Below are 144179 nucleotides of genomic sequence, written 5' to 3' on the forward strand. Positions count from 1 at the left end.
CAGATACACTGAAACAGAAGTCACCAGACCCTTATATATACAGTGAGAGGGTGGAGTGGGGTTTTCCTCAGAAGGGTAGTAGATGGGTGATGGACTAAATGGGTATGGTAAATAGATTCAGGTAGGTTGCCATGTTGGTCTGATGCAGTCAATTGAGTCTGGTGACTTCTGTTTCAGTGTACAGTGGTACCTCGGGTTAAGTACAGTACTTAATTCATTCCAGAGGTCCGTTCTTAATCTGAAACTGTTCTTAACTTGAAGCACCACTTTAGCTAAAGGGGCCTCCTGCTGCCGCCGTGCCGCTGGAGCATGATTTCTGTTCTTATCCTGAAGCAAAGTTCTTAACCTGAAGCACTATTTCTGGGTTAGTGGAGTCTGTAACCTGAAGTGTATGTAACCTGAAGTGTATGTAACCCGAGGTACCACTGTACTGTATCTGAAGATTTTTTATTTATTTATTTCGACCGCGTCAGACCAACACGGCTACCTACCTGAAAATAGGAACAAAGGAATGCCACTGGGAGACTCGAGCCTAAAACTGTACATTTGCAATTCATCCATAAGTTAAATGCCAAGGATAAGTTAAACTCCAAGGATGCAAGCATAACTCCTGGTTAGCAGCAGTGGGGCAGAGCAGCATAGCCCCCTCACAGCATCCATAGCCCCACCAGCCAGGGCAGAAAATGTGGGAGAGGGGAGAAAGCTTTTTACTACACCAGTCCCCAGGCTGCTGCAACAAAGAGGCATCATCATCATGATCATCATTTATACCCCGCCCATCTGGATCATCAGTCCTGTCACAAGATAGCATCAAGGCCAGATGAGATCCAGCAGATTCTGTGTCAGCTCAGCATTGTCTCATTTCCCAAAATGTGCTGATGTAAATAGCTACAGTGGTACCTCGGGTTAAGTACTTAATACGTTCCCAAGGTTCGTTCTTAACCTGAAACTGTTCTTAACCTGAGGTACCACTTTAGCTAATGGGGCCTCCCGTTGCTGCTGCGCGGCCACTGCGTGATTTCTGTTCTCATCCTGAATCAAAGTTCTTAACCCGAGGTACTATTTCTTGGTTAGCAGAGTCTGTAACCTGAAGCGTATGTAACCTGCAGCGTATGTAACCCGAGGTACCACTGTACTGTGCTTATTTTGCATACATTCTCTACCTAATTAAACCATTGCTATCTATTCTTTTTGCATTTTCATTTCCTCCTGACCCCACTGCAAAGAACTCCCTGCACCCTTGCAACTATGTTACATCCCTGCAACTGAGGATTACACCTCATGCATTTGGTGAAGCAGACACTGTAGTCCGTGAAAGCTTGTTCCATAGTAAAAATTGTTAGTCTGTGAAGTTCCACACAATACTTTTTGTTGTTTTTGCTGTAAGACTAACATTTCTAACTCTGCCTAAGTCCCACTGAGTTCAGTTGGGTTTACTCCCAGGTAACTGGGATGAGGATTATAGCCCAATGCAGCTACTCCTCTGGAAACGGCTTCATAATGTAGACATGCCCAAGCCCAACACTTCCTTTATGGTACAGTGGAATCTTGGTTCTCGAACGCCTCGCTATTTGAACATTTCGACTCCCAAACACCAAAAACCCGGAAGTGTTCTGGTTTTTGAATGTTTTTCACAAATCAAACGTCTGATGCAGCTGTTGGCTATTGTTTCTGGGGCACCTGCACCAATCGGAAGCCTTGCCTTGGTTTTCGAACATTACAGTAGTCGAATGGACTTCCGGAATGGATTATGTTTGAGAACCAAGGTACCACTGTATTTCACTGGCATTGCCATATTTTCAGCACTGTAGTCTTAATCATACTTATCGTATGTGTGATTACCTGATGTTTTAACCACACAAAATATGACTTACTCCATATGTCTGATTGGTCATGTTGGATGCAGGCTGTTGGGCTTGATGGATCCTTGGTGTGTTCTTGTATTCCATTGTTAGAACATGGATGCACAAGAGACAACTCCAACCTTGAAATGCTAAATAAGCTAGCATCTGTTCTTTCAGGCCTACATGCCCATATTTCCCCTTGCGCCTCATGGTTCAGCTGCCATAGTTACATGTGTAATTGTCTTCTGCTGGAACAGCACAGCTTTTGACTCAGTGCACAAGCTGGCAATTACCCGTGTTATGCCAAGACAAGGGGACTTGAATGTGATCATGTCCCAATCATCCAACTCTCAGTAGAAGATATGGCTGTGCTGTTAAGATAATGAATATTTAAAAGCTAACATAAGGATAACAAACATAAACCCTTTACTAACCTTACTTCCGCTCTTTAGTCTAAAGACAATAGCAGCATTTTTAAAAAATGTTCTTCATTAATAAATGCAAAGTAGAAAAGCATATTTCTAAAAAGAACTCTGAGAAGAAGATTGCATTAAAATTCGTGCTTTAAATTCTCTATTATAAAGCAAATGTAACACAGTACTTAACTAACAAAATAGCAGTAAGCAAACTGTACTGGTAGAAATCATCATCATCATCATCATCATATGCCACCCATCTGACTGGGTTTCCCCAGCCACTCAAGGCAGCTTCCAACATATTAAAACACAGTAAGACACCAGACATTAAAAACTTCCATATACATAATATGCATGAAATATTGCCCTGAGCCACAAGTACAGTGGTATCTCAGGTTACAAACGCTTCAGGTTACAAACACTTCAGGTTACAAACTCCGCTAACCTGGAAGTAGTTGCTCTGGGTTGCAAACTTTGCCCCAGGATGAGAAAGGAAATCGTACGGCAGCGGCATGAGGCCCCATTAGCGAAAGCGAATCTCAGGTTAAGAACAGTTAAATTCTTAAGGGTTAAGAACGGACCTCCGAAACGAATTAAGTTCGTAATCCGAGGTACCACTGTACACACACAGAGACAGTTAGGTTGAGTCGGGACTGTAAACAGTGAAGTCAGAGGGAATGAAATGCAATGCAGAAACTACAGTCAGTGATAATTATATTACTAGCAGAGGCCATTCACACACAAAAAAACCCCACGTTGTTAAGCCAAGTAACACATGTAGGGTGATTTTTAAAAAATTGATTCACATTGAACCTTTTCATTACTGTTTTTCAAATTTCGCTCTGAAGTTTCTTTTCAGTATGGCCACTTTCCGGTCAACTATGAAGTGTCCCAATTTCATGCTTCTAGAACACTCTGTAACTGACCTTAAAGTCAGTTCACAGTGAGGTTTCCAGATCACAATGAGAGTTCTCAACTTATTGCATTTTTCAGTTGATTGGCGGAGGGGTGGGATGAATCTAGAGTGTGTGTTCCTGGCATTTGGCAGTTCAACAGATTAGAGATTCTGCTTATTTACCATCCGCCTTGCTGCCCAGCAATCTCCCTGCCTGAGCTGACAGAGCTGGTGTAGGAAATCATAGAATCATAGAATCATAGAGTTGGAAGAGACCACAAGGGCCATCGAGTCCAACCCCCTGCCAAGCAGGAAACACCATCAGAGCACTCCTGACATATGGTTGTCAAGCCTCTGCTTAAAGACCTCCAAAGTAGGAGACTCCACCACACTCCTTGGCAGCAAATTCCACTGTCGAACAGCTCTTACTGTCAGGAAGTTCTTCCTAATGTTTAGGTGGAATCTTCTTTCTTGTAGTTTGGATCCATTGCTCCGTGTCCGCTTCTCCGGAGCAGCAGAAAACAACCTTTCTCCCTCCTCTATGTGACATCCTTTTATATATTTGAACATGGCTATCATATCACCCCTTAACCTCCTCTTCTCCAGGCTAAACATGCCCAGCTCCCTTAGCCGTTCCTCATAAGGCATCGTTTCCAGGCCTTTGACCATTTTGGTTGCCCTCCTCTGGACACGTTCCAGTTTGTCAGTGTCCTTCTTGAATTGTGGTGCCCAGAACTGGACACAGTACTCCAGGTGTGGTCTGACCAGAGCAGAATACAGTGGCACTATTACTTCCCTTGATCTAGATGCTATACTCCTATTGATGCAGCCCAGAATTGCATTGGCTTTTTTAGCTGCCGCGTCACACTGTTGGCTCATGTCAAGTTTGTGGTCAACCAAGACTCCTAGATCCTTTTCTCATGTACTGCTCTCAAGCCAGGTGTCACCCATCTTGTATTTGTGCCTCTCATTTTTTTTGCCCAAGTGCAATACTTTACATTTCTCCCTGTTAAAATTCATCTTGTTTATTTTTGCCCAGTTCTCTAATCTGTCAAGGTCGTTTTGAAGTGTGATCCTGTCCTCTGGGGTGTTAGCCACCCCTCCCAGTTTGGTGTCATCTGCAAATTTGATCAGGATGCCCTTGAGTCCATCATCCAAGTCGTTGATAAAGATGTTGAATAAGACCGGGCCCAAGACAGAACCCTGTGGCACCCCACTAGTCACTCTTCTCCAGGATGAAGAGGAACCATTGATGAGCACCCTTTGGGTTCGGTCAGTCAGCCAGTTACAAATCCACTGAGTGGTAGCATAGTCAAGACCGCATTTTACCAGCTTCTTTACAAGAATATCATGGGGCACCTTGTCAAATGCCTTGCTGAAATCAAGGTAGGCTACATCCACTGCGTTCCCTTCATCTACCAGGCTTGTAATTCTGTCAAAAAACGAGATCAGGTTAGTCTGACATGACTTATTTTTCAGAAATCCATGCTGACTATTGGTGATCACAGCATTCCTTTCTAGGTGCTCACAGACTGTTTGCTTAATGATCTGCTCCAGAATCTTCCCTGCTATTGATGTCAGACTGACTGGGCGGTAATTATTTGGGTCCTCTCTTTTCCCCTTTTTGAAAATAGGGACAACATTTGCCCTCCTCCAGTCTGCCGGGACTTCGCCTGTTCTCCAGGAATTCTCAAAGATGACTGCCAGTGGTTCTGAGATCACATCTGCCAGTTCTTTTAATACTCTTGGATGCAGTTCATCTGGCCCTGGAGACTTGAATACATCTAAACTAGCCAAATATTCTTGTACTATCTCCTTAGTTATTCTGGGCTGTGTTTCCTTTGCTGAATCATTTGCTCCAAATTCTTCAGGTCGGGCATTGTTTTCTTTATCGGAGAAGACTGAGGCAAAGAAGGCATTGAGGAGTTCAGCCCTTTCTGTGTCCCCTGTTTGCATTTCACCATCTTCTCCTCTGAGTGACCCCATTGTTTCTTTGTTCTTCCTTTTGCTACGAACATACCCATAAAAGCCTTTTTTGTTGCTTTTAACCTCTCTAGCAAGCCTGAGTTCATTCTGTGCTTTAGCTTTTCTGACTTTGTGTCTACACGTGCTGGCTATTTGTTTGAATTCCTCTTTGGTGGTTTCCCCCCTTTTCCATTTTTTGTACACATCCTTTTTTAATCTTAATTCAGTTAAAAGTTCTTTAGATAGCCACCCTGGCTTCTTTAGGCACCTTCCATGTTTCCGTCTCATTGGTATTGCCTGACGTTGTGCTTTTAGTATCTCCCTCTTAACAAACTCCCAGCCATCATGAACTCCCTTTCCTTTTAGTATTGTTGTCCATGGGATCTCACCCAGCACTTCCCTAAGTTTTATGAAGTCGGCTTTCTTAAAGTCGAGAAATTGAGTCCTAGTATGCTTGGCTGCTCCTTTCCGCTGTATAGTAAACTTCAGAAGAGCATGATCACTCGCGCCTAATGATCCTTCCACTTCTACCCCACTAACCAGGTCATCAACATTGGTTAGGACCAGATCTAAAATGGCTGTTCCTCTTGTTGCTTCTCCCACTTTCTGGACAATGAAGTTGTCTGCAAGGCCAGTGAGGAATCTGTTTGACCTTATGCTCTTGGCTGAGTTTGACGTCCAACAAATATCCGGGTAATTGAAGTCCCCCATTACTACTATCTCCCTTCCTTTTGCATGCTTGGCCATCTGTTCCAGGAAGGCATCATCTATGTCCTCCGTTTGGCTTGGGGATCTATAGTAAACTCCCACAATGAGGTCTCTGTTATTCTTCTCTCCCTTAATTTTGACCCAAATGCTCTCACTTTGGCTTTGAGGATCTAAATCTTGGATCTCTTCACAGGTATACACATCCCTGACATATAACGCCACTCCTCCTCCTTTCTTGTCTGGTCTGTTTCTCTGAAATAGATTGTATCCCCCCATTATTACATTCCAATCGTGGGACTTATCCCACCAGGTTTCAGTGATGCCTATTATGTCATATTTAGTTTGCTGTACCAAGAGCTCAAGCTCATCTTGTTTATTTCCCATGCTTTGCGCATTAGTGTACAGACATTGAAGTCCATTAATCATTCCCCCGTGTCTCTTATTTAAGGATTTTTTCCTCCCACCACTAGGTCCGCGTGCTGTTTGCTCCATTTGGTCTATGACATTTGGATGATCATCTTCATTAATTGATAGACTCCTACCTTCAGGAGCACTGTCTCCCTCCCCCACATTAGTCAGTTTAAAGCCCTCCTGATGAGGTTTCTGAGATTTTTGGCAAAAACATTTCTCCCAACCATTGTGAGGTGCAGCCCATCACTTGCCAGAAGTCCATCTTCAAGAAACTGCAGTCCGTGATCTAAGAATCCAAACCGTTCCTGTTTACACCATTTGCGAAGCCAGCTGTTCACTTCCACTATTTTCCCCTCTCTCCCTGGGCCACGTCGTTCAACTGGGAGGACAGATGAGATGACAATTTGTGCATTTAGTTGCTTCAATTTCCTGCCGAGAGCCTCGTAGTCTCTTTTGATCTTCTGGAGGCTATTGCTTGCAGTGTCATTGGTTCCCACATGAACCAAGAGGAAGGGGTGTTCATCAGTGGGTTTTATGATTCCTTGCAGTCGTTCAGTTACATCTTGGATCTTAGCCCCGGGGAGACAGCACACTTCCCGAGACATCTTGTCAGGCCCACAGATCACTGCTTCTGTTCCCCTCAGTAGGGAATCCCCTATCACCACTACACGCCTCCTCTTGGGTTTGGTCGGGGTTCTTCCGTGAGCTGTCCGTTCCAAGGTCGCCTGCACATTCCCTGAGGACTGACTTTGCTGCTCGTCTTCATATACCTGATCGACTGTAATGAGGGAGAGATCCTCAAATGGAGTCTGCTCTTCGTCTTCCATGCTAGGGGAGAGGACCTCAAAGCGATTGTGTATTTCTAAGCAATCAGAGTGAACCCTGGGCCTCCTACTTCTTTGAGTGACGTTTCTCCATATATCTGGCTCCTGTGTTGGTGAACTAGACTCCTTCTCAGGGGAGTCCCCTGTCTCCTCCTTGGTGGAGACGGTGTGCTCTGTTGCTTCCAAGAAGAGCTCCAGCTCTCTAATTCTTTGGAGCGTAGCTACACGTTCCTCCAGTTGCAGGACTTTGTCTTTTAAATGATGTTGAGGACTCCCAGACTACTGGTTTTAAGGGACTTCAACATCCATGCTGAGGAGGCTGGCTCTTGGATGGCTCAGAACTTCATGGCTGCCATGATGATCATGGGGCTATCCCAAGTTGTCACCGGCCAAATGCATGCCACCGGCTAGCACCACTCTGGGATTTTTTCCCCTCAACTGGGCAGGAAGAGGGTCATCTGAAAATGGGTTATATTGACATCAACCCCTTGTCATGGTCAGACCACTTCCTGTTGAGATTTTGGCTTTCAGCACCCTTTCCTCTCCGCAGAGGCAAGGGACATATAAGGATTGTCACTTGCATATGCCATGACCTTGACTCCACTGCTATGGCAGATGAATCTCAAGAGGTGTCCAGAGCACTGTCTAGTCCTATTATGTTGGATGAGTTTCAGTTAGTAAGGCTCAAGGATGTGGACCAAGGTGCTTGGATCAGTCATGGATGCTTTAGTTGAGATTCCTCCACTGGAGGGTGTTGGACTAGATTACCCTTCCAACTCTACAATTCTATGATTCTATGAAAGGCCTGAGTAAATACAAAGGGCGCCCAAATTCATACAAGGAAGGTTCCAGGTGTGTCTCCCTGGGGAAAACATTGAAAAGGCCTGTTCTTGTGTGGCCACCTTCCACACATTCATCAGAGAAGGGCCTCTGATCAAGACCAAGGGTTGATAGAAAGCTTGGAGTGGGGGCTTTTCTGACATTCTATGGGAAGACTATGGCTTTTGGTCATATGGAAATGTTTGCATTTGACTCCTTGGCTGAATAATGTTTTCTGTCCCTGCCCTATTTATCATTAAGCATGGCAAACAGTTGTTTCTGTATTGGTATCACGTCTTTTGCCAACTGTGGCTTAGTGGCTGGGGGCTTCAGAGGCATGATACAATGATAGATATAGATAGATAGATGATAGATAGATGATAGATAGATAGATAGATAGATAGATAGATAGATAGATAGATTACCTGACATTCAGAAGACATCTTAAGGCAGCCCTGTTCAGGGAAGTTTTTAATATGTAACGCTGTACTGTTTTTAACACTGATTGGGAGCTGCCCAGAGTGGCTGGGGAAACTCAGCCAGATGGGCGGGGTATAAATAATAAATTATTATTATTATTATTACTATGATAGATAGATAGATAGATAGATAGATAGATAGATAGATAGATAGATGAGAGGGGGGGCAATCTTATTCAACTGTTTTTTTTTAAAAAAATCCTGTTTGCATTCTTCAAAGAAATCTGTGTGTTTCTAAAAAGAGCTGACAGGAATCTTTCATTTATCAAAATTAACACTGAAGTTCTGTCTGGAAATATCAGAGTTTCAGTCTCTGGAGTGCTAGTTAACACTTTGCATCTCTCTGGTGACATGAGAGCCATGGCAGGAGGGGCAATCAAGGCATGTTATCAAGGAGCAACACTGCAAAGCACCTGAGCTTTTCTTTTAATGAATCACTATTATATTATACAGTAAGAATCCCAAGCTGTTTCGGCTGCTCCACTTGCTGAACATTCCAGTGGCTCTTGTTTTTAAAATAATAGTGTGGCATGTAACCATGACGATGATGTTTTGCCAGTTATAAGGGTTATAATTAAAAATGAAAAACATCTGTGGCTGCTCCTGAGAGTGTTTTTCAGGGAGAACTCAAGCCCTCTATCTCTTTGCTGTGCTGACATCAGTGGGACTAATTAGGGTGCATCCATGCATATGCAATATGTCACACAATGGGACACCAAACCTTAATTAGGATTCCTTCCCCCCTCTGCATTTACTATAGCAAATTAATATATCATAAATAATTCATACTTGGCATCGACAGGAATGGACCACTGTCAATTAGCTAATTCTCTGGTGGGGTGCATCCATTTTGCCTTATATTCCTAGCCTATTTGTATGCTAAGTCAGCATAATAATGACCAGTGATGATTAAGGTAGTGTTCCAAGGGCACAAAGCCACAGTAGAATACTGTCTTCATCATGTACCTCTTTACCCTGGCCTTTGACACTTTAAATGTATACTTTTAGGACACTGGCTTTTCTTGTGACTGTAATTTGTTTTCAACTGGTTTTCAATGTATTTTTAAGTTTTCCCTTGCTGTGGGACCTTAGGTTGAAGGGTAGGCAATTAATAATAAGTAGTAATATATTGATTTTGTTCTGTGAACTTCCCTGAGACCTCCAGGTATAGGGCGGTATATATATTCAATAAACTAATAAAATAAATAATGATGATGATGATGATGATGATGATGATGATGCACACCTCCAAACACTTGAACCACATGCTAGGGGACACAGGATGCTACTCCTGGAGGCCAACCATGTTTACGATGGACCTTAGTTTACTTAACAACCCAGGTTGCTTTTGGCTTCTGCAACTTCTGCAGTTGAGCTAAATTAGTAAAGCAACAACCTTCAAACCATGATGAATGGACCAGTCTTAGTGCTCACAGGAGAAGGGTCACTTCTGACTAGGGATGTCAAAGAACTGCAACACAGTATTTTAAGGGACTGCTGGCTCACACCAACAACTCCCCATGTGTAAATGATGTGAATCAACCTTTTATTCATAGGAATTAACATGTGAATCAACCTTTTATTATAATCTACTTCCATTTGTAAGTTACCGCATTTTTCACTCCATAAGGCACACCTGACCATAAGGCGCACCTACTTGTTTTTTTTGGGGGGGGGATTCAAGAAAAAAATATGCGGCTCTTGAGGGCTTTTGCGGGAGGTAGGGGAAGTGAGAGAGCCTCACTCTGTCCCTTCCCCCACCTCCCGCAAAAGCCAGGGATAGCCGCGCGAAGCCTCCCCAGGGCAGCAGGATGAAGGCTCCCTGCTGCCCTGTGGAGGCTCTGCGGGCTACCCCAGAGCTGCTCAGGAGCTTGTCGGGGCTGGCGGGGGAAGTCTGGGTTTCCCCCACTCCCAGCCCCAAAAAGCAAGTCAGGGAGCAGCAGAAAGGCTGCACACAGCCTTCCCGCTGCTTCCCGAGCTTGTGGGGTTGGGGTTGGGGGAAGCTTGGCTTTCCCCCAGCCCCAAAGAGCAGGTCGGGGGCTGACGGGGGAAGCCCCTGTCCCCCCCCCAGCCCCAGGGACCACACATTCGCTCCATAAGGCACACAGACATTTCCCCTTAGATTTTAAGAGGGAAAAATGTGTCTTATGGAGCGAAAAATACGGTACTTAGAAGTCTTTTGTTTCCACTTTATCTGATGTGACTATGCCTGTTGCTTTTATACCCCAACCCCAATCTTCCTTTGATACTCTAGTCTCTCTGAATCCCCCCCTTTCTTTTCCTCTCTCTCTTTGCCTCTCTTTTTGTCAAAATTTAGATTGTAAGCTTATTGGGACCATCATTTTTTTCCTTACGTTATTCTGTAAAGTGCCATATATACTTAGGTTGCTACATAACTAAGAAAAATACCTGACACTAATTTGGATCACTGGATGATATTTCAGCATGACCTCAGCGATGAAATTTGCCTTGAGAATTGTAATTTAGAGGTGTATCTTTTTTGTTAAAACCTACCAGAGCCGGATTTCCCTGAAGGACTGAGCTCATTTGATTCGAAAATGCTCGCATGGAGAATTTGCAATTGGTTGATTAGGTTATCTGTATCTCCACGTTAACCTGGGATTGTTTCAGTATGCTTGGCATCTGTACAGAGGCATGGTTGTGTATCTGACTTCATGAATAATTACATCATCCTGCCTCCCCCACAATCAGGGATGTCTTAACCATTGTCTCTAGTGGTGCACAGCACTGGGCTCCCACGGCTGCTGAGCGGGCTCTTTTGCTGTGAGCTCTGCGTGAGTTCAGGGCCAAGCGAGGCACTGAGGTGGCCACCCGGCTCCTCCCTGCGTACCTGGGATTGGCGTTGGGCTGTTAAGGGGCCCGCTCAGCGGCTTCCGCCGTTGTTGGCGCCATGCTGAGAGAGGCTTTTTCCAGCTTCCTCAGGCTTCCAGCGAGGCTCCGAGTCCCTGTCCTGCCCCAAAAGGAAGAGCAGGAGACATAGGTGGCTGTGGGTGGGGGGAGCCAAGGACAACATCCCTCCCAGCCCCACGGCCCCTTTTGCTGCCTCCTGGGCAGCTCCTCTTGCCTGGGTGGGGATCACCGCCAATTGCACCTCCCTGCTGCGCCACGCACGCCCTCCCTATGGACGCCATGTGCGTGCCCCGCTCTGTGGGTGTTGCCAAGAGGCTTCCTCCGCTGCTGCGCCTGCCCCCCATGCGCCATTTGGCAAGAGGGAGTTTTAATAGTTGGGTTGCGGGTGGCACTGTGGGTTAAACCACAGAGCCTAGGACTTGCCGATCAGAAGGTCGGCGGTTCGAATCCCCGCGACGGGGCGAGCTCCCATTGCTCGGTCCCTGCTCCTGCCAACGTAGCAGTTCAGAAGCACGTCAAAGTGCAAGTAGATAAATAGGTACCGCTCCGGCGGGAAGGTAAACGGCATTTCCGTGCGCTGCTCTGGTTCGCCAGAAGCGGCTTAGTCATGCTGGCCACATGACCCGGAAGCTGTACGCTGGCTCCCTTGGCCAATAAAGCGAGATGAGCGCCGCAACCCCAGAGTCGGTTATGACTGGGCCTAATGGTCAGGGGTCCCTTTACCCTTTACCTTTATGTGGTGGGGTATGATTTCTATTGAGTGTGGCTGATAAGGGTCCCCTGCTCTCTCCCCCCCTTAAATTAAAAGGGGCGGGAGCAGGGAAGCCATTTCTATGATGTGGGCTAGATGAAGCATTGGTAGTTTGTGCGTCGCCAGCCATCTGTCTCCACCCTTTACCCCTTGCCTACCACTTTTATATTTGATACAGTGGACGCTCGGGTTGCGAACGTGATCTGTGCGGGAGGCATGTTTGCAACCCACAGCGTCGCGTCTGTGCACGCACAGGTCGCAATTCGGCGCTTCTGCGCATGCACAAAGCATGATTTAGCACTTTTGCGCATGCGTGAGCGCCGAAACCCAAAAGTAACCTGTTCCAGTACTTCTGAGTTTCGGCTCGTCCGTAACCCAAAAACGTGCAACCTGAAGCGTCTGTAACACGAGGTATGACTGTATTTCTGATCTTGCAATGCAGCCTTGCGATTTCATTTTGTGAAGGTCACCTTCCGGGGGCAGGTGATAATTAAAAGCAATATAAAGGTATAATTTCTGCAGCAAAGATAATCCTATGTAAATGGACCTGAGAGTAAGCCCCATTGTATACAGAATCAGATTTACTTCTGAGTAGTGCTGCAGGAAGGCATAGGGTATGGGAGGGGATGTTTGTCTCTCTTCTCTCACAGCTACCTCCCCCCCACCCCACTTCCAGTTTTATCTATTTATGCTAGTTGAAAGAAAGCTGGTGCAAACCATGCCAGAGTAAAGGGACAAAAAGGGGCATGTGGATGGTGGGAAGTGGAATTATTATTATTATTATTATTATTATTATTATTAATTGAATTTATATACCGCCCTATACCCCAAGGTCTCGGGGCACTTCACTGAATAAAATCAAAATATAAAACCACAAAATACATAATCAAAATAAAAACAACCCTAATAACCCCCCACTCCCAAAAACCACATTTTAAAAGGGCATAGGATCATCTCAACATTTAAAGTAAGACAATTAACAAAGCCACTAGTTGGAAAGACCATGACCTCAGAAATGTCTGCAGGAGTATTTATTGGCAACGAAATTGGCTGGATGCCTTTCTGATACAGTTAAGCTGCATCCTAACTGTTTACTGGTTCTTTGTTTATGTTTCTTGTTTTCTTTTCCCAAGCCGAGATAATGTGTAAGCATGGTAAGGTAAAGGTAAAGGACCCCTGACCATTAGGCCCAGTCGTGACCGACTCTGGGGTTGCGGCGCTCATCTCGCTTTATTGGCCGAGGGAGCCAGTGTACAGCTTCTGGGTCATGTGGCCAGCATGACTAAGCCGCTTCTGGTGAACCAGAGCAGTGCATGGAAATGCGGTTTACCTTCCCACCGGAGCGGGAATCTTTGCACCACGGCACCAGATATGCTTTTCCCGCCAGAGGGATCTTTGAACCATGGCGCCAGATATGCTTAAGGCGGCCCTGATCATCTGTGTAGTATTTCAGAACTAGAGATAGATACCAGCCACTTTACCTGCCCACAGTTGAGATCCACTAGCATCTAAGCTCATGCAGTGCACTGCTTACACAAACAGGCCATTCCAATTAGTTACCACAGCTGCCATAATCATGTCTAACATTGATAAACACTTGCTAAGTCCTATGAAAAGAGACATTTTCCAGTTGAAAAGGAGACCATAATAGAGATGGAGATTTTGTTCAGTCCATATTTTAAAGTGAACTGGACTCATTATTAGCCGAGTTTCCAATCTGCATCGGATTTCTCACTTCTCCAATTTTTGCAGCGCAGTTTGGGTTCAAAAATATGGACAAAAAATGTGTATATTAAGGGAACGTACATGGAAAAGCATGGAGAAATGCATGATGTTTTAGGGGAAGACTGCACACAAAATAGTGTTTCATTTAAAAAAAATAAAAATCCACAAATATGGGTTAGCAGAACAGACCTAGAACTGATCACATAGGAAACTGACCTGGAATGGAAATAGGATGATCTGTCCACTGTTAGTATTATTGTTCTTCTCATTGGCATCCTATGAATATAATAAAAGAAGACTCTATGTCCATGTTCAAAGCACAGGCACGCCAGATGGTGCTATTCTGAGGTGCAGAATGATGAACTCTTTGGGTGACATCACCCAAAGATAACAGGATTTTTTCTACGCTCCCCAGGCATGCATTAATCAGCAGTGTTCCACCTTCTGTTATATCATACTGCTTAATTAACAAATGCAGTGAGGAGAGCTGGCAGCCAGGGGCAATGACAATGTGACAGTCGACATTGGCATGTTTTTGCACTTTATTTCAAAAATTGTTAATGTTACTCATTATAGCTTCACACAGAAGCGACTACTTCTTCACCTACCTACCACTACAAATGTGAGCAGCATAAATCACACACTTAAAGAGAAGTATGAACATGAGCAACTGTACAGTCAATTCTATGACCACTTCATTAAGCTCCCATTTTAGGGAGAGAGGGCAGGAGAAGACCAAATATTTATTTTCATACTGAGTTCACTCAATGTCAGTAATGACCTGTCTTGTTATGTGGTGCTGCAGACCTGGTGGTTTTAGTGCAGGGGTCGGCAAGGCTTACTGGGCATGGGCTGGATCACTCCCGTGGAGATCCTCTGTGGGCCGGGCCAGACCACCTCAGTGCGATGCTAGAAACCACTTCTGCGCATTCCTAGACACCGAAAAAGTGATTTTCAGTGTCTGGGCATGCACAGAAGCGATTTCCACTGCGCTGGTTTAGTGCAGTGGGTGGGGCCTTGCCGAGCAGGCGGCTCGGTTCAGAGGTGGCTCATGGGCCAGTTAAGCAACCCTCATGGGCCGCTTCTGGCTCATGGGCCTTAGGTTGCCGACCTCTGTTTTAGAGGCTATGCTGACCTACCCGAGAGAGGGGCAAATGTTTTGCTAAAACTGAGAAAGAAAAAGATGTGAACATAGACAGCACTGGAGCAGTTATATATTATGTCGTTTTCAGTACTGTAATTTTTTTTTAGAATGAATATACTGTTTAATTTCTGATCAGGGCACATCCCATAAGCTTCTGCTGAAATCCTGTAATTTTTCCACACCACAAACATTTTATTTATTTGTTTTTCACCCCACTTTTGTTGCACTATAGAACATGAGTGCCCCTTGAGATGGCAATAATGCACTAACATTGAGGGAGCATCTCAGAACAACTAGTGAAGTAGATTGATGTGTGGGCAGTCTTAGCATAAGTGTATCACTAATGCACCATGATTGCTTCAATGATATTTTGCAGAACACACACACAAACCAATCTGGGTAGGGAGGGCCCCTCGCCAAAGTTCCGATTTTGCTCTAGATGACAAATGAATATACGTACAGCTGCCCCTCACAATGTGGAACTAGAGTTAAGGTGTAGCATCTGCTCAGCTTTCTGTGAAACAAATGCTAAAACTGATTTTTCCAGTGTGTGGCAGTCTTACTTCAGGTTCACCACCACCACCCAAAGGTCACTTAAATCATATTTTGAATCACAGCAAGTGAGGGAAACAGTTGTTCTCCTGTGCTGCTTGTTTTTGTGAATACAGTAATTGATACCTCGGGATACAAACACCTCGAGTTACAAACACTTCGGGTTACAGACTCCGCTAACCGAAGTAGTACCTTGCATTAAGAACTTTGCTTCAGGATGAGAACAGAAATCGTGCTCCGGCGGCGCAGCGACAGCAGGAGGCCCCATTAGTGAAAGCGCCCCTCAGGTTAAGAATGGTTTCAGGTTAAGAACGGACATCCGGAAAGAATTAAGTTCGTAACCAGAGGTACCACTGTAATGTAAACTGTACTGTGCAAACACCACCGTTACACCAGACTGTGTACAGGAAGGATTGGACTCTTAGTTTGTGCTAGAGTTGCCCACTTATGAACTGCACCTCTAGCTATGCCTTTAAAAGCAATTTGATCTGCAGGAATTAGCAGGTAGCAACATTAACCTCCATGCTGTCAAAAGCTTTGCCTGCTAATTGCTACAGATCAGGAGCCTGTTGAAGGCACAGCTACAGGGCTGGTTTGAAAGTTGTCGTGTGCTGCTAGCAACTCCCCCCTGCACATCTCCCCAAACAGCTGGTTAGTTCACAATCTATCTTGAATAAGGATGCTTGTCACCCCTAAAATTATTCTTTTTCTAATTAATTCTCATGTATTCCACTCACAAATATACATGATTCAGTAAAGTGGCCTTAGTTTATTAGATAGCACATTTCTAAAGAACATCTTTTTCTCTGTTTACAAAGCAGATTGTGTGATAGTGTTTAATTTTTTTAAAAAAATGAAAGGGCAAAAAAATCAACAGTGCAAAATGACATTATATTTACGTGGTCTGTCTTCTCTGTTCTTTATTCGCTCCATGTTTTGTTCGTTTGTTTGCTTTCCTACAAATATGATTTGTCAGTCACTGGAAGGTTTGAAATGCTGATTTAAGTTACACAGAGTTACAAAAGAAGAAGAATAGAACGGCACACCTTTTATAATCATGGTTTAGACCAGAAACTATTGTGCTGTCCTGCGGATAGGAGCGCTGTATAGCTAAGCGCTATTGCTTGTTCTTCAGAAAAAGAGTCTCTGGTGTGTTTAATGTGGCTTCTTCCTCCCCTGCTTTACCCCCTTGGCTTTCAGAGCCCTGAAACTGTTCAGCCGGGAGTTTCTCACGTGAGTCTGGGATGAAAACCAGGGAACCACCAGGTAGCTGAGTTCTGATAAGAATGTGCAGCATCAAAGCTTAGATTCCCAACACCTCTTAACAGATTTCCTCTTTCTCCGGACTCTTATGTAGCATATATAATTATGCACAAAGGGATACTGTATATTTTACTTAGATATCTCTTGCTTCATAAACAATAGATTGAAAAAATATTTTACAAAGGAAAAAGACTTTCCCCCCGCAGATGTCATTCAATATATTGCTATACCTTATACCATATTGATAATTATATACAAAACTTTTAAATTGCCTCTTAGAGATGCATGGAAGCATATAATATAACAGTTTGAAAGTATCCCATTTAAAGGGTTTTTCTTTTACTTAAAAAGAATCTTGGCTCATGTCAGTCTCTTGAATAAACTATGACTGCATGAAGAATATAATAGGAATGATTTGGAATGTCATTTAAGATTTAAGAATAACTGGAAATATTGTCCATTTGTGGCTTAATTGGGGAGCACCAGCCTCAGAGAACTGGTGGAAATAGCAGCAGCAAAAGTCTTAAACAGTGGTGTAAAGGCGATTTAGTGTACAGTGCTGGTGGCTACTGGTTTCTGCTGTTTATCCTGTGCTCTTCTTTTCTTCAACTGTGCTTTACTTTTGTTGTCCCGTTCTCGGTTTTGTCTTCTAGATTCTCGGCCACTGTTTTCCTGCCTGTTTTCCTTGCTTTCTTCTGTCTTTGGCTTTTTTCTTCTTTCATCTCTGCTTCTTCTTCCTACAGCAAAAAGCAACAAGACCATTCTTTAAAACGTATATTCACTTTTCTTCAGAGGTTGTTGTTATTCCTTCCCCCACCCTTTAACTCTGCATTTCTACAAATGTGAACAGTAACTGGAAGCACACACCACTTCAAACTCTTGGCTTAATCATGACACGTTACTCCAATACACAAAATGCACCCATTTCTTTTTTAAGTATTTCACACTTCATAGACATTTTGGTGATCATTCTTGTAAAAAATTCCTTCTAGGATTGCTCCAGTTGCTCTCCAATAGGAGTTATTCTATAGCCTGCAGCCGCCATATCAGTAAAAATAAATTAGACATAATAAATGGCAATGTGCTAGAATTCAACATGGCTTTGCTGCATACATTTTAACCATTAGTAATGTCCTATAGCAATATATTTTCCATAAAGTATTTGTATATATTCTGCTAGGAAGAAATATAAATCAGCTGGTGGCAACTGGATTTCAAAAGTGGGTGCCCATTTGTAGGTTTGAGACACCTGCATCTACAAATATGTGGGGAAAGAAATATGTAAATGAAACTAAGTTGGATTTCAGTATTGGAAGTATTATTTGTAATGCAACAATTAAGGTGGATAACGAACAATTCCTGTGGTTCTGAATGTCACAAATTGCATTGGTTTAGGTGAAGTAGCAATAAAAATCCACTAAGGGGCACCATTGAGCTTTCTGAACCCATCTTTTGCAGTCTGCTCAGAGAGAATAGGATTCTTTCCAATGTGAAAAGAAAAAAAAACTCATCCTCTTGTGCAGAAGTCAGGGGTTAAAACAGGAAGGAGAGTGAAGAGCACTATTATCCTGGGTGTATACATTATATATGTTCTTTTTCTTTCAACCTCACTGGTGCTCTGTGAGTCAACCTGGTTTACCACACTGAGAGGATACAGGAAGATATCACTCACGCAGTCAGCTGTGGTATTCAGCTGCAGAAATGTCAATATAAAACAACTAACAGTGCAACCCTGTATTTGACTTTTCAGAAGTAGGTCCCATTGACTTCAATGGGAATTACTCCCAGTCCAATGTGCTGTGGTATTACTGCTTAACCCACAGAAAGAAACAAGAGTGGGAATTGTGATCAAAAACTGTGAACCAGAGATGCAGATTCTTATTAACAATTGCAAGAATGTGCTGAATGTTTGTATAAATGAAGTCTACTCTTTCACCTGCTGAACCTGTGTATAGTGTATTTTTGGTTTCTATGGAAGCCGCCCAGAGTGGCTGGGGAAACCCAGCCAGATGGGCGGGGTACAAATAATAAATTATTATTATTATTATTATAACCTTGCACACTGAATTATGCATGGAATGCAAAGGTGGTAGGGGACCCAATAAAGTGAAAGGTGTATAATTTAAAGCTCCATGAGCTTGTCCCACCTGGAATTACTGGCCTGCAAGTCCACCATGGTAGGAGGACAATGACAATAGTGCAAGGCTATGTGGGGAAAGCTTCGTTAAGGTGCACCCAGCTAGCAGTGCTTTTGTTGTTGCCTCTTTCCATAAATCAATTCAATATGGCTTAAAAAGGAAAGCAACAGATATATAACTCCAATTAACAATCCCCGATTGGGAAAATGCTCTGGAAGAGCCACTGTCTCCAAAACCACTGATGCAATTCTTGTTTACTCCTGGGTCAACTTCAAGTCACCTATAGTCCATTAATGCAACGTTACGTAAATTCCTAGCTCCTTTCTCATTTCCAAGAAGCATGACCAATTTTTTGGAGAAGGGCCAACTTTCAAATACACTCAGACTGAACTCCACAGATGTCTGCCAAAAACATAATTTTAAGGACCCCTTCTCCCAAGGCTCCCATCCAGCACGAAAGTGATTGCATTTTCATTTGCCAGCCTTTTTTTTAATTCATTCAAGGAACAGCACGATCCCCCAGTATTTCAGGTACTCAACAACTTGTGCCATTTCTAAAGGAAGAGAGTAAATGGGCCCGCCCCCAACCTCAAAGAAGCTTTACCCTGGTTATAGGCTGGGATGAAATTATCTACTAGCACAGTCCCGCTGGCACTGGAAGCAGAATGAATACTGGCATTAGAACATGTGGCTTCCAAGTTATTATTACTAATGACATTTTTAGGTTAGGCTGAGCGAGTGAGAGTCTGGCCCAAGGTCACCCAGGCGAGTTTCATGGCCAAATGGGGATTTGAACTCAGGCCTCCCTTGGTCCTAGTCCAAGCACTACATCATGCTGTCTGTCAGCAGCCACACACTTCCACTCTTCCCTTGGGCTCAAGCACACAGCCGTATCATTTAAAGAGAGAGGTTTGAGCAGCAACAGGCTATCCCGTTGGTCCACCTTCTGGCAAAGCATCCTTGCAGCCAGATTATTTGCACAAACACAATTTATGAAGCATACATGGCCTCTTAGTCGTTCTGTTTTTATCCACTACAGTTTTAGGCCATGAGCTGCAGCCTGTAAGGTCAAAAGGGGTATGGAAGAGGAGAAAGGAGTGGAGAGAGGTGCTCTGTCAATTTTCTTAATTTAAGGCCTTATGCTAGTACACCCCTTCCACAATAAATTTAGAAAAGTATAAATAAAATAAAAGAAGATCAGAGATAAGAAAGCAAATTTGATTTGAATAACTTTGCTTATGCTGCAATGCAGATAAGGAGAAAGAATTCACATCGGAACATCATTTTATATTGCTATGCAGAAGTATTCATTTTGTTTTTAAAAGGGCAGATAAACTTAATATGTACTTTTTAAAAAGATATTTCCTGGCCTTATTATGAAAAAATTTGAATGACAGCATGAAAATTACTTGCTCTGGAAATGTTTGATTCAATACTTAACCTGGCCAAATCCACAAGATGTTCCTGAGACACTGTGGACCTTAAATAATTTTTAATTAGCTGAAGTTTGCTAAATGACCTCCCTCCAGAAGCTACTGTTGCTTACTATTGTTAATAGTATTCTTAAGCTAACACAAACATTTGAAAATCTGTACTTTGTAGTCTGTTAACGAGTTCAACAGATCTAATGGCTTTAACTGTGTATTTACAAAATTTGCTTTATATACTGAGGGTAAATGTTGCATTTCCTTTCCAAAATCTTCACCATTAAGGTCAGCAGGATATTGTTCTGATAAAGATAAGGCCTTCCTCTCCACATCACTTTTGGACATGGTGAAATCTTTCTATAAGAAATCAAAATTTTCTGCCAAGTGCTTAAAAGCATTGAAGCGGACAGTTAATCCTGCTACCAAAATGTAAAACACACACTTTCTGAAGTAGGCCTCTTCTGTAATATCATCTATGCCATCCATTTCTTCCATGTTAGCAGTAGGTGTGCTGTGGTTATGCAGCCTTGCCCTCTTGTGCCTGACTCCATCACATCTATGGGAGAGTTTTATTTCTGTATTTAAGTTTGATGCAACCAGTTTGGCTTCATTCCACAGGCATTTCCAGTTGTTTTGAAGTTTTGTCAGCTCTGTGAAGAGAGTTTCTATGTTTGCTACTTCAATATCCAGTGTGGCATCTCTTATCTTGGATGACTTTGTTGCATATATCAATGCCAGCTAATATTTTGTGCCACATGACTGGCAGTAACACACAAGCAAAAGGTATCACATATTAAATCTCCATGGAATTCGTTTCTCGTTTGGGCTGTCAAATTTAGTCCTAGGAAGTCTTCCAGTGCTAATTTAATGATAGGCAAGGGAGCTGCAAATGACTTTACACATTCAACATGATCTGACCATCTTGTTTCAGACGTACCATGAAGAGAACAACCAACCAAGTTTTGTAGCAATTCCCACCACTTAGGACAGGAACTGAACAGGTGGTACACAGTTTGAAATGTTCTGAAAAAGGTTATGGCTACAGGTATGCATTCAGCAGCAACAGTTCCACATAAGGTGAGTGTGATGTTTGTTATTGGTCTTCCAGCACTCTAACCTCTCCCATTAGATTCGCTTGAGGTCGCGGCTATTGCTCTTTTCTTTTTTCCTTTTCTTTTTGAGATTTTAGTTCAGCTAGTGGAGGCATTTGAGCAAACCAGAAACACAGATCTGATGCTGTATTATGTCAGAACTGCATGTTTAGTCTGCCCTTCGAGAAATAATCAGGAAAAGTTATACATGATAAGAGACAGATGCTTCTATCCTGGCAGATAATCTGAACTCATTCTAGAACAATATTACAGTGGGAGAGAGCACCCAAAGGAATAATTTGATTTCATGTTAAAAGGATTTGCAATCCAACCAATTTGTAATGAACAATGATACTGCTTCTCTTTGAACTCGCACTTTAAAATAACTGAAATAAACCAATGTGTAAATACATTGTGCACTATTTGAAATTTGTGCAACACTTTTCTTATGCTATTGGCCATTTATTTCCTCAGTTCCCAAAATCAGGGCTAGATGATTGTAAAGTCCAATGACCTTGCTTCAAGAGAGAATCAATCCACGCACCATTTGCCATTTGTCCTGTTGCGTTCTCCTCTCCACCACTTAGCACATAACGTGGACTACCATATATCACAAGCAGAGAACAGAAGCAAATGGACTGCAACATAGCAAGAGACTTGTAGAACAGATGGTTCCATCCGACTCAGGCCAAACATATGCTACAAGGAAGAAGGGGCGGAGAGAGTTAAATATTTTCTAAACTACTTCCTGATACCAAATATGGGAGCAAAACCAGCGTAGGGAACTGAATGCACCGTTTTAAGTCAGGTTTGAATAGCATTAGTCCACATAAGCACTGACAGCCATACCATATGTTTAAAGCACATCTTCCCCTGAAGAATCCTGAGAACTGTCGTTCTTGAAGGGCGACAGAAATTTCAGCTCTGTTAGGCATAAACTACAGCTCCCAGAATTCCTTGTGGGGGGAGGCTATGTGCTTTAAATGTATGGTGATATGTGGAAAGAGTAATTTCTGAAAGCTTCCATTTCTCTGTCCAGGAGCATTTATTGACTCAATTTCATACTGTATTACCTGCCAACAGAATGTCACTATGAGATGAATGAAACAATAAAGCTGAAAAATAAATGAATGCTCCCCTTCCTGTAGTGGTTCATCCCTTTCTGGCTTTGACGCCATGCTGTTCATGCATGGGGGTGGGGGTGGGGAGCCTGAAGGATGGAAGTCTGCTGAAGATGTGCAAGCTGTCTTCATACACTGTAGCCCTGAATAGTCAGGGTTCCAACCCACAGGGGTAGCCTGCTTGCACTTGACGGGTGTACCTCCTTCTGAACTTTCCCCAGCTATGGACAGCATCAGAGAGCAGTCAGAAGAAGCCAGGTGACACCAGGAATGGGCCTAAAAGGTGCAACCCTGTAGCTCCTTTATCTTGTGAAGGGGGCTGTAAATCAAATCAAATTGCAGAACTTCAAGCAATTGCCACACTTCCTTGAGTCCATTAGCACATGCAGATCTGGGCATCTCTGATGTGGAGAAGAGGGTTTTTTCTGTTTGAATGGGCTCTGAATCTCCCCAACCATCACTACCCTTTAGCTGTATATAAACTGTAGGTCTTATTTAGCGAAACTGCTTTGAAGCGATTGGTTGCTACGGCTGACACCAAAAATGCTAGCAGAGAGAATCACTGGGGACATTAATGGGATTTGTTGCAGGACTCAATATAGTGGAATTAATTCACATTATTATTCAGTTTGTGCTTAGGCTTCAAAAGGTAGTAGACCACCAAATGCTGCCGTGTAGTGATGGAATGAGACAGCATATGCTGAACTGAATACAAAGCATTGGTGGCAGGAACATTTAGATGTTGAGTTTCAGAAATAAAAGGGCAGCCAGGTAGCATGGTTAAGGTAAGATGTGGTGTAACCTACATAGATTTGTTCTGGTTACCAGAGAAAAAGTCAGTATACTTTTTTGGCATTTCTCAAACATAATGAGTTTGATCCTGTGTATTGGAGTGGAGTTTCCACCTTAGCTCCTGGAGTGAAAGCAGAACTGAAAAAGGGAATAGGTTGCATCCTTTCTGAGCTAAAATCTTGTGCAGAGAAGCAGCCATCACTACGGCCCTCTATTCCACAGTTGTCTGTAATATGTGAAGTAGCACTTAACTATTTATGCTTCATCAATTTTCTCACTAGCTGCTGTTCATTTGTTCCATTCATAAACCTGGCAACTGCGTGAATCTCCTGCACAGTACACCCCCTTTCTACTGCTCCTTAAACTGAAGTTGGTTTTAAACATCAGAAAAACCATGTTCTTTGTTGATTTCACTCTGCACTGTGCCAGCAGCCCTTAGCAATCAAAATCATGATACTGTGAATTAAGGTTGTTTCCTCTGATGGGAATATAAATGCAAACTACAAACTTCTACATGTAGGTTCTATCCAGTTTCACTTTTGCAAGAATGTAGCAAGTTTATTCTTTTCCAAATCCCCCAAAAGAATGAGCAGTGAATTTATGGTTGTTTGTAGTGCCATAGCTTTTACAGAAACTGAAATTAGCAGCCAACTGTTTATAAAGAGACAGGGAAAATGTGAAGGATTAATGCTCTGATTCATTCATGTGGAGACAGAGGCTGCATCTTCATTTTATTCAATAGATGCCGCTGTGGGGTTTTTAACAATATGTTTACCAGTTTGTTATCCAGTCGTGCTCTTACAAGAGCCCCAAAACATCACAATGACTCTCTAACATTTTTGTATTTTAATAGTGCATTTGATCCCAAGTCGCTCTGCTTGTGTAGCATATTATGGGCTGGGAAGTTCATCACTTGGTGATTAGCTATTTAGGACAGGTTTGTTGTTGTTTTTTAAAGCACTTGTTCACAAAGCATAAACTATGTGATTCCTTGGCACAATATGTAATGCTGCCAACCAACTTAGATGGTTTTGAAGGAGGGTTAAAAATTCATAGGATGATAGGGCTTGCTTGAAATCAAACCTTTATTAGGCATTATGCAAATAAAAACCGTAAGAAAGATAATAACATGTAAAAGCCTTGAAATATATATAAAAAGGCAGCAGTTGGCTACAATCATATATATATATATACATATAAAATCAGTGGTTTTCCTTGTTAACCTGCTCCTTGGAGGACTGCAGCCAAAAATTCGGCTACCCCCGCCGTTACCCTTTGGTCAACGTCGGATAGGCAGAATCCCGCACATTCACCTTGCTGGGGTTCCAGACCACCCAAAAGAGGGGACAGCACGCGTTGACGGAGCGTACTGTACAATGGGCAATGAAAGAGAATATGCTCTACAGTGTCCAGGACATTCATAGAGCATCTGCAGAATCTCTTGTTTCTAGGGATGTTTTGATATCTTCCCCGGACAAATGCTGAGGGAAAGACATTCAACCGGGCCAGCATAAAAACCCTACGTTGGGCTGGGATTATTAATTTAGTGACGTAATTGGCTCTGCTATCTAAGATATTTAAATCATAGAATATGGGGGAGCAAATTTTGTTTACAGCTGCCATAATATTTTGTCTCTCGACATCCTTTAGTCTAGTTAGGATATTATGGAAAATGTATTGCTCATTAGAATTGTACAGGGGCTCCAGCTCGATGCCTAAAGATTCAATCTTTTTTTCAAGGTACTGATACCATCTTGATTTATAGGAGTCTTCAAGCAAATCAGCGAGCAGGCTTGATGGAGAGCAGCGAAAATGGCAGCGTAACCAGTACTTTATTGAGGTGGACCAGGCCCAGTATTCCATTGTGTGTATGCCTATTTCTGCACACATTGTTTCATATTTGATCGCAGCTGGGAGTCCAAGAATACGTCTCAGAAAGCTGGAGTGAATCTTATTTAAATCACTGTTATATGCTTGAATCCATAGCGGGATTCCATAGAATATCTGGGCTTGCACTTTCGTTTGAAAAATCTGATTGGCCGCAGGAATAAATTGATTACCTTTCTGATAATAAAAACGGGCAACTGCTGATGACGTGCACTTTGCCTGTTTTATGGCATTTGTGCGATGACTTGCCCACCCTAGATTGCTCTGGAATAAGATTCCCAGATACCTATAGATTTTTACTTGTTGGATTTCTTGCCCTCTTATTTTCCATTTCTCTAGTTTCCAACCATTTGAGAAGACCAAAATTTTTGTCTTCTCGTAATTTATAGAGATGATAGGGCTGTCATAATTTATAGGATGATAGGGCTGTCATTGGATATTAATCATTACAACTATAGGGGGTCTGGAGCAGGAGAAGCAGTGTGTCTCTGAATCCCAGTTGCTGGGTGTCCTGGGTAGGAGAGGGTTAGGTACCCTTACTCTTCTGAGGGACAGACCCCCTGGAAGAATGCCTTCCATGAGATCTCTGGATTGCACAGTTGCCAGTTTCAGATGTAACTGCTGTGGTGTTATGCAAGCAGAAATCACACCACAATGTATGACTGGACTTTATATAGCCTTTTTGAAGAAGAAGAAGAAGAAGAAGAAGAAGAAGAAGAAGATTCACAAAGGATAAAATGATCAATGGCTATTAGCTATGGTATCTAAAGTGAAATCTTTGTGTTCACAGGAAGTGTGCCCTGGATTACAAATGTTAGGGACAAGCAACACCTTTATTAAGTCCTACTAGTAAGCTTCCTACACAGCCTGGTTAGCCATTGCTGGAGACAGAATGCCAGACTAGCATTATGACTTGACCTAAACAAGACAATTGTTTTGTTCTTTCCACTAGTACCATTTAGTCAAGAACCTGAATTGGTTCTTCTCACACTAATGCCCAGGGGGGGGGGGAATCACAGCTCCCACATGAAAACAACCATTCCACAAATGCATCTGTAAATGTATCTGAAAATGCTTTATTTTGGATGGCAGAGGGGACAGGACATTAGTGGTTGAGGATTTGGATGTAAAAACTAGTGTGTGGTGTGTTTTTTAAGCCACTACTGGGGCCAATTGGTCACACAGGCAATATGACAAGCCCCCGTATGATTTATTTGTGTGTCTGATAATATTGGCCTGTGATCGTAATAAATAATTCATTCACAACCCCCTGATGGTTTATGGTCTTGAGGGTTAATTTGATGAAAAGAGGACTCAACTGCAGTTGGGCTGATCTTTGGCAATTCTTTGGTTGAAGATGCTGAGAGGCAGGGTAGGAGAATCCAAAGGTTCAGGCAAGGAGGGATTCATTGGTATGATCACTGCAGATTGACTGGTATGCCAGTCTGTTCTTGAGACTGGAACATTTTATCAGAACTGGAACCAAGTTCAGTTGAAGGGTAGTTAATAAGGGATTGATTGAACCAGAGCTTTGTAGTGCAGTGGTTAGACTAGGGAGCCCCAGTTCAAAACCCTACTCAGCAATGAAGCGCAATGGGTAATACTGGACTATTCACTATATTTTAGCACGACCTACCTTAGAGGGTTGCTATAAAGATAAAATTGGGTGGTCGTGGTGGCAGGACAGTGTCCACCATCTTGAGTTTCTTGAAGGAAGGCAGGATACAAATGTAATCAACAAATGTAATAAATCAGTCATTCAGGCATTGGGACTGGAAAGCCAAGAGACCTAAATTCCAATGCTGTATTTTCTATCACTGCTTTGACTGTGTGTGTGTACCACATCTGCAAAGCAGGGGTAACATTTGAGTATTAAAAACTACCATTACTGTAGATGCTTTGGCAAAAGTTTGAATTCTTCAGTGCATGGGTAAGTCAGTAGAACGGGCCTTTTCTGTTGTACGTTCCTGTCTATGGCGCCAAGGAGGCCAGTCTGGTGCCAACTTTCTCATTGTTTCGACCTTAGCCAAATGCATTCTTGTTTTCTCAGGCATATGCGCTGCATCAGTGATTTGATGTTTTTAATATGTTTATGTATTTTTATTATTGTAAATCATGCCAGAACTTTTCACAGTGGACAGCAATATATAAATGTAATAAAGCTAAACCTTGGAATACTTTGGTAAATTCTTCAAACAGTGCCCTGTATGATGAACTCATAATAAAGAACAAGCAGAGCACCTTTTCTGGATTGCACTGCATTGTGCAGATTTTGGTATTCCAGCACTTGGATCCCACACTGGCAATTTCTCCCTTCTCCGGTCATCTGTCCCACTAATGAAGTCAATTCCTTGGAGTTTAAACTAAATCCTTCTGGCTTTGCAATGCGCATTTCTACTTAAGCAATAAACAGCTGTCATCTGCCATTCATTAATATTAATTATAAATGGTTACTAGCTCAGAGGATCCAAGTCCAGCAGCTGAGATTTTTCCGCAATCTGACCTTAAGAGTTTTGAAAGGGTTCTGCTAAGAGGGAGCCTTATACCCCAAGCTAACAGTAAGTAGAGGTTGAAGAACACAGCATGCAATCCATGTAATCAGTAGAAATGAAGGGGAGACAGAAAGAATAGGAGAGACCACCAGGAGATTTCTTTAAATGTTTAAACATCTTACTTAGCCTTTTGTGTTGGCTTAAAAGCAAAAAGAGACATTGTCCATAATGATGGTGCATCATCCATTTCATGTTCCTGCGAATGAAAGCTTGTGCAAATTAAAGGTTGTTCATCTCATGTTTCAGGAATGTAGCATTGTGTTTTATGCTGGAAGCCTGTTTCTGTTTTAAACCGAATCCCTCAGATGATGACAAATAGAAAGCAAACCATCTGAAGAAATTCTAAGCCAAGGCATTGATATACCTGAATATCTTTATACTGAGGCTACTTATGTCCATAGACAAAAACTTTTGGGCAGTGTGTGTTTGTGTGTGTATATAAAATTTATCCACTCACCTTATCTATCTTTTATTTACCCATACACCTGCACAGATGCATAGGTGAGTGACAGCTAACCTAAGCAGATATGCCACAACAGAAAAAATAGATGAGTCTAAATAAAACAATGGAAAAACAGATGAATCTAAATAAAACTTTATGAGCAGAGATGTGACTGCATTTCAGTACCAATGAAGGTTTCCTTCTCTTAAATGCTGTTCAGTTCCACAGATGCCTGCTTCTCAGTCCCAGTTGTTATGCCAGTTTTCTAATTCTTCACAATGTATATCCCCCCCCCAAAAAAAAAACGCCTATTTTGAGTGATTATGAATATTCAGCCCAGCTAAGGTCTAAATCTGCCTTGAGACAAATGTGTATTGCATACAACTGAATGCACATTTCTTAGTCAGATCCTGCAGGGACACACATGCACACTCCAGTCTGTCTATTGAGAGAAACTACATTATCTATGATTACATACTTCTAGTAGAAGTATGCCATTTATCCCAAAGCTGATTATTCTACTGCTTTTCTTGGACTGTGGTTATGTAGCCATCTTAGGCACATGTGAACTGGTACCTGCCCTGTTACTGGTAATAAAAAATATTCTCTGTCCCCTCTCCCACCACCCCACCTGCTTGAAAAAAATGTTTTCAAAAAGATAATTTTATTTTTGAAATATATTTTTGTGCATCTGCAGAAGCAGAGTCCCTCACCCTTTACAGGGGCGCCGACTTATAAAAAATATTGGGGGAGCCCGCGAAAGCTCATGAATAATAAATAAGCTCATGAATATGCAGATAAAGTGGCGCCGCCTCCTCGTGAGCAAATAGGGGAGAGCGTGCTGCGCCTATTAATCAGCTCCGAAGGAAATTGGGTGGAGCTTTTGCTCGGGAGGGAGGGCAGGAGGCATGCAGCCCGATCCTGTGCATTTTGGGCTGGGGGAGGGGCGGCGGTGGCGCTCTGCTGGAGGGGCGCCCGAGATTATTGGGGGGCGGAGCCCCCCCAAACGAATTTTTGAGGGGGCTCGGGCCCCCTCAGGCCCCATGGAGTCGGCGCCTATGACCCTTTATATATTAGTCCAGCATAGGCACAAAAACATAAAACTCATGTTTTTAAAGAAATGCACATAAAATGAAGAATTACTTCCATTTTAATTCAGTCCGAGACGATACACAAACCCAAACCAAAACTGCTATTTACTTCAATCCTGGATGTCTTTCCCTCGCCCCCTCTAATATGTGCTTTAGTTTAGCTGCACGTAGTACCACAATAGCTTGATAAATGTGGTTTGTATTAGGCAAGAGTCTAGACTAGATGATGATTTACCAGTCCCTTTTGGGCCTGATGTCAGTCCATTTCTCAAACAGTAACCATTTTTCTAATGCCTACGCTGACTTGGACACTTTCTAGACCACTTCCTAATAAGTGGAACTGCCTGTGCCTTGCAGGCCTTCTCTTTGTAAAAACGTTGGTAAAGGTGATGCTTGGAATAGTTTGTCTGAGGGAAAGGGATGCCAGTGATTTTGTTCCACTTTGAAATCAGCCCATAAAGACTCCGGCTAGTAATAGTAAGTCAATACTACTGAATTCTGTGGTTAGCAGCGTTGCTATACATGGAAATATTCCATGGAAAAATAATTAAACAGTACTAAATTTTGCTTTCATTACATTTAAAAATGTTTCCTCCTCTGCGGCTGGCATTTCCAAAATGTTTTGCATACTTTGGCCGTGTTTTATTGGAGGTACTTATAAATTATTTCTCCTTCTCCTCGTTGCCCTTCCTTTCCCCTCCACTCACGATATTTTCAACATTCAAAGGCTGAAACGCCAGATCCACGAAGAGAAGGAGCCAGGAGCAACTCCTCCACCCAGTCCGTCCAGTTCCTGGCCTTTCCACTATGTGTCAGTATTCTCTAGATAAACAGCAGTCATTCGGGGAGCGCAGGAGAAAGTAAGCTGCTTGTTTCTGTTGCAGCAGCAGGGCGAACTGCTTGTTTAGAATAGTCCTGGGAAAGATGCCAAGCGAAGGAGAGCTGGGTGCATGGAAGGGTCTGGTGGAGCAGACTGGTTCTTGGTGCAAACATGATGTGCGAATGTATGGTTTTGTTTTGCCTCAAGTGACGAAAACCCATGCAGTCTCCTCTATGTGACACTAAACTGGCTTAAAGCCAAGTTGCCTGGCATGATCAACATGGCGTTGGATCATCAACAGAGCTTCCCATCCCCCAAAAAAGAAAATCTTATTCCTCACTCATTTGTTCCAAAAGTAGATAAAACATAATTAATAGTATATTGTTCTTCCATATTCCTCCATATCCATAACCATTTGTTCATATTCTTTCTGAAGAAAATATGCTAACTGTGGATACAGAAACTAATGGAGTATGCAGAAATGGCAAAACTTACTGGAAGAATAAGAAATCAAGACAACAAACTTTTTAGAAAAGAATAGAAGTGGTGTGGGTGTGGGTGTGTGAATAAAAGAATAAGTTAAGACAATTTGGAGTATGCAGGAAAGGACGAAAATAAATGTAAAGAACTGCAAAAAGGGGAAAGGGGGTCAAAATTGAAAATGTTAAAACTTGGCAAAATAATTGTTGTAATGTATATAAATGAAAATTACAAATAATTTTTTTAAAAAAATAAGATAAAATGCTGCAAACAAGCAGTGAACTTCTGTGTAAACAGAGACAAAGGCATACTTTTAAGTTGTTTTAAACTGTTTTCAGTATTGAGTAATATTGTGTTTTTAATATCCATGTTGTGTTTTAATTGTTGCGACCTACCCTGGGAACTTTGGATGAATGCTGGGGGGGGGGGGGTAATAATAATAATAATAATAATAATAATAATAATAATAATAGGAAGTGTGGATAAGCCCTTTGCCAGACACATGAGTGTCAGAAGGTGGTACTATTTACCATTTAAGTTTCATGCCTTGAACTGTGAATTTCTAGATGAGTATCCTGAATCAGTCAACTAGTTTTTTACTACTAAAAGTTGGCTAAAATACTTACTTATGAAATCTAATGCATTCATCAACTCCTGAAGGGGGGAAAATGTGTATTATGAGAATCCCAAAATGTGGCAGTCAGTCAAACATAAGGATAAAATAAAATATATGAAACCCTTGAAAGTTGTCTTATGCAGTCCTTTCTTATTTTTTCTCTGCCTTGAATGCTGTCCGCAGTATTACACATTTGGGGTTTCTTGGTTTGTAAGGCTCTATTTCCACATTACTGGAGTGGCACTGAGGTCCCAAGCCATGTCAGAAGCCGCTTGAGTGAAGCATTTCCCATATGGTTTGATATAAATTTAAACCACATAAATAGAACCACCTGAAAATGAGCAGTTCCACTAACAGGAATGTACTAACCCACAAGACAGCTACTTCCCATACCATTCACACAACTTGAGGATTAGGTCTATCTCCAAATATCAAGCTTATCAGCTTCACTATAAAAGTATTGCAAAGGTGAGTGGGGGGGGGAGGTTAACATACCCATCAATTAGAGTTTGATGTGATAATTATGTAAATTAGCAATTAAAAACATCTTCAATTAACTACAGTGATCCAGCTCATTACATTTTGCCTACGTGGCCCTCAGCATTTAAAAAGCTGCCAGCCACTGATGAAGGGCAGTATTTAGAATGTTGAAATCAGAGCTCTGAATAATAAAAAGTTCATAAAAGTGTACATTGATTAATTTATTTTGCTTAGCAGTTCGGGAAAAAGTAGCTATTATATGGTCAGTTCTTTATTTTTTTAAAAAATGTTTTCTCTGGTTGCAGAGTACAAGAGTGTTCAACATATGCTTTAAAGTTTCAAAATGATTTATAATCTGGTTAATAAAGTTGTTTACTTGCATTAAGTCCAACACATTTTCAGCACAAGCTTCAGAGGAGGGGGGAAGCCTGCCAAGTGACCCCTCTGCTGCATCTTTGCCTGTTTGAGGAGTTAAGAAGCAGAGAGAACAACTGGGGGGAGAAAGAGGTGAGCTTACTGCTAATGCAATGAGCAACCAAGCACCACTCTGAGACCCTTGGGAAACTGACTTTTGTCCATATATGGATCAGATGCAGAATGTGTGATAGAACTGGTACAGAAATGCTAGAAAGGAGATATTCGGCTCTTTCTTCAACTTGGGCTACAGTATTCATCCTCCTTCTTCATACGACATGGCAAGCCAAACTAGGGCTTACCAAGACGATGCGAATGTGTGGGCTCCTGAAGAGAAGCTTGCAGCCACGTTGCTCCTCCTGCCCATTCCTCTTGCTGGCCTGCTATGCTAAAGCAAGCCATGGCTTGGCTTAGCATGTAGTCCGTGGTTAAGCTCTGACCTCACTAACCATGAGCAGTAGTCAGGGTTTGTTCTTGGCTACAGTTTGTGGTTAGTGGGGATAAAGCTTAACCATGAGTCCCAGTTTAGACATGCTGAACCAAGTCTTGGCTTAGCCCAATAAACCACAACAGTCAAAAGGAGAAAAGCAGCTGTAAACCTCTCTCTTGGAGCCCGTGCATTCTTACTAAGCCATGGTTTGGTTTATCGTGTTGTGCAAACTAGCTAACTACACCCCACAAAAACCCTGTTGCAGCACACTGCAAACCCCAATGCACTGTTTGTGTATAGGTGACTCAAGTGTGTTACAGATTTTCTCAGGCATTTTTCATTTAGTATACTGCTAGCTGCTGAAGAATTGATGCTTTTGAAATATGGTGCTGGAGGAGACTCTTGAGAGGCCCATGGACCGCAAGAAGATCAAACCTCTCCATTCTGAAGGAAATCAGCCCTGAGTGCTCACTGGAAGGACAGATCCTGAAGCTGAGGCTCCAATACTTTGGCCACATCATGAGAAGAGAAGACTCCCTGGAAAAGACCCTGATGTTGGGAAAGATGGAGGGCACAAGGAGAAGGGGACGACAGAGGACGAGATGGTTGGACAGTGTTCTCGAAGCTGCCAGCATGAGTTTGACCAAACTGCGGGAGGCAGTGGAGGACAGAAGTGCCTGGCGTGCTCTATCCATGGGGTCACGAAGAGTTGGACACGACTAAATGACTAAACAACAACAACAGCTGGGGAAGGAACCATAGTTCAGCAACAGAGAGCATCTGCTTTGCATGAAGAAGGTTCCAGGTTCAATCCTTGGCATCTTAGGTAGCAAGTAGTGGCAGCTGGTGAGGTGGCTTTGCTATGCCTGCAGCCGCTGCCTGACAATCAAGAGAGGAAAGGAATTCCCAGTTGTACCTTAAGAGATGGGAGGTGGTAGTGGAGGCAGAAGCAGCCTGGATCTGCGCTGGGATATCATATCAGCAACCATGTGCTCAGATGGCTTTGGCTATGGCATCCTCCCTCTTCACTTCCACAACCTCCCAGTGCTGCGATGCACCTTATACACAAGGATTTATGTCCCATCTCTTTTACCAGTCAGTAATAACAAAGCATGGAAATGAATCCCATGGTACTCCTTGATTGCTACAGACTGGTTACTGGTGAATCACCTCACTGGCCACCGATGGTAAATAAAAAGGATGTGGAAAGTACTGTCTCCTCGAGTGAACAAACTAATGTACTGACTCTGTTGACACCAATAAAAAGATTCCTTCCTGATGCAAATAGCAGCTGTGGAAGATTTGGCGGGGGTGAACATGGCAGGGAGGGAAAGAGTTAAATTCCTTCCACAACCTCTACAGTTCTGCTTCTGCTAGAACCCTCTGTGACTGATATTTACTGTTTTTTAGGTATGCATCTTAACCCAGGGGTAGCAAACATGATGCCCTCCAGATGTTTCCGGACTCTGTCTCCTATCAGATCCAGCCAACATGGCTAATGGGCAAGGATGATGGGAGCTGTAGTCCAACAACAACTTGAGGGAGCACTACATTCACTATCCCTGCCTTAACCACATTCACGTAATTAACTTCATGTCTAGCTTGTCCCTAAGGCAGCTGCTTATGCTAATGGAGAAGGGTGGTAAGGATTATCTCTCATGCTTCCCCTCTGATGGCTGTATTTAAGTCATCATAGCTGAAGCCAATCTGTCACAACACGATTATAACTGGGAGCCTGCAACTGAGCTCTCAGGAGTACTCAAAATGAAGCAGAAATGTGCTACCTTAGGAGGGGAGGGGGGAATTGCTGCAAGGAAGAAAGGGGGGGGGAATAAAAGAGGATTTGCTGGCAGAAAAAAACCATTAAAAATAAACAGCCAAACCCTTCACAGGATTTTCATAATTATAGTAGTAGCTTGGAGTCACAGAATCCAAGTTATGATGACCCAGCAGCGTATGCAAAATGTCAACACTGAGATACGGTAATTAGCTTCATGTTAATTCTGAAGCCTCAGCAGCCTGGGGAATAACCACAAAGAAAGGGCATTAACCGTAACCACATTGGTGTCATTCACATGCTGTTGCTAGAGGATCGTGCTGGCGTGATACGCCTCAGCTGCAAGAGTCTCAGCATCTGCTCCAAGTTCCTCAAGGCAGCATGTTTTTTGATGTGGGGACAGGGAAAGAAGCAGACTGGGAGTGAAATGCTTTGCCTTCCTCCATACACATGTTTCATATTTTGAATACTAGAGGCAGGTTATCCTCCACTGCAGGTTACAATTTTGTTACTACCCCATAGGAATGGGAAGAGGCTTTGTAGCTCTGAGTTGCACCTAACTCTTTGCCATCCAAGACTCCTGCTGCACTATGCACTGTACACTCCTGATACACTAGAATAATCCAGGGCAATGCTGAGTTCTGTGCACACACTTTTTTCCAATACAGGGAATACTGGGCATAGCTGTCAAGTGTCCCTTATTTGAAGGGACAGTCCCTTATTCCAGCGCCATGTCCCGCTGCTGTCCCTTATTGATGGATGTCCCTTAAATGTTGCCCCTTAAATTTCAAAGGAAGCAGCTCCTCTCCCTCCCTCCCTGCTGGCCAGGGAGGAGGGAGGCTCCAACTGTGTTGCTTGGCTGTGTTGCTCACCCAATAAGAAGTCTAAGAACGACTGGGGGGTGGAGCTTGCATGCCTTGTGTGTGGCTAGTTAATGCAAGCTGAGGGGGGTTTTGAATGCTGGATGCCATTTTGTTGCACATGCTGCTGCAAACTTTGCAGTGCAAAGCCAGGCTGGGGAGCCATCTTAAGTTGAGGCTGCATAGGCCTTGTGGTGCATGTGATTCAGATTCTAGTCAGTTGAGCCTCTGGTTACAAAGTTGGTTGGACAGTGTTCTTGAAGCTACCAGCATGAGTTTGACCAGACTGCAGGAGGACAGGAAGACTGGAGTGCCTGGAACAGGTGAGGCTGCAGGTCCCTTATTTTGGCTGCTGGTCCCTTATTTTCAAGGCTGCTGGTCCCTTACTGTCAAATCTGTAAGTTGACAGCTATGATACTGGGCTAGAGCAAAACAGTGGCAGAGAATATTGCCAAAAATATTTTGTGCTAGTAGTAAATAAAGTATATAAAGACAAGACCACAGCATACATTTGAAGCACATCCAACATACATTTAAAGCTCATTATTTTCTACAAAGAATTCTGGGAACTGTAGTTTATTAAGGGTCCTGGGACTTGGGGGCCTATGAGGGGTAAACTGCAGTTCCCAGGATTTGGGGGTGGGGGGAATGTCTTGTGCTTTTAATATACATTGAATGCACTTCAAGTGCATGATGTGGATCTTCCCTAAATGCCAAATGGAGATGCTATAATTAACATGCTGAAATCATACTGCCAAATGAAAGTGCATCTTAGTTAGATGAACTGAGTTGTGTTGATGAAAGGTTTTGCACAATCCCATTTATGTTTTAAAATCTTGGACAGCTGTGGGTCATATCCAGTTCTGGCTATTCACTCACTCAACTTATGCCACTTTGGGTTGAAACAACCTTATCCCTACTGAGATCAGTAGCCCATCTAATTTGGTATTGTCTCCTCTGTCTGGCAGCAGCTGTCTGAGGGTTCAGCCAAGGAGACTTTCACAAACTCTTCTGGAGTTGCTGGGGACTAACATGGTCTCTTTTGCATGGAAAACTATATTTGAAGTAGAACAGCCTAGGTTGCCAAAGATACTAAACCCTTGTACAATATTCTGCTGGGAAGGGAAGGGCAGAGAAAGGAGCAGCAGGCATAGTTGCTTGAGATCCTTCAGTGCAGAGAGAGAGATGGACCCTTGTTTGCTTAGTAAGAGGTGCCCAATAAAGGCTGCATATATTTACAAAAGAGAGAAACACACTGTCACATAATCCACAACTGAAGGCTGATCCTGAGAATAGCCTTCAGAACATTCTGTAAGTATAGAAATGCCTATACTGCCCTTCCAAAGAAATTTCCAAGACAGATTACATTAAAAGAAGAAAAATCAAATTAAAATACAAGTGCAGGCAGCAACCATTTTGCTCGCGTCCAATTGATGCGCTGCTGCTGATGCATGGGTCTTTTTGGACTTGGAAGAGGGCAGAACAGGGGCGGAACAAGGTGGAACACAATGGGATGGGCTTATGCATGCTCTAGCACAGAGCAAAATGGTTGCTGCTAGATAAAGGCAATCAGCAGGGCTAAAATTATTTAGAAGTCATGGTGGCTGAAGACTGCCCTTTCCTGGCACCAAAAGGACAACAAAGTAGGCACCAGGCATGCTTTCCTGGAGAAAGCACACCATAGTTGTGTTGCCATCACTGAGAAGGCCCTCTTCCAGATACCAACCCACCTCACCTCACAGGGTGGCACCCACAGAAGGCCCTTATTTACCTGGTAAACTGTCAGAGGGCACTTTGAGACTGAGTGGGGGTAGTATCCTGCTGAAATTCCTTCTTCTAACTTAATCTATATAAGGTGCATGAATGTGCTCCTCTTTTGCCACTGGCCACCGTAGTTATAATGTCTTCATCACCATGCTTTTCCGTGTGTAAGACGACATGCTGGGATCTGATAGGAAACTGCAAGAGGAAGATGCCTAGGTTCTGATGAGGGCTCTCTTCTTGAACCTGGGGCAACTTCTTGCAATGTTTCTAGTCAATGGTTCCCAAAACGCCTATGTGAGTCCTCAGCTGTTGAATCACAGCTTTTAAAAAAAGCAACCTTAGCTTGTTCCCTTTGGTTATACTAATAATAAAACAATGTAAAATAATACTAAAGGCCAAAAATACACTCTGTAAAAGAGAAGGCATTTCTTATCTACAAAAGATATCCAAACCTGCAGGCATGACATGCCGTATTTTCCCGTGTATAACATGCTCTCATGTATAAGATGACCCCTATTTTGGGGGAATCCAATTTAAGAAAATGGGGGGAGATGGCCCAGAGTTGTTGAGCTTTTTTGGGGGGCGGTGCCAAAAATCACTCACCAGACTGACAAATGCTGCCAATTGCACGCGTCACAGAAGCCATAAACCAGCAGCTGGCAAGCGCACGCCCAACTGACACAGCGGCAGCCAATCCACAGCAGCCATTGCCACAGCCACCAATCACCAACCCAATTGACGCAGTGGCAGCCAATCCAAAGCAGCCCTTGCCACAGCCTCCAATCACCCACCCTATCACTGCTGACAAGCTCCTGCTCGCGGCTGCAACTAATCGCCCGTCCCCCCTCAGCACTATCCATGTATAAGATGACCCCTGATTTTGAACATTATTTTAGAGTAAAAAACCACCTCGTCTTACACACGGAAAAGTGTGGTAATCATATTGGTAAGTAGGAATGAAAGAGCTTCCAGAATAATATTGCAGCATGCTCACAGCAAACATACTTAAAAACTATATAACAGAAATTTTCAGACACATTTATGAATGTTTCTGAAACTCACTATAAATTCATGAATTCAAATCATACCGCCAACATAAATTTTGGTTGGTAAAAGACTGTTCAGTGGTAACACCAAAATACTTCGATGGAAGCCAAAGTCAGTGGGACTTGATTGCTTTGGATTATTATCAGAAGTACTCTGGTTTAACTTTTTTGCATATGTATGTCAGCCTGTAAAATATTTTGTACCCTCTTTCATATTCAGCCTAACCTATGCCTAGTTAGCATATTTATTCAGAAGTCTGTCTGACATCCGAGCAAGGCATCTTATTCCAGGGCACATGTGCACAGAATTGAAAACTCTTTCTCTTTTAATAAACTGCATTATGCTGCTTCTGTTGTTTTTCTCTGGAGCAGTTTCACAGAATGTTAATTGAATCTTTGCTCAAAAACAAAGAAAAGTGAACAGAGATGAACTCTGCAACAACGTGTCCCACAGGAACGCTAAATGAGCAGCCCACTTTTCTTTGCAACTCATTGCATTTCACTGATGTCCGAATCTGTGTGGTATGAGAGTGGGCGTAAATAAGAGGAATTTAATTGCTTAATTCTTTGAGCCTGCTGGTATTGTGTTACATTGTCTTCATCTAAAACCACAGCAACACTAACACTGAGGAATGGCTTTGTGAATTTTAGCTAAACAGTGTTCTAGGAAATCTACTGAAAGCCCAACAGGACGTCCGACTGGACTCTGTATATACAAGAGTCAACTGCATATTTATCAGATCCGGTCTACAAATATGTTGGATGCACTACATGGACACATATACTAATTAGGGATGGATGAACTGATCTGAAAAAATAAATAAAACTATTAGATGTGGCCAAAATTTTGGCCTTCCTCTCTTCAAAACCAAATGAAATCTTTATATGAATTCAAATGTTTGACATAACTTAAGGCATTAAAAAAAACAACAAATCCCTTCCCAGACCCTCCAAGTGTCCCTATTTTCCAGGGACATCCCTGATTTAGAGAAGCCATCCCGGTTTGTCCCACTTTTCCTTAGGACATCCCTATTCTCATTGGAGAAATGTTGGAGGGTATGGAGTTATCTGACCCCCTGAGCCATCTGAAAGCAATCCTGTATAGGGAAGGGTTGTTTTTTAATGTTTAATGTTTTATTATGCTTTTATATATGTTGGAAGCTGCCCAGAGTGGCTGGGGAAACCAGTAAGGTGTATGGGGGATAAATAGTAAAATTATAATTATGGAATGGGATGTCCCTATTTTCAGCAGAGAGATGTTGGAGGGTATGCCTTCCATCATCAGATCACTCAAGTATGTGGGTTTGCAAACTGTGTCCCCAGGATTGCTTGGAAATATATCTGTAGTTCCTCAGTGGGAAAGGCAAGAGTAGTAGGCAAGTTTTCATGAAAGACATCTTGTTCACCTTTGAAGATTTTCCACTTTGGCTGGGTGTGTTCCAGACTTTGCTCCCAGATTCAGTTCACATAAGGTTAAGGATGAGTCCTAGCAGGGCTGACCAGTACAATGCATGTGGCCTAAAATATGATCCAGAACTATCTGCAATGCATAAAGAACCCTTGGCAGACAAGTAAATGTGAAAAGTTTCCCAAAGATATTTCAAAAGTCTGTGGCTTTGAATAAAGCCTCTTCCAATTAAAAGTGTTCCAACTGAATCCCTGTGGGCTACATATGGGCAAAAGATGAACCATATGTAGGAAGCAGGTGCATGTTGACACCTCGATCCAGCTATATATCTATAACCACTCATGGCCAATGGAAGAGGACAATAGTCACATTTGCACTAGGCTGCCCCTTTTTGCCCATCCTTTCACACCATCTCTGAACTATCCTGAAGTGCTGGATTCTATAGCCATTAATGTCAAGTGAAATATTTCACTACAGCTTATTATATTTTAGAAGTTTATCATCTCATATTCTCTTAAAGTTCCCCAATAGTACCTAACAAAAGGGTATTGATAATTGGACGTGTAGGCATATCCCATAAAATAGATTCCTGGCTCATTCAGGTGAACAGACACATCATAAAAGGTGTGAATATGTAACACTGGTTTCTTGCAAACAACTTTGAAATTTACAGGCTAGCCAGTAGAAACGAAGGCCATTTGCAAAAAGTGAAAATTGCTAATGTGCATTTATTTTTAGAAGTGAAAAATCAATGGAAAGTTAATGGAGTCGTTAAATAGCAAATACTTCCTTAGCGTATCTAGAATACCTCTGGAAATCACATTAATATAATGAGCTGTTGGGATCCCTTTAGAATTGTGCATATCAAACCAGTTTGCAGCATGCAAGTCACTAAGTGGGGCAGGAAGGATAAAGCAATGAAAAAGAACTAAAAGGTACCGTGGTTTAGTAGAAAAGAGATCAGACGAACAGGAAGGCAAATAAAACTTTTACAGGGTGTGGTCCACAAATCAACTGTGCTGTACAGCACTGCAGTACACAGCACTGTGTTCTGCTGATTACTCTTCCTTTTCCCCCTTATTATAACCAGGCACAACAAGGATCCAGATCCCACATGGCCCAGCATTCATAAAACAGCCTTCGACACTAACTGTGAGTGGTGGAAGCTGTTGCAATGACCCTTGGCAGGCCTGGCCATCTTCTGATCCACAACTGCTCTGTTATATCATTGCTGTGGGCTGGGTTGTGTCCCCACTCTGACTTAAACTTTTGAGTTTTCTGAGACCTGGCTTGCTGCTAACAGTCTTCTACATTAATACATATTGACACCAGGGAGGCACCTTCACTGTATTCTTTTGGGTGCCTGTTAAAGACATTTTGTTTAGGCAAACCTCCCCATATACTGTATGTAGAATGTTGATGTGTGTTTTAACATATTTTATCACTGATTTTGATTTTTTTAAAAAAATGTTTTAAATAGTTGCTTTTAACCATCTTTACCAATAATTTTATTGTTTTATTCTTTTTGTAAACTGCTTTAAGTTTTTTTAAAACAATCAAGAGGTGTGTAAATTTTATGAAATAAATAAATGCAAAACAACACAAGACAGAATTTTAAAAAATTACTAAGACAAAAACCCCCACCTTTTAAAAAACACATCACACACAAAGGGATATTTTCACGAAAGCACCACTCTAAAGAAAAAAAGAGTTTCACCAAAAGACTATATAGGACATGCAGCAGTCAATTCAATTGGCTATAGTTAGCAACATCACAGTTTTCTACATACGACCTAGGAAAGTAGGGGTAGCAACCAAAACAGGTGGATACATGGGAAGGACAGGAGAGGACCATGCTTACACCAAATCCCATATTTCTTCAGACCTCAAATATGTTTTCAACAATGGCGAAACTTTAGGCGATCACAGAGTTGGGATAACAATTCCATCTATAAAACTCATTTCAGGGTTACACCTACTGCCCACTGCCCCATCCACATCATTACAACAGAATATAGGATATGGCATAACTATGCACTCAATCACAACCCATAAGACTTGTCTATAAACTCCCCAACAAAGGCCATAACTCAGATGACAAAGCATTTGGCATGGGGCTATATCTCTCTGGCCTCACATATAATGAACACTTAGAGCACACAAAGAAGAATTCTGGCAATGGAATCCATAGAGAAAGGGCACTTTACATACAAAGGGAGCACCTGGCACAAACAGCTAGACCTCTCATGACACACAAATAGATGGCTGCCACTACTATTTGGCAAGGGGAAAGTGATAAATGATTAGGCCTGCTATCTAGTGTGGCTAGTCTACCAGGCAAAATGGCAGGGGAGGGTTGATCACAATGGTTGTCAAAAGGGCTGGTTGGTCTATACATGAATTAGGCTACCGTCTCACATAGCACACCTTGATTAGCACAGAAACGACTCTCTCTCTGGGACACTGTGTGTTGGGAACTCTCTTCCAGGAGGCGCTCCTCTCCCAGATTAAACCAGGAACCTCCTGCATGTAACATCTGAGCTGTTCCACAGGGCTAGGCCTTCTTCTGCAGCCATGGTCATCCTGGTTTATGTATTGGTCATATTGCAGCTGAGACATTTCTCCTTGAATGTCATATTACGTATCTGCCTTCAGTTGACTGCTGTGGCTGAAGAAGTTGGGTGCTTCTTTGTGGAGTTTGTGGTGTGACCCAAAGTCCTGGAAGCTTCCTATTGTTTGTCTCTGACATGATTGCTGCTGGCTAGAAATGCCAAAGCTGAGTGGGACTTCTTGGCATTCCCTATGGTGGGCCTTGAAATCCAACCTGTTTGCATGCCCCATGCCCTATGCACTGAGTTTTGGGGAAGCTATCCCACAGGAGGTATGTTTGTGGATATCTTTGCTGCACACCCCAGTTTTCTGCCTGGCAAAAAGCTCCTTTCTCCCCACTTTCCACAGAAAGACTTCTGAACTCTTTTGGCAGGCCTCCATCCAAAACATCTACTGTATAGGGAGGTTGTGTCCTGTACAACTTTGTTTCCTTTGTGGTATGCAGTCGAAAAGCTTCAAATGTGGGTGGTGTGACTCAAACCCCTTCCTGTGGGGCTTTTATGGTCCTGCTGTTGACTCAGCAGTGAGAGCTTGTGGAGTGCAGGAGTGGGGATGTTGCTGTGGCATCATGGAGGGGGGAGGCTGGCAAGCTTTTCTTGTGACTGAATGCATTGTTTCCATCTACAGTATATTTGGCCATCATGAAGGCAATGCCATAATGTTGTCACATTCACTCCATGACACTGCCGCAACATCCCTGCGCCAGTCAATATTGGGGGGCGAGGTTGTAAGCAGTGCTCCTATGCACATAGTGGTTGTCACTGTTGTTCCATTCTGTTCTTTGGGGAGTTGTGTGTTTTCTTCCTCCTGTTCTGGATCAGGAAAGGATATGGCAGGCACTGTCCTGCTGCTGCAGCGGCTTATATCCTCCCTGCACCCCACGCCATCCGGCATAATTGGACCATACTTGGAGTAACGGCTTGCTTGGTTAGTCATCGTATTCAGCTACTCACAACTTGAAAACACTGTAGCTAATATTGCATTCAGAATATCTAGCTATTCTCTAGTCTTCCTCTGCCAGACTGTTTAAACAGTGACTTAACTCCAAGTGTCACAACTGAGGAATGGCATAATGGCATAAATGACTCTTACAGCTTCCGGATAATACCTTGTTTAAACAAACCTTGTTTAAAGGAATGAAAATCATGAGTCAACATTCCCAACATGCCAAGTTTTAGGATTTTCTCAAACCAAAGTACTATTAAGCCCCAACAAAAATTCTGACGAAATCACGCCTTTATAAGGAATTGGTATTCATCAGTTCAAAAATATGAAAGAATAATGATCGCAAGTACCTGTTTGTCCTGTCTGGCATCTCGTTTTCGGTACAATACATTTTTTTGTCTCAGTTGTATGTGGGCATGGTTTGCCCTTTGTAGTAGGAAGTTGTAAGATTTCTCTTTTCCTCGTTTCATTCCCCCTTTTGAAACCGCACGTTTTCCCTCTCTTCATGCATGGACTCCATGGGCTCCATTCACTAACTTTACAATGCACTGCAACAAAAATATGACATAAATTAAGTATGGCCTCTATAAATTTAAAGTGGAGACGCTATATGTAGTTTTTTGTTACACACACACACACACACACACACACACACACACACATCTTTAATAAAAAAAAATTTAAAGAAAGCAAGTACGTATGGCCAAATAGCCCCAAATTTATGCAGAACTTACACAATATATTCTTTTCACACCTTGCACATCACATATTTAATCTACATGTGTGTCAGAGGTCTAGAGAAAATTAATCTTTATGATCTTGAATGTATGTTTTCTCAAAGGCTTGTTTCATATGAGGTGCTTGCTCAAATCAGAGTGTAAAAGCTAAGGGCAATTTCATGGAGTAGCACTGCCAACTTTTTCACTTTCGTCTGTTTCTGTGCCATTAGCAGCATTCTGATCCACAAACATTAGTAAGTGGTAATGTTTGTCTCCATGCTGCAGAAAGCTTAACATAAGGATAGCCCTGCTAGATCAGGCCAAAGGCCCATCCGCCCCAGTATGCTATTCTCACAGTGGCCATCCAGAAGCCCATGAGAAACCCACAAGCAGATCCTGAGTGCGACAGCTCTCTCCCCACCTGTGAGTCTCAGCAACTAGTATTCAGAGGCTTGCACAGTGGAGGTAGAACATAGGCATTGTGGGTAGTAGCCATTGTGACTAGTAGTTCATTGGTTGATGCAAGATCATCTGTTTGGGCCAGTTGGAAACCATCACCTAGCATGACACTGGGTTTTCAGTGCTGTTAAGTGAGACAACTTGAACAGCTTAGCAAATAGTTAGCTGCCAAACAAGTATTGTATCATTCAAGTATTTCAGATAAATGTAAGATGGAAGATTCAGCAACAGAGGTCCTACTACTAATGGTAACTTTATAGTGTTGGCTTTAGCACATCAGTGTGATTAGACATAACTTGATATGTTCTGTACTCTTTGAGACATATTAACATGGGCTTTCGGGGGTGTGATTCTGTTAATTTGGTGAGAGTCACACCTGCTCACAGCAGAAAGCTTGAATCAATATGCTAAGCATGTAATCTAGTAAACACAACTCCTAAGAAGAAAAAGCTTGAACTAAATGAATAGGCTTTCCTTGGAAAGTAGCACTGGCTGAATTGATTCCTATGTACAGATTTAGGCATTGGTCAAATAAACATGGTTCTTGCAGTATGAGGCCATTGAATGGATCCAAGTTGTGACCAGTCATCTCTGACTAAACACTTGCAATGCCTTATAGAGGATGTAGACATAAGTTCATGTGTCAAAATATAAATGCACACATAAAAAATAGATACACTTGAACTGTATGGAAGCACCGGGAGCATCCAGAGCAAAGGGGAAGAGAATGAACAGCAACCCTGTCTCTGTTGCTGCTTTAAGAACTGCACCAGGAAATAATACACATTGAGACAGATCATCTACTACAGGGTCTAAGAAATCTGATTGCCACTTCCTGCACTTGGCACTTTTGAGGAACTGGTTGCTGGTTGTAATAATAAACTGTGCCAGAAAGTTTTGTCATACCTGACTCTGGTTTATGTATTTTAACACAGGGGTGAGGAACATGTAGCACCCTCCCCCAGATGTTGCTCATTTCTCATAATGCCAGACCACTGGCCATGCTGGCTGAGGCTGAAGGAAGTTGGGAGTTCAACAACATTCGTATTGAATTGTTATAAGTGGGTGTGATCTTCTATATTCTGCTTTTTTCCAGCTTGTAAACCACATTGTGTATAGAAAGGTGGTATGCAAATTAAAAGTGAAATGAAATTAAAGCATCTGATGGGCCACTGGTTCCCCCCCCAACATAAATAAATATACATATTGTCAGGGGTTCAGAAGCAGAGACGCAGAGAAGGGTGGAAACAGAGAGCGAGGGGGAGGAAGCCGAAGGGAGAATGAGTGATGATGACGACCCGAGATCTCCAAGCCTAAGCAGTGAGTCAGAGGACTCCCAAAAGGGAGCCCCAGTGAGCAGAGCAAGGGGGGGATCCGGGGGGACACCCCAGGAGGAAGGGAACAGAGGAGATTCAGAGAGCAGCAGCTGGAAGTCGGGACCCACGCTCATAACTGAGGGCGGCAGCAGCTGGAAGTCGGGACCCACGCTCAAGACTGAGAGCAGCAGGGAGGAAGGTAGCCAGGCATCGGGTTCCGGAGGCTGTCAGCAGGAGGGAGGGCACGAGTCAGGGGTGGTCACGCCCTCCTCAGAGAGCGAGGCAACGGTTAAGAGGAAAGTAGAGAGTTGGGCGCGCGCGCCAAGTTCAAATGCAGCGGAAGCTGGAGCAGTAAGCAGCCCGGAGAGTGAGCCAGGTCCTAAAGCCCGCCGCAAGGAGGCAGAAGGATCAGGGGGGTCAGCGTCAGAGGAGAGTAGAAGGGAGGAGGCCCAGGGGGGCAGAAGGACCCAGAGACGTAGGGAGAGGCGAAGGAGGTGGAGCAAGGCTAGGGTATTAAGCTGGTGTGCAAGAGGCGGGGACTCAGACGGGTCTTCGCCGACCTAGAGCAGAAGGTGTAGAGCTGCACGCTACAGTTCGGAAATGAAACCTGTAACTCAATAAAGACTCTTTTAAAGTGGACGCTGTGTGGCGTGGTCCTATGTGAGCTGGGACCTGGTAGCAGCTCTGACAGTAAGACCCGTCTCCTCAAAGCTTCAGAAACCTGAAACCTCGCAGCGGGAGCAGAAGCCGCTAGGGGAGGAAGAGGGGTGTCTGTAAGCGAGCTCACAAAGGTTAGCAAGATGACGGAAGAACAGAGGATCTCCGCGCTGCAAGAGGCAGTGACCCAGTTGTCCTCAGAGGTATTGGCTTCCAAGAAACGGGAGGAGGAGACTACAGCCGCCTACAGAGACCTACACGCCAGGTTTGAAATGCTTGTTAAGCAAGGGCAACCGGGACCCAGACCGGAGGGCGTGGGATTGGCACGGAGAGCAGGAGGGCTTGTGGCTCACTTCGATGGGACTTTGCAACAGTACCCTAATTTTAGAGCAGACGTAATGTGCGCACTGCAACTGCTGGCAAAAGACTTTAGAGATGAGGAAGAGAAGGTGGGGTTCATATTGTCCCATTTGCATGGGGATGCCAAAGCCTGGCTGCGCAATTTGTGGAGGGATAAAGATCCGGCGCTTCAGAATGCAGATGCCTTTATCAAAGCGATGGATGCGTGTTTTTTGTCTACTATTGATGTGGATCTTGCCAGACGGGAGATTCATGGACTAAAACAAGGGAGGGCGAGCGTCCGGCAGTATCACGCCCGATTTTTTGCGCTGGTCAGTGCTTTAGAATGGGATCGGGATTCGCCCCCTGTCAGAGACCTCTTCTGGGAGGGTCTAAGTTCAGCGGTTAAGGATGAAATTGCAAGGGGGGAGAGGCCCCGAAGCACGCAGGAGGTGGTCCAAAGGGCGCTGACTGTGGGGGTGAGGCTGGAAGAACGTCCATGGTGCAGAGATGAAGGACGTGGAGGGCGCGAAGCAGCGAGAAGTTTCTCTTTCGTTCCGAGGGAAGCAGCGCGTGCGCAATCCACACCTCCGCCAGGAGGGGGAGGGGAACCGATGGAGGTTGGAGGTGCAAGGGCTCAGTCAGCAGCCAGAGCCCTAGCACCGGCAGCAGTGAAAGCGAAGCCTCCTAGAGGGAACAGGAAGTGTTACATCTGCGAGGATCCAGGCCATTTGGCGAAGGAGTGTCCCCGGAGGCTCCACAAGCACACTGCAGCCTCAGCAATGGTGACTGCAGCAACGCAGCAAGGAGAACCACAGCAGGGAAACGACAATGTCTGGCTGGAGACGGAGGCACTGGGGCCCAGCCAGACGCATCTGTGAAGCAGTCCCCAGCAATCTTGCAACCCACGGATCCCCTCCCACCCAAACCAGTAGTGCAGCTCACAGCATCTCTCCAGCTACCCGACGGCGTCACTATCGAAGTGCCGCTTTCTGTGGATTCTGGAAGCAACGCAGACTTTATAGCGCAGAGCTTTGTGGAGCAGCACGCTATACAGCTATTGCCTGCCACTCTGCCCCTGCAAGTCGTCACAGTGGATGGCAGAGAGTTGCTAGGGGGGCAGGTGGTGAAGCAGACGCCACCGATGGTGATGCGCCTTGGCAACCACAGGGAAGTCATCAGTTTTAATGTCACCCAACTGTCGGACACGCCCATTGTGTTGGGCATGAGTTGGCTGGACAGGCACAGTCCGACACTGGCTTGGTACCAGAGACAACTGATCTTCGGCTCCTCTTATTGCGCAGAACACTGCATCCTGCCCCGACGGGAGGGAGAGGAGGAGGAATCACAACTGCAGTTGGGAACGTTGCAAGCGGTCCCCCACAAATACGCGAGCTTTTTGGAGGTCTTCTGCGAGAAGGAGGCGGACAAGCTACCCCCTCACCGGCCATATGACTGCAAGATTGACCTCCTACCGGGGGCGACGCTGCCGAAGGGGCGGCTATACTCCATGTCTGAAGATGAAATGCAGGAACTCAAACAGTTCATCGAGCATAATCTGGAGCGTGGCTTCATCAGAGAGTCCAAGGCAGTGGGGGGCAGTCCCGTTTTCTTCGTGAAAAAGAAAGACACGCCCCAAAAAAGACTAGTTGTGGACTACCGCCTTTTGAACCAGATGACCAAACCGTCTGATTACCCCATGCCCAGGATTGACGACCTCCTCGCGACGGTGCGCAAGGGACGCGTGTTCACCAAGTTGGACCTGCGAGGGGCGTACAATCTCATCCGCATGCGGGAGGGCGATGAGTGGAAGACGGCCATGTTCACACCGCTGGGCACCTACGAATACAGAGTTATGCCCTTTGGATTACAAAATGGCTCTCACTGTTTTCAAGCTTTTATGCATCACGTGTTGGAGGGACTCCTCTACAAGACATGCGTCTGCTTCCTGGATGACATCCTGATTTTCTCTGACTCGCAGCAAGCTCACGACCGAGACGTGAGGGAGGTGCTCAGCAGGTTGCAACAACATAGACTGTACGCCAAGCTGGAGAAGTGCCAGTTCGACACGACGGAGGTGGATTTCCTGGGATACAAGTTGTCGGACAAGGGGATAGCCATGGACAGCACCAAGGTTCGTGCGGTATTGGATTGGAAAAGCCCGCGCAACCGGAAGGAGGTCCAGCGGTTTGTCGGCTTCGCCAACTTCTATCGCAAGTTTATCAAGGGGTTCGCGATGCAGACGGCAGCAATTACGGACACGCTCAGCTCCAAAAAAAAGAAATTCATCTGGACGGAGCAGGCGGAACAGTCCTTTCAAGCGCTCAAGCATCTCTTCGCATCAGAGAAGCAACTGCTGCATATCGACCCCAGTAAACCGTTGAGGGTAGAGACAGACGCGTCAGACAGAGCCGTGGGAGCTGTCCTGCTGCAGCGAGACCCGCAGGGGGTGTGGCGGCCGGGAGCGTTCTACTCCAGAAAGCTCAGCAAGTCGGAGCAGAACTACACCATCTGGGACAGGGAGTTGCTGGCCATTCATGCAGCTTTCAAGGCGTGGAGGCACTTCCTAATCGGCGCCAAGCACACGGTGCAGGTCTGCACGGACCACAAGAATCTGGAGCACTGGCGCACGGCTCAGTTCCTGAACCAGAGGCAGATACGTTGGGCGGAGTTCTTTGCTGACTTCAATTTCCGAATAGAGTACGTCCCAGGCGACACCAACATCATGGCGGATGCACTGTCCCGAAAACCGCAATACCTAGAAGAGGTGACGCCAGCGGCGGCCATGCACATCTTCGCACCGACGGCGTGGGCGTGTGCCTCAGCTACAGTAGACCTGGATGCGGTGCGACGTGCATTGCGGGACGACTCATTCGCGCAAGACAAGATGGCGGAACTGCTCAGAGGCACGGCTACCACGGACGAGTTCCAGGTGCGGGACGGCTTGCTCCTACGCAAAGGGGCTGTCTATGTACCAGGAGACGACCTTCGCGCCAAGGTACTGCAACAGTTGCACGACGCACCCACGGCCGGTCACTTTGGCACAGAAAAAACGATGGAATTAGTCGCGAGAGACTTCTGGTGGCCCAGGCTGAGAGGAGAGGTCGCGGACTACGTCGCGAGGTGCGACACCTGCCAGAGGGCCAAGCCGGTACACAGACCACCGGCGGGACTGTTAGAACCGCTGCAAACACCGTTTGAACCGTGGGAGAGGGTGGCCCTGGACTTTGTGACGGATTTACCCAACTCGAGAGGCAAGACAGCTGTGCTAGTGGTGGTGGACTTGTTCACCAAGATGGCACATTTCATTCCGTGTGCGAAGGTGGCCACGGCGGAACAAACCGCCAAACTGTTCATAGATCACGTGTTCAAAGTGCATGGCCTGCCACGGTCTATCCTGTCCGACCGCGGACGCCAGTTCATCTCGTCTTTCTGGCAGAAGCTGATGGGTTTTCTAAATGTCAAGGTCAATCTGGCATCAGCAAGACACCCGCAGACCAACGGGCAAGCAGAGAGGGTCAATGCCATCATGCAGCAGTACCTGAGATGCTATGCCAATCAACAGCCTGCGACGTGGGTGGATTACCTGCCGCTAGCCGAGTTCGCTTACAACAACACGAAGCACGTGTCCACAGGAGTGACGCCGTTCTTTGCCAACAATGGGAGGAATCCCAGAACCTTCCCGGGACTGGAGAGAGTGGGGGAAGGAGAACCACAGACGGCGGACGCGTTCGCGTCAGAGCTGCAGGCGGTCCACGATCAACTCAGACGGCAGCTGGAGCTAGCTAAGCACGCCTACAAGGTGCAAGCTGACAAGCACAGGCGGGTTGGCGAAGTGATCCAAGTGGGAGACTGGGTCTGGTTGGCAGCCCACGCAGTGCCGACCAGGTCGCTTGCCAAGAAGAAGTTGGGGCACAAGCAGATCGGTCCGTACCAAGTCGAAGCGCAGATCAACCCGGTAGCCTTCCGACTGGCGCTGCCGGAGGGTTCCAGAATGCATCCGGTGTTCCACAGGTCGGTGCTCACTCCCTACAAGGCACCTCACAGGTTCCAGGAGCCAGGGACGGCGCCAAGTCCGCTCCGGGAACGGACGGAGACGCGGGAGGTGAAGCACCAGGACCACATCAACGAGGTCACGGAGATTTTGGACTCCAGATGGGGGGAAGAGGGAGTCGAATACCTCTTAGCCAGAGAGGGCACCCGGGCCAGCGCCAATAGCTGGGTACCAGACTACGCTTTGGAGGAAACCCTGCTCAAGGACGAGTTTCATGCCCTCTTCCCACACAAACCCATGCCAGCGAGCTTCTTCGACGACTGGTTGTTCACACCCACACTTTCTTCCAGCACGTTCCATGGATTCGACTCAGAAGGGGAACCCGCACGGAGCACCCGTTCCCCAGAAGGTTCACCGGCAGGTTCGGCATCAGGCAACTCGTATTGGTGGGACGATCGACCAGAGGAGCGATGGCGCAGGAAGTGGCTGGAGATGCCAGGTCGAGCGACCGACGCAGAGACTGACATGGACGTGTTCGGGGAGGACCTCGGGTTCGAGCACGGCGGTACAGAGATGGAAGAGCAACAAGTCAACGTCGACGACCGCGAGGGGGAAGACTCGGAGGTCTTCAGTTGGCGGCCACCCACGGGGAGCGACCTGTATCCAGCATTCCCTCCCATGATGATGGAGCGCCCAGCACCCACACCTGACAGCGGGGAGGGGGGAAGGGGGGGCTTCGAGGGGGGGATGGATGTCAGGGGTTCAGAAGCAGAGACGCAGAGAAGGGTGGAAACAGAGAGCGAGGGGGAGGAAGCCGAAGGGAGAATGAGTGATGATGACGACCCGAGATCTCCAAGCCTAAGCAGTGAGTCAGAGGACTCCCAAAAGGGAGCCCCAGTGAGCAGAGCAAGGGGGGGATCCGGGGGGACACCCCAGGAGGAAGGGAACAGAGGAGATTCAGAGAGCAGCAGCTGGAAGTCGGGACCCACGCTCATAACTGAGGGCGGCAGCAGCTGGAAGTCGGGACCCACGCTCAAGACTGAGAGCAGCAGGGAGGAAGGTAGCCAGGCATCGGGTTCCGGAGGCTGTCAGCAGGAGGGAGGGCACGAGTCAGGGGTGGTCACGCCCTCCTCAGAGAGCGAGGCAACGGTTAAGAGGAAAGTAGAGAGTTGGGCGCGCGCGCCAAGTTCAAATGCAGCGGAAGCTGGAGCAGTAAGCAGCCCGGAGAGTGAGCCAGGTCCTAAAGCCCGCCGCAAGGAGGCAGAAGGATCAGGGGGGTCAGCGTCAGAGGAGAGTAGAAGGGAGGAGGCCCAGGGGGGCAGAAGGACCCAGAGACGTAGGGAGAGGCGAAGGAGGTGGAGCAAGGCTAGGGTATTAAGCTGGTGTGCAAGAGGCGGGGACTCAGACGGGTCTTCGCCGACCTAGAGCAGAAGGTGTAGAGCTGCACGCTGCAGTTCGGAAATGAAACCTGTAACTCAATAAAGACTCTTTTAAAGTGGACGCTGTGTGGCGTGGTCCTATGTGAGCTGGGACCTGGTAGCAGCTCTGACACATATACATTATATACATATACATATGCATATACATATTATATAGTGAGTTTAAAATGGCACAACTGTTAGAATTGAAAAAAAAATGAATTATTTATTTGGGTTGTGGTATTATGTTTTGAAATGAATTGGTATTTTAGGATTTAATTCAAATGATGCAGCCCAGCTGCTCATGGTGGCAGTAGCAGAAAATCTAGGGAGGGGGCAGGACAACCAGGCTTCACCCCATTCCAAGCTGGCACAGTGATCTTGATGAAGTCTGATGTTGGTGATCAATGTCTGTAAGACTGGCTTGGGATCCAGTGCATCCCATCCCACCATGCTTTTGAAACACTCAGTTTACTGTATTTCAACTAGGATCCGCTAGCAGGAATACTACCATACACCAGCAGGCCTCCACCATACTCATACAACCACAGAAAAAGTTATGACAACCATCATAACAAGTAAGTCCACAGAACTTACTCCCCCCAAAAAATCTTTCAAATGTCTACAAAGGTGGGAAACCCCTTTTCTGAAGTACAAACATTTTATTTGTGAATATTTCCCCGTTGCAAGATTTAAACTGCATGTCTAAGCAAAAACCAACAGAGACTATATTCCACAAATGGAAATGATGTACTGGGTACAGCTTTTTGGGACAGACAGCTTACTCACCAATATTGTTGCACTCCATAGTGTGGTTGTTGGTTTCCAGCCAGTCAGGGCAGTTTCCAAGGCACTTTCCAAGGTGTAAGTAAAACCCATTTCTACACTTTGTGCAGAAATTTCTATTGAAGCAGGTTTCACAGTCAGCTTTACATTCTGAAGGGCGAGAAATAAGCAATTACTATCTTCCATGTATACCATGATCTACTTAAGTTAGTGTGATGCCATATGCAAGACAGAGTTTGTATCTGTTAGGGATCAGCAACTGAAGATGCTTGGGTCAACCCCATTGCAAGAAGAATCTGGCTGGAAGGACTGACAGTTATAGCACTAGGCTGGCCCATGATCTATCTGCTTCTCAATGTGGCTAGCTATAAAGCTTAGTGCATCCAGACAGAATCATTTTGAGTGGTTAAGCCTCTGTGGAAGCACACTCATCACACTATGTCCCAATGTATAATTTTCTGTCCAGGATCAAGGTTCAAGGAAACAGGTTCCGTCACTTTGCAACATCACAAAACCCATTACCCACATACTACCATAGTAGTTTTACATCTCTTTTAAAATGAGGCTTGCCTTAGATAAAAAACTTTTATCATTCCTACCATAATTATTAATAACAACACAACAAACATTTAAATATTATGCTACTTTATTTTATTTTACTTTTTAAATAGCAAGACAACCAGCCAACAGATTGTACCCTAGGAGAGACCAATATTTAGCATTTTATTTTCACTGTGCATAGCCACTGCTTTCTCTCCCTTAGCCAAACTCAAATAAATTGGATTCCTAGGCTGTAACAGTTTCTTCTAACATCGAGGGTCATGCTTAGTTACATTGCTAACTTTAAGTGAAAAGTTGATAAGGAGAGGTGAAGGACTGGAGCTCCCTGGTGGAGACTGGGAATTTGGCTGGCCATCACTCTACTCCCAAGTAAATGGATGGTAAGTCACTGAGAGCCTCACTGCCCCCCCCCCAGGTTTGACAGAGAAGCAGGTGGTGTCAAGAAGAGAGCAACACAGCAAAGGGGCCCATTGCCAGTGGACTATCTGATGGGGTAGCGTTGGAATAGTGGCTCATATCTATGACAAGGGTTCACAAGAAAGCATAAAAAGAGTAGCTGCAACTTTTCCTTCAACTTACTTTTACACTCATTTCTTTCTGGGTACCGTTGTCCATAATATCCATTGGGGCAGGATGAAAAACACATCCCTATCTCTCTAATTTGACTCCTCATCAGGAAAAAAAAGAGTCGAGGTTTACATGTTAAGCATCCATTGAACTGGGAACATGTTGCACATCCTTGGCAATCTTGGCTCATATCGAGATTCACTAAGAAGAAAAGTAACACAAACAAACAAAGGGGAGTTAGCTAGATAACATCTCTGTAATCCATAAATCTTCTGCTGAAACTGCATTAGGGGTTTTATATGGTTTTGGGGTTTTGCAGCTTGGAACCCCACATTTCACAAGGGGCATCATTTCTTTACTATGATTAATAGTATCACTCTCATGCAAAATAAAGCTCTGCAATCCTTATGAAAAGAGAGAAAAATAACAAAATATACCAGTGGCCTGAACATATATATGTTTACTTGGAATAATACGTTGTGCGCAATGGGGCTTACTTTCAAGGAAGTGTCTGTAGGATTGCAGCCTCAAGAACATGTGCATGTTATTCATAAGTCTTACTAAATTATATTCCTTCCAATAAATTAACTAGACCTTACTCCCAAATAAGTAGATTGAGGACTGGATCATTCTGTGATATTATGGCAAGTGGACAAAGCTGTATTGTAACTTTTGAATAAATATTTAAATTTTAAAAAGAGAGACTAATACAGCCTTAATCTTTATCCACTGATCCAGTAAGTTTGCCCCCCCCAAACTGTGCTCTAGGGAATTCTGTGTTTTGCAAAACCTTACTACTGAGAGGAACAATAATAGTAGATTATTATACTACTATTAAAACCATCACTGTTACCTATGGCTTTCCTATATCTCATACTGTGGGGATGTTCAGATTGCAGTCTTAACTTCATTTGAGGCAATGGTGAAGCCCAAAAGGCCTATCCAATGCCTTATGTAAACTGAACATGTGACCTAGAACATGCTGGAGTTTTATAACAGACACGAGGAAGAGTTCCTTGGCAGAGGAGTCATTTTGAAAAGCAAAAATAGTCACAGTATAGAAAAAGTAGCTTCATTTGCATTGACAACAGAGAAATCAAAGCAATATTATGCAGATGTGAATGTTGTATGTTGTTTTAAGAATATTTTAATTTTAAATTTAATTGTTTTGTAATTTGTTGTGTTTTGGCTTACTTATTTTATTGTTTGGTTCACCTGGCCTTTGCAATCTTGCTTTTGTTATTGCCTATGTACTAAAAACAAACCTTGAACTAAGTTTGCAATCAGCTCTAAAACAATACTTGGTTCAACCAATCCAAGAAGAACATCAGAAGCCATGAAAGAAGAAAAATCAATAAGAATAACCTGTTGTCTTCTCCACATTGCATATGTATGCATAATCATCACCAATGAGACCTAAAAATGAGAAGGTTCAAATATGCATACTTTCTTCACTGTCCTTCTGAGCCTAAACAATTCTGAAGACTATATCACTGAAACTAAACTTACAAACGTTGCTGTTTAATATTGAAAACAGCATTTTTGAAAAGCAATTTGTTCAGCTTCTAAGATACAGTGGTGCCCCGCAAGATGAATGCCTCGCAAGATGAAAAACCCACTAGACGAAAGGGTTTTCCGTTTTTCGATGCGCTTCACAAGACGAATTTCCCTATGGGCTTGCTTCGCAAGACGAAAACGTCTTGCGAGTCTTGCGATTTTTTTCACTCCCCCCCTTTTCTAAGCCGCTAAGCCGCTAATAGCCTTTTAGCCGCTAAGCTGCTAAGCCTTTAATAGCCGCTAAACCGCTAATAGCGCTAATCCGCTAAGCCGCTAATAGGGTTGCTTCGCAAGACGAAAAAACCGCTAGACGAAGAGACTCGCGGAACGGATTATTTTCATCTTGCGAGGCACCACTGTATTGGTCCACTTCAGCAATATACTATTTCAATGCACAGTCATACCTCGGGTTAAATATGCTTCGGGTTGCGCTCCATGGTGACCTGGAATGGGTTTCGCCGTTCATGCATGCGCAGACGGTCAAAATGACATCACACACATGTGTGGAAGCAGTGAATTGCGACCCACAGACGCGGGTTGTGATCCGGAATGGATCCCGTTCGTATCCAGAGGTACCACAGCATGGCATACAGTTTTCCAGTGGTTGACAATATGCTTATTGGTCTGTAATTTACTGGGTGCAATTTGGAGCAATTTAAACAAAGTGGCACCACCACTGCTTTGAACCCACTAAGAGGGATATGGCCAGATTTAGCATTGTGGGTAAATAGCCTGGTGAGAGTTGTGACACACCAATCAGCATAAGAGTAGAGTAATTCAAATGGAATAAAAACTAAACTGGAGGTATTCCAGGCTTAACTTGTGCTATAAAATTAAATATATCTGATTCTAATACAGGTTCCCAGTCTTGCAAAGATGTGACCATTTTGGATTTCCCAATACAAGTAAGTGTGATTTCCGACAATCTGTTTTCTCCAGATCGTGATCCAAGGGTTGGGTCAGGTTCAGATTGTTCCAGGTTAAGTCAGGCTGGTCTGAACCACCAAATCAGGTGCTAAATCAGATGTGGCTTTGGGGCAGGTGTATGCAGTCCGAGTACGAAATGTTAAAGACCAAATAATATATCAGGCAAAATGTGTCTGTTCTTCAGTAACAGGTCAAACACCTAAACCTGCACTATGAAAACTGGGATCTTGAATTTGCTGAGAAATGTTCCAAGAGAAAATCTACCACAGAAGTATGCAAAACTTATTCAGCCTGTTAAGTTTCTTTACCACAATAGAAATAGCTTTGATTAGCCACATGAATGACAACTGGTTTGAGCTTAATCCAGTTGGTTTAAAATAAATAAATAAAAATAATGGTAATAATAATATAATATTAAAAACATAATAATTATTTTCATATTGAATGAAAGATTTTTCCCCCTCCTCCAATATACCATCTAGTTTCTCCTATATTTATAGGTCAGTTCAGGAAAGAATACAAATAATTCCACAGGGGTCAATGTACCTTGAGGTTTATTTGAATGGAAAATCTGCACGACATAACAATACTCCCCAAGAAAGGCACTAACAGAAATTTCTAGAAATAATTACCATTATTACTGGCAAAGGCAACTTAGGTACTTTTCACTCTCAATCCAATCTGACCCTGTTCTACTCAGACAATAGGTCTATAAAATCTGATACTTCTTTTAATTGAAGACTGCAGACTGTATGATTACCTTTCTTTCATGCAAGAAAAAAGAGCCTACAATAATAAAGGGACTATGGAATAAAATAATGAATTCACTACAGTGAGGACTGTGGAAGTTATTAACTTCTATGGGCTAGGCTCAGACAATCTGACCAGCCATGCATTGTGGAGGAACAAAATATTAATTGCACATTTTGTCCCTATTAATATTGGTGGTTTTTCCCTACACGTACCTACTATTCAAATGTGAGATCCATTTGTGCACATGCACCCAAAGGCAGGACTGTGCTCCTGACAGGTGGTGCAACTGGCTGTGATTCCTTTCGCTCAACACACGTCATACAAACCGGCTGTGTTAAAATATCCAGTTTTCAAGGGCGGTCCTATTATTTACTGCCAGCTTCTTCTGGTGGTACCCCTTTAAGAATGTTAACCTTTTAAGGTGGCATTGTGGGGATCTTTAATTGTTCTGACATGCAAAGCAAAATACACCTACCCTTTGTTGCCATAACAGATTCCTATGATTATCTAGTCACTCATGCCTATACAAATGGTTTGGGATTCATAAGAGTCCCATGGACTTGCATGCACACATTGAAACTTTTGACTGGGCAACACACAAATCACAACCTACTTTTGAGATTCCAGGTTTATAGGCAGTTTGTTATGTGAAATGCAGAGTTGCTGCTACTCATGAAAAACATCTAAATTCCCTTTTGGCCTAGGGAACTAGCTGATCAAATACATTATTCGGATCTTGTCTGTGATGCCTTTTCAGTGAGAGGGAAGCACAGCTACAACCCATCAGTCATGCTCTAAAGTGTTTGGTCTCGTTCAGATGTAGTGGTTCAGCCACAGTTTAAACCTGGCTGATTCTCACAAACTGGAGTTTAATCAAATCATGGTTCTTCAAATTGTGGGAACTGTGGTATGTTTAAAAATGGAAATGGAAAATTCTGATCTCATCCTCTGCTGCCCAAAATAAGAGGGGGGTGGGGCAGGAAATGTACCCATCTAAGATAACAGAGTGGCAAACAATGGATTCCTCTTAGGTTTGAACCAGGACTATAATGTTAGGTTATGGAAAGCTCCTGTTGGGGAAGGCTCTACTATGCAATCAAACTATAGGCCTTATGCAAATGAAAATTGCATGGAACTTTCCCACAGACTTTATTTAGGCCTAAATATATAGTTACAATTAACCCTAGCATCTTGCCAGATTTTACAGCTGCCACTGATAATTTGCACAATACCAAAAAATGCAGTTGTAGGAAATACTGAGAAGTCACTGTGTATGTATTAATGTAACCAAAAGCTGAGTTTAGCTATTTGGCTAGTAACGCTGCATATTTGCTCATCAGCTTTCAAACAGTACAGAGATCATTCAGTTCATACCATCAGCTTTACACAACTACAGTAGCAAGTATCTCATACAGCCTTTTGAGGCAAGCGTTTTTGTCACACAGGCTTTTTAAGAAATAGAAACCACAAGGGGAAAAACAGCAGGAGCATATTTAAAGTCCCCTTTCCCCCATACCAGAGAATATAAACTACAAAAAGCCCATAATTCCATCTTAGAAGTTATAGCGCTGCCTGCACTGTTAAGAAACAAGACTTAATGTAGTCACTCAAATTTATTGCATGCCTACACAAATTGTGACCCACCAAACTGAACACAGCTCACCAGCCATGTATTACAGCCTTTTTGGTGCTTGTTGACATCCCATTTGTTTTTGAAGCCCCAGACAGGCAACCTAAACAAGAAACTTTCAGCAAGCCCCTGGGACCCACCATATATGGCTATGTTTGACTTGGTGGGTCCAAGTACAGGCATGGTTTACCATCTTGACTTTAGCTCAACTGGCTGTGATTTCCATATCTTTTCCCAGTCTCCTGAAGGCCAGTGAATGCTCTGCACTAATGGGACTTTACTCTTGGGCAAGGGTGCATAAAATTGCAGTCAGAAAAACAAAATTCTGCAACAAGGAAACCCAAATTCTGCAAGAGGGAAACCAAGTAAAAAATATGTGGCAGCTGCAGACTGTTATGCAAGCCACATTAGCAGAAATCCCCTCTAAAAAATTCCCTCCCAGGCGCCTCCTTATCTGTGAAAATTATGCAAACTGAATTATTTTGCATGGTTTTCTGGAGCTTTTCATGGTTTATTTTGCTTTTGTTAACCGTGAAAAAAGACAAGGAGCTGTATGGATTACTGAAACCACACTCCTGACAAGTGGAAATGTTATTCGGCAAAACTGTCTTCGTCAACTTGGTGTCCTCCAGATGTTCTGAACTACAACTCCCATCAGGTACTAGGTTGGTGTAGGCTACAAAAACTCCTCTGTGGGGCTGCCTTTCAAAATTGCCTGGAAGCTCTATCTGGCTCAACACAGGGTAGTGAGATTATTGATGAGCATTGACAACTATCAGTGTATTACTTCAGTGTTTTGTCATTTGCACCCTAAGTCCCAGTTGCAATTCAAAATGCTGGCATTAACCTCTAAAGCCCTAATTTTATTGGGGCCCATATACCTGAATGATCGCCTCCTCTTACAGTGGCGTAGCGTGGGTTGTCAGCACCCAGGGCAAGGCAAGTAATTTGCGCCCCCTAACCCGTGGATTTGCACCCCCTAACCCGTGGATTTGTGCCCCCTAAACCGTGCATTTGCGCCCCCTAACCCTAACCCCCAGATGTTGCGCCCGGTGCGGCCGGCCCCCCCTGCACCCCCCATGCTACGCCACTGTCCTCTTATATAAATCTGTCCAGACTTTAAAATTCCAATCACTAGGTGAGGACTTTCTCCAAATTTCCACCCTTAGTGAACTAAAGGTGTTCTGAGAAATGACCTCTACAGTGGTGGTGCCCCATTATAAAGCCCTCTCTCCATAAAGGCTTGCCTGACAGCCTGGAACCTATATAAAGACATTTCAGTGCCAGGTGAAAACACTTCTATTCATGCAGGTCATTTAATAATTAGGTTGCAGTCCAAACCCACAATCTGCCAAGCTCAGAATAGTTCCAACACTCTCTGCTAGAATCACTCGGCTGGCGCAGAGCTCCCAACCCCATGTGCTGAGAGTGCAGGTGGGCAATACTACTGGCAGGAAATGGTAGCCCATGGAAAGCCCCAAACCTAGCATTCTGGGGGTGGAAATGGGCTGAGCGAGCCCAGGATCTGCTGGATCCTGAGTCAGTGCCACTGCCATCAGTTAACGGCATCAGGCTCAATATGGGTTCAATTGCTACAGATCAGACTTTTGCCTGCACCATCTTCAACTCCCATCCCAGCCTGCATGAGCACCAATAACTGCAGGTATGGTGGCAGTACACAGCTCTGCCACACCCTCTGCTGCCAGGCTAAAGTCTGGGTTGCTCTGCCAGAACATTTTTGTTTCTGACCTAGGGTATTTTGTTTTCTCCCTTGGCCAGACTTCAGTGCTGTTTTTATCATTCTTGATATTACCCACCATCATAGTGGCTTTATATTGATTGGAATTATTTTATTTTATTGCAGCTGTATTTTATTGCTTTTAAAAGTTGTGAAGTGCCCAGAGGACATGGTTAACTTGGCAGTATATAAATGCCAAAACCGAGAGAGAGAGAGAGAGAGAGAGAGAGAGAGAGAGAGAGTGTAAACTGGTTGCTGCCATCTACATTGAATTGAAATACAGTCTAGAAATCAATTTTAAGTGGTCTTCCTTCAGACTATTTATGCTAAACCCTTCACAGAACTGAGAAAGGCAAATGTGGGACAGACAAGCACATTTTAGAATTCACCAGAACAAATAACCCACCCAATTGACAAAGCACCAACCAATACAAAGCAGCCCTTGCAGCAAACACCATTCACCCACCCAATCGCTAGATCCTGCTTACGGATGCAAACAATCGCCCATCCCCCCTCTGCACTACCCATGTATAAGACGACTTCCCCCCCATTTTTTACTTTATTTTGGAGTAAAAAAAACCTTGTCTAATACACAGAAAAGTATGGTAATATCACTGTTCTAATTCCAATGGCAACTAAATACAGTGGTACCTCGGGTTACATACGCTTCAGCTTACATACGCTTCAGGTTACAGACTCCGCTAACCCAGAAATGGTACCTCAGGTTAAGAACTTTGCTTCAGGATGAGAACAGAAATCGTGCTCCGGCGGCGCAGCAGCAGCAGGAGGCCCCATTAGCTAAAGTGGTGCTTCAGGTTAAGAACAGTTTCAGGTTAAGAACGGACCTCCGGAATGAATTAAGTACTTAACCCGAGGTACCACTGTACATAGCACTAAATGTCACCATTTGCCAGCAATTAATCAGAGATGGAATTCTAACACAATAAGGTCTTGACCCCCAAATATATGAGGTCCCACTATCAATCGGCCATAATCCAAAGTAGCACAATGTGACACATGCACAAAGCAAAAAATTAGAAATATTTGTACAGCCAATTAACTAAAGCACATGATCTCCTCTGCAGATTACACATAAACTCACAAAACACAAGATACATGTATGTTGTGTATTATCAAGGAATTAAGCATTTGTAACATGGGTAAATTTATCTAAGCTAAAGGAGGAAGGGTAGGAAAAAATACCTGAAAAAATACAGATGGAGGATACTAGTGAGGCAAAGATTAGTGCCAAGGATAGCAACACATAGTCAATACATATACAGGGTGGGTGATCAGTCAAGAACATGAACCAAGAAGCTACCAGTCAAATTTGGCCAAGGTACAATATATGCAGAGTCAGGGTTGTTAAGGTGCAGTGAATCTGCCCAAAGTTTGCCTGAACATTTTAACAGAGTCCTTGCCTATTAATTCTGCATCCTTTATGAAGCAACAACAGCACTCAACTGCGATATTTTTGTGAAAGCAATGCAGCCAGGCATGACTTAAAATGAAGTGAGGAAGATCCATACAAACTAAAGGAGCCAAGAGGAATACTTTGTAAAACTATCTAATATTTTCAGTTTAGGAGTGGCTGGCATCTTCCCACTATGATTGGGCCTCTATGATTTGGTAATTTTACAAGTAGCAAGCCAATCCTGGGATCAAGTTTCAAATTTACTCACTCACTTACTTACTTACTATAACCTTTTCAAATCTGTAAGTGTAGAGGTGATAAGAGAAATAGACTTCCTGGATCCAAAGTCACCTTCCATACAGATCTTTGAGCTTCCATTTGCTTTTCCCACCATCGAAAGGAAGGAAGGGCTGCTAAGAACTGGGGGGGGGGGGGAATCACAGTGGAGGCACTCTCAGATTTATGAATTTGAACTCGGTGTACACATTCTTTACATATAATAAGACTCCCTGTCCCCCCTCCCACTTTGAACAAGGTATACCCTTCAGCTGCTATGTTCCAATCATGAGTCTCCCCTCATCACACCTCAGTAATACCTTAATTTCCTGGTTAGGATGCCAGATCCTTCCTGTTTGTTTCCCATATTTTGTGTCGTAAGAGACCATGGCCATTGCACCTTCCCAATTTCCCTGCTGTTGTATTTACCTGAAAATTACCAGGCCCCACTTCCATTGTACTGCCTCCTTCTTTCTTTCTTTCTTTCTTTCTTTCTTTCTTTCTTTCTTTCTTTCTTTTTCACCTTCTTCCTAGTACTTGACTCAGTATACAGCTCTGGGCTTTTGCCTCCATTCCTCACAGGATTTAGTTTAAAAGTTTCCTTGATCATGTTGACAAGGTTCCTGAAAAGTACGTTCTTTCTTCCCAGTCCTAATGGGGTACATCCCATCTCCCACCAGGTCCAAGAAACAATGCTATCTTGTAGCTGGCTGTTCACTTATGGCATCCTGCTATTACTCCCCAACCTTTTACAGGAAGGAGGGAACTGGGTGGAGGGACTACTTTTGTCCCCAAGACTTTCAAAGATGGCTTACTGGTTTTAGGCATTTGCATTAACCTAGCATAGCTTTGTCCATGGAAAAGAGAACAAGGGACAACAGCAAAGAAATATTTTTGGTATGGCAAATCATGATTTCCTATTTATTTAGGGAAAATAAATGAATTTATAAATTACTTCTTGGTAAGATGAGAGCAAGAATCCCATTGCAGGGCCCACAGAAAGTAATGAAGTTTGGGGCTAAAGCACCAAAGGTGTAGGGTTCCCTGCTGCAACAAAATCCACTGTATTTGAAATGAGAGCCCTCTTATTTTGAAAAAACCATAGCTTCTACTACAGTGGTACCTCAGGTTACAGACGATTCAGGTTATAGACACTTCAGGTTACAGACTCTGCTAACCCAGAAATAGTACCTCTGGTTAAGAACTTTGCTTCAGGATGAGAACAGAAATTGTGTGGCGGCGGCAGCGGGAGGCCCCATTAGCTAAAGTGGTACCTCAGGTTAAGAACAGTTTCAGGTTAAGAACGGACCTCCAGAACAAATTAAGTTCTTAACCCAAGGTATCACTGTATTAGCTATAAATAGAACACACAGTCTTGCTCTATTATATTACAGCTTAATAACTTGTCCATTTTATAAGAAAAGTAGAGGAAAGTAAATGTGTGCATGTCTGGAAGAAAGCAGGGGAGAGAAAAATCTCACTGCTGAAAAGTGTTCTGCCAAAATAAACCTTGGAGCATTTTATAAATTAATTCTGGTCCGCATGTTTATTTTTCTTTTGGAAATTCTAAAATGAGACCGTTCAAATCATCTTATTGGCAGCAGCATATTTTTAGAGGAGTGAAGAAAAAAACACCACAGAGCTCTGTTACTGGAAGGTGCTTGCTATTTTTTTCACTGAAAGTATTCTTTCCTTCTGACCTGGCATATTAGATAAGATTTATACTTCTGACCTGACATTATGTAGTTAAGATTTATTCTTCTGTATCAGCTTTATGATGCTTGCAAGCTATTTATTTACAGCATGGGGAATATATTTATGGCATAAGGAACAGAGATTGTACTTTAAAAAATAGTAAAAAAAATGTCAGGGAGAGTCCCATGTAACAGTGAAAACAGCAGATGCCCCTACAGCTGCTTCCCCCGGGCTCTTGGGGTATTTCCTTTGTTGTTTCAGCATCAGCATTAAACAATTTCAAGTCATTTTGATGGAGAGCAACCTTAGACAGTTCCAAAAGCTCCAGCACATTCAAATATATGCTGAAGTGCAAGATAAAACAGGCTTTTTTCCTTAAGCTGCGATCAGTCGCTAACACAGATCCGATTGACTTGATTTTGATTCATTGTATTTCTGTGCCACTTTCCATTCAAAATCATCTAAAAGAAGCTTACAAACAATAAATAACAATTACAGAATGGAACATCATGGATACAATATGAATCATAGAAAATAAATAACAAGTCATCAACGAAATAATTGCAATCTCTAAAACACCATTAACAAAGCAGCAACTGAAAAATAAGCCAAGCATCGCAATAATCCATAAAACAATACCAACGTTAACAAAATAGCAACTAAAAAAAGAGAGAGAGCTATGCACAGTCAAGTCTGTACGCACACTCTTCACGATCACATGTCTTACTATCTTTCTTTCATTCTATTCAGTTCATTAAAACACAGGGGATGGACTGGGAAGTCCTGAGGGAAGTGATTTTTGTTCTGCATTATTTTGTTTTGGAAAATGTATGATGTATATATTTAAAATCTGGAAAATGTGTGAAATGAAATGAAATAAATGGAATTTAAAGAATAAAATAAAAACACACATAATGCCTGTTGTTAAGACAGCTCAGCCAAATGCTGTGCCAGCTGGGGTCCTCAGGTAGTGAGTGGGCCATGGTGGAGGCAGTGGGGCTCTCAGGCCTATCGCCAGTGGTAAAGGATATGTAGAGTCAGCATAGTAATTAGGGGGTCCATTCCCACTCGAGAAAGTCCAAGGCAAGCCTGTCCCTCTGGAGCAGAGAGTCGTGGCTGCACTTGGTGTAGAGGCAGACCAAGAGGTCCAGCAGTGCCTCCACACTCAAGACACTCTTGCTGGGCACAGTCCAGCCAAAATAAAGCTCAGTGAACTTACATTAATTTCACTGGGAGTATTAAGCACATGTTTACATCCCTCCTATTAGAATCAATGAGAGTTAAAAGAGCTTAACTTTCATTAGATCGTACTCATTGTTTCAAGTGCTGGTTTTGATTACATTGCCATTTTAAAGAAAAGGTAACTCTACTTGGGGCTGATTTACACATGCACATACACCATTTGGTATCTCATCACTCAGATGCTTAACACTTAATAACTCACAGCTGAATGCACAAATTACTGCCTCTACTGAAAAGGAATGCATTCCCCAAAAATAATCAGGTTAAGTTCTGTTCATTTTTTGTTTTGTGATGGTGCTGTCACACATGTAAGTCATCACAACGCTGGAGCCATTGGTTGACAATTATTCACATATGAACATATCTTTCACTTGAAATGCCAAATTATGGTTTACAAGACTTAGATGTGGTTAATTGCAACATCCAAACTGGCAAACCTGGCTTAAAGCAGATCTGCAAACTATGGGTAGAAAATTGTAGCACTAAGGATATCATTCTGTCAATACAAGCATTTTCCCTTGCTTCTACGCTCTTTTCTGTGGAGCCTTCCAGGGCAGATTTTGGAGAGATATGGGGTCGCATGCCCCACATTTCTATAAAATATCCAAGGAAACTCACCTTTTCCATGTGCTCTTTGGTGAAATTCCCAGCTTTCCATTCTGTACCACTTTGACTTAGCCTGTAACAAAGTCTAAGAATGTGTAACCAGCGGCGTAGCGTGGGTTATCAGCACCCGGGGCAAGGCAAGTAATTTGCGCCCCCTAACCCAGGGCAAGGCAAGTAATTTGCGCCCCCTAACACCTAACCATGGTCATTAATACGCCAAGACGCGCGTCTTTGGGCGTCGCGGCGCAGCCTTCTCGGTCTCCCTCCCCGGCCCGGCTAGTCCCGACGCGGCTTCTTTCTGGCGCGGGGAGGGGGCGGCTCTGGGGCCAGTGCGTCGGCCGGCCTCCGGAGCGGGGGGCCCGTCGGGGCGGGTGGGCGGTCTTGGCGCGCAGGCACTAGAGCGCCGCCGATGGCGCGTTTGGCGGGCTGTGCGCGTCCAGACAGCGACCCGAGCCTGGGTGGCGTGGCGCTTGGTGCCGGAGCCTCCGCCCGCAGCGCCCCGTCGGGAGACCCGGCCGGAAAGAGCCTGGAGCCGGCTGTCGGACGCGGTTGAAGCAGCCAGGGCGGCATGGCAGGCGGCGGCTCCTCGGCGACTCCACACGGCCAGCCCAGCGCGCTGGCCGAGCCCCGCAGGCGAACGCTGCCCGTCGGTGAGGAGGGGCTGCCTGGCGCGCCCTCCGTGGCCCTGACGCGCGGGGACCGCGGCGAGCGCTGAGAGCCGCTGCCAGCTCGTCGGTTCCACGAGACATGGGGCTCTGCTACAGCCTACGCCCGAGGCTCTTCGGCGACTCCGGAGGCAGCGAGCGCGCCCCCCCAGAAGTTGCGCCCGGTGCGGCTGGCACCCCTGGCACCCCCCACGCTACGCCACTGTGTGTAACTGAAAAAGCTACATTCTTCCCAATGCCTACCCCTGCCTCCACTTCCCTCTCTTCCTCTAATGTTTCCCTGTGTCAATTTTAGTCTGAAAGCACCTCAGGGTAGGGACCTGCTTTGTTATCTACTACATTGGGCCTGCCACTTCCACATAATTTACTTATGCAACTGCAGCCTCCAAATAAATAAATGGAGAGGGAAAACAGAGACAGAGCTTTTTAATCCCCACATCTTGCCTACTGGGCTCTGGGAAGGTCGTGTGAGGCCTGGTAAGCAAGGCAGAGGACTAAGCTCTCTCCGGACAGGTAGGGATGGTTGCACAGGAGGGGGGCATGGTTCTGAGGGTTTCCTTTGTTGTTGTTGTTTAGTCATTTAGTCGTGTCCGACTCTTTGTGACCCCGTGGACAAGATCACGCCAGGCACTTCTGTCTTCCACTGCCTCCCGCAGTTTAGTCAAATGCATGCTGGTAGCTTTACACAATTTGGCTTTGCATGTGGATGCCCGGAACTGAACTCTCACGCAGTGAGGTCACTGTATATATTTTGAAAAGTAGTTTGTCTGTTTGTCCATTTGTTCTCTATGAGTTTGGACACCTCTTGATATATCATTGCCAAACTTTACACAAGGGTTCCTGAGATGGGCTCAGTGGTTGTTGTTGATGTTTGGATGTCAGGTGCCATTTTGAATCAAGATGGCAGACCAAATCATGGTTTTGATGTGACTTCACCTGATTTTTGGTGTAAGGGGTCCAAACTGTGCCACTTTCAAACTCTGCACAAGGTTTTCGTTGACATTGGGTCACTGGGCACCATTTTTAATCAAGATGGTGGACCAAAACATAACTTTGGCATGACTTCACCTGGCTTTTGGCTTGACTGTTCCAAACTCTGCTGATTTGGATGCCTTTGAAGATATTGTTGCCCAATTTGCTGATCCTCACCTGTACCAATTTGGATGCCTCTCAAGATATCATCACTCTACTTGACACAAGAGTTCCCAAGGTAGAGGCAGCAGTCTTCATCAATGGCTTGAGTGCCAGGCGCCATTTTGAATGAAGATAGTGGACCAAATTAACCCCAAATGCACCTTAACTCCACACACCAAAATGATTCAGGACTCGGTCAGGTGCTCTCCGGGTTAGTTTGGAGCCCTGTGTAGCATGTGTGTGCACCCTGGCTTGTTTGTATATACAGTGGTACCCCGCAAGACGAACGCCTCGGAAGACGAAAAACTTACTAGACGAAGGAGTTTTTCATTTTCTTAGCCGCTTCGCAAGACGCATTTCCCTATGGGCTTGCTTTGCAAAACGAAGCTTGCCCCGCAAGCTCCGGGGATAGCGGGGAAGCGCAGCGCTCTTCCCCGCTGTCCCCAGACCTCTTTTGAACCAAGGGGCGGCAACGGGGAGAAGTGATCTTCTCCCCTCCGCCCCTTGCTTCAAAAGAGGGGACAGAACCCCTTTTGAACCAAGGGGCGGCAACGGGGAGAAGTGATTCTCCCCGCTGCCCCTTCCCTTGCTTTAAAACAGGTCCGGGGACAGAGGGGAAGGCGCACGGCGCTTCCCCTCTGTCCCCGGACGGTCTCCATAGGAACGCATTGATTGATTTTCAATGCATTCCTATGGGAAACCGTGCTTCGCAAGAAGAAAAACTCGCAAGAAGAAAAAACTTGCGGAACAAATTAATTTCGTCTTGCGAGGCACCACTGTACAGACATAACCCCCAAACTCACAAATGACACAATCCATTTTAAAATCATAATTCTTAAAGGGGAGTTCTTTAAATTCCCAAGCAGTGCTGGACACTCCCTGATAGTACTCTCTTACGGATCAAGGCAAGCTGGTGGTGATGGTGGTGACGATAATGCAATATACTACTTTGTGGTTGGTATTTGAGAGTTGTGAAGAAAAGAAATTTTAAAAATTCTGACTGAGGAGTTGAATGTTTGTTTGAACAATCCCTAGTTGTCACCATCTTTTCAGTTCAAGGTTACTTTTGTCAAGGTTTATGGTCTGTTCTATGTGTGATGCCTTGGGGCGAAGAACGTAAGGAGTGGTAAGCCCAATAATATTTCAAGATAATCCTGAGGTGCTTCTTTTTCCCAACCTTTGTTGCCTATTTAGATTTTTCATTCCAGACAAAGTCTCTTAACATGTATTCTTATACAGTAATTTAACCTATGGGCTTTATGCTCTCAGCAGCTTGAAAGTCATTACTCCAGTAAAATAATAATAACGGTACTTTTTTGTTTTACTCTCTTTTTTTACTCCAGTTGTGGATTTCATTTAAGTAGTGCAATCATATTTCCCTGTCTTCTTATACAATATTAATTATAAAATAATAGTACAGCTCTTTGCTTCTTATATACTCCACATTGCACTTCTGTGCATGTTTATTAAGACGTAACCTCTCCCTAGGATTCCAACACACTTACCTGAGAATAAGCCCATTTAACATAATGGGACTTACATTCAAATATACATGCACAGGATTGCACCCCTGTTGTATTCATCCCACTGAAGCCAATTGTTTGTAAGTCGTTTTAGGCTTGATTTGGTGTTCAGCTAAGTATGTAAGTTTTCGAAGCACTTATTTAGGAATAGGAGGAAAGTTTATGGGTGAGTTATGACAATGTCAAGAAGGTGATGTAGTAAAAGTCATAAAATATTTGCAGATGCTGGTATTTGTAGCTTTGGAGAAGAAGCACTGGAATAATGTTTACTGTTGCTAAGCGTGTCTGTGGGAGACCTGGAGCAGGGAACATGGGTGGTTTCCCTCTCTTTGACCCACAGAGCTGATAGAAATCAAATATCATGTTCTCAAAGTTACCTTCAGTAAATTCTGTTGTATTGTTGGAAGCGCTCATAACATAAATTCTATAAAATACATTAAAGTGCCATGTTTTTTGCAGCTGGATTTGTGCATGAGGATCCGGGGATGCACTGCAGGTGTTTCTACATCAGCTAGTAATTTCTATTTTGTGATTTATATTTGGACTCACTTCAAAAACACTCCAACATAAAACAGAGCCTGACGTTACCGGGTAATACCAGGCAGGTAAACATATCCAAGTCCTACCTGAGCTACACATCCTTACCATAGGCTGAGTACACATTACCATCTTAAAACACAATGAGGTGTTTTCCCCCCATTGTGTTTCAATTTGCGTTTGCATTCCTATGCTTTGACATGTTTCCACATCACCCACAGCCTGCCCACACCACTGAGTGGAGATGGCGTGGGGATATCCCAATGCAAACTGCCTGGTGGGTGTCCTCAGCCTTCCACCTACCTTCTCTCCTGCTGGAACTAACTTGTGAAAAGCTAAGCCCAGAGGCACTTGGAGCTAGGAAACCAGAGCCTCATATTACAGGTTCTTGAGAACAGCTTTAAGTCCACTACAAAACAGTTGGAAAGTATTTAAACTTAAGCAGAAGCAGATATATTGCTGGCACCATCTTCATCTGCGCATGCATGCCCATACTGCCACCACACATGTAGAGCCACACCCAAAAGGAAAGGTCAGTGTCTCAAGTATACACACTGGGGCTTCACTGTTAATTGAATAAGGCTACAGTTTCCAAGTCGGATCAAAGCTGGTTTGTGGGATATGCATCAAACCTCAGTATTTCACAAAAACTGCAAAATACATCTGGATCATTGACAATACCAGAGGTCAGCAACCTTTTCCAGCCATGGGCTGGTCCACTGTCCCTCAGACCATGTGGTGGGCTGGACTATATGGGGGGGGGGGAATGAACGAATTCCTATGCCCCACAAATAACCCAGAGATGCATTTTAAATAAAAGCGCACATTCTGCTCATGTAAAAACACCAGGCAGGCCCCACAAATAACCCAGAGATGCATTTTAAATAAAAGGGCACATTCTACTCATGTAAAAACATGCTGATTCCTGGACCGTCCATGGGCTGGATTGAGAAGGCGATTGGGCCGCATCTGGCCCACGGACCTTAGGTTGCCTACCCCTGGATAATACTATGTGAACAGACATTGAAAAACCAGCAGTGGGAGCACACTGGAGCCAGTATAAACAGTATTCTGTAACCAGCCATAGGTCCCATCTGCATTATACATTTAAAGCAGTATCATAACGCTTTAAACATTCATAGCTTTCCTCAAAGAATCCTGGCAACTGAAATTTGTTAAGGATGAGAATTGTTAGAAGACTCCTGCTTCACTCAGAGAGTTATGGTTTGACCAGAGTGGTATAACAATCAATCCCTCTTCCCAGGAAACTTTGTGAATTTTAGCTGCCTTCTTCCTCCCCATTTCCCCCTTCATTCCCGCAAATGTCAGAGAAGGGTAAGCAGAACCAGTGGTTGGACTGGGGATCCAGTGCTGCTGCTGCCTATTTAGGACGAAGAGTCAGTCTGGGTAAGGCGGCAGCAGGAAGAGCAATGTGGAGAGGGAGAAGACATCCAGAAGTGGTGGTGGTCAGCCTGCAGATCTACTGCTCCCACTGCCAATTAGTATGGAAAGATGCCCAGGTAAGACAGCAATGGGAGGAGGAGTACAGGGAGGAGGAAAGTGATCAGTAGAAGCACTGGCCAGCCTGGGGCCCCATGATACATCACAGGACACTATTCTGTCCCCCATGCTGTTTGATATTTCTCTGAAATTGGGGGGCCTGGTGTGCAGTGCCAACTCTGCCACTCATTTTTATCTTATTCAGGTGAAGTAACTGAAGTCCTGAACTAGTGTCTGAGATGGGTGGTGAATTGGATAAAGGCCAATAAACTGAAGATTATCAGAATAGGGAAGTGGAATTCAGTCTGAACTGGGTGGGATTGCTTAAGAAGCAAGCACAGTTTGGAGCTGCTGTTAGTTACAGGCTTGTTCTGGGAAGCCCAAGTGCATGAGGCACTGTTCATCAGCTGAGCCTGGGGAGTCAGAGCCTTCCTCATCAGAGACAACCTTGTCACTTTTATCCACGTGTTGACATTTCACTTATATTACTGCAATGTGTTTTACATTTGGCTGACTCAATAAATCATTCCCGAGCTTAGGTTGGTGCACAATACTGCAGCTGGATTGCCAACCGGGGCCAGGCATTCAGAAAATATATTGCCAGTCTTGAGCCAAATGCCCGGACTTCTGGCTCAATTCAAAGTGCTGATTATGGCCTTTAAGGCATGATATGGCTTAGGACCACTGTACCTTAAGGAGTACTTGAAGCAAACTTACTTCAGAAGAAAACCCACAATGGTCCTTGCAAAGGTAAAATTTGCCCTTCATGGAACTCTGAGCAGCAGACATGGGGACACCTAGCTTCCAAACCAGGCACTAGCCAGGCTCACATCTGCTAGCAATGTAACCATACCATGTGACACCATTCTTTGTATCTAGGTCAGCATACATGTGTGTGTGCGCACACACACTCATGTATTAAATAGCCAGTTCCCAATATTCTGTTCTTTCTTATATTCCTAACACACACAAGCATCTGTTATAGCTACTTCCCAACATTCTCTTCTTTGTCAAAAGCAAGCAGATTTCCCCAAACTAGTCCTCTCCAGAAGTTTCTGGATTGCAACTCCCACCATCTTGGACCATCAGTGATGCTGGCTGGGCCATACTTCACCAGGAGTGCACCAAATTGAGGAAGGCTGCACTAGAGTGTGATAGAAAAGTCAGACAACTGACTTGCAGAAGGAGGAGGAGACAGGGAGTAAAACCATCTCTGATCAGAGATGCCTCACTTCATTTCTCCCATACATGAAACCAGTTCTTGGTCTAGCATGGGAGCCATGTGGATGGAGGAACACACCCTTCTTATCTCTCCATACTGCGTGCATCTGGGGAAGGAAGACTATGTCCTGACATACTGTCTAGCATCCTGAGTGTGTGTACTTTGTTCTCATAGGCAATTCTCATGTGCATCAGGAAAGGAGGTGGTAATTATTTAGCACGTTAGTTAGTTATATGAAGAGGTTTTTTTAAAAACTCCTCCTTTTTTTACTCTTTCCAAAGTAGCAAACAAATGCAAATGCCATAAAAGTAAACCTAAACAAAATAACAATAACAGAGGACTAAGATACCAAATAGCCAGTTAACGGGGATTAAAATACAGTGGAACCTCGGGTTGCGAACATGATCCGTGTGGGAGGCACGTTCGCAACCCGTGGTGTTCGCAACCCGCAGTGCCGTGTCTGTGCATAACGCGATTTGGCGCATCTGCCCATGTGCAAAGCACGATTTAGTGCTTCTGCACATGCGCGAGTGCCGTAACCCGTTCCGGTACTTCTGGGTTGGGTGCATCCGTAACCCGAAAACGCGCAACCCACAGCGATCACAACCCAAGGTATGACTGTAAACAGGAGTTAGTTACAATTACTATAACTTCACCTGGTGCCTAGAAACCGAAGTGGCTGTGGCAGCAGCTGAACAAAATAGGTACTGTACAGAAGGAAGGCTGTAGCAGAAGAGAGGTGAGAAGTGAAGAGGGAAGAATTGAAGAAGTGAAGGAGATGGGATGAGCAGAATCCCATAGGATGAAAGGCAGGTGGGACTTCTTCCCTTCCTCTCCAAAATAGCCCTCTGTCCCATCCTTCAGATTGTAAGGGCGAATAGCCATAAAGAGAGAGGAGGGGAAAGAAATGACTGCTTACCCAATCCTGGGGTGGGTGACTGCTGGACAGTCAGCTGGCATTTGTGGGCTTCCCCTGGCCAGCTGCTTAAGTGGGCAGACTTCCCCACCAGCCAGTGTTTGAATTTGGACCAATCCAGCCAGGCTGGGTGGGCATGGTTTGAGAGCAGACCAGAGTGGAGCAGGCTTCACTCTAGTCTGCCCCCAGCCAATAAAAACCTGTTGCGCCTGACCCCATAACTTTTTAAAGCCCAGAACGTTGTTTTGCCCAGTTTCTTCACCTTCCTTAGTTTAGGCCTTGCTCCGTGGGAAGGGGTCGCTGCGAGTGGGTCCGCAACTTCAAACAACTTCTCTCCCAAAAGATATATATGCACTCCTATTTCTACTTGGTAATTGTAAACAGTTTTGCAGATTTTGCTTGCTTGTTTGTTGGCAGAATCTACTGTACTTTGAGCATACATGTAACATGTTAAGAAAATGGATCAGGAGAAGTTGGCTGGCGCTTTAACTGCATCAAACTAGGTATTTACTTAACTTTAGACAGGATATTTCTCCATATACAGACTCTCCTTCAGAGTCCTTCATAATGTAAACCTATACAGCTGATATTTTTCAATGGTTTTTCACTGTGTTGTATATAACTGAAATGGATGTTTGACTTCAGTGGAGAAGAAGATGTAGGTAAAAGGGAGTGAGTGGCTCTATTGACAATGCAGTGAGCCTACTAATTTCTTTAGGCTTAGCACCAAAGTATTTCGACAGATCCAAAGAATGAAAATTAGAAAATATTTGTTCTCTTTCTCTGAAAGGACAATTTTCAAAAGTCCAATTTATATTTACAAGCAAGTTTGACAGCACAGGAAATCTGTGTATTGTAGAAGAGGGAGTATAAATATTTTCCCTCTTTTTCATTGTGATTAATTAAATGAGCATTATTGTCATTATCCAAAGACCTGGGAGAAGAGGCACCTAAACATATGTAATGAAGGTGCCAGGTGAGCCTGCATGGATAAAGCATTCTACAAGCGGGGAGCCATCACAGAGCAGGCCCATTCTCATGTTGCCCACCCTCTAGACCTTTCATGGAGGAGGCACACAAAAAAGGGCCTCAGATCATGATCACAGGGTCCATGTTGCTTCATATGGGGAAATATGGTAAAGAATATTTGTTTGGTTGTATTGATAGCCTGAAGACAGGAGTGCCTGGTGTGCTCTAGTCCATGGGGTCATGAGTCGGACACAACTAAATGACTAAACAACAACAATTGATAACCTGTTATTTTCACCATTATCTGTCTTATAAAACATTTTAAAAACTTAATGCTGAAAGACCATTTTTGGTTTATACATAGTATGTGTACACACCATGCATTTAGAGCACATTTAAAGCACAAACCCCAAATAATCCTGGGAGCTGTAGTTTGTTAATGATGCTGGGAATTGTAGCTCTGTGAGCTATAAACAAGGGTTCTCAGAATTCTTTGGCAGGTGCGGAAAAATGTGTTTTAGATGTATGGTGTACACAACTAAAGAATGCCAAAACCCTATGAATATAGGACACAATTATGTTTAGGTTCTTTTTGAACTGACTGCCCACTAAAGAAGAGGGTTCTTTTTTTTACCACATAGCACCATTTTATTGCATTGTGGTTGAAGTAGTTTCCCCGTTCTTCTGTTGGTTGTGGTTTAACTGTCTTAGCTTTCTCAGTCATAAGTCAAAGTCTTATAGTCTGAAACTTAAAAGAGTTTCAAAAGCAGTTTATGGTTTAGCCTGAGGTTCTGGGGCTCAAAGGAGGAAAATGTCAAAAAAAAATCTTCATTGTCTGGATCCCAGACATAACATAACGTTTCACAGGTGAGGTGGATTGGATGGGAGGGGTGAACAGAAAGCAGCAGGACACCCCCCCACCCCATCCCCAATTCCCTCCTGATTTATTGGACTTCCCCCCTTCCCATATTCCCTATTGTTCTTTGCCTGCTTCCCAAGTTCCTGGACTGAAGTTGGGAATTGGGAGGGGGGAGGGACCAGTCCCCTTCACGTCTTACCCTCTACTTAAGTCCCATTTGGAGACAGCATGCTGCCTGCCTCTCCTCCATCAACAAATAACCCCACAACATTCTGTCTCTCATGCTGCAGATGCTCTGTGGGCAGAGGAAGAAGCACTGGACACCCCCCTCCAGGACTTGCATGTGCTGGGATTGATGGGTTTAATTATTGACAACGAGGCTGGGGAGTTTGGAAAATACCAGCAGCATGATGAGTAATGAGCAACATATTATTACAGCCCCAAGGCTCCTTTTTATATGGCTCCCACCATTCATTGAGATGCATAAAGAAGGCAGATGTAGCAATCCCCTTCCCAGCCATCTTCTAAAATTGCACCCGTTGGTTCTCCTTGAATATCCCCCCCCCCTCTCTGGTCTGAAGTCAAGTAAGGGGTGTATCGGCCTTTGAAGTAAATCTTCTGCCTGATTTGCACTGCCTGATTAGTTTGTAAGAGCGATAAGAAGCTATTCTCTACCGTGCTGTTTAAACATCTGTTCTTCTGATCTCGTCATCGTCATCTGATCCCCGCGCTCGTTTTTTGGTTGTGTGTGCGCGTGCGGGGGAGGTTGTTTCATTGTCTCCAAATCCAAGTTTAAGGACCGATATAGTTCCCTTTGAAGTCAACGGAAAAGCTTCGGTAGGGGACGAGGCCAGGTGGGTGGGGGGTGGAGGGTCAAACCAACACACTGGCGCTCGCAGCTCAGCCAGCCACACCACACCCCTGCATCCCTGAATTTTCCGTAGCTTTGGGACAAGTTCCCTACGAAAAGAGCCCGCACCTGCAAACAGCGCTCTCTCCCTCCCTCCCTCTCCCTCTTATTGCAGCGGACGCCAGGGGTCGCGCCTTTCACAACTCTGGAGATTCAGGGCAAGGGGGAAGGAGGGCGAGATCCTTGGGCTTTGGAGAAAGCAAACCACCTTGGGCTGAGCAGATGACGCCCAAACAACGTGTCACCATCTAACAAATTTACCCTCAGTCCTTTCGAACTAAAGGGGACAACAACATATCCTCATATGCCAAGAAGAAGAATAAGTCAGGGCGTTGCTTTCCTTTTCCATGAGTAAGTAATATCAGATACTCTCGCGCGCTCTCGGCTGCCTGACATACGAAATGAATGAACATTTCGCATACACTGGCATACACTTAATCGCTCTGCACTCAGTGAGGGGCAGCTATGTGAGACAGCAACCCTATCCTACCCAGTTGAACTTAATGGGGCTGATCTGCGTGCCGAAGACTCCGATGTAAGCACAGCGTCGGAGGAGAAGCGAAAGTCCAGTCCTCCGCGTTAGATCTGTGGTGCCCCACCGAGACACGCGTGCAGATCACCGCTCCATGACGTGCAAGCCTAAAGTTTGTGCGAAACAGCTCGCCCCACAGCCCCACCTCATATATGAGAGAGAAATCGGGGCTAGTTTGGTCTTGCAGAACGATTTCATTACTTCTCCCTATTTCCTGGACTCCAGCTGTGTAGAAAACCAAATGCCGAAACGTCTTCCTCGGATCAGTCCTTAGTCAGATGCTTATTGTCTGAGAAAGAGAGAAAGAAGGTTCCCCCTTCTACGGAGGAAGCTGCCTTATACTGAACCAGAGCACCGGTCCATCTAGCTTACCACTGTTTGAACGAGGAACCTTCAGCACCTCCTTTTCTGAAAGGTGCGCTCTGCCTTCCAGTACCGTCTCCCCTTGCCCAGTCTGAAACCACGTCCAGATCTCGCAACAGCTCACGGGGCTCAAGGGGCTCTGGGGAGCTCTGGAGGAAACGAGCCGCTCCGTGGCCCCGGGGCAACAAGAGGGCGTCTCGACGTCAGCCTTTCATTCTGGCGAAGCGGACACGAGCGTGCCCGGAGAGATCCCTCGCGAAAGCGGTATTTCCAGGGCACTTTCGGTGAATCAGACCTTGTTTTCGAGAAGCCGATGCATAAAGGAAGCTTTCAAGGGATACTTGTGCCAAGGTGGGGAAAGGGAAGGCTGGGCAAAACCTAGGAAATAACCTTGTGTACTTTGGGAGGGGGGGGGGCGGAATGAAAACAGGCTGCTGTGTGTGTTGGCCTCTTCCTATCAGGGCAGAGCTGTCAAGCAAGAGGGAAATGCACAGCCCCTTTCACCAAGTAGTACAAAGCGCCAAAGGAAGCTCAGAAACATCTCGCCCAGCTCTCTAGGAAGGGCCTTTGGGAGGGGAGGAGGATCCTTATCGAGGTCGACGGAGGAAAGAGATTCCTAGTAGACTTTGCACGAAATGAAGAGACCAAATTTGCACCCGCTCATCTGGGTTTATCTCATTCAACCCTTCCACCCACTCGCCCTGGCTTCTCACTTGAGGCTCATTGACGGGCAAGTCCTACCTAGGTGTTGTCTAACCTGGAAATAATGGCACCATTCATCACAAACTTCACCAGTGTCTCCTGCGTTATCTGCCCAGGCCAATCTACTGGAATCCAAGGTTCAAACAGTGTCGCTTTGGCCTTCCTTCGGTGGGAGACTCACACAACCCACAGCCCCACGCTTCCAACACACACACACACACACACACACACTTCCAACGATGTCTCCGAACTCCTCCGAGGACGATGCCCCTGTGAATTAAACAGGGGCACGATCCAGGGGCACTTTTCGATCTTGCACAAACTTCAACTGGGCTCCTGTCCTGTGCTTTCATCTCGCCTATTGAAATCAATGGGGCCTAAGTCCAACTTAACTCAGATGCAAACATGCAACGTGTTTAACTTTAGCCGACTCCTGCTCGCTAATAGAACATTGTCACCATTATTTGATGTATAACATTCTCTTTGGTGTTTCTATTTTTCAGATTGGCCCTCTCTGCCACCTTCTGATTGTAAAAATGTGATGTTAGAATTACCTACAGAGATACGTACACTGGGTGCTTCTCTCACCCCCAAATTTCAGAGAAATTACAGAGCCGAGCAACCACCAGGAAGAAAAGGAAAAGATGCTTGGGGCCAACGTTACTCTTCCTTTTTTATTAGGTACATCGTAGTAGCCCTCATCCAAGACAGTATCAATTTGCCCCCTATCCACTTATGTGGGAGGCAGATCCCATTCAAACCGCCGGGCAAATATCACGAGGCACCCAAAGGAACCTGCGCGACCCTTTGCTGCATTACCGAGGGAGGGACACCGAGATGCCTCCTCGACAGTGGCGTAGCATGGGGGGTGCAGGGGGGGGCGGCCGCACCGGGCGCAACATCTGGGGGTTAGGGTTAGGGGGCGCAAATCCACGGGTTAGGAGGCACAAATTACTTGCCTTGCCCCGGGTGCTGACAACCCACGCTACGCCACTGCTCCTCGATCCTGAACCACGTGTGTGTGGAATGCATCGCACAATACATAAGGAAAATAGCTTTAGTTTAATCTTTATGATAGTGTGAATCAGTGATGTGTTTCTAAGCTGGTTGGGGAAAAAGCTACCCAAGAAGGGCGTGATCCTCCTTTGCTCCTCTATGCAAGCTTCGTTTTTTAAAAAACAAAAAACTGCGCAGTGCGATCCTATCCACGTTCCTTGGAGACAAGTCTCCTTGAGTTCCGCAGCCCTGTGCGCGGCGTATAACGGAGAAGAGACCAGCGGCACTTCTTAGCGCTGCGCGGCTAAGGAACAGCGTAGTTCACCGAGGCTGCAAGCGAGCCAATATGCAGAGGGTCGGGTTGCCCGAGACCTGCTGCTGCCGTACCAAAAGACCTTCCCCCCCCCCCTTCAGCGTGACTCCCCCTGGGACATCCCCGGCACCACGAGAGAAGCGAGAGATCCTCAACAGGTGATCCCCATCCCCTTCCCAGCCCCGCTTCAGAAGAGACCCAGGAAAAAGGGCGCACTTACTTCCCTGCCGCCGGACTCTGGAAGGGTTCTGCTGGCTGCCGACGTATTCCATCAAGTTCAAAGTGATAAAGACCCAAGAAACCAGTCGCAATTGCATAGTAACCCTGTAAGAAGTTCCCGTCTCTCGTCCTTTTCGGAGGGGAAGGAAGAGGAGGCGGCGGAGTGGGGAGGGAGGGGGGGAGGGCGGCAGAAATACCTGCCTGGGAGGCAAGGGCTCCCGAGCGTCTTCTTGTTTACAAACAAGCGAGCCAACAAATGTCACTGGCGGCGGCGCGCGGGCTCTTAATTATTACACTTTCAAGTCGCCCCGACGATGGCCTCCCGGCAGCCTCCTCGGAAGGGCGGCGAAAGAGAACGGCGGGAACCCGGGAGCGAGGCGCCTGGTCGATGTCAGGGCAGGTACCATGTTGCGAGGGGGTGGGGGTGGGAAAGAGGGCAATAAGAGGGTTGGGCAAAGGTTGGTGGTGGCGCGGGGCGCTCCCACCCGGCTCCGGCTACAGGTCGGCGCTCCCAGTCAGAAACTCCATGGGCAGGTGTGCCTTCCTCTTGGGCGCTGCTCACCTTCGCTGAGGAACCCCATAGAGAAGGGCAAGGGGAGGCGCGGGGAAGGAGCCCGGGCAGCTGGTGGTGATGGTGGTTGCGGGGCCGGCGAGCCGGTGGCAGCGCTTCTCCCTCTCCCTCCGCGTCAGGGCTGAGCGCGCCCTCCTCGGACCTGGCTGGGAGCTGTCGCCTCGGACGCCTCGAAGCGCAGCAGCATCTTTCTGAGGGAAGGCGTGGGTAGTAGGGGCGCCGCCTCAGCTACACTAGGCGTGAGGCGCCTCAGAGCGTGAGGAGCGTTAGAGAAGCGGCTCCGTTCCCAGCGGGGCGGGGGGCGAACGGCAGCAGCAGCGGCAGCAGCCCCCTCAGACCGTCCCTCGCAGCTGGGCGACAGCCGAAGTCGGAGCGAAGCTTCTTTCCGCTGCCTTCGCGGACTCTGCCTGCGAGCGAGAGCGAGAGAGCGCTTCCCACTTACTCCTCCCTCTCCGGGAGTCCAGGGGTATTTTTGAAGCCCGCGTCGAAGTGTGGAAAGCAAAACTCCAATCGGACGCGCAGCCGCCTGGGCGAGGAACTTCCAATCGCTGGCAGGCGGCTTTGGCTCTAGCTGCCGAGGGAGGGACAAGGCGCGCGACGGGAGCGGGGAAACGCGCGCGTGCGTGTGGGGGTGCGAGAGCGCGCCCAGAAGGCTCGCTTCTTGCGGATGCCGGGGCGTCGCTCGCCGTCGCCTTCGCTTCCCACACAATTCGAGGTGCCACACGCTTCTCTCTGTCAGTATCGGGGGTTGGGGGGGGGGAGTTAGTCTGCGTGATGCCTGAGCGTGTCCTCATGAAACATTTCTTGGGGCCAACTAACAAGGACAAAGCAGCGAGTGCAGCTAGATTTCAGATTTCACAGAAGACGGTCAGCCCCCCCCCTTGATGATTAGAGATAAGAAGCTGCGTTGTACTGAGGGCGCTCCCTCCCAGGCGGTCACTTTTTTGAGGGATTTAATCACATACAGTATAGGCAGATTCATGTTGCAGAATCGTATCTGAAGAAGTGTGCAGGCACACGAAAGCTCATACCAAGAACTAACTTAGTTGGTCTTTAAGGTGCTACTGGAAGGATTTTTTTTTCATGTTGCACAGTTAGAATCGATAGGGAGGGCTTGCGCAACAAACCTTTCCCCTCCCCCAGATTGGACTTTCTCCAATAAGTGGGAAAAACTGGGTTGGGGAAAGTGTGGGGTAATACCTGCTTTGATGCACTGTCCTCTAGTCTCCCCATTAACAAATTAGAGTGAATGCTCATTAAATATCTTTATTATCTTTATTTATATCCCACCTTTTCCCCCAGACAAAGGACTCAATGTGGCTTACAGATAAGACAAAAACACAGATAGAAAAGGCTAAAAATATAGAAGAGACAGACATTAAAAAGTAATTAAACACTAATAGAATCTGTTTATAATAATAGGCAATAATAAGATCTAATAAAAATGATATAATAACGATAAAAACATCACAGTAGACCTTTCCTTTAAAAGAGTCGGTTCCTAAAGGACTTTTGGAATAAAAAGGTATCCATCTGCTGGCAGAAGGAGAACAAGGAAGAGGCTAGTCAAACTTCTTATCAGGGCAGGGAAGTTCCAAAGTCTAAGAGCAGCCACCAAAAAGGTCCTCTCCATTGTCTGTAACAAGCATGCCTGTGAGAGTGGCAGAACTCAGAGAAGGGTCTCCCATGAAGATCTCAGAGCCCAGACAGGTTCAAATGAGAGAATACAGTCTTTCATCTTGAACCTAAGCCATATAGGGCTTAATAGGTCATAACCAGCACTTTGAATTGTGCCTGGAAACAGATTGGTAGTCAGTGGAGCTGTTGGAACAAAGCCATCATATGCTCCCCATAACTAGCCCTGATCAACTGTCTGGCTGCGGCTCTTTGGGCCAGTTGAAGCTTCTGAGCACTTTTCAAAGGCAGCCCCACATAGAGCGCATTACAGCAATCCAAATGGAATGATTTGTGTCACTATGGTCAAATCAAACATTTCCAGAAATGGGTGCAGCTGGTGCAGTAGTTTTGAGAAGAGGCAGTTTGAATATTGTTAAATGCAATTGTTGTTTTTATATATGCTTCCTAAACCTTGAGTCCCTGACCCAAGGTACTCATTTACACACTGAGACCTCCGAGTATAGGGTGGTATATGAATTCAACCAATCAATAACTGTGCAAATGCACTCCTGGCCTCTGCAGAGACCTGGGCATCCAGGCTCAGGACTAAGTCCAGGAGCACATTCAGGAGCCAACACCATCTAATATCTTGGCAAACAAGTCAGGATGAATGCTCATTAAACAGGTCATCTGGAAGTGCCCTGAATCAGACTACTGGTCCTCTAATTCGGTGTTATCTGCATGCTGACTGGCAGCAGCACTTCAGGGTTTCAGGTAGGGAGTTGACCCTAGCCTTACCTGGACTTTCCATATGCTGATCATGTGTTCATCTACTAATCCGTCACCAAGTATATTGGTACAGGACCAGGGGGAACTTATGTTTGCAATATGTCACAGCAGGATTTGGGTATCTTTTTCCAACAGAGGATAACTTTTCAAAACCTCCTGGGGGGCCACATTTGACTGGTGAATGGGGCCAGAAGAAAAAAGTGGGCCATGCAGTGGCTGTGAGGCTAAATTCCAGCTGTGCAAAAGACAGAGATTTCTACACAGGCACTCATTGCTCTCCATCCTGGCATGTGAAAGGCATTGTCACAGGTCAAGGAAACATTCCAAGCCAGGCTACTTAGGTTTGGTTGTACACCTAGTGCAAAAGGATTTCAGGTTGCACCGGAACAAAGTATGAGAAAGAGGCAATGGCCACCTTTCCTCTGAAAGTATAAAAACAATACAATTATTCAAACGTGAATGAAGTGCTAATCAGAACTTATGGTTATGAGGAAGAGGGTTTAAAAATGCAGTATTCCTTCCAGGAGTTCCGTGCTACAGCTTCCTGATCATCATCTTAAAACTATAACAGATTGCATACGTACAGGGCTTCCAGCACACCGTGCGCTATCATTTCTCTTCTCTGCATTTTTCTATTTTAAAATTGTGTGTGAGAAAGTGTACCGTGAAACTAAAAAAAAAGAGCATACTGCTGTGTGATATTAGAGGGTTCTAGAACAGTATTGTGGCACCGTTCCTGATTGAAAAGTATCATTCAGATCTTCCCCCACCCTATACACTTTTTGTGTTATTAACTGTTATGTTTGCCCTACTGACAAAAAGACTGTCAACCTAAATATCCTGCAGTCTCCTACTGAGGTTTTCATTGCAGGAATTTCTAAAACCACACACACACACACACACACACACACACACACACACACGTATAGTGTTTTCAAGTGTACAAAATAATTCATAATTCCTTACAGGAGCCCCGCATTGGAGACTGGACTGAAAGACAGTGACTTCACCATGAGATTAGAGTTTGAACTTGGGTTTCAACACACTGCACCCCTTAAAAATAAAATCTACTATACGGTACTCCACTGCACACAACATAGCATGCAAAGTCTTCTATGAAGTTGATGGACTTTGATCATTAATTATGGCTTAAGCAACTTAATCAGAAGTAGTACTGCTGAAATCAAATGAAAGGTTTGGAATATATGGTGTTCTGAGCACAGTCTTAGCAACCTGATCCTATGTATATTTACTTACAAGCAAGACCCACAGAGTTCACTGGGACTTGTTTCCCAAATAAATGTATTAAGAATGTTCCCATGTAAATGTGCTCAGTATGTAAGAAATTCCAACGTGCACACATCTTTTAATGGCATTAAGGCACAAATGCACAGGCTACATTGCAGCGCCTTTGCAGTCAACTGCACCGTCAAAAATGTGTTTAGCTAGCCCCCATCTAATTCATTTCATTTCCAAGAATACTGAATTTCAAATTAAAAATTATCATATTCCTTGTCTGTTTTATCTTTTTCCTACAGAATTTCCAGTGATTTTATTACCGTACCCGATACACTGAAACATTGTTTTCCTAGTAAAAAGAAAAGAAAAGAAATGCAGGTCCTTGTGAATCAGAAACAGTGCCAGAAATCTGGGAGAGAGTTTCTGCCCATTAAAAATTCATGCCATCACTGAGATTCAGTCTTGTAAAACACAACAGGATCAGAACAGTCAGCAGGCAATTGCTTTGCAAATAATTGATATTTGCATTTCTTCAGCCTAAAGACTACCCAAATGCATACACACCTTAATCCCAAATATATTTATTTAGAAGTCATGCTGATTTTCACCTCTTTTTTTATGCAGAAGACTGCCATTTATACAGGAATGTTTTTGTAAGAAAATGGAATTGTGGGAGGGAGACATTATCTACTTTCTCTTACCTATTATCAACATACAGCTACTTTTTAAGAGAAGGAAAATACCTACAACCACTTGTATTGTACCAGAAATCATAAAGCAGGCTTCCTTTGAAAAATACTTCTTCGGAGTAGTTTTCCCCTTCTCACTGCATTGTTAAATATCTGAATCAGAAAATATGGGGGATTTAAAGATCTATGGGAGGTTCCCTTTGAAAAGGGATCCAGGGAAAATCTTTTAAATCCAGGATACTTGAGCTAGATGGGATGAAAACTGCCCCACAGACATAAAAATTCAGCCTTCAACTTCAGAAATACACCCATATACAGACAGAGTCTGCAATATTTGGGGATGGGATGTGTGTGTGTGTGTGCGTGCAGTTTTCTCTTTTGCCTTTTGAAATGTCTGTTGTAACCCGAGGAAGGAATGGTGTTAATAAACAATCACAGGAAGAAACTAAAGGAATACACATTCAATACTAACCCACAGCAAAGTTGGACAGCTCTGCTGGAGAAGTGTTAACATTAAAAGTATGTTTTTTAAAAGCGGGTGGGAATGTTGAGGAAACATAAGGAAAACATTACATAAACAGTACATTCTCTCCAGGGACGAGGTATTCCAGACTAACCTTCACCAGAGTGCTTCACAATGCAGACACATTGCATAGATTCATTATATTGCTGTTAATGCACAGCTTCCAGTTATTAGGCAGATCGCATGAAAGGCTTCTCAGCGTCAGCCTGGGTTATACCCTGTAGTCACTGTACCATCTCAGGGAGAATACATACTTTGTTTCAAACCAGAGACAGGTCCATTTTAATTGATGCATTTGGTTTTATCTAGACTCCTGGTCCCGTCCCACTCTCTGATATTATATTGGAGGGGAAATGCAGTAATATTTGCTAAGCACTTCCAAAACGAGAAGCAAAATAAAACTTGAACACTATCTTAAAATATTCATAGTTCATAGTTAATATTTTATTAATATTCTGATGTATTTCAAATTTGGTACAGTATGGTGGTGTGTTGTTGTTTTTAAGTTAAGTTGCCTCCAGAGAAATCTTTTTGTAGTAAGTGGCAAATAAAATAAATAAAACACAATAACTCCCTAGTTCACTGGGGGTAATTGGGAAGGCTTATTGCATATTGATATCAATATTTTTGTGATTTTTTTGTAATTATAAGTTTTAAAATTGTTTTTAATGTTGTATTTAAAATTGTTGTCACCTGCCCTAGTGAAGGGTGGGCTAATAATAAATAAATAATAAATAAAGCCAGCATTGCAGAAGAAAATAACAGAAAATCATGCTGGTGCCTATTTTGACAGTGAGTGAAAGGTAAAATTTGGTGTTGAGGCTTATGCCATTTTAGCTATAGGTGCTGAACAAGTTCATTTTCTTGCCCTTTGTTTCTAACTATAAAAAGATCAACTGCTGATAGAAGCAGCTGTAATAATGAACAGGGTTCATGAACATACAATATCACTGAAATCCAGTTCTGTCATTGTGAAAGACTGTGTGTGGTGGGTTGTTTTTTTTACAGGAATGTAGGCATAGGATTTTATTTTTATGTCCGCCAACATGTTACTACACCACTGGCAAAGTTGGCATTGACTGTGTAAATGCAGATACAGGATGATTATCTTGGTGGAAGAGTTCTGCCACAAACCCTGGTGCCCATAGCAGCTGATGGTGGGGAGACTGTAGACTCTGAGATGAAGGATTTAAAGAAGCCTTCAGGTGCCAGAATATTGTGAAGCACACATATGGAGAGCTAAAGGCATCTTTGTCACTAAAATCAGATATAGATCTTGGAGGATTTTCACGTAGACATGGAATGGGACTGTACTAAATGAGAATTGACTGGTGGAAACTTACATTGCTTTAGAAAAGCAAAATATTTTACATATTCTTGATATGTAATGGATATTGGCTTGTGTTCAATGCACATAGTTGAAAACACCCATTTGTCATAAACATTTCTTAGCTGTGATCCAATTTAAAGCTAGGCATACATGTTGATTTCAGTAGTCTTTAGCTGTGCATAACTAGATTGGTCACCATGTGTTAGAAGTACCTATAAAATGTTTCTCCCGTGCACAGTAAAACATATTGGGCATGATACACCCAAGATTAACATTTTTAAGACCCACTGATCTTACTAGAAAAGAATTGTGCGCATGTTTAACTATCCCATAGAAATCCATGGGACTTTAATATGCTTAAATTCATCTATAAGATTTTAAGTAAATTATTATCAGCAACGACCTATCCTATTAACTTTTCATCATTTTCCAAATGACAATCAATTAAGTAATGGCTTTGTGCATATTATATATAATTTTGGTAAAGTTTGATATGGACATATGTCTAACATAAAATCATCATCCAGAACCTGTGACTGCAGTTGTGAGATACAAACACAATGTTAATTGTGATTTAGAAACTTATTGTTCCTAGTAGTACTACTGATATGGCTACACTATTTCCATATCTGCCTCCTCCTCCTCCTCCGAAACTATGTCTCTTATTTTCCATAACATGCAACGTGATGTTAATGTTGTCATGAAAAGATTTTCAAAAGCACTTAGAAACTGGTATCAATGAACTAGTATCAATACAAAATAAGAATTTGAGATGCACCTTAGCAGTGCTTTTTTTTCTGGGGGGACGCAGAGGTATGCATATCCCTAAACATTTTGTGAATCTAAATTTGGCCTCATTGAGGGGCAGTATTTCAATATGAGTAGGAAAATGACAGTACTCCTAAATATTTTCAATAACTCACTTGCCTACATTTTTCAGCAGAATAATATTTTAGTTGTTACCAGAAAGAGCACATGGCATAATCTTAGTAGTAATTAGGACAATGGATTAATTTTTTTCCATGAAGTTATAAAATATATTAATTAAAAGTAATTGGATTATTCCTTATTATCTTATCCTAAAGCCATGAAAACACTAGCTCCGTTCACTTTTGGGTCTTGCTAATGAGCGATGCAATTGTCTTACTAGTTGCAAGCTGGCTAATGTAAGGGAGAAGAGATGCTTGGTAACTTGGGAATGTATTACACAGTCTACCATATTCATTTATTTATCTATAGGAGTATTTCTACACTGTCAACTCATTCAAAAAAAGATATGGCAGTGTACAATATAGTCAGTATAGAAGTATCTATTAAAGGTAAAGGGACCCCTGACTATTAGGTCCAGTCGTGGCCGACTCTAGGGTTGCGGCGCTCATTTCGCTTTATTGGCTGAGGAAGACGGCATACAGCTTCCGGGTCATGTGGCCAGTATGACTAAGCTGCTTTTGGCAAACCAGAGCAGCGCACGGAAATGCCGTTTACCTTCCCGCCGGCATGGTACCTATTTATCTACTTGCACTTTGATGTGCTTTCGAACTGCTAGGTTGGCAGGAGCAGGGACTGAGAAACAGGAGCTCACCCCGTCGTGGGGATTCAAACTGCTGACCTTCTGATCGACAAGTCCTGGGTTCTGTAGTTTAACCCACAGCGCCACCCGAATCCCAGAAGTATCTAATATATCTTTAATATACTAGGGACTACCGCTTCTGTTCGTCTTGATTGCCCATCCTCAATCCCCCTTCCCTTTCCATCTCATCGCAACTCAGCCCTGAAAACTCACCCCTTCACAGTTCACCCAAATGCCCCCTCTCCATTCTCAGCTTACCCATTCCCACACTCCCACTGTCACTGCCATCACTGGTGGCAGTGGTGGGGAGAGGAAATAAAGCAGTGAATGTTTTTCTCCCCTTTGTCCACCTTCTTGCCATTACTGTGAGAAGTAACCCTGCATTCTAAAATGTAGGTTTCCTTCTCTTGTTGTTGGCAGCAGGGGTGCGGGATAGATGAAGGGGAGAAGGACTTTCTTCATTCTGCTTGCCCTTGTAAGCGGTGGGCACGATGGCAGGAGAAGCTCAGGAAGGCCAGCCTACGCTGCCTACTTTCTTGCCCGCTCACTCTACCTGAGCATGCACACTTGATCATCAACAGGTTGACGGATGAGTACAAATATAATATAGAGAGAAAAAAGTGAAGGGTTTGACCAAGACTTGCACTCCATGGAGTTCTGATTACACTGGATGAAGGAGGAGGGGTTGTGATATTGACCAATTTATCCTTTACCCCTGTGTCCCCTGAAAAGCTTCCCCAGAGGGTTGGCTGCTGAAGGGGAAAACTGGGAAAAATCAGCACTATGTGGCATTCATTCAGCAGGGAGCCTTTTCTGGATCCTTTCCCTCCATGAACAGGAGTCCACCTGTTTGCAGAAGGGCAAGCCTGTCTCCAACTCATATTTCAAATGTAAAACTCCTTTTGTTCTTCTCTGTATATAGGGCAGGCGATAACATTTCTCTTGACAAAAGCTCTCTGAATCTTAACTAGACAAGACACAGATTATGAAAAAAACCCAACCCTGGACTTAAGCCAATGGGGATACCGCCATTGAATTCAATACAGCTGGACATCACCAAGATTTTGCCTATAAGATGTTCTCACGAAGCAAGAATTAGCAGGAGAGATTAAAAAAAAATGTATTCAACCACACAATACTTAAGAATCCCCCATCCCAAGTGACAAAATGCACAGGGCTTCTGAGATAATGAGATAATGCCAGTATTCTGAAAAGCCAGAAATATTGTAGGACAAGAAGAACCTCAGTATATATGACTGAAAGTCCATCTAGTCTACTATTCTAACAATTGCCAGCCAGATGTTTTTTGAAAGCTTACAAGCAAGGCATGAAGGCACCAATTCTCTCTTCTGCTGTTTGTCCCCAACATCTGGTGTTCAGAGGCATTCCATCTCTGAACAGGTTTCATTTAGTTATTATGGCTAATAACTGTCTTTGAACTCTGAGATGCCATAGGTATGATGATTTAAATCTATATCAAACCATTCTTTTCCATATTCCTTATCCTGTTGCAATTCCCACATGTTTTTGGACATAGATCTTTTGTTTCTGACATCCAGCTTTTGAAATTAATCTTCTGCTATGCTGAAGATAAATTGCAAAAGATGTTAATTTAACATTGCAAACAGAGGCTTATTACGGTACGATATCATAGTCCGAATAAGTGGAAAGAAATGGGCTGTGTATATCCTTCCACAGTTACAAATAATAAGCCTTTGACTGGCTGACAGATAATATATTTTATATTTAACATTAAAAAAATAATGCAGTCACAGTATGAAAATTAGGAATTTAAGAACATGAGAAGAGCCCTGCTGGATCAGACAAAAGGCCTATCTAGTCCAACATCCTGCTATCACAGTGGTCAATCAGCTGTCTATGGGAAGCCTGTAATCAAGGCCTGAGGACAACATCACTCTCCTCATTTGTGATTCCCAGCAAGCGGCACACAGAGACATATTGCCTCTGACAGTGGAGGCAAAACATGTTGTTGTTGTTGTTGTTTAGTCGTTTAGTCGTGTCCGACTCTTTGTGACCCCATGGACCAGAGCACACCAGGCACTCCTGTCTTCCACTGCCTCCTGCATCTTGGTCAAACTCATGCTGGTAGCTTCAAGAACACTGTCCAGCCATCTCATCCTCTGTCGTCCCCTTCTCCTTGTGCCCTCCATCTTTCCCAACATCAGGGTCTTTTCCAGGGAGTCTTCTCTTCTCATGAGGTGGCCAAAGTATTGGAGCCTCAGCTTCACGATCTGTCCTCCCAGTGAGCACTCAGGGCTGATTTCCTTCAGAATGGAGAGGTTTGATCTTCTTGCGGTCCATGGGACTCTCAAGAGTCTCCTCCAGCACCATGATTCAAAAGCATCAATTCTTCGGTGATCAGCCTTCTTGACGGTCCAGCTCTCACTTCCATACATCACTACTGGGAAAACCATAGCTTTAACTATATGGACCTTTGTTGGCAAGGTGATGTCTCTGCTTTTTAAGACGCTGTCTAGGGTTGTTATTGCTTTTCTGGAGGCAAAACATAGCCCATCGTTACTAGTCACTACTGTTAGCCTCATCCTCCATGGTTTTTGCCTAATCCCTTTTTAATGCCAGTGAAGCCGATGGCCATTACTACAATTTGTGGGAACAAATTCCAGTTTAACTATGTGCTGCACAAAGAAGTGCTTTCTTTTGTCCATTCTGAATTCAGCTTCATTGGATGGTTCCAGATTTTGATGTTCTGAGAGAGGGAATTTGGCCCTACCTCTGTCTACTTTCTCCAGACCATGCATAACCTTATACTCCATGTTCTCCCCCTTACCTTCTTTCCCTCCCTAAAGTAAAAAGCCCCCTTATAATAAAGGTATATAATATTACTCAATTTATGAAGCTGGAAGTGCTGAATTGGAAAACTTTTGCTAGGGAAATAAATAGGTGATTCCCTCCCCCACTAACATAATCTTGTCAGGCAAGGATGGGGAACCTGTGGCCATCCAGAAGTTGTACTCCACCTTCCATCAGACTCAGCTAACATGGCCAATGGTCAGAATGATGGGCGATGTAGTCTAGAAATGTGGCCACAGCTTCCCATCTTTGTTGTATAGAGGGTGGGATATTTGGTTGCATATACTACTGATCACTCTGTAATGTGTGAATTTTATGGAATTTTAATGCAATTTCATGTTTTTTTATACGTTTTAATCACTCTGTCACTGTATCAAATAAGTAAACAAATTAAACAACTGCGGCATGAAATGTTGTTGTTGTTTTTGCTTCGATGAGTGCAACAGCCAACTCCCGGATGGTGTTTGTAATGTAATTAATTATGAGACTCACAACTCTTCACTCTTCCATGCCTGCACTAATTGAGATCTGTTTCTTCTTTAAAGTCGTATTTATTTTTTATTCTTTGGAGACTGTGAACTGTCTCCAGTTTCTCCCAATCTCCACAAGGCATGCATTTATTCAAACCATGCTTGGGTGGGTTAGTGCTGCCTTGAGCACTAAGGTTATCTCCAGAGCAAAGCACCCATCATCAGGGCTATTTATTCATATCCCTATCTTTGAGTGGCTGTGCACCCATTTGTCAGGAACGGTGAAAACATCATGTGATATTGCATTCAAAATAGAGTTATTTGCACAAAAAAGCACCGAAGGGCTTGCCTTGACTGATAACGGGTGCCAATGCCCTGAGTATTTATATTTACAGGGATTAAAATGCCAATTGTGTTTCATGGAACCAAATAGGACATATGGCAGATAATCAACCTTTTTAACATTCTGACACAGGATTGTGATCTGATCACGGGAAGGCACCAGAATTGCAAAACAGTTTGACTTTGCTTCAGTTGGTAATTAATGAGGTGCTAAGAGTAGCTCAGCAAAGCATCCCAGTCTGAGAATTCATGACTCAAGACTTAAGAAGACCCCCCTCCCTCTCCAATCAATTCAAACAACAGTGTCATTTAAATAAACAGAAAAGACAAGGGTTGGTCTGGTAGCATTAGTGGACATCACACAACTCTTAAACTATCCAGTGTAATAGCATGCACATTGTTTAGCACATGTTGTAATTTGTACATTGATCTCTATGACAAACACAGAAAGCAGAGTTTGCTCTAGTAATGAAGTCATAACTATAGAAATATTGTAGTATGTGCAGGGAAAACCCCTGATAAATTTAAGATTCAGCTTGAACAGCAGCAGCCAACATCAGTAGTGTCAAGAACCCTTCTTTTCCAGACTAGTCCGGGAACAGCCAGCTTCTTAACGTTTATACCATCCAGAAGTAACAACTCATACATTTACAAAGACAGATTACATGCAATCCCCACTCCAAGAGATGTAATTTTAAAGGTAGGATCTCTGTTTCTTACAGCTTGAAAACAGTTTTTGAAGGGGCCATTGGAGATCAGAGAAATAGCTTTGGGTCTTTTCAACACACAGGTTTGTTAGCTGTCATTGATTCAGAAGAATGACAATCGTAGCATTTTACAGCATGTATGAGTGGTAAACGCGCTTCACTTGAACGTTCTTGTAAAGATCCCCACATAATAAAGTTTAGTCCTGGTGACTGGCAGACATCTGGTGATTGGCAGATAGACAGCCTGCCAGGGGTGGGGGTAAAGATCTGACCCTCCCACCAGAAAAGATTCCCTCCTCCATAGAGTCTATTTTAAGACAATGATACTTTTTGTTTCTCAAAGACAGAAAAAAAATGCTTTGTGTATGTGTTTTGCTGAGAGTTGTGAAATTGCACATATTTGTCTGTTGTTGTAGATTTGTGTTGTGATTTTATCCCAGGAGCTTCTCATCTTTTCCTTCATCCTTTTATCTTCATAAGAGCCCTGTGAGGTAGGTTAGGCTAGGCTAGGCTGAGAGTTGGTACTTCAGATACCAAAGTTGTGAAATTGCATATAAGAGGGGTTTCTTTTTGCTTGTTGGGGGAAAAAGGGGGGAAAGGATTTTGCTATCAATATCAGGACTTTGAAATATTGCAGTTAAAGCAAGGGGGCTGCTGTGAAGACATGAGATATATATGGATCTTGCATTTCCACTCAGGAGCTCAAGGTTGTATATATTATCCTCCCCTTCCCCTGCTTTTATCTTTGCAATAGGACCCACCCTATTATTGCTAAGTGCAATTCGTTTTAAAATTTGTTTTAATAATGAATTCTACAATGTCGTAATCTGCTGTGGGACCATACGGTGAAGAGAGGGTAAGAAATCAAAGGACTAATGCTGCAGTAATAATACCACCAGCAACAATACTGTGAGGTTGTTAGGTAGGCTAAGTTAGTATGTACATAAGCTGTTAGTATGTACATAAGCTGTTCTTGTCAATAGATGCAGAGATGGGGCTGGAACCCACATACAACATACTGAACCAAAGAAATCCGGTTGGCATCCCTGGTGACTTGGTACTATTGCCACATTGGCTCCGCAGAATAAAACTTATTCTCATATTACTTTTACCTGCATGAAGAAGGACAGGGTACTATCCCAATAGCAGTTATTTTTGTAATGTGGGAATAGGCAGGTGACATCTAAGTCATACACTCATTCAATCAGAAATCAGTCATTAGGCATTTAGTTAATTCCCTGGTAGGGCATTTGCTAAATATGTGCACGATGGATACCACACCCCATGCTAGGAATGCTCTGGTTTTGCCAGAAGCGGCTTAGTCATGCTGGCCACATGACCCGGAAAACTGTCTGCGGACAAACGCCAGCTCCCTCGGCCAGTAAAGCGAGATGAACGCCACAACCCCAGAGTCGTTCGTGACTGGACTTGACTGTCAGGGGTCCTTTACCTTTTTTTTTTTAATCTCCTAGTCACTTGACTCCTTATGCTTGGAAAGTTCATGTAGAAAAAAGTAATGCAACAGATAGTCCCAACAGATAAGTGATGACAGAGCTGGCTTGTGTGATATCTCAATGTGTATATGCACAGTGTTGCTAAAGTCCTAAGTCTAGGCCAGAGATAGATGAAAATAACTGATTCCTATGGACTACAGTGTGATTAACTCTGTGTTGGATTGTGGCTTTGATTTCTGCAGGACTAATTTGAGTATTTACCAATGTCTTTACATATATTTTATTTCTATTCCTTCTTGAAGGCAATCGTTGTCATTATAATTTAGTGTCCCTGAATCATTTATGCAGAAGCGGAAAGATATTGAGTAAAAATAAAAGTGTGTCAGAAAGTCAAAATCGGGGCATTTTTGTGGGAATGCTGCTTTCTGTAATGAAAATGAAGCCTGCTATGAAGCTTTTCCCTTAAAAATACTCTAGAGGGAGTCAAATCTAAGAAAGTTTATTTATGTTTCATGCATTTGAGCTCTTGGGCCTTTTTAAAAACATTCCATGTGCTTCCTGTTTATCTATTTTATCCCTGCCTATTAATAAGTAGCTTTTGTTTGTACATATTTGTACATGTTCGAATTGGACAAGAACACATAGCACTGAAAAAGGCATTATTTAAAGTTGTGTGTCATTGTCACAAGATTAAATAGTCTTTGAAAAAAAATAAGGATTGGTTTTAAGTCTGAAAAAAAGAAGAATTGGTTTTAAGTTTTAACAAAACAACAGGGTTTTTTCCACTAAGAACAAGGAAGAAAGAAATTTCATAAACTAAATAAATATGGGGATGTATTGTTTTCAAAATGGGTCATTTCCCCAAAGACAGTACAATTTTTGGATGTTCTGAAAATAAATGTTTAGATCACCTAGGTGTTTGGAAAGTGAATAGCAATTTCTTTTCAGTTTTCAAAAATAATATATACCGCATTTTTTGCACCATAACACTCACTTTTTTCCTCCTAGAAAGTAAGGGGAAATGTCTGTGCATGTTATGGAGGGAATGCCTACGGGTGTCATGCCTACGGATTTTCCTCCTCTAAAAACTACGTGCGTGTTATGGTCGGGTGCGTGTTATAGAGCGAAAAATACGGTAATCCTTGCTTTGCTGTTCCAACTACTAGATAGAGACTGCAAAATCATCATCATCATCTAAGGTCCATCATATCTCTTCCCATCTTAAACTTTTGCAGTAGTAATTAAGTGAATGTAAAATTGGAAGAATAGCCTTGATCAATCAGACCAAAGACCACTTAGTTCAGCAATTTATAGACAAGATTAACCCAGAAGAGGCCCCTGGAAGAAGGTACCAAGATTATTGTAATTTCTACCGCTTCAGAAATGGAGACTTCATGGTCACAATGACATTGGATATCCCATTTTTGCCTGTGTGGATGATCAGCTGATTGGCAGGGTTTGCGGCATTCTATGCATGGAGCTGATTTGTTGCCACTTCCCAAGTGCTATGCACAGGGCTTTGCAAACCATATTTGGCCCAGCGACATATTTACTTGTCTCACACTTGATGTCATGTAAGGCTGGGGTGTGTAGCAGGCTAATTGGAGAAGCCTGGCTGGAGTAATTAGACTGGAGGTTCCCCACCCCTGTCTTACAGCTCATAAGAGTTCGATCTAAGCTAGTAGAGGTATTGTGGCATTGAACTTCGTAAATTTACTATGCGTTGTGTGAAGAAGTGGCTCATTCGTTTTGTGTATTCTAAGCCCACTGCATTGAGCAATGTCCTGGTCTAAAATTAGGAAAAAGGAAGGGTGGAAAGTCCTAATTTCTCCTCTTCCGGCACCATTCATACATTTATAGCTCTGTAACACAAAGTCATTTGACATTTTCTCAGCTGTTGCCTCTTAGGCATGCCCTTTTATTAACTAATTTTGGAAAAGAAATGTCAAGAATTGGGCCCCTGAAGCCAAAGTTTAGCATTTTAATGTCCTGTTGATTTAAGCAGGAGAGTTAATCCCTTAAGTAAGCGAATAAAAACAACTCTCCCATTGAAATGAATGGGATTAAGAAGTGATTAACTTTGGCTGGATTGTTCCCCATGATCCTTGTATAACTATCAGCTAATGAAATGTCACTCAAGAAGGGCATCTCCACTGGCAGGTGACAATGGCGGCGAATGCAGGCAGTTCATAAGAATCAGGTCAGTGTGTATTATGCTCTTAAGAAACAAAGCAAACAAGCAAGGAAAGAGGAGGTCCAGTTCACCAGGAAAACCAAATTTTGTGTTTGTTTTGGCAAATGACTCTTCGTGGATTTGGTCCATTCCAAGTGTGGCCACAATTCCAGTCCTTGTATCAGCCTTGTGTACAGCGGACGAATGAATGTAGGTCATTCTCTCTCGATCATCTGAACACCTGCAACATGAGAAGAACAGCCAATGGCTCGGCCTCAAAGTATTTGTCGTGATGATTAGTAAAACACACTAAAATGGTTAGCGACAAATTTTGAGAAGACTTCTGACAAAAATGATGTTATGGCTGAGATCCAACATAACATTTGCTCAAGAACGCCATCTTATCAAGCGGTCCAGTCCACACAATAAAGTGGTACCTCAGTTTATGAACTTAATCCATTCCGGAAGTCCGTTCTGAAACTGAAACTGTTCTTAAACCGAGGTGCGCTTTCCCTAATGAGGCCTCCTGACGCCGGTGCCTTTCCACCGTTCGGCTTCCGTTCTTAGACCGAGATAAAGTTCACAAACCGGGACACTACTTTTTGTACGTTTTGTGGAGTTCGTAAACCGAATTGTTCATATACTGTTATTAAACCGAGGTACCACTGTATAACCTCCTGGCAAATAGAAGGGGAAGAAATGGAGGCAGTGAGAGATTTTACTTTCTTGGGCTCCATGATCAGTGCAGATGGTGACAGCAGTCACGAAATTAAAAGACGCCTGCTCCTTGGGAGAAAGGCGATGGCAAACCTAGACAACATCTTAAAAAGCAGAGACATCACCTTGCCAACAAAGGTCCGTATAGTAAAAGCCATGGTTTTCCCAGTAGTGATGTATGGAAGTGAGAGCTGGACCATCAAGAAGGCTGATCGCCGAAGAATTGATGCTTTTGAATTATGGTGCTGGAGGAGACTCTTGAGAGTCCCATGGACCGCAAGAAGATCAAACCTCTCCATTCTGAAGGAAATCAGCCCTGAGTGCTCACTGGAAGGACAGATTGTGAAGCTGAGGCTCCAATACTTTGGCCACCTCATGAGAAGAGAAGACTCCCTGGAAAAGACCCTGATGTTGGGAAAGATGGAGGGCACAAGGAGAAGGGGACGACAGAGGACAAGATGGTTGGATGGTGTTCTTGAAGCTACCAGCATGAGTTTGATCAAACTGCGGGAGGCAGTGGAGGACAGAAGTGCCTGGCGTGCTCTGGTCCATGGGGTCACGAAGAGTCGGACACGACTAAACGACTAAACAACAACAAACAACCACTGTATAAGAATTGGGCCTTGAGTGTTGTGGAAACTACCCTTTGGAATTCCCTCCCCTTGAATATTAGACAGGTGCCATCTCTCTTGTCTTTTTGGCACCTACTGAAGACCTTCCTATTTCAGCAAGCCTTTAAAATTGATATCCTTCTTTTTCTGCACCTGTACTGGAATTTTTTTTTATTGCTTTGTCCCTTGTTCTTTGCTACCCTGGGCTCTTTCAGGAGGAAGCATGGGCATAGCCAGCATTTATTTTAGGGGGGCAGACTTTATCTGGGGGGCAGAACTGAGTTATCCACAACTCAATTTGTCAGTTGGTTACGGTAAATATTTTTATTTATTTACTTGATGGGGGGACAGCTGCAACCCCGAACCATGCCCATGGGACGAACTACGCCCATGGGATGTTAAATATGTATTCTGTAGTTGACCTCCTTTTTAATGTTTTATTTTGAAATCTTTAAGATAATATTTTAGTTTTCTGTTAATTATGTTGCTTTGACTGTGTACTCTATATTTGTCTTTCTTCAGAAATGTTTGACTCTGGATTGTTTTACTGATGTTTTAATATGCTGTAAACCGCTTTTAGATTTTTATTAAAAACATAAAGCAGTATAGAAATGAAATGAAATAAATAAATGATAAAGGACCCAAATGATGCTGGGTACGAGGCTGCTAGTCAATTATAATTGTGCAACCTGAACTTACAGGTGTTGACTGAATCTCTCTCCCATTGCCTCACGAGACAGACAGATGCCAACAACAATAGCAAGGTTGAATCTCAGTTGAAAATAGTGACATTCTGGAAGTGCCCAGATTTAGTTGTATTTACTGCAGCCTTTACCATCCTTCATCCACTTCATCCGTGGAACATCTCCTCTCCCTGCTAAAGCCATCTGCTTTGCCCATGCTGGTGTCACTCCAAGCTGATTTCACAATCAAACTTTTGATGCTGAATGTGTTCTGGGGAGTTACAGAATTTGCTTCCACAAGATCAGGGGCATCTTACCCATAGAGGCTAGTGGCACAGGGCGCCAGGGTGCCAAGTTCTGGAGGGCACCAGGGAAGAGGCGGAGGTTGGACGTGGCACCTCCCGGCATCAGCTCACTGCCCTCACCCACCTCCACCATGCCACACTGAAGCAGCACCGCGCCCGGAGCCCCCGCCTGCCATGGCCACCACGGCACAAAGTGGCCAGCTGAGCCAGAGCCGCCATACCCAGCCTCCGCCTCTTCCCTGCCCGAGGAGCGGCCCTCCAGCCACTGCCCGCCTCCTCTAGCCCCGCAAAGTTGGGTGCATCACTGGCAGCGCTGTCCTCCCTAAAAAAGGCCAGCAACTCTGGGAAATGGGGGGGGGGCGGTGCTGGAGGGATCTTTGCACCACGGTGCAGGATATGCTTAAGATGGCCCTGCATAAGATGTTGCCTTCATGTCTTCCTTGTGGGTTTCTTAAGAGGCATCTGGTTGGGCACTGCAGGAAGTAGGATGCTGGACCAAATAGGTTTTTAATGTTATTCTTATGGCCAGCTATTCTGTGCTGTTGGGTAGTGGTAATGGTACTGGTAATGGGAAGGGCTCCCGAGCAATGAAGTTGGGAACAGACAGTAATAGGGAATAGATGACACCAGGTCACCAGCAGGAGTTGGCTCATCCCTTGCTAAGACTGAAGCCTCTTACATTTCATTTCATTTCATTTCATTATTTCATTTCTTAGTGCAACATGAGAAAATAGTTTTAATAGGATGAAAGTTCTGGTTAATTGAATAAGCAATGACACCCAGAAAACAATTATGAATTACTTTTGTGGTCTCAAGCCCTTGTAGCTATGTCACATAAAAGAAACCAGGATTCATTTATTTTTAATTTTTAGTTCTAAATAAGGCAAAAAAATGTTATATGACACTTACTCCATGTGATCCTCATGGATGCCCTTAAGCTCCAGCAAATTTAAGGGACTGGGATGGCACCTATTGAATTCAAAGCGATTTACCATGATGTAATTTTGCATGGATGGGATCATTGCCTATGACTTTAAATGAATTCACAGAAAGCAGAGGAAAACAACAGCCCGAAGTAAACATGAAAGGGATATAGAAGATTGCCAAAGGCATTCATTGAGCAAAGTGCACTTTAAAAAAAGGCTTTAGCTTGTGAAGTAGTTGAATCCTGCTGGGGCTAGCATAGCAGGTTAATGTTATAACCTTTCACCTTAGAAAACTAGTTTAAATCCTGTGTAAGGGTAATAAAGGGAAATTGAGTTTGATGGTGTCAAATTAGTCCCTAGTGAACTTTTCTCTACATCAGAAAACCTACCACAAATGTGATGGAATTTATTTAGAGCAGTTGTAGGGTGGGTTTAGAAGGGATGTTGTAGAATACAATTGAAGTACATGGATAAGAGCATTTTTAGGGAACGACTTTAGTATTTTCACAAATACTATCCTTGTTTCAAATCAAACAGGTTACTTTTTTCTAACAGAGACATTGCAGAAATTCACACAACATTGGGAGTTCTGTATATTTTCTTCAAGGAGCTAAATCTCATACACCCCTCGAGCAACACTCCATTGTCTTTCGAGACAGATGCCAACAACTCTACTCTGAGCATAATTAATGCTACCATCCTAAGCCCACTTACCTGGGAGTAAGTGCCATTGATTTAAATAGGACTTGCTTCTGAGTAGACACAGCTTGTTAATTCCAAGAGGTCTTCACCCCGCCAAATAAATATTTGAGCCCCACCTCCAAGTTGATGGGCATTGCCATTCAAATGGTGTGCGTGCATCATGTCATGTGATCAATTAATGTGGGGCGGGGTTACCTGCAGCTTCCCCCAATATTTTATTCAAGTTGGCACCCCCGCCAGCAACCAAACCCCATTTACCTGGGTTCAGGAGGACTTACTTCTGAGTAGTCATGGTTAGGACTGTGTTGCAAGTCTGCAATTCTCTACAGACTTACCTGGAAGTAAACCCAATAGGACTTACTTCTGAGTATACTGTCATAAGATTTCACCATTAATAAATAAAATAAATAATGCATTTGTTTAGCTGATTGAAGCTAGGTCTGTAGTGAGCAGCAGCAAACCTGTCAACAATAAGTTGCAACTCAGCAGCTTCTCTTTCCAGTCTATTTCTGAAATTCCTTTGTAGTAAAACAGCTACTTTGAGATCTTGTATAGAATGTCCTGGGAATGTACAAGATCTCAAAGTAGCTGTTTTACTACAAAGGAATTTCAGAAATAGACTGGAAAGAGAAGCTGCTGAATTGCAACTCATTACCAAACTTAAAACCATGGAGAGACCTGGTCTGAACAAAGACATTGGATTCTTATCTCATTGTACATGACTAAGCCATTTTTCACCTTCTCACCCCTTGCCTTTTCCTGTAAGACCTATTGCAGTCGTTAAGAGTCGTCAACAGGCTCATCTCAGCTACCTGCCAATCTCCCATTCCCACCACCCTTCTGAGTAATACCCCTCCCCACCTTCTCACTATATAGAAGGATCTGGCAACTTCTGTTTCAGTGTATCTGAAGAAGTGTGCATGCACACGAAAGCTCATACCAAGAACTAACTTAGTTGGTCTTTAAGGTGCTACTGGAAGGAATTTTTTTATTTTGACTATGGCAGACCAACACGGCTACCTATCTGTAACTGGAGCCTTGTCATACAGTTCCTCAAATAGCCTTTTAACCTTTGAAGGCATGAAACAGTTCTTTTGCTTGGAGCACTTGACAAATGAGCACTCACACTAGCCACACATAATTTATATAGTTCATGAAAGGCAAGTTTGCAATTATAAATGATAATGGTGATAATAATTAAGAACCAAGACATTTTACAGGGAGAGAAGACAAATCACCATCTCACTGGAGCCTAGAAAAATGCAAACTACATGGTGTCCAAACACACTAATTACAAAACCTAAATGCCATGAGGAATGACCCACAGAGAGAACAGTTTGTTGCTTAAGAACATATGGCACTGGCTGACTTCAGTAAATTTTTCAAGAGTGTGCACATATTTCTCCAAGATTTCTAACTTCCCAAGGGAGGAGGAAGAGGGGAAAAAACAAAAAACATGACAGCAAGTAATTTGAAACGGCAGGTAGTACACTTTCTTTTTTTCTTCAATGGAAACCTGATACCTGATATCAATACAGGACTCGTTATTATGTACAGAAATTGTTACCACCAGCCAGTTTACTATGTGGTAAAACTGCAGTGGTTGTTGCTGCTCCCATTCAGCTATAATTCATCAGATAAATTAATCAACTTAATTTTATCCCTTATCAAATATGTGTTAACCCTAGACACAGGGCTATGGATTTCTTTATTCAGCAAATCCTGGGCACCAACTGACAAAAAATGTAACACAAATTAATTGTCTGGTACTTGAAAACCAGAAAGTTGGTATGCTTGCATGACTCATTTTTCTTCATTGGCATTTTACACATTACTACTACTACTATTAATACTAGTGCTATTATTATTAGTAGTAGTAGTGATGCTAACAATAGTACTACTATTAATAGTACTACCACAAGTAGTAGTACTATTACTACTAGTACTATTATTATTTTAATGTCGTCTGAGCACAGTTCTTTAAATTGTGGCAGTCATCCTGAAGCTCAGTCAAACTATATGACCAAATAATCACTAGGTGTTGGGTGGCTAGATTTCCCCAAGAAACAGCTTTTGTTTGTTTGTTTGTTTTGTTCCCAAAGAAACAGCAGGACTTGAAAGGGCATTGGGGCCATTTGGTAGTGGCAGTAGTGAATGGTAAATGTAAAATGACACACAACCCACTTCTAGTAATATTTCTTTTATTTACACAGGCCAACAGACCCGCCAAACCCAGAGAGACCATTTGCCTGACCTTCTCAAGTCCTTTGTAGAACCATTTGTATACTTTGGCTAATAGATGTCTTGGGAGTTATTGCTTTGGAGCTGTTCATGTGACAGTTTATTGTGAAATCAAAGGAAATTAGGCTGTTTCGTACCACTGAAGGCACAATCCATTTGCGTGCCTATACAACCTTGGGTTTATTTATTATTTAATAGTCCTCAGTTAGTGTGTGATTAGAAAATCTTTTCCCTCCATAAAAATATACATATACTTGAAAAAATGTACACCACACACTTCTGAAATTAAGCAGATAAAGTAATAGTGGTGACAACCATGGACCATTTTAACTCTGCTAATGTAAAACGCATTATTTTAATTCTGATATATATTTGAGATAATGGATTTTGAGCTATTTATGTAAAAGCCAGATTGAAACATGCTATCCTAAGTCCCTTCATGCAAATAATTTAATTTTTGCTGAGAAGAAGAATGAGCTATAAGAAACATTAGAGCCACAACATACTAGAGGAAGACTATTCCAAGATGATGTTAAGCATTTTGGAAGCTATTGATATTTATTCAATTAACACAGCACAGTAAAAGAGAAAATGGCATTCGTGACAGTTGGGAAGTTACATGTAATCATACATATATTAAAATATATCTTCCTATGCGCTCACAGTTATTGGCTGGTAAATGTTTGTACTGGTTTCTGTGACCCTGAATGGTCTATAGAATGTTTCAAAATACAATGGGAAGGATTCTGATTTTCCCCTCCGCAAGCTTTTGTGCAGTACCTGAGGAGAAAGGACAGAAGTTGGCCACTGAAACAATATTCAAACCCCTCCATTGGCTGTGTTCGGATTAGTTTTAACATGGTCTAGCTTTCTGATAATGAGCCTTAGTATGCCCCAATCTCAAGCATTGCCTCTCCTTCTCTGACATAGACATGAGAAGGCCAGAATCTTCTGCTCCTGTTTCCGATTAACCACAGTTTAGCATGTCATCCAAACACAGGTTAGTTGAAACAAGGCATCTTCACAAACTATTCTTTTTCCAACTGACCAAAGCAAAAATTAACTACAGTTTGTCTGGGTTCAGATGGCATGGCAAGGTTAATCAAAATGATTAGTGAAAGATTCTGAGCTCCTCCTTAGGACTGCACAGGAGTTGACAGAGGGCAGGTGATGCATTATCCTTTTCATAATGTCCATAATGTTTACCAGCACATCCAAATCAGCCCACTGAGCCATAGACTTCCAATGTTCTCCTACCTCAGTGTAATTTCTATAAGATCAGCTTACTGATATTCAACTGAATTATGTGTCAACATTTTTTTTTTAAAAAAGAAATATGTCTCTTGTGTATTTGCATCAGAGTGGCATGTGTTCTTCAAAAAGCACACATGTTTTTCCCCCCAATTTTGCGTGCCCCATATCTTTGATTGCTAAACATAAGATGATTTCCCCATTTATATGCAAGTTGCATTTTACGAGAACAAATCCCCTTTTCTGGGTTTTACAGCCAATTAGGTTTACCATGTGTAGTAAAATGTAGTTGACTAAATTTGCCAGCACACCCTAAGCCTTAAGAGTCTGATGTATCATATTTCTTCGTAAAAAGCTACTGTGATATAGGATAACCTCCTTAATTGGCATCCCCTAAGCGAAACAGAAACATTTAGCTAACTCAGAGGGTGCAAGTCAGTTCTTAAATCCCATCCGCTGGATCAAGAAGTGAGCACATCCAGGTTTGCTTCCACCAACAGAACACAGCACTGAGATGACTGAGGAAAATCTGCAGGGGTTGAATGATACTGTTGCACCTGCGGGAAACTTTCAGTGGCTGCTAGACATAATGGCTATGCTCTGCCTCCATGGTCAGAGGCAACAGTGCCTCCGAATACCAGCTGCTGGAAGCCACAGTTGGAGAGAATGGTCTTGTGCTTGGGTCCTGCTTACCTGTTTCTCATCGGCAGCTTGTTGGTCACCAAGAGAACAGGATGCAGGAAAACCTGAGACATTGGTCTGATTCAGCAGGCTCTTATTATGTCAGTGGAACACTAATGCCGGTAGACATCACAGGAACAAAAATAGGTAGATGGTGAATGTGGTGGAGGTGGATCAGGACTAAGGAGGAATTCTATGCTCACTTAGAGGTCAATCTTAACCCGGTTAACTTGTTTTAAATGAACCTGAGTTTGTGGGGAGTTTGTGTGTTCCCCACTATTTATATAGGTGTATGCAAAAGGGTTCATTGGCAGTTATTTCTTATAACAAGCCTTTATGGATACCAGGTCAATAATAAATGGCTGCTTACGCATTACTCAACAAAACGATTTCTTTCTCTCCCATTGTGCTCCTAAGGAAACGACACTGCCAGTAAAATAAACTGAAATGCTCTAGTGCAGACAGTATGTTCGCAGCACTGCATAGCTTCAAAATGACAATAGAGACTTTGAAGCCATGTGTTGTATAATGAACATGATGCTAAACCATGCGTCTCCGCTGAAGGGTCTGGTTCTCTCTTTGACGCCAAGCAGAAGCTGAGTGTAAAAGAAATGATCAGAGAAGAGAAGCCAGCTTACGAGAGCGTTAGCGCTTCAGATGTGGTTTACATCCTACCAGCAAACCCAGCCTAAAGCAAACAGATTTGGAACATGCGACTCTCATCATCTTAGCTGCACAAAAACATAACACTGCCGTTTGCTTCACTAGTAGAAGTAAAAGTAACCCCAAGATGAAATTGCTATGGCAAGAAAGTTGGCAAAAGCTACAACACCTTGTTCTGTGTCGTATGTATCAGACAGGACCTGGGATTGAAATTTATCATTGTTTCATTGGGCAATTGAAGTGGCGCTGTGAATGTAATACATTTAAAAAGATAAAAACTATAAACCCGTTTTCTGTATCTTTACATTTTAAAAAACACTGCTGTTTGAGGATAAAATAGTACCATGGGTTTGCAGGGGGCAAGAATCCCTGGGTGCCAGGTTCTCCCCATAATTTCAGAAATTAGTAAATGTGGAGTTTGATAAATGGATTTAACAAGGCCTAAAAGATGCCAGTCCAGTTTCCTCAGGAGATTTGCTGAGAGAAGGGCCACCAAAGAACAAAACAGGTGATGGAAGTCATTCCGCTGACAAAAGGTGGGCCATTGAGACACAATTCAGTGTCAGACAAGAAGGGGGTAGAGTCCCTCCCCCAACCGCGTGGTAGCAAAAGACAACAGTTGGGAATGGGAGGTTGCCAGGGTACAGTGCGTGTGATGTCACCACAGGGATGTGTTTTCTTTTTGTATGAGACTTGGGCTGCATTTTAGCAAGAGTTAGGGGAGTGGGGCTAGATGATATGTGGGTGGGCAATTTGTGCTGAGGAGACAGGGATGGTTGCCTTTTGGCTGCCTTTGAGTCCAATGCTGTGCCACTGTGGGAAGCAAGCCCCTCTTGAGATGTGATGCTTGTAACCCCCTCTCAATCCAGACTTGGTTGTAAAGATGTGCAAATAAATCATATTTCATAAAGATACTACAGTGCCTAATTTTCAAATAGAAGCACAAACCCTGGTTAAGTGCCAAGAGCCCTGAAATCTTGCACTGCTCTGTAGAGATTGGGGTAGCCTGTATACTTTGTTCCAATCTAGTGGCTTTGTGCACATGTTGAAACCCTGATGTACCTACTGAGCACCTGTACATGAGTGTCTTCATATGGTTCAATGAAGCATGCTATTCCATGTGCTTAAGTGAAAGTGGAATCCTTTAGCCACAGAGACTCAGTGTGTGCATCAAAGCATATGTGCAGTTCATCTGAAAATGTTTTGGAAAAGAATTTCAAATGCACAATTTTTTAAAATTAAAAAAATCTCTTCCATCCAAAAATTCTAGAACACTTCAATTTTTTAAATGACATCTAATATTCATATATTGATTAGCTGCTCTGAGCTTTATCATAATGCTCTTTCCTTATTTCGGTGCCAGCTTAAAATGCTTTTACTCAGGGTATTAGTTGTGAATTTATCCTGAACAATGATGATGCACTGTAGTCTCAAAGACCACTGTTACTTACTGGGCTTTCTTCTGAGCTGATGTTTATGATGGTGTGGGATTTAGTGTATGGATGGTTTTCAGTTGGATATGTTATTGCTATTTGCACCTTTCTCTGAGATCAACTGCAATGAAATATTGAAGTGGCTATCTGTTGTGACATCTATAAAAGGTGACCATCCCATGCACTATTTGTGAATATGTATGCATGTGTGTATGTAAATGTGAGCATGAAGGGGGGCAAAAAAGCAGAGTGTGCAAATGTGTGTAGGTGTCTGGCACATATATGTATCTGAGGGTATATGCATATGTGTGTATGGGGTTTTTATCGTGAGTAGAGAGAGAAATTTAGAAAATCCCCTGCTGCCCACCCCACAAAACCACCAGCCCCCTTCATTTGTATCACAATATCCCTGCTGTGTAAATGAGAATTAACTACTGTTAAGGCCACTTGGCCGTGCCAGGATGCGCTATATGAAGCACAACCCTATATTCATGCTTACCTGGATGCAGGTACCCCTATGGTTTATGGGGCTTATTCCTAGATAAATAAACGTGCATAGCATTGCACTCTTAATTTTCCTTCTTGAAATTTATGCTCTGTCCAGAGTTACATTTATCAGCTTGCCCTTAGTAAGCAAAGCACAACCTCATTTCTTTGTATAGTATGCTTTGCTGTAATCTTGCAGATCATTAAAATACAGATGGAGATTTGGTGTTTTAATTTTTTAAAAATACCCCCCCCCGGCCTCCCACACCACCGCCATAAATAAATAATGTCAAACAATAAAGGTAGACAGTGGGCAAAATTAGAGTGCAGTTGGATTTGAAAATAGATTTATCATATAAAGTATAGAAAGAACTGTATCTCATTTAATATGACCTGTCAATAGAATTGTGATAGATTACAGAACAATGTGATGAACTGGCTTTTGTATGGATTTTTGAATTTCTCTCATGCATCCCCACCACTCATCCATCTTCCATCCATCCATAATTCCAACTCTCTGAGCAGCTTCAAACAGCTGACATCTTTTTTAAAAAATAAACAGTGCAAAGCAATATTTCATTTCTTACCCTCATTTACCTCCCAAAATATCCCTGGCTTGACAGGAAAGATAAATGATATTTAGTTCTGCTCCAGTGGCAGGTTTTAAAAGATCGGCATTTAGCAGATCATTACAGGAAGACGGGAGAGGGAGAGTTCTCCCACATTTTTAGTTGGTTGTACAGCTTTTGTTAGTAAGCCTAGAATGTTTCTAGGAAACAGAACTCAAGGCATTTATTACGCATAAACATCTACTTCAGATAATTTATTGTGATTTCACAAATGGTAAATTATAGTTCACTTATCCCAAGGAAAGCCCAAAATTCGATTCTTAGTACAGTACCTGACTCTGTAGTAAGAAGCAGCCTGAGGTGCAAAAATCACACTGTGTAAAATGGGGGTGGGGGTCCTTTGGCCCACCATATGTCATTGAACTGCAGCTTCCATCATCCCAGGCTGTACAATGTGTACAGGGGGTACAGATGTACTGGGCTGCATACCAGGAAGGGCCCCAGTCTCTTAGCTTTCATTAAGAAAGTAGAAAAAAAGAGTTGATCTAAGGAAAGTTATTAAGCAAAACATGGAGGCAACTCTAAGGCTTTAGAACTTAGCAGCACTATGAAATTGCCGTCAACTCAAGCTCTTCAGGCTTTCTTTACATGTTTTGTGAATGACATTACATAAGAGCCTGCTGGATTAGGCCAATGACCCATTTAGTCCAGGATCTTGTTCCCACAGTGGCCAACCAGGTGCCTTTGGGAAACCCGCAAGCAGGACTCAAGAGCACTCTGCCCTATTATGGCTTCAAGCAGCTAGTATTCAGAAGCATACTGACTCTGAGCACACCCACCGTGGCTACTAGCCACTGATAGCCTTATCCTCCATGAATTTGTTCTATTTTAAAGCCATCCAAGTAGATGGGCATCTGTGCAACCCGCTGCTTCAATCTACTCAAACCTCTGCCCTTGTTTAAAATCATCCCTTTTTTCCTCTCAGTATTTTTTCGTCACTGCCTTATTCAGTGTGGTGGAGTCTCCTTCCTTGGAGGTCTTTAAGCAGAGGCTTGACAACCATATGTCAGGAGTGCTCTGATGGTGTTTCCTGCTTGGCAGGGGGTTGGACTCGATGGCCCTTGTGGTCTATTCCAACTCTATGATTCTATGATTCTATTCTATGATTCTATGATTCAGACTGTGCTGTTGTTTAGAACGGCTGCTTTCTCTCTCTCAGTGTGTCTCCATCCCTGCTTTACTCAAACCTCTACTGTTGTTTAAAACAGCCATTTTCCAATCAATGTCCTTCTAACCCTGTTTCATCAAACTTCTGCCATTATTTTAAACAGCCACATTCCCCCTTTCAGTATGACTCTCTTCTCACGATATTCCAGTGCCTCCCTTTTCCATTCCTCTGCTGCCTCAGTACTAGAGTATGACGTCCTGGTTATGGGTTTGTCCTGGGTCCACTAAAATGTTCCTTGAGAGATAGCAATGAAAAACATATTGGGTTGAACTTGTAATCCTACTGAATTTTACTCAGAGCAGACCTACTATAATTAATGGACCTAATTTAGTCATGTCCATTAATTTCACTAGGTTTACTCTGAGTAAAACTGACAATTAATACAACCCATAGCTGCACAAATAAATTGACATAATGTTAATTATAATATAATGTTAATTTATTTGATTGCTTCTTCTGTAATGCTAGAAAGATTATCTTCAATGTCATGTGTAGCAGAGCAAAATGATCATTCTTATTTGTCGTTAACTCAGTTAAAATCAAATCAGACTTTTGGTATTTATACAGTGGGTTTTTTTTCCAAAGGCATTTTAGCTGCCAAATATAAATTGGGGTAATTTTCAATGTCATTTTCAGAAAGTGATTACTACATAATTTACTATTTTTGCAAACCAGCAATTTAGGAAGGTCTTTGAATGCTAGCTATTGTAGCTGATACTGGCATCTTGCTCAGTTATGGTTTTAATAAGCACAGATTAGTTGTGGCTTGCTTTTAATTATATTGAAATTGCAAAGCAGTCAATAAAGACAAATTAAAACAACAACAATTAGCTTTTGTCAAATGGCTGACAAATGGTTTTGTCAAGAAAAAATAAGTTTCTCAGGAACAATTTCCAAAAGCAGCTTGCGTTAGTGAAAGTATGAGGTGGCACCAAGGCCTTTTTAAAAATTTGACAGAAAATAATAAACTATGCTTCCATAGCTGACCTTAAATGGTGGCATTGAGCTGAAGCGTTTCTTGATTATGTACTGATTGTGTAGCTATGCTTTCCCCATGGAAGCTTTGTAAATGTAGAAAATATAATATGCTAAAAGAAAACTATAAAAAGAAAGAAACAACAAAGCCATTCATTTAATTGTTGTGTATATCAAATGTCCAGTCCTCCAAATCAGTCTCAAACCACAACTAGCACTTCAGCACACATTTTCTGAAGCGTAGTCCTGTTCCGGTAACATATGAATGGAATCCTTTGTGTCAACAGAGTTTCATTTGAATTAGTCTTTCCTTTCCCTCAAAATGTTTAAAATAGGTCGGCTTGCACATCGACATAGCATTACAGCTTTTATACTTACATATTTCCATATTTGGCAAACTGTCCTGTTTCCAATATTTGTCTAGCAGAATCCATCCTCTCATCAACCAATTATGCTGCAGTCCTATACACACTTACCTGGGAGTAAGTCCTGTTAAACTCAGTTGGACTTACATCTGAGTAAATGTGCAAGGGCCCCTGCAGGGTTCTCTCTGGCCCAATCTCACATAAGGTTTCACAAACCCAGATAAAATAATAATGGACATTAATGGCATTTCATAAGCATTAATCTTATTAGCACACAATGCCATCTCCTTTCGATACTTCTGTACATCCCCACAACTCCATCTCCACAGCTGCAACAGTTAATATAGTCTGATTAACTGTTTATGTCTCCCATTCCTATTGGTGATCTATCTGGGGACAGAGGATGCCTATATTTGCGACAGCCACTGCCTCCTCCCCCTCCCCTCCCCCTCCTCTTGGTTTGTGCATAACACAGCAATTAGCACTGAAAATTCAAGAATCACCAAAACAGAAGGTGGAAGGGAATAGTGGCGCTGCTGCCATTTTGGCTCATGCAACAGGAACTAGTCTACTAGTTCTAAGCTTTCTAACCCTTTTCTCTATCCAAATATCCCAACTCTGCTTGTGGGGGTCTCTGGACCAAGTGATCCGAAAGCATTGTGGCAGTATTTTCCAATGTCTTTTAAACAACTTAATGTAACTGACATTAATTTGACCTTTGCCTCCACCCCTTTTCCCAATCAAAATACACACCCAAGTTTCTAGCAGCTGATAGGGAAATGTTTCCTTTGGTCAACTTTGCAGCTGCTTTAAGGTCTTCAAAAAAGAGGCTGGGAGATCCAGTCGTGGGTCTCAACTGCCTTGGCACTCAAGCAAAAACAAAGTCCAGTCTTGAACATACACACACACCCCAGTTTGGAAATGGGGAGCAGAACCATTCTTAACTTCATTAAACCACAGCTGAGACAACAAATTAAATTGACAAAGTGTTCATTATACATTTCAGCAGAGCTTGGTTTATTGCATGCTCCCATTATCCTGCTGCAAGTTTATTTCGTTTGACTGATGTTCCTAACAGCGTGTCTAGTGCCATGATAAAGAGCCATTGCACAGATTACAGAAGTCAACGTTCCCAGTGTGTGCTGGCTGTGCCTTTTCTGTAACAGTTGACAGCTTGAGGTTTCATAATTGTTTGCTCGCGTGCTGGTTCTTTTCAGGCATAAAAAAATGCAGCCTGTACACTGCACCCGTGTCAGCAGGACAGAAAGAGCATAGAGAGCCAGTATGGTACAAAGGGACTGCAACTTACGGTCATCAGTTTGAGTGCCCGGGAGTCATGATACAGGAGTTCTGGAGCAGGGCAAGAAGTTCAGAACTGGACTGAAAGGACAAAGATGTCCCAACAAATTTCCCAAGGGGAGGAAAAGGGTCAAAGAGAAGCTAGGTATAAAATGGGGATTCTAGCTTATCATCTGTGGACTGCTCTCTTCAGTGAGACCTCCCTGGCACCATCATTGATGCCAGGTTGGAATAAATTGATGGCCTAATGAATACAATGCTTTTTCTTGTTGTTATCCTTCCTATTTGGTTTGTTTGTGGTTTATTGTAATAGTGTTGTTGTTGCTGTTTTTATTAGTATTATTTCATTTCATTTCTATACCGCTTTTTATTTTTAGGGAGGGGGGACTGAAAGTGGTTTACAGCCTACATTAAAACATCAAATAAAACAATCCAGAATAAAACATTACTGAAGAAAGTCAAGTATACATGCATTCAAAGCAACATATTGAAATGCATCGTTTTATATGTTATGCCTTTGGCCTTTTAGCCATTTTGTAAGTTGTTTAACATTAGGCAACTAAAATGTCACAGATCTGTCTTTGAATTAAGACCAGAGTGACTAGGTTACAAGTCCACATCCAGATAGGAAGCCACCCACTGTCTCTCAGCTTAATATCTAGCTCACAGGGTTGCCGTGAAGAAGAAAAACAGGGCATGTACCCTGCCCTGAGCTTCTTGGAGAAAAGACAAAATGAGAATATACTAAGAAATTATAGTAATTTTCCATATTTGAAAGAAAAAAAAGAGCCTATCCTGATTTAGAACAAATAGGTCAGCCACACTATGAAAACAATACAACTGTTGGAATAGCAGGGAGTCATCACATTTCACCTACCAAGTTTCCTCTGCAATAACTGGATATTTTCCTAATGTAACAAGGATCAGCACCATAGCTAAATCTGCTTATGTTTGCATTCAGTAGTATCCAGATAACCCGATCATCACTGTTTCTTCCCAGGGTTATCATGAGGAAGGGGAGCAGGATTTACCTGCGCCTTCATTAGAAAATCTACATTCTACAGGTACTCATATACATTCAGCAAGAATGTGGTTTGTGTTTCTCTTGCTATCACCTTCTTAAGAGACATTCCAGATGATGGTTTTATTATGCACTAAATGTTCAATAAAGGCACAGCTGTTACTCAGTTATTTCAGGGGGATCCAGATGTCTTATTGTAGCCATGAGGAACCTCTGGCCCATGGGCCTAATTAGGGCTGGCCCACCTAATTTGGCCTACCAGGCCATTTCCCCCAAACTACACTAATATGCGATGTTATGTATGAGGCAGGTAAAGACATGACTGCAAAGGAATAACTGGGAGATTAAAGTTTGTGCCAAACTGTTCCTTGGCAAACAGGGCTCAGTCTGCTGATCAGCACAGAAAGTGAGCCCCTCTGAGGCAAGTCAGTTTGAAGTTGTCAATTTGAAGGATTCAAACTGTACCTTCAAATAGACACCCCCCCCCTTTGCAGAAAGCTTTGTCAATCTGCAGAGGAAAAATGCACCTGCAAACTGCATCTGCAATGGACAGAATGACTTATCAGCTGATAGTGCCAGTCAACTGAGTGACACTGACAGTGAGCTCCTTTGAAATTGTCCATTTGCAGGCATGGTTTGGATCTGAACCATGCCTGCAAATACATAAAGCAGGGCTTGCTATAAGCATCAACCAGCTGTTTGGTGCTGACCATGTCTTTTGGATTTGTCACCTAACATCCTAATGCTATCAGGTGATTGAGAATGTTCATGCAATCCTATAAAAAGGAGAGGGTGATCATGCAATGTCCTACCATTAGGCGTGCTGGGTTGTGTCCAGCATTGGGGGGGGGGCTGTCATGTATATGTGACGAGGCCAGACGGGGCCCACCATACCCTCTGCAGCCATGGGAAGACCCAACAGGGTCTGCCCAGCTGTGGAATATTGAACAGCTGCCTCAGTGAATTTTTTTTTTGGGGGGTCATCCCCCACAGCTCCCATAGATGGCATGCCTGCCTACCATTTTGTAGGACATTGTAGGAATACTCTACCATTTTGTGTTCTTTGCTATTCTCCTTTCTTCTCCCTTTAGAGCTTTGAATTTTATGCAGCCATTCACAGAGGCTATTTGGTTGATTCCTGGTTTTATGCATGGATCAAGAAGTGTTTAGTGATCACTTTCAAAAGGGAAGAAAGTCTTGCCACTTCACAGCAACAAAAATGCCAAAGAAAGCTAGAGCCTTTTATGTGGTCCCTTCACATGTGTATAAACGGTTTCTTTGGACCACAGCAAAGTGTGTCTTTCATCCTCTTATCAAGAAGTGAAGAGGATCCTATAGCACACTGGGTTTCCCAGAATCTTCTGCAAACCACTCCTCTGTGACTGTGGCTGTGCTGTACTGTTATTGGCAACTGTTATTGGCAGAGATGGGCAACCTGTCTGTCAGAAAATTCTCTGCCCTTATTATTAAGAAACTGCTGATAAGCTACGCATCCTGGAACGCAGTTTGAAAAGCACCTATCTAGCTGGATATTCTTTTTTTGTACTCCCATACCTTCTGCCTTAGACTGTACCCTTTGTGTCGGCTTCTTGACATTGTTACACGTTGTGCTTGTCAACATCCAAGGACAAACAGATTAACTTTCGGCTTGCTTTTATAATTAGCCTCCACTTCAGTATTAAAGCTACCAGATAGATTTTGGATTCATAGGCGAGGTGTGCAGCAGCACTGCGTCCTGAAGTAGCACCTGTTGGGTTCATTTTAAACTAAGGGTATCGCTAACAAAGAGGCATGTGGCAATGTGCAGGGCGGAGTAGGGAGTGAAAAGGGGTAGAGACATTGTGGAAGTGACACACTCAGTGCTAGGCAAGGTTAGCGGTCTACACATTTGGCTCCCACCACAGCTTCCCTCCTAAATTTTCACTGCCAAAGAAGATGTCTTGTAGTGGATTTAATGGACTGCAGCCAGAAAAGGCATTTGTAGGCTTTTAATTAAATTGCTCCTCAAAGGTCCTATCTGCACTATGTATTTAAAGCGGAATTGTTCCACTCCTGGCTTAAAATTCTGAGAATCATAGTTTGTTAAGAGTGCCAAGACTTGCTTGGAGACCCCTATTCGCCTCACAGAGATACAATTCCACCACAGGAGGAAAGGTTGGCTGTTAAAGCAGAATTGCAGCTCTGTGAAAGGAACAGGGGTCTCCCAAGAGCTCTCTTAACAAATGACAGTTCCCTGGATTCTTTATGGAAAGCCATGACGCTTTACAGTGGTATGATACTGCTTTGAATGTTTAGCGCAGATAGGGCCAAACTTTGATCCTGGGGCGCATTCGTTAACAATTGGCACAATAGTCATTTATCAGTGGGACTGGAGGAGTGAAATTGCTGTACAATTTTATCTGGGTAATCATTAAGATGATTGCATGAGCTACTTTGCTACTGTCCTGTATTTAGACTTCATGTGCTAATTTCTTATCCATGCATATGCACAGCACATTGATTCTGCTTTAGAGGCGCCATGTGCATTCTAATTTCCTGTATACGTAGGAACCCATTCACTTCCAGAAGGTGTGTGAATGCAGCTTTGCAGCCCCTTCCACATGGAGATTTGCTTGTTCCATGTAAAATAAATAAGGAAGCCCATTCCACTCTGTACAGTAGTTTCCTTTGCCTGCAATGAATTACCAGCTTAGCAAATGAAAATGATATGCCCACACTCCAGCCCCAATAAAGGAAAAGAAATAAGCTAAACCATGACTTTCCAGAGTGATGGAGCAAAGGAAAAATTAGTTGTGGACAAAAGTGCACTAGCAGCACATAAGACTTTTGAGGTACAGCAGTAATAGAGTACCTGATCAAATCAGTTAGTTTGACAAGTTCTTTTTACCTCAGGACAACATATGTCCTGGATTTGATCTCTCTCTGGTAGTATGTATTTGTCACCATAAACACACTAACTAATAAATCTTAAGTACTGAAATCTCAGTTAACTTTTGGTCATCACCCCAACAACCGAACTGCTGCTTTTTATCTGAAAGTGGTCCAAATGGCATAGTGGAAGTGGTATAATGTGTGCTGCAATTATGGTTTAGTGCCTAGGCCTCATCTGCATATAACATTAAGACAAGCCATGGCTTGTTCTTGGCAACAGATTATAGTTAAGGGGAGAGAAAGCTTGATCACAGTATTTGGTTTGGATGACCCAGCAAATTTTGGCTGAGCTCCCATGCCACACTGGGACCAAGGAGGCACAAAGCTGGTGTGAGCCCCTCTCTGGAAACCAGTACATTTACACAGTACCAGTATAAGCCATAGTTTGGCTTACCAGGGTGTGTGAACCAGGCCATTTTATCCTTACTATACGGACAAAAATAATAATTGTCTATACACTTCTGGCTTGATAGAATGTTAGTGTCTCTTTCAGGGCAGAACATGTTTCTCCAGATACACTAAGGGTTTGGTGGGCTCTGTTGATTGGTGAATATATATAAACTGTGGTGTCAATACAGTGAGGTGTTTTTCCCCCACTACAAACTATTTTCTAGCAGACTCCATTTGATTATAAGCAGGCAACTAAAATGTACAGTTGGCATTTCAGATCCCTTCCATTTAAATAGTCTTCATATTTCATGTACTTTATAAAAATGCATTTGTTGGCATACAGGGAATTGTGGTTGAATTCAAATCCATGGCTCATGCATCCTGGAAGTCTTATTTTGAGAGCAAATCTAATCATTCCAAATTGATTACACAAATGCTATAGATATTTAATTTCCATAGTGTTTATAATATGTGGCATGGCTGATTGGGCTCTTCAATTCTGTGGTTGACCCACCAGTTTATAATTCACCAGTTCATAAACTTTTAGAAGCATACATGCCTCATAAACAGAATGTTGGAGTTATTGTTGTAGGTCCAATTAAATCTTTCCAAAGTTGCTTTTACTGAAAAGGAAAAAAAATCTCAGAGACATACTTCATCTGGAATCAGCTGTTTTCCAGTTTTGCTTTTACAGAAAGTATTTATTTTGTACCTTTGCCATTGCTTTTAAAGCAGAACATTAATAGTTGTAGGGCATTTCAGAATGAAGGGAATTAAAAGTCTAACCTCCCAAGAAAAGAGAAACTTATACCAAGTTATTTAAAACAGACAAAAATACATATAACTGAAGCAACTATGCACAAGCAACTGGAGCCAAAAAGGTAATGAAATATTGGCAGAAATTCTGGGCTGCATATTAAGTCTTCCCTGTGGCAAACTGGAAATCCGAAAGTGATGGAAATGTGGGCCAGAAATCCTTCTAAGAGCCTATTCACATTCTTTCCCCTGTGGATTTGATGCATTCATTGAGTGTATCCGATTCCTTCTTATGGCACCCATCTCCAGCAGGTAAGTACCAGTAGACCTCAGTTGTCTTCATAGCCTGTTGGTGTTGGAACTACAAGTCACTCAGTGGAACATGGTACATTTTAATTCTTTTGTTGGGAGATACTGCTTCCTACTCTTAATGTTTTGCCTAGAAACACAGAACTCGGGCATGGAAAGCTCCTGGTCTCAGGGCACTTCTCCACACCTCCACAAGCATCTTTCAGCCTCTCTCACACTAGGTATGCTCCTCTGGGTGCTATTAAAGAAGGCTAAAGGTAAAGGTAAAGGTACCCCTGCCCGAACGGGCCAGTCTTGACAGACTGTGGGGTTTGTGCGCCCATCTCACATTTATTGGCCGGGGGCCAGCGCTGTCCGGGGACACTTCCGGGTCACGTGGCCAGCGTGACATCGCTGCTCTGGCGAGCCAGAGCCGCACACGGAACGCCGTTTACCTTCCCGCTGGTAAGCGGTACCTATTTATCTACTTGCACCCGGGGGTGCTTTCGAACTGCTAGGTGGGCAGGCGCTGGGACCGAACAGCGGGAGCGCACCCCGCCGCGGGGATTCGAACCGCCGACCTTTCGATCGGCAAGCCCTAGACGTTGAGGCTTTAGCCCACAGCGCCACCCGCGTCCCTGACATTAAAGAAGGCTAGAAAGTTACAATTATTATTTTTTTACATTTAGCACATGCCCTCATAGAACTTACACATTGCATCCAAGTTTCAAAACAAAACACATTTTGGTGATTTACAACAGAAGTCATTTCAAACAAAACTGCATGATCCGTTTTTATAAAAGAAAAAGAAAAAGAGAAGAACATTTCCCCTTAAAAATAGGTTGTGGTGCCAAATCCCTAAATTGCCTTTTAAAATCAGATGGCTCTGTGAAACAATTTGGGGGTTCTTTGGCAGCAGGTCCCAAGAAGAAAACTAGAAGAAAAATATAGTGCATAAATGAATGTTATGCATCCCCCTTTGGACTGCGGCCTGTCTATTTTGGGTACCAAATGAATAAATATATGAAAATATGAAGTACTTTTTTTTTTTTTTTTTTTTGCTCTAAGCACTGAATATTTGGGTAGAGAAGATCATTAATATTCCTTCATGCCTTTGGGCCTTGATTAATGTCTTTCCACACTCCTCATGACTTTCTCTCCCCCCTCACTTCAAAACATGCTTGGCATTTAGGAGTTTTAAAGCAATTTCCTCCTTTGCCCTCACCTGGGATCTCTGCTGTCCCAAAACCTCCTTCTGACCTCGGTATTGTGTTTTCATTTAAAACAGGGGTATGTCTATAAATGTCAGCTGTACAGAGCAATTAGAAGTTTGAAAAGAGCTGTAACATAAACCAGCATTATAGTGAAATGGATACCACGTTAAGCTGCCTGCAATCCACTTGCTGTTGGAAAGACAATATCCTGCCATTCTCCCATGGTGGCCTTGAATGGAACACGTTTGACTGAGACTTGACCCATAATTCAGATAAGTGTCTGCGTGGCTTGAAACAAAAGAGAAACACAGCAAGAGGGGAACTCAGCAAATTGGGCTGGTGGCTTGCCAGTGCAAGGCAGAAATGTGACACTGGATTAGGCCTTAATAGCTGTCTGTGGTGCTATCAATGAAATCCAATGCTATCTCTTGCTTCTCGGCATTTGTAGGGCAGGAGCATGCAATTTGGTCTTGCGTGACATCCCCACATTATTTGTGTGTGGTGGAAGAAGACTGAATAAATTCTGAAACCAGCCTCCCACAACAGCAACCACACACATTTGTTGCAATAAGAGTTTTATGAAGCTGCTGACAAGATTGCCTTGTTTCTGGAGGTGCATCTAATCGTTTGCAGAACTGCTTCCACCCACGTGAACTGGTCTATCCATTGTGGTCCTTTCTGGAGGCCATCCTCTGAGCTCCACCACCAAGAAAGGTGCCATTTCTGGGTGCTTGTGGGTGACAATATACCCACAGCTGTTTCTTATTCTAATCATGCCTGTAGCTCTTTGAACCCTCCCGTTAGCTCCTCCTCTGGCCCATATTACTTTCCTCTTTGACTCTTCTACCTGTAGCATGTTTCAGAAGCTTATTAAATGTATGTTTGTGTGTGTGTATCCATCCAAACATTTCTGATAGCTGATCGCTGGATCATACTGTGTATGATTTTTAGTATTTAATGGTCAAAGTATTAGAATTTTTTAAAAATGTATTTATTTCCTGGTAAATTATATTATTTGTAGATATGTACCTAGTGTTGTAAGTTTTAGAGTCTTGTTTGTTACTTTGGAGTCATTGACTCTTTATTGTAAACCAATATATTTTCCATATGGCAAGTGGCCAAAAAGTTGACCAATTTATTATTTTTTAAAACCCACTGGATCAGATGAAAGACTCATCTAACTCAACAAGATGCAAGACCTGAGTGCAACAGCATTCTCCCCATTTGCAGATCCTTGCAGCTACTCTTCAGAAGTATGCTGCCTCTGGCAGTGAAGGCAGTACACAGCTATCATGGCCAGCACTGACTGATAATTTTGTGGATTTCTTTAATCCTCTTTCCAAGCCAGTGGCCATTGCTACATCTTTGTAGGAGTGAATGCCAAAGTTTAACTATGTGGTATGTGAAGAAGTACTGCCTTTTGTCTGCTTTGAATCTTTCAACATTCAGCTCCATTGGATAATCCTGGGTTCTAGTATTATGAGGGTGTAGATGGATAGACTTCATAGACCTAAAGCCTGGGTTTTGTAGATTTTAGAGGGGAGACTCCCATGCTCTGGGGCAAAGAGCTGCCATCTTTTCCCAGCCTACTCTTCTTTGAGTCCCTCCCAGCTGGCCTCTCCTGAAGCTGATCAGTGAAATTTTGAAGCCTCTGGACTGCTGTGGCTGTGCCCCTCCTCCCCTCTCCAACTTCTCTTGAGTCTCTGATGCCAGCAGTTGGCATGAGTGCCTGGAAAGAGAAGGGCTTCCCCCACACAAGCCCCAGCTGCACATTCTCAGAGGCTGTTGGCAGGTGGAAAGTGGCAGCCGGGCAGCAGCAGACACTCCTAAGGACATGGGCCCTCAGCAGCTGCCCCACCACACTGTCCCCTGGTGCCAGCCTTGAGTCTCATTGAGTCCCATCAGGGCTATCTTAAGCATATGCGGCACCGGGGTGCAAATATCCGCCTGGAGCCCCCCATCAGGTTGCCCAGTCCCAGGATGGTGGAGCCAGCCAACCGCCTCAGCATCTCGCGGGCTCAGTCGCCCCCGAACTTGTGGCCCAGAGCTGCCCGCAGGAGAAGAGCCCACCATGGCGCTCCTACCAATGGGTGGGCTCTTCCCCAGACTCAGCTCTTGGGCCCTGGACTCTCGGTCTGGTGCCCCTGAGAGCCCGGCACCCAGGTGCCCCACACCCCTAGCGCCTATGGGTAAGACGGCCCTGAGTCCCATGAGTCCCAGGTTACTGTCTGCCAAGCTCAAAGCATCACATAAATGCCAAACATTTTCTTTTGGGTGCTGGCCAGAAATGGCCAGCTGATATTTTCTCAACAGGTCATCTGGAAGTAACAAAGCAACACAAATGTGCTTCTTCCACTGCTGCTGGAGAGTGTCACATCCCTGCTTTGGAAAGGAGGCACCTTTGGAAATAGGAGTTGGCAGAGAAGCCATCTGTAGTTTGCAGTAAAAATGAGGCAGAGAGAGCTGTAAGGTGGTTGAAGTTGTAGCCTAGATCAGGATTAACAGCAGCCTTATCTGTTCAGTTGGCAGGTATTTGCATCCAGCACCCTCTGCTTTTAGCTTTGTAAATTTGATGAAGTCACCATCAGTCTCCAGTATTGTTTCATGCCAAGGAAACTAAACCTGATTGCTGTACCCTCTGGTCCTCTCACCACATTGGAAAGTGGGAGATGATTAACAGCATAATAATTATCATTATCCCAGCATGGATCCATCTTACCAAATGATTTGCAGTTCAGTAGTCTAGGGAATATAGAGATTTTGGTGGTGGCTTCACCTAAATTTTCATTGCTCTTTTAATGTTGATCCATCCCATCTCTGCTGAAAGGAACTAGAGTTACTAGGCAGACAGCAACTTACTTCTAAGCAGATCTGGAAAAGCCTTGTCAGAGCACAGGACGCTGTTCTTCCATAGGACTCTTCAGATTCTGGTTTACTGTTCAACCGTGCAATTAGCTAGCATTACGTGGGTGTTCTTGAGGCTTTTCAGCCATTTCCAAATGCATTGCACACTTTAGGTTAATCTAACCGCAGTTGCTTCATAAGCAGATTTCTTTGGTGGCCTGAATGATCCAAAGCCCACTGGAAGTCAATGAAAGATTCCTATTGTCTTCAAAAGGGACCTACATCAGACCTTATATGTCTGGGAATTAATGAGCTGGCGAAGTGCTACTATTTCTGTCTTGATGCCACAGTACCTTGGCTGCAACAGCACTGTATTTCAAGAACTGTGAGCTGAGGTGTGCTATTTGAGAACTGGTGTCCCTGAATGAATCCATACGGCACTGAAAAGCAGAGCAACACTGCTGTAGGAATGAAGGCTCCCAAATATTACACAGTTGCTTAGACATCCTAATCTGCATTCTGCAAAGTGCAGACATGTTGCATAAATATGCTCTGAGGCAGAAAACCCCCAATAAGCATAAATCTGCGGCTTGAGAGAAACACAAGATGAACCAGAGAGAAGCAAACCAGGAAAGGTGGGAGGAGGCAAGAGAAGGGATATTTTGCTTTCTCCCACCCTCTGAAGTAAACTTCTGCTTTTTAGATCTGGGATTTAAATGGTTAATATAAAAGGGCATGGAAATGTTTTTAATTTTCACATTGGGTGGGATTCCACTAAATACTTGCAACAGGACTTCCTCCCTCTCCTCCCTCCACATTGCCCCCTATGTGATCCTCAAATCTGCTAGGTAGGATGGGGGGAATTCCCAGAACCAATTTAGGAGGCAGAGGGGAGAGAATGTTCCCTTGTCCTACACTGAATACAACACATCATATTTTGATTGCAATATTGGAATCTCAAGAATATCTTTTTGGAACAGTTTAGAGAAATGAGGAAATGGGAAAAGCTTTGATCAGCAGGCTTTTTAGAATATGCAGAGACTTGGAAAAGGGGTTATGTTGGACCAAAGAACCCTAATATCTGTTCGCTATAATTGTCACCCAAAGCTGCCTCTTTCAAGGGTGGCCAAAGCTGCTGTCAAAATTTAGCACCCATCATTTAAAAATTAAATTCTGCTAAAGCAGATGGAGGTGATAGATAGCAGAGTGGAGTGTACCAGTTCAGCATTTCAGTGGAATGTACTACGTTTTAAGTATCGTATATGTTTAAAAAGAGAGATAGATGATAGATGATAGATAGATAGATAGATAGATAGATGATAGATAGATAGATAGATAGATAGATAGATGATAGATGATAGATAGATAGATAGATAGATAGATAGATAGATAGATAGATAGATAGATAGATGATAGATAGATAGATAGATAGATAGAGATAGATAGATGATAGATAGATAGATAGATAGATAGATAGATAGATAGATAGATAGATAGATAGATGAGGCTTTTCACAACCCTCCACCCCATACATCTTTCCCTCTCTAATTGCTTATTGAGGTTTTCAATCAAGTACCAACAAAATAGATAATGTAAGAAAACAAGGACATAAGCATGCACATAAACTGAAATATTAATTAACATAAGTATGCAGGTGGCAACATGGAAGAAAACAAAAGGGATATCATTAGAGAGAAGTCTGTTTGCATGAAAGTTTAGGTACGTATGTATATTTGTTGGACAAGCCATATCTTGTGTAGGTAATGGTCCACCTGTTTCTTCTTGATTTATGAAGGTGAGAAAGCTCCATCAGTCCACTCACCAGTCATACTTGCTGAGTTAGCTTTTCTACCAAGGCTATGTCCCATGCCATTTATCACACATTCAGGATTATTTCCACTCATGATTCTGTTGGGTTAGTCCCATATGACTATCCCAGTATTGAAAATCCCTCTTTCAATACTGCATGTACCTGCAAAAGTTTTGGGAAGGCTGCACTGCTTCCATTCCAGTTAGTGCATATGATGTAACCCTGCTGAAACACCATAATTTTGTATACCACAAATGTTCTGGTCATTTTTGTTCCATTTGTATTGCACCCTTGCTTTTCCAGACAGCAATACTGTGTTAGCATTGGGGAAGCATCGCATAACAAATGAAAGCAGGGGGAAAAAATATCCAGCACTGATTATTATATTATTATATCAATAACAAGTTGCAGAATTTGCTAGAATTCGCAGAACAAATTTCAAATTGCAGGCAGTTTTTTAGTGTAAGCAAGTGTGACAGATTCAGTAGGATGGACATTTTTTCATATTGGCAGACCCCCTTTTTGTTTAAAAGCCTCCCCTCCATGTACACACATATACAGAAAAGAATTCTGAAAAGTTGCCACCAGACAGGATAAAACTTTTGTCCTGCCCTAGTGACTGTCCAGCTGCCGGGGGGAGATTCTGGGCCAGACTGCCCTTCAGCCCAGTTCTAGGAAAAAATAAACAAAAAAGAGGAGCTGTGGACTGACTTTCCCAAAGCCCTGAGGACACACAGCTTAACTAAAGCACCCTTGTGAAATGTTCTTATAACACAAGAGTAGGTTTAGCAAGCATGCAGTCTTAAAACATGGGGGAGATTCTAGTGAGAAATTCCAGAAAAGAACATTTTAAAACCAAGGAAGCTGAGTATTAGAATATAAAGAATTAAATGGGATGGGAGGAAGAAAAAAGGAAGGCAAACATCATTCGTTCACTCACTCACTCACTCACACACACTTGCAAAAAGCATCAATAAAGTGAACCCGTTTTTACTGGTTACATGTTTTTACTAGTTACATGTTACCTCACTGAGCAGACTCTTGGATTTCAGAGCATATGCAGAGATGTTCTTAGAGAAATCGACGTTGGAGCTGTGATTAGATGTTAGTGCCTGAATTTAGGTGAAGATTTGGACACAGGTATCCTTTACTTTTCTCACTTCTCTGAATGTTGTGATCCAGTTCTTAGCTCAAAAAACCCGAACAAAATAACTCCACTCTCCCCCAGTATCCCAAGTGCATATAAAAAGGCATATTTTAGAATAAAACTTGCAATAACGTGATAAGAGGCTGCTCGAACAGGCTAACGGCCCATTTAGTACAGCATCCTGTTTTTTATATTGGGCGCCCAGATGCCAGCGGGAGACCCACAGACAGAACCTGAGCACACATTGAGAAACAAATACAGATTTAGTTCGGTGTGTTGTGATAAAATAGGTACTTAAATATGAATTTTCATATATATAAAAGTTTCAGATTAAAGCAAAATGGAATGGAATGAGCTTATGAATGAATACATGTAAAAAAATAAAAAAATGACACCAACTACAAATAGAAAGATCTATTCTGACTTTCAATACGTTGTAAGGCAGCATCCCCCAATCTGGTGCCCTGCAGAATTTTTGAACTCCAACTCCCATCAGCCCCAGCAAGGATGATAGGCGTTGTATTCCAAAACATCTGGAGGGCATCATTCTGTAGAAGGTTGCTATAAGGTTATACAAATACTGGGTATTATTAATGGTATTTACATTTCCATGCTTTTCTAACCACTCACCTATCAAGTTGCACCCCAGTAGTAAAATGACTTCTGAAAGGTGCTTTATTTCTACTTCAGTAACATAACTCAACATGCGCCTCGTTTTCTAAACGAAGATTAGGCCTTTCCCCCTTTTCTCCATTGTGCTCCAGAATGCTACCCAGCAGGCTACATGAGGCTTTATACCACTAAAATGAAATATGAACACATGCCAGGCCTCCAAACATGGGGCAAGGAAGCGGGGAATGTGCGGAGCCCAGCGCCAACACTCTCTAAGCCAAAACCTAAATAAAATGCTTGAGGGACAAAGAATCACCTGGTTTCTTTCCTTACTGGCAAAGACAAATGTCACAAGCCATCTAGTACTGTATGATGAAGCACGTGCTAAGCGTAGGCTGAGGACGCACTCCGATTACACTGTCATTTTTATCTGTGAGAGGATTTGTGAAGCGTTATGCAGGCACTCAGAGGATAAAACTTCAGTGAACTCAATGGACCTCAGGGGTTTTTTTAAAAAAATGAGAGGGGGAAATCAGCTGAGGATGTGGCCTGCTGTAGCCACAAATGTTTATGAGCATAGCATTTTTCACATTAAAGAATAAGATTAGAAAGAAAATGTCTTGAAATGTAAAGAGATGCAGCCCACTGATGAGACAGGACCACCAAACAGGGGACCACAGTGGTTTTGTGGGTGGCCCTTGTAGCTCTTGGCGAAATAGTCTGGATGAGAAAAACAACATAAATATATTAGGTAATGGAGTGGGGCTGGCTGATAACCACACACATCTTTCCTTGGTAGTATGAGGGTTTGTCAGTCATGGAAACTACAGTGTAGACTTATTACAGGCAGCTCAGGAATATTCTGCTTCCAAACCTGGAGGTAGTCTACAGTCGTCATTAGTTAAGTAACCCTCCATGATACTGCCTAATGCTCTTTTAAAGTTGGTGCCCATCACCATATCCTGTGGTAGCAAACAGCACTGGCAAATCCCACAGTTTAACAACGTGCTGTGTAAAGAGGTACTTCCCTTTGTCTCTTCTGAATCTGCCACCGTTAAGATTCGTTGAATCGTGGCCCTGAGTTCTGCTAGATTTTCGCATCAGTTCCCCCACAACAGATCACTAGAAAGAGGCACCTTGCCTGCCAAGATGTGACCAGCCATTTTGTTTCTAGTCTTCAGCTGACTCTGGCTTTGTACACATTAAAACACAGCTAGGTCATTCTTTTCCTCCATTTGGACTGAAGTTGGGGGAAATGCATTAAAATGCAGTATTTCTTAATAAACTTACAAGGTAGATGGATGCAGGATAGATCTGGATTGTAACTAAGGTCATGTGTACACTGCTTCTCAAACCATCAGTGGGAGCTCACAGGATGTAGACAAAATAGGAGTGTGTACACCACCTCTCTCTACTTTTGTAATAGTCTTCACCAAACAAAACAAACAAATAATAATAACCCCTCGCTCCCTCTCTCTGGCTGCAGAAATACTATGCATTTGATTTTTAAAATGCATTTGAAGCACATTCTTTCTCTCAACAATTTTTTCCTCAAAGAATTCTGGGCACTGTAGTTTTCCCACCACAAAGATACAATTCCCACCAGCCCTCAACAAACTACAGTGCCCAGAGTTCTTTGAGGGGTGTGTGCTTTGAATGTGTCCTGCAGCCTCTCTCTCTTGAAAACGTGAGGCCTGACCACTATTTAGCCACACCAGACCTACCAGAAATGGTAGACATGCTCTCTGTATATTTACTTCTTCATTTGAGACATTTCTTCTCACAACAACGACAATAATAATAATTTACAGCTGTTTACATACTGCTTAATCACTGAAGTTTCTAAGCAATATAGGTGATTTATATGCCACTCCAGACTTCAAATATCTCTCTAAGTAGTTTGCAGCATTATAAAAATATTATCAAAAATACATGTTAAAATCCACATTTTAAAGCAACACAGAATATATTTCCAATGAGCGCATGAGTAAACATGCATCAGATTGCACAGTGATGTTTTATCAGTGATTGGTAAGGGGGTTATTTTTCCCCGCCCCAGAACAAAGTGCACTTCTCTTGAGAGGCATAGAAATGCCAATCTTATTTTCAGACAGAGAAAGATCTTGGAGTCCTTAGAGTCATCTGATCCACAGCTCAACAGCTACAGTCCTAACAGTCCAAAGCTGAAGAAAACTCACTTTTCAAAAAAGGCATTAGCCTTCATCCACAAAAGGAGTCACCCTTCAGACAAAAATTATCTGATGCTTGCCGTATCACCCACTCTTTCTTCCAGATTCCCAAAGCGACAAAATGAGGTTAAAAAAAGCCACCCCCAGAGTGACAACAGCTCATAGCTTCCCTTATGCAACTACAGCAGGTGGAGAAGCTGTTTGCGCATCGATGGCGGTGATATATTTGGATGCTCTGCTATCTGTCACAGCACGTCATGAACAAGTTGACTTCATCTGATGGAGCATAAAAATAGAACGAGAGGCACATCTGACACAAAAAAGGAGACAAAGGCGTACAGTATAATGTAACGTGAGCTTTCCGAGGCTTGCCCTGGCAGAGACATCATTGAAGTGCTTCCTCAATGTGCTCAGAATAGACACTTTGTTTCTGCGCAGCAACTCTGAGCACACAAAGGATGCCCAATGTGCAGCAGCTAGCTATCAAAAGAGAGGGGGTGCTGGCCACGAGTGGAATCCTCCTGTGACAGAACAAGAATCAGCACATGGCTTGCATCCTCATATACCCTCATTCTCCCTAGTCCCTGTATTCTGACTACCTTGGTAGTCCCCTGTCTCTATTTTGCCTTTGGGGATGATTTGAAGACTGGCATTTGTATGTCATCCATCCTCACCCCGACTTTTAAAAAAGTACCTGACACTTTTCCTGGTGTTTGTGGAAAATCCATCATTAGTCCATCTTGTTTTCCTCTCCCATATTTTTTTTATAATAGAAATGCAATGTAGCATGGCTTTACAGTATTTTAATGTAGTTTATGGCGATCGGCGTTCCCCCTATTAAGATTAATTTATCTTTGCATAGAATGTTAAGAAGATAAAGAGGTCCTTCTCACTTCCATTTATTTTATTTTTTTACAATCTGTTCTCCCTGCCCTTCAAAAATGTTTGGTGTAACAAAAATAGCATACGGAAGAAAATGCAGAAAGAAGGAGCTGAAGAATGAGGTTGGGGGAGGGGGACCATCTGTCACCCAAAATTGCAACAGAATGTCACCCTAAGAATAGCAAGCAGAATCCCTTCTCTAGGAGATTCTGTTCAATGAAGTATGTTAATAGGTGCAAGCCATCCCATGCCAGGTGAACATGCCTTTCCTACCATCAAACCCTCAAGGTCCATTAAAGTTGCTTGTGTGCTTCTGTTATCTGCGCTAATGCAGTGACCCGGATGAAGCAGGACCAAAAGAGGTAGAAGTTGCCCAGTTTTGAAATCATGCCTCAACTGAAAGATGCAGTGCAATGCTAGTGATCTTTGATGAGATCATCAATGCAACCATCAGAGCGTAAGCAAAGGAGACAAAAGGAGATGCTGAGGTCCAAGCCAGACAAGGGACTGTCTAGAGGGGTTGAAGTCTGCACTGCACTGTAGTGCTCTCTCCCTCTCTCTTTCTCTCTGAACTGATGTTAAGAAGAGAGATTACAGTACAATAAACCAGAAATACTATTAGGTAATTACTGTCAGGGGCAAGACTGAGGAGGAATGGTGCTCCCTCCCTTCTCCTGAACCTTCCCAAGAACAGGAAGACAGTATAAATTTAGATGAGTGGTTTGCCGAAGGGCATAGTTGCTGCAGAGGGCAGAAGCTGGGAAATATTGGAAGAGGAACAATAGGAAGAGGAAGAAGCACCTGGGGAGAGACCGCTGACAGACTCAGTGTCCTTGGAAAGCATTCCTGACCCCACCTCTCCCAGAACCAGGCATACATTACGGGTAGTGCAACAGAGACCTCAGAGGCAGAAAGCTCAGATTAGCCAGCACAGGGGTGACATAGAATAAGGGAGACTTTACTTGGAGCAACACCATTTCTAGGGAAAGACCGCATTCCTTTGTCTCTCACTGTGATTATTGAATAAACTAACTGGTAAGAACTCTTCTCTTTTTTCTGCTTCTTTGCTGCCACAGAGGGAGGGATCCGATTCCCCGAAGCCTGACAATTACAGGCCTATTCAAAAAGAAACAAGAATAGACAAGAGTTACAAAAAGAAAAAGAAAAAAAGGAATTTGGTTCTGCAGTTTTACCAACTTTCTAAATATCATGGTTGGCATGTCTAAATGAGAATATCATCAACAAGCACTAGAAAGAATACAGTGAAAGTGCCTGTCTGATATCAATAGGCAAAGAGTTCAGCAATCAAGACCTTACAGATGTGATGTGGATATTATGTGGCACCTGTACATGTGCCAATTCCACCAATCGAAGCTGTTGAGTGGGTACCTATGGGGTAAAGTGCTCTCATATGTCTTGTAGACAAATGTGAACAAAAATGTATACAGTCGTATCTCTGCTTACGTATCCCTCTGGATACGTAAACTTCGGGTTGTGAACACAGCGGAAGGGTGCCTCCAGTTACGAAGTTTTTAGGATGTGGTCGGGCCTCCAGAATGGATCCCGTTCGTAACCGGAGATACCACTTTACAAGGGTAAAGTGTGCACGTTAGTGCCCATATTAGTGAAAATAACATTAAAAAATGCATTGAATGGGATTTGCCTAATGAGCCGTATCAGCAGAAGGCTTGTGGAAGGGCTTCTGGTTGTGCAATGGGTCTTTCCCCTTCTTCTCCCCATGCCCACATCCCCTTCCACCCCCTGAAATTAACTCTGGGGTGGTCAGCAGAACCCTCATTGCACAACTCTGCATGGTAACACACATTGAGCCAGTTCTTTCTTTTATAAGAGAGATCAGTAAACAGTAAACAAAGTATGCAGCAATGTCTATGCCTTTTTATTTTTTATTTTTTAAAAATTAATATTCTGCAACTCTTTATTCAAATCCTTTAAACATGGGGGCAGTAAGATGCTGCATTTGAGGGTCTGGGGTAGTGGCTAAAATGTGCTTTCTCTTCATCATCTGCGAAAGGTCCTCAGTAAGCCAGGTTGTTTCAGAATGGCTAAGGAAGATTTTTGAATTTTAGAAGGTAGTAATAAAATGTAAAAAGGACAGAACTGCGGGGGGTGGGAAAGGAAGGTTGTCAGGGATAATGAAGATTTAGTGCCTTGGCAATAAATTGAACTTTGCAATAAAGTGCCAGAGTGGTGTGCAAGGAATTTCCCCAAGGTTTCCAGTCCTTTCACACAAATCCCTGCCCCAAACTCTTATTCATTTTACCTTGCATATTTGAAAACACAAGCAATCTGCGTTCTGGGAGCATAGATTATAGCCAGCATGTAAATCACCTCCCCAACAAGAAAGAAAGAAAGAAAGAAAGAAAGAAAGAAAGAAAGAAAGAAAGAAAGAAAGAAAGAAAGAAATCCTACTCCAGACTCAAGTTATATGCAAGTTGGTTAATGCAATTTTTTTCCAATTTAGGAATGCAAAGCCAACAAAGTAAGTGAAACTGAACCTCACGGATGCAGCCTCAGCTAGTTTTGAGCCTCCATACAGAAAAAGCAGCGGAAAAGATTCAAAACCTAAGTGCTCAGACTCCGAAAGCTTTCTCCCTTCTTTTTCTGAAACATATGGAGATCATTCTAGTGGAGCATGTCTTCAATCAAGGTACAAGTCAAACATGAACAGACCCCTTTGCTAGGTTTAAGGGCCCCTCCAGACTGGCTTTCTCTTGGGGGGTGGGGGAGAGGTGTAACCCACAATATGTCACTGAAGCAGTTATAGTGCATTAGTGATGCATTTATACTGGGCAGTCCACACACGCTTCTGCTTTATTCGTTGTTCTGCAAAGCTTCCCCAAGGTTACTGCCGTATTGTCGTTTGGATACACACTCTTGCACCATAGTGTGACAAAATTGCATCGAAAATAAAACAAACGGGAACATGTTGTGGCAGAAGAAGTTACAGAATTTCAGCAGCAAGTTTTGGGACAGGCATGGATGGAAACAAAGTAGTAAGTTCACCCTAAACTTCTGCAGCTGCTAACAGTATCGAAAGCAGGACCACGTAGAACCACTCCGATACAATAATGAGCACAAATAATCATGAATGTCCAATAAAATGGACATCTGAAAGGGCCATAAGCCAGAGCTGTGATCCTGTGGGACAGAGCTGGGAACTGACCTCTTTCATACCAAAACACACACAGGAACTGTGCGAAGGAGCACTGCAGCAGAAGACCTGGACCAGCAGAAGCACCCACCACTGCCCTCTGCCTGACTGGAGACGGACAATCATTTTCCTCCCAGAGAATTGAAGCAGTGTTGCAAGTGACTCCGGACTTCATGGGGTTGCAAAGACTCCTCTTTTTAAATTCTATTGTGCTTTGCTTCAGCTGCTTCAAAATGCGATAAACGAGCCCTTTTCTTATTGGATACAAGAGTCGGTTTAGGGGAGAGCAATTTCCAGAAAACCTAGAGGATAGTATCACTGGACATCTGTCCTGCCAAATCTTTTCTTGAGAACTTAGGTGAGTGTAGGAAGGCAGAACTCTGAAGTACAACACCCTTAAAACTGAAACTGGGACATCTTCGGTCCAACGAGACCATGAAGGAAGGAGCAAAACACTTGGGAACCCTTGGAGCCAGATACGGTGTGACCTGACAGGTGGCAACCAGAGAGAACACCTCAGATGTTCTTTCCACTTATGCATGGGGATTTGGAGACAAAAACTTTCAAATCTAAATAATGTAGATGTCCATAGCAGCAGAATATAAAACAACAATTAGAGCTATTAGAAATATTCCCCACCAGCAAACGCCTGCTGATATATTAAAAAGGAGTTAGTCATTACCCCCTAAAAAGAGTATCCGAGCTGGAGAAGAATTTTCATTAAAAGGAGCCCCCACTGAGAAGGCATTGCTTCTCCCTGTCAATCTGACAAAGAGCCAGTGGAGGCAAGGTCTCATCGGAAGAGAGGATGGATTCTGTTTGGGGTGGGTCATATGGGAGGAGATATTTTCTTTGGTAACCTGCATCAAAGCCATTGAGGGCTTCCACTTAAACCAGCCCTTTGTGTTGTGCCCAGAAGCAGATGGGGAGCCAGTGCTATTCTGTCAGCTCATGTGTAATATGCTCCTTCCAACTCACACTCCCCAGTAAGTGGGAAACTGCATTCGAAATCCATTTATTTCTGAACAATTCAAGAAATCCAAGAAAAACATCCCAAAGCAGCAGATGTTAACACTTAGAAGTAGAGCGTGTCATGCTACTGTTATTCCACACTATGCGTAAACACCTTAGCGATCATACTAGCATGAGGCTTGAAGGACGACACCCAAACATTGCCTTTACTCTAGCACTAAGGCAGTGTTACAAGCTTTCTTTTCTCCTGCACAAAAGAATGTGTCTGATTAGCTGTATCTTCCCTAGATTTTGTGTGACTACTTGCCTGGGAAAAAAGGGGTGCCCCATGGCGCATTTTTGTACAAGTCAAGCTAGAATCCAGCCATTTGTCAAACTTTTCCACTGCTGTCCAGAAACAATCAAGGAACTCAGTGGAGAATAACTTAATATGGGAGTCGATTGAAAAATGACAAGAGCAGCTGTCTTATATTGACACAACGTTAATAACTGCTCCAGTATGAGTGCTAGTTAATTGCTTCAAGGTCTTCTCATCCAGGTGGAGTCTACTGAAAATTCTAGCAGAAGTGCCAAAGTATTCAGAGATAAAATATAAGTGATTTATTATCTACCAAACTCTCTTCCCACCAGAGCCATCAAAAGCCTCTAATTGATTATTTAAAAATACAGCTAGCATAATTACATGATGTTTGGGATTCACAAATGGCCTTAAGTCACATATTGTTCTGAAGGAATTAGCTACAGAGGTGGGCCTTACAATGTCTCTTTTCTTCCATATGACTATATTTAAGACAAGTATGTGGTGGGTAGGCTGATGTACATTTCTACACATAGCATGTCCAAAAGCTAGTGTAGTGTGGTGTAGTGGTTAAGAGCAGTAGTCTCATAATCTGGGGAACCGGGTTCGCGTCTCCGCTCCTCCACATGCAGCTGCTGGGTGACCTTGGGCCAGTCACACTTCTCTGAAGTCTCTCAGCCCCACTCACCTCACAGAGTGTTTGTTGTGGGGGAGGAAGGGAAAGGAGAATGTTAGCCGCTTTGAGACTCCTTCGGGTAGTGATAAAGCGGGATATCAAATCCAAACTCCTCCTCCTCCTCCTCCTCCTCTTCTTCTTCCTCTTCCATGTAGTGTGGGGAGGAGGGCACATTAATAAGAAAGGCTGCTCCAGCTCATTTTCTAGAGCTCACAACAGTAGACCTTGAACTGGTGACTTAAGAGATGGCAGGCATGAATTTAGGAGGTGAATCACCTCCCAGCCATAAAACTGGAAGGATAAGGCAGCCAAAGCCAAGGTCAGAGAGAGAGAGAGTTAGTGATACTCCCCGGTCCCTATAAAAAGCTCATATATTAGTCTGAGTGACTAGGGCTATTTTGCTTCCTCCAGCCCCAGCTCTTGCCTTGTCTTTAGCTTCACAGGAGTTAATGTGATACCAAAAAGCAATGCATCATTTTCATAGTCCGCTTATAGAATATACTGGTTGCACACAACCAGTCTCATTTGCTTCTTTGTGCCCTGTAGGCCTGACTTTTCTTACCAGCTGAAATTATTGGAGTTTTGCCATTAGCTTTAGAGGGATCAGTTCTGCATGGAACAGAGGATTCTAACTAGTCTGGATAAAACAAATTGTTGCTCCGCTTCCTCTGTGGGCCCCTGTCACTGAGATCTGTGCTCACATCTGAGATTGACCACAGATACTCCTGAATGTGTGTGCCTTGGCAAACCTGAGCACATAGGAAACTATCAACCATTTAGAGGAACTGTTGACAATTTCCAGTCACTGCTAATTGCTCAGGGCTTATTTGGGCCTCCGCCATATCTGTACCTTTGCGTCCTTAATCACTAGGCACCCTTTGGATAATATGTCACACCTGGGACAAGGGATAATTTATTGCTTGCAGATGGATTAGCATCACAGCTCACTTGGATAAATTTTACTTTAGCCCCAGTCCCACAGGCCTTCCTTTTATAGTGCAGTTATATCCATTAAAATTATGACTTCCAAAATTCTGTTGTATTTTATGGCTAACATGAGATATTTATGACCCTTTCTGCTTAAGTGGACATTTCTAGAGATTTACTGCAGAAATAATTCAGGCAAATAGCTTAATGGCCAGAGGTAGTGCCAATTTGTACACAACCTTAAGGGCAGTTAAAGGGGGGAAAATAACACCCACAACACACAGGCTCACATGTAGAGGCCTGCACAAATGTTAATAATCCATACAGTTATTTCATTCACATAAAAATGAATGTGTTCAGATAATTTATACTAACAAAACTGCATTTTAATAGATTAGCCAACCAAGCATATACATTTTAAAAAAAAGTAATAAAAAGAAATGCATAAACTTGGCTCACTTTTTGTCATCTGCCAAGGCTGTTTTTGGTTTTAAATGCCACTAGAGACCAACAAAGGAGAATTTTCAGAATCGGGGGTGTGAGATTAAGAGCTGTCTAATAAGGGGATGTGGCGCTGTGGGTTAAGCCACAGAGCCTAGGGCAGGTGTCCCCAGACTAAGGCCAGAGGGTCGGATAAGGCCTGAGGGACTCATTTATCCGGCCCGCGGTGACCCCCACCACCCGCTCCCGCCACCCGCTCTTACTGGCGTGGCATGGCGCAGCTGCCCACTCCTGGGTTGGAGGAGCACCGGAAATTGCTTATGAGCATGTGCAAGCGTTATTTCCAATGCACATCCGGGTCGGAGGGAGGAGGCCCATGCACATGTGCACAAGCTATTTCCGGTGCTTCTCTGACCTGGAAGTGCACCGGAACTAATGTGCGCACATGTATGGGCGCACGGTCCCCTGCCCTCGGGCCCACTGTGCAATCAGCACTGGAGACACCAGTCCAAAGCCCGGTACGTTTGCTGACCCCCTGGCCTAGGGCTTGCCAATCAGAAGGTCAGCAGTTCGAATCCCTGTGATGGAGTGAGCTCCTGTTGCTCGGTCCCTACTCCTGCCAACCTAGCAGTTCGAAAGCACATCAAAGTGCAAGTAGATAAATAGGTACCATTCCAGTGGAAAGGTAAATGGCATTTCCGTGCGCTGCTCTGGTTCACCAGAAGCGGCTTAGTCATGCTGGCCACATGACCCAGAAGCTGTATGCTGGCTCCCTCAGCCAATAAAGCGAGATGTGTGCCGCCACCCCAGTGTCGGCCACGACTGAGCCTAACGGTCAGGGGTCCCTTTACCTAATAGGGGGATGCCTAAACATTTTCATTTTGTGCAAGTGATTATAATAAAACATCCCTAGCAATTAAAGTTTGACTATCGAAAGAGTAAATTGAATAGAGCCACAAATATATTTCTGGTTCTTTGGGGGATAGTATCTGCTTTAAGTGGGCACTGTTTTCATTGCATATACTGCTCATGCACAGGCTTCTTCAATGCAGATATTCCTGCTAATGGGAGCATCCCTGGAGGTGGGGTCAGGCAGCATCCTTGACAGTGGGAATGCAGTAAGAAGCACAGCTCTGCTCCACAGTAACTGAAGTGTAGGTGGGTACCCACGAGGCAAGACACAGTGATAACAGCAAGAACCTTTATTGAACTTACAGAACTGGACACCAGGGGCAAAGCAACTGCTTATATCCATTTCTGAAGGCCTGGACCACGACCACTCCCAATGTGATTGGCTGTCTAAACTTCCAAGCTGCGAATCATGACTCAGAGTTTAAGGGCCAATGGCAAAGGCCCAAATCCTGAAATGTTCTGTGATTGGATATCATGTGTTGAATCAGAACACAGGAGCTCAGAATCCTTAGTTCAGACTCAAGCTCAGGCAAACACAGACCACTGAATATATAACAGTAACCACACCATGTCCCACTATGTAAGAATGTTGTTGTTGTTTAGTCGTTTCGTCGTGTCTGACTCTTCGTGACCCCATGGACCAGAGCACGCCAGGCACTTCTGTCTTCCACTGCCTCCTGCAGTTTGGTCAAACTCATGTTGGTAGCTTCGAGAACACTGTCCAACCATCTCGTCCTCTGTCGTCCCCTTCTCCTTGTGCCCTCAATCTTTCCCAACATCATAGTCTTTTCCAGGGAGTCTTCTCTTCTCATGATGTGGCCAAATATTGGAGCCTCAGCTTCAGGACCTGTCCTTCCAGTGAGCACTCAGGGCTGATTTCCTTCAGAATGGATAAGTCTGATCTTCTTGCAGTCCACGGGGCTCTCAAGAGTCTCCTCCAGCACCATAATTATGTAAGAAAAGCCAAAGGCCCATCTAATCCAGCACTCTGTTCTCACAGTGACCAATCAGTTGCCCATGGGAAGCCCACATCCAGGACCAGAGTGCAACAGCCCTCTCCCTTCTTGCAGATCCCAGCAACTGGCATTAAAAGGCTTGCTGTCTCTCACACTGGAGCTAGAGCTTGTCAGTAATGCATACAGGGTATTTTTGTTTGTTTTGTAAAAACAATCTAAGACATGTCGATGTTGAGAAGCTAACTGCACAGACACATGCCTATGAATGGACATTTCTTCAGGAAAGTATTGATCTCTGTAGTTTTGAGCCTATAAATTTGGGGTTGTACAAAATGTTCTATTGTGGACTGAATGTTCAAAGAAAGATGGGATCTGGGAACCGGTCCTTTCTGTAGTATCTCATAAGCTTACCCTGGCGTTTTCTAATGGCTTCTTCATTCATCATGTAGAACTTGCATTTGTACAGGCTGTAGGGGAAAGGGAGAGGAAAGCCAGAGCCAGCATCCCTCCATCAGTACAACATGGTAACCATTACCATTATAATTGCATGGTAGGCTTGTGCAGTATGATGTAATGACAGGTTAAATAAATGCAATCTAATCCTCTCTTCGAAAACGGAGGAGCTCTGTCACATTAAAACATTAACTCTATCCAGCGCCAACCTGGATAGATAAATAAAAAAATCTCCTCCTGGACTTCACCAGTAATTATTGTTTTCATTAACTAGTTGTGTAACACTATGCGATTTAAGATTATAGCTCATAAATAGTTGATTTAATAAATTCAAAATTTCACCATTCAGATTATTTTCCTCAGTGAAGTAAAAATCCTAGAAGAAAAACCACTTTGGGTTAATAAAATAAAAAGCAGGAAATAAATGAGGACACTGAAACAAAGCCAAAATATGCAATGAGATGGTTTTAAATTCAAGTTTCTCTCAGGTATTTCTTATGCTATACTGACTGGTTGCTCTCCAAGGACTGATGAGAGCTGTGGGTCTGTGTGCAGAAGTAGGGATCTCACAACTTTCAGCAAACTACAATTCTTATAATTCTTGGAAGGAAAGAGGAGCCATGAACAAATCTGACAACTTAGGTTTCTCTCACTTTCTCATCTTCCCAACCTTAAGTTCTATTTTTCCCATAACTGCACCAGTTTGTATTTTCTAAGTCCTTGTGAAGATGAGCCAGCATTTTAGCATATATTTTCCAAAATATACACATTCTTAGTTAAAGCTTAGGTGAATTTGAGTGGGATCGTCCTTTATTTTAATTAAACAGAAGGGCTGGAAACTAACTGATTCATGGCAGTGAAATTTTATTTAACCCAACATAGTGGTGTGTAAGTCTGGTTGACTATTTTTTTCCTATCATTGCCGCTTAATTGGTTGCTTGAACTCACAGTTGGTTGTTAAAGTAATTTCTTTTTTTAAAAAAAATTACATGAAAAAACCCCTCTGCCTTGAGAACTATCAACCAGAAATTGTGGCTAGTAGAAGAAATGACTTTCCTATAATTAAGTGGAAAAGGAAGCTTCTGATACTGATCAAAGACATCCTTGGTGTGGTGGAAACATGTCGATTTGAAAGTGTAAATCTGTGTTTTCCAACTATTGAAAACAGACGTTATTTGGCAGCAGTGGGGAGAAAACTGCCTCTGCAAATTTCCTGGTTTAACTAAGGCATTACTGAACCACACTGAGCTCTGAAACTGTGGCCCAGATAGGAATAAGCAGACCTGTTGTTAGTGTGAAAGTAGGTCTTTATAGGAAACTGATAATGCTGGCCAATAGGAACCTGATAAAATGTTTTATCACCTCTGTCATCATCTATTTGTATTTAAAAAAATCACCAGCATGCTGGACTCAAAGGTATTTTTCTGTAGTGTTGTTTTGGCATTCCCTCAGAGTGACGAGTCTACTTATGAAAAGAACATAGGAAGCTGCCATTGGTCTACCTACCTCAGTATTGTCCACTTGGACTGACGGTGGCTTACCAGTGTTTCAGGCATTCCCAGACACACCTAGAGATGCCAGGAATTGGACCTTATTGAGCCCCATGCAGTGTGTGTGTGTGTGTGTGTGTGTGTGTGTGTGTGTGTGAGAGAGAGAGAGAGAGAGAGAGAGAGAGAGGGGCTAACTATTTTTTCCTGTCTTTTCCCCTTGCTTGGATGCTCCACCACTGAGCTACATTGTTAAGCTACACTGATGGTAGACAAAGTTAAAAGAAATTGAGAGAGCTGTTTTCGAGGTGATTGTTGAATAATTTGTACCCTTTCACCCTCTTGTTTTTGGTAGAATCTCTTAAAAGATGTTCCTTTAGTTTCAAAATCAATTGTTCAACATTTTTTGTAAGGATTACAGTAATATAGGTTATACATGAAGACTTCCTGCTGTGAAAGGTTGCTCGATTTGGGTTCAGGATCTCTGGGATATTGGGATATGGTAAAGAAGAAGAAGAAGAAGAAGAAGAAGAAGAAGAAGAAGAAGAAGAAGAAGAAGAAGAAGAATTTATTATTTATACCCCACCCATCTGGCTGGGCTACCCCAGCCACTCTGGGCGGCTTCCAACAAAATATTAAAATAGTCTGTTAAACATTAAAAGCCTCCCTAAACAAGGCTGCCTTCAGATGTCTTCTAAAAGTCTGGTAATTGTTTTTCTCTTTGACATCTGGTGGGAAAGCGTTCTACAGGGCGGGTGCCACTACCAAGAAGACCTTCTGTCTGGTTCCCTGTAACTTGGCTTCTCGCAGCGAGGGAACCACCAGAACGCCCTCGGCGCTGGATCTCAGTGTCCGGGCAGAATGATGCGGGTGGAGATGCTCCTTCAGGTATAGTGGACCAAGGCCATTTAGGGCTTTAAAGGTCAGCACCAACACTTTGAACTGGTACATTCGCTAACAGCGAGAGTAGGAGAAGGAATTCATTGCCAACTCTAGTCCATTTATTTCAGTAAGTCTACTCTGAGTTAGGTGTAGTCAGATACAGCCTTTAATGTTTGGCAATAACAGATGCTAGTTTTCCCCTCAGCATGCTCTTACTGAGGTCCCCATTCACACTTACCACCAGAGGTGTGAGAACTGCTTTTGCCTGGCTAATAACACTCTCACCCACAAACCCAATGAGTAAAACCACCTGCATCTAACCAGCATATTGCCTGCCCATTTGCCCTTCCCTTCCCTTTACTTGACTACTCTTTCTCTGATGCTGGTGTGGCAACAACGACAGAACCAAACCATTGCATTCTCCGAGTCAATTGCCTTTGTTCTTGATTGGCAAATTCGTTGAGTTTTATGAATCTTGCTGTCTGCACCACAAGAGGCACTGCTTACTGCTGGCTTGTGCTTTGGAGATTCCTGATAATCTTGTGTTGCAACGTTAGGAAACTATAATATTTAATGTTACATGTTTCCACCTGTATTCTGGGTGTTGGTTTTCAAGCGCAGTCTTACTGGGTCTGGCCAGCATGCAGCCCGGTATCCTATCATCATTGGTTTCTTCCAACTGTTACAGAAGAAGCATTCAAAGCATTAATAACAGAACATGCTTTTCACCTTTGGTTCAATTCCTACTTCCAATTGCTTAAGATCTGGCAACACATCAAAGGTCTCCTGTTTTCATAAATGGATTGTTTTAGTGTGTATTTTAATTATGAATGTTTATATTTTAATGTTTGTGCCCTTGCTTTTTACAGTGGTACCTCGGGTACCACTTAATTCATTCTGGAGGTCCATTCTTAACCTGAAACTGTTCTTAACCTGAAGCACCTTAGGTAATGGGGCCTCCCGCTGCCGCCGCTCTGCCACCGGAGCACAATTTCTGTTCTCATCCTAAAGCAAAGTTCTTAACCCGAGGTACTATTTCTGGGTTAGTGGAGTCTGTAACCTGAAGCATCTGTAACCCGAGGTACCACTGTATACTTTTACACCTATTTTGGCATAAAATGATATATGCATCCATATATATTAATAGTCATAATCATAATAGTAATAAAAACTACACGTGTTTCATGGCTTTTCCTAGTTGCATCCTATTGCATTGTACCATCTGCACCACAAAAGGTTCTCCTTCTCTCCCACTTGCCACTGGAATAATACAGCTCACCACCACAGCTCATGCGCACTCCATGTGCTAGTGGCATCACATGTTCTGTTGCTCCCACCATGGCAACTCCTTGAATAGTTGCCACTGAGCTAACATCTGTTGTCATTTAGTTGTCATTTGGTTAACATCTGTTGCTCCTGCTGCTGTCATGTCAGCCAACCACACCACTTGCTTTTCACTGCTGATGTTTCAAGACGGATATTTAGATGAGAGCACCATGTGCAACTTTCCTGTGTGGTTTCTCAGCCCAAGAACTTACCATTGAGTCAGAAACCATCTTTTCCTCAAGTACCACTTCTCTGGTTGCCTTCCAGTTCCTAGCATTCCTTGGATGTTTTTCAAAGACCTGTGGATCGTTTTCAGCAGAACACTTATTTCCATTCAATCACACTGAGCTGATCCTCATTTACAGATATGAGTTATACCATGCTGCTAAAAAGCAAAGCAACTGTTCACAATCTTGTAACAGGGGTCTGTAGCAAGTGTTCTCAAACTTTCTGCCCCCAGGGCCCACTTGAGATGGTTGAAAATGATGGAGGCCCACAAAATGGTTGTGCAGTGGCAGAACCACTCATGGTAGCAAAGGGATACAGTTTGGTGTCATCGGTTAGCAGTTATCAATGTCATTTTCTACTGTTGTCTATTCCATCTTTGGAAATGGCTAATTTCTTTGCCATGGTGTTGTCCCACCACGGCAAGGAGTTCCGTAGCTCAGTTCACCTTGTGTCAGGGCTGGCCCAACACATTTTGTTACTTGAAGTAAAAGAGAAAATGGCACCCCTGCCTCCTCATCTCTGCTGCCCCCTCTACCACCTCTTCATCTGATGCCACCACTTTCTCCACCTCTGCGCCCTTGTCTGCTGCTGCTGCCTGAGGCAACTGAAATAAGTCGCAGCATGCTGAAGGCAGTGAGGGAGGAAAAGGGAGAGCAACAAGCAGCAGCGGCAGCAGCAATGACCTCGCTCTTCCCAGGCAGCGGCCAGGGGCACCAAGTACAGGAAGCAGTGAGTGGCATGCTACTCGGGATCCTGGATCTCCTGCCCCTCTTCGCCTAGTCTATACCTTCACGTCCTTAATCACTAGGCACCCTTTGGATAATATGTCACACCTGCCCCAGTCTGCTACCTGAGGCAACTGCCTCACTGAGGCTAATGGGTGGGCCGACCTTGTTGTTGCAGTATTGTGTCACAGACTCCCCATTTTCGGCAGAACTTGCAGATCCAGAAGCTCTACGTGAAGACTGGTTTTTCTTTAGGTTTCCCCTTCGCATCCCTACATGCCTCTGAAAAGTAGTTTTACCTATTTCCTGTAACTTAGTCTCCCTTTCTCCTTTCCTTCCCCAATTTGCACTTTGTTCCCACCACCCAAAATGCTGATTTCTTGCATCCCTCTTCTGTCTCATTTTACACTCACTTTTCTCCCTATAATAGTTTTCTCCCCACTCCCACCCCAGTCTACACAGTTATTATTAATAAAGTTGTAATAACAACACCTTTTCTATCACTTACTTTCCTTCAATACCTCCTCTGGTCTCTTGCCTCAAAGCAGAAAGGAGACCTTTCCCCCCTCTACCTGCTGAACTTCTCCGTCTCATGGCAACCTTTACTTAGCATGCAAGGACCTTCTAGTACAGTGGTACCTCGGGTTAAGTACAGTGGTGCCCCGCAAGACGAACGCCTCGCAAGACGGAAAACTCGCTAGACGAAAGAGTTTTCCGTTTTGGAGGTGCTTCGCAAAACGAATTTCCTATGGGCTTGCTTCGCAAGACGACAATGTCTTGCGAGTTCCTGCTGGTTTTTTCCCCTCCCCCCCTTTTCTAAGCCGCTAAGCCGCTTATCAGCTGATCCGATCAGCCGCTAAAAGCCGCTAAAAGCCGCTAATAGCGCTAATAGCGCTAATCCGTCAATGGGCTTGCTTCGCAAGACGAAAAAACCGCTAGGCGAAGAGAATCACAGAATGGATTCTTTTCGTCTTGCGAGGCACCTCTGTACTTAATTCATTCTTAACCTGAAACTGTTCTTAACCTGAAGCACCACTTTAGCTAATGGGGCCTCCCGCTGCCACCACACAATTTCTGTTCTCATCCTGAAGCAAAGTTCTTAACCCAAGGTACTATTTCTGGGTTAGCAGAGTCTGTAACCTGAAGCGTATGTAACCTGAAGCATCTGTAACACGAGGTACCACTGTACTGGCATCAGTCAAATCTTTAATATGCTGAAACAAGCAATAACATCTTTCTTAGTAACTCTGGGAGATTTTTAGCTAATTATGGAAGAATATGTTTTGCAACAGAACAGGATCTAGTTGACATTTTCTATTATTGATCATAGTCACAGCCATTACTTATTTAGATGAAAGAGAATACAATATAAAGTATTCAGCTGAGCAGGAAGATGCACGGAATACCGTAGACTAGATTTGACTGAGCACAAACCATTTCAACAAAACAATAGGTTTGGCTAGTATAAAGATGCACAAATGTAGAATCTGTGAATACAGTGCAAACAGTGGAGGAAAATGTTATTCACATGTGTTTGTTTTTGTCTGTATCACCCTGATATGTAGCATAACTTTAGGAGCCATATGGCAGTATAAATCTTCTGGAAAACAGACCTGTGTGATGACCACACTATAATGGTCTAATGGTATAAATCTTTATATAAATCTTTATAATGGTATAAATCTTTGTGTCAGAAAATATGGCATCACTCATCATTATAACAAAAATACTGGTCCCTTTTCCAGAAAATAAATCATTGCTATGAGCAGAATAACATTCATTACACATTACACACACTCCATATGAACTCCAGGGTTGGATATGGTCATTGGGCAACTAAATTGATGGTATCTTCTTCTTCTTCTTCTTCTTCTTCTTCTTCTTCTTCTTCTTCTTCTTCTGGAAATCTATTCTGCTATGTGAATCTTCAGGGGAAAACATTGAGTTGATATCATTGCTTCTATCATTCCCTCCCCCACCCCCCGGATAATGTTCTCAGATTGTTCCTATGCTATCCTGAAATGGGAGGGGATGAGGCGGCAAGGAGATCAGGACCATGCAAAGGCACTAGTAGGAGAACCAGATTGGCTCCACCCACTGCACTTGCACCATGCCCTCCTCCCCATTGCCCCGCCCCTACCCCTCCCAGTAAGCAGCATTAGCTCAATTTGGAGAGTTCAGTGGAACACCACCACCCCACTCCACTGTCCATTACTGGTTCAAAATATTTAAAGCATTACCAAATATTTCGTTCAAAATTGCTTTCCTTATTGTTATTTTAATACTCTTTCAGCAGCAAATCCTAGGTGGTATCCAGCAAACGTGTTCTACCAATGCAAGGCTTTCCACTTGCTTGGTGGAACTTTCCCCCTTCCTCTTCCCATGGGCACCCCACACCCTCCTCAAATCTGCTCTGGAGGATTGGGGGGAGGAGCCAGAACAGATTTAGGAGGTTATGGGGGAGAAGAGAGGAGAAGCTCTGTTGCGCAAGTGGAAATCCTTGCAATGATGGAACAAGTTAGTTGGATATCACCCCCTGTTCCCCTCCCCTATTTATTCTAGAAGCCTTAGATAAGAAAGGAAGGGGGCTGGGGAGAAGACACCATATTGACTGTAAAAAGATCTCATTCCAAAGAAAGTTTAAGAGTTGCCAATGACTACATGGACTATTTTGAAACCATAGTAGCTTGAATGCCATAGTAATAAGGAAAAATGATTAAAAACACAACATTATTGCTCCATCCTCTCTGAAAAGAATTATTAGTAAAGACAGGAAATGTTCAGACTAAATGCAAACAGACTTATATCAAAGCATGCCAGAGAAGCTTCATTAGTTGGTGGTTCCTAGCTATCTAGGAGGTGGACGCTTTACCATCCAGTAGTCAGAAGCAGGCCTATGGCTTCTTAATGGAAGGCTGTATAGCATGCAACAGAAATTTTCATGGCAGTAAGGATGACCTAAGCAATGGAAACAACTTTAGGAGAAGCTATTAGCAAGTACTGCCTAGTTTAATTACAAGTTATACTGACCAACAGTCCTTAATTAGGCATTGTTAAAATGAATTGTTACTGCCTGGAAATATAAGATGTGGTCAGATGCTTGCCTGAACACATGAACTATCTATGGATGGAGGCCAGCAATGTTCCCATACCCATCTCCCTCCATGCTCAGTCCCTTAACTGCCTCTTCAGGAGGCTTTGACTTGTGTTCACTCGAGCACAAGCAGAACGCCTGATCAACCTGGATCATGCAAGGTGACCGTAAGTAAGAAAAGGCCCCACTCAACACAGGAAAGGTTGGCAACACAGCAAGTGGAGAACCAGTATGGGGACATTGGCATAAATGCCTGAACACATTCAGTAGTGGATCTGTAGTGCAAGGATTGTAAACATTGGTGTGATGATGCCAAGCTGCAGGGGGCACTATTAATGGTCAAAAAGTGCAGAAGAAATGCTCAGCACAGCCCTAATCCTGAGCTAAACAACTGTCAGTCTTCCGCAGGGATAATCCCTGGTTGTGTGCTACAGCGCTGAATCAGAGGCCCCAGAAGCTGCCATGTGGAGACACCCCAGGGCTCTGGAAACATTCACTTACTGGAAAGGTCACTTAAAGACTGGGTATAAATAAGCAGAACTCCAAAGGCAGCTTGTAGACCGAAAGTGTGAACTGTGAGTTTCAAGCCAAATGTCCCTGGTTCAGATCTCATTTCAGCCATGCTCCTACTGGTTGTAAGGGAGGAACCAGGAGACGCAGGAATTATTTCCACTGATCCTGTCTCCAAACTCAAATATCTTCAGTGTTGCCAAAGAGCCAAGATAAAGCCTGGTTGCACTTCCAGCACAAGATCTGATTTATCTAGTGTACATGGGTATTTATGTGCAAGAGGGGTACAGCCTAATATCAACCCTAGTGTCCCCATTACAGCACCACGGCTGAAAGTGATCTGAAAGTGGTCTCTGTCAACAGCAAAGTGATCTAGAGAATATGAATGGCTGCAAAGTATGGTTGTGCTATTGCATCAGTAAAAAAAAAAAAAAGCACAATCCTCCTTTGTGCTTCTCCAAGTATGAAACAGAAATGTTGAAACTGGACCAAATGCTTATGTTGACATTGGTGGCGTAACTGGTAACTGGGGGATATGGATTGCAGGAATTCCTGATCCTAAAGCATTAGAGGAATTTGGAGGTTACTTGTGCGGTCTTTCTTCAAAAGTGAGGCATGCCTGTGCAATGCTTGTTGAGCTCCCCAGAGCTTATGCAATTTTATTTAACTTAAACAAGAGAATTCTCTCAGCTATATAGTCCTAAATGGAGCAGGGCGGGGGCA

At 43.4% G+C, this 144179-nt stretch overlaps 1 protein-coding gene across 1 annotated transcript; it reads right to left on the reverse strand.

Moving 5' to 3' along the window:
• Positions 1 to 16153: 16153 nt before the first annotated feature.
• On the reverse strand, positions 16154 to 79985 carry RSPO3 (R-spondin 3). Its single transcript, XM_082216173.1, has 5 exons — positions 78874 to 79985; positions 53687 to 53875; positions 52550 to 52696; positions 43209 to 43406; positions 16154 to 17404 (listed from the first exon to the last, which is right to left on the reverse strand). Exons 1-5 carry the CDS (start codon positions 78968 to 78970, stop codon positions 17214 to 17216), a joined length of 822 nt encoding a protein of 273 aa, XP_082072299.1. The 5' UTR covers positions 78971 to 79985; the 3' UTR covers positions 16154 to 17213.
• Between the last annotated feature and the right edge of the window lie 64194 nt (positions 79986 to 144179).

This window comes from Podarcis vaucheri (genome assembly GCF_965113315.1).
Source record: "Podarcis vaucheri genome assembly, chromosome: 3".
In the NCBI taxonomy this organism is placed as follows: domain Eukaryota; kingdom Metazoa; phylum Chordata; class Lepidosauria; order Squamata; family Lacertidae; genus Podarcis; species Podarcis vaucheri.

Excerpts from the sequence above, each read along its gene's own strand:
- RSPO3 (XM_082216173.1), bottom strand. The coding sequence starts at position 78,970 with ATGCAATTGCGACTGGTTTCTTGGGTCTTTATCACTTTGAACTTGATG. Across the intron at positions 43,407-52,549 it reads TATGGAGTGCAACAATATTG|TGCATTGTAAAGTTAGTGAA; the intron begins GTGAGTAAGCTG and ends TTTTTGTTGCAG. Across the intron at positions 17,405-43,208 it reads ATGCCAGACAGGACAAACAG|GAAGAAGAAGCAGAGATGAA; the intron begins GTACTTGCGATC and ends TTTTTGCTGTAG.